The sequence below is a fragment of the Ascaphus truei genome, chromosome 4 (genome assembly GCF_040206685.1).
Source record: "Ascaphus truei isolate aAscTru1 chromosome 4, aAscTru1.hap1, whole genome shotgun sequence".
Taxonomy (NCBI): Eukaryota; Metazoa; Chordata; class Amphibia; order Anura; family Ascaphidae; genus Ascaphus; species Ascaphus truei.
In genome coordinates this window covers 106,134,885-106,277,056 of record NC_134486.1, presented here as the reverse complement: position 1 = coordinate 106,277,056, position 142,172 = coordinate 106,134,885, and the positions used below count along the sequence as shown (strand labels likewise).

Sequence of the window (142,172 nt, the reverse complement as noted above, 5' to 3'; positions counted from 1 at the left end):
AGGAGAGAGAGTGAAATGCAAAACCTCTCTGCTCTAAATACCTGTGCATGTGATTAGAAGAGCAGGTGAGGGAGAACTAGAGCCATTGTAATCTGTGGTCTGGATTTTCCATCCAGCTGCCTGAGTTAATGTGAAGCTGTGGAACGGATCATTTTTAACTATTCCTGCACTTTCTGCTCTAAAACGGGGCAGAAAGCTGCCTAACATCTTTGGACTATGTCACATATCCCCCTCCCCAGCTCACACCTACTGGGGTGAGCGGCCATGGACCTCACTGGGGTGAGCGTCCTACCTGAAATACTTGAGCTAACTCCTCAGTACAACATTAAGTATTCACATGACACGAATATGAACCTCATTATATAATTTACCAACTGAAAGGGCCATCAACCCTGTATATTAATTTGTAGTTTAGCTACATTTTCAACACAGAGAACCAATATAACATTGTAACCTTGACAAAATGCTTATTCTAGAGGCCTAATATACCTTAACTACAATAGCTTATTTGCATAGTTAAGTGTCCGTGACATAGTCCACATGTGTAATAACAAAAAAAAAATATCGGTCAATTCCCCAAACACATTTTTTTTTTTCTTTGACTTCCAGTCCATTACATTTCCTGACTTTATTTCATAGGCCGCTGCAAACTGCAAATGACTGGACTGTTTCTTTAGCTTCTGACGGAACTCTGGGGCCGGATAGTCTTTGTCTTTATATTGTGGCCCAGAGTGGCGAGATCCGGAAAAATTCAAGGCCAGCGTTGACCTTCGTCGCTTTTGATTTGCGACCTTTGAACCTTTATGGTACTTAGAAGATGAAGCACTGATTACCTGGAGCACCTTCACCTTGATGGGGCTCTCACTAACTCCGGCTGTACCCTGTGGTATTTTACCTTTGCAGCCGGCAGGCATGTAGTCTTGGACCTCTCTTTCCTGAGGTCTACATTTATTCAGGCGGAAGTACCGCTGGATAACCAGTGACGCATTTCTCAGGGTTTGATAGCGAATCCTGTTCTGTGTCATCCTAGTCAGAGACTGGATTTTTATAGTTGCTCCTTTCATAATGAGGAACCTGTTTCGTACCATGCGGGCACGGTAGAATGATTGAAGAACACAGGCTGCTTTATTCCGGTGATTGAACCGACGAATTTTCATCCCTCTGTAGGCAGCCTGTAGGATGATAGTTGCGGCGCGTTTACGCCGATAATTTTCTCTTTCCCTTCTTCCTTGGACAAGAGCTTTGCAGTGCTTCTGAATTATTCTAATGCTTTTCTCCTTTTTCAAAATGTTAAGTTCCTCCACGAGAGAATTCTGTTTTGTGCATACATGTCGCAATTCTGTTCTCAGAGCGTCCATTTCTTCCTGGTGCTGGCTCTGAGTGTGCATCAGTGCTTCCTGCACTTCTAATTTTTCCTGAGTCAACTGTTTCTTTACTTTTTCTGCTTGGTCAGTCAAATCTGAATTTTCCAATTTCAGAGTCTCATTTTCTTGCTTTACAGTCTCTAACTCACTTAGGGCATTCTCATGGGTTTGCTTCAACATTCCCAGCTCTGTGTTCAGACCGTGGCCCTCCAGGCGTAAGTGTTGCACCTCTGTGCTGAGCGCATGAACCTCTTGTAGAGCCTTCCCGTATTTCTGTTTTAGGATAGCAATCAATTTGTCAGACTTAATCTGTTTTTCATCCATGGTGGCAATTACGGTGTTGGCCTTTTCCAGACTAGTCGTCACCTCTTCCAGCTCACTCCGTAAGAGAGACTCTGTTTTCTTCAAAGCCTCGTGCTCTTGTAAAGCTGGGAGTATACACCTCTGTAACTCGGCGTTCGCTTCTCGCTCCTTGTTCCAACATTCTCGCACCTTATTGTTAGATTCTTTCTCCTTCTTCCAACATTCTCGCTCCTTCATCAATCCCTGCCGCAGGACTTCATAATCATGGCGGGCAGCTTGGAGTGCAGAAACCAAAGCCTCTTTATCCTGGTTCAAGGATTCAGCTTCCCTTTGCTCCTCCTTTTCCTTTGCCACTGTTCCCGTGACAATTCTGCTGGTCACTCCGGTATGCAGCACATCTTGGCGCCTTTCTGACGCATGTCCTGACAGCGCAGGTTCAAGTGGCTCGGTCACTTCCCCTGTGACTTGAGGAACAGTTTTCTTTTTCTTCTTTCTTTTTGCTTTATTAGCTCCAGAGATATCAGTGGTACTGGGCACAAGCTCACTGGTATCAGCTTCCACATCTTGCTTGCACTCATAGGGCGTTGCTTGTTTTTGCAGCTGTTTGTCTTTGAAAATTTTGGGGCACACATCTTCCATGTGACCTACTTTATGACAGGCCCAGCATACTAAATTCATCTGTGGGTACGGCTCTCCTCCAGGGGCCACATACGAGTCGCCATCATCATCATCATCGTATGGCCTGAAGGGACACTGCTTTTCATGATTATGTACATTACAAAACAAACATTTCACGTCGGCCATTTTAGAAACCCGGCAGGGACAATCTGCTAGCTGCAATTTCACTCACTTCAGCAACTTGCATACAGCACTTGCTAGCTGCAAATTCACTCACTTCAGCAAAAGGCATTAGCTTTACAAACAGCACTGGCAAGATGCAATTTTTTTTTTTTTTTTCTTCAGCAAAACATTTTGGTTTTCTGTTTGGGTTCAAGTGCTATTGCATCCACACTTCGCACATTCTCTGTGTATGCTAGAAGCACAACTGATATACACAGTGGGACAGACTTCACTCATAGCATCTGTACTTTAGTTCAGCTGGGCGGCCATTTTAAACCCCCGCATTTATTTGCAAACCCACAGACTTTTTAGTGTCGACCCGCATTCTCCACCATATGTGACAAACGCCCCTCTTTTGTAGCGCTGACGTCTGTCTGGGTTCTTCCCGACACAGTCTTCTAGGGTTAATTATACAACAAACAGGATCATGCAAAGTATTATGCTGCTTAACTCAGGCTTCTGCCTGCTTTATTTTCATCCAAGTAAGGTACTGCAGCTTTAACATGTGTAGGTTAGAGGTACTCAGATACTTTCATTCAGCAGTTCACTCATTTCATTGTTACAGTATTTCCCACACTGTTATTTCAAGTAAAAAGAAACCAAATTATATAAACAAAATCCTATCCCTTTCAGGGATCTAACTACACATAGAATCAGTCTCTCTAACAGCTGCTGGCCAACTAACCTGGTTCCCCAGCTTAAAACAATGCTCTCTCATTTAGGGTCACTTAGATACAGCACAGTCTTTTAGCAACAGCAGTAAACATTTGTTTGGTCTTATCTGTTCGTGGTGGGAACTCGGTCCCGTGTCCAGGCAAATCCTCTGGTACTGTGATACTTGGAGGGGCCGTCAACCCCGATACTGGAAACAGGGGAGCAGCGATACCCCCAGCCTCCAGGCTCTAAGGAGAGAGAGTGAAATGCAAAACCTCTCTGCTCTAAATACCTGTGCATGTGATTAGAAGAGCAGGTGAGGGAGAACTAGAGCCATTGTAATCTGTGGTCTGGATTTTCCATCCAGCTGCCTGAGTTAATGTGAAGCTGTGGAACGGATCATTTTTAACTATTCCTGCACTTTCTGCTCTAAAACGGGGCAGAAAGCTGCCTAACATCTTTGGACTATGTCACAGTATATATGTATATATATATATATGTGTGTCAATTGGAGTGCAACTGGGCATGGCTAAATGTATATAACAAAAAACAAAGAAGCCCAAAGCTGCATCCAATATGACAAAAATATAACTCTTGAAAAAAGAGTAATTTAGTTAAACCCTTTGGCCATCCATATGCAGGTCTCTTGTTAGGAGAGATGGGGCTATTTGGGTAAATAGTTTTATGTATTAGATAGTGTTGCAACTCATCTGGATCAATTGCTTCTGGGATATTTTTTACTCTGAGATTTTGTCTTCTTTTACGATTTTGCAAGTGCCGACGTTATCTTTCAGGCTCCTGATTTTGTCGTTAAGTCTAAATAACTTGTCTTCCATTGAACCCTGACTCCGCAGGGATTCTTTGAGTTTATTCTCCAGCTGCATTGTCCGTTCCGTCAGGGTAGACAGATCTGCCCTGAATTCAGCAACAGCCTTATCCAGAGCCACTTGGAAAACACCCTCCATCTCTTTAAACAACTCTTTCAGGGCTTTTGATGTGATTTGGGTGTTCTCCTCTGTCTTGTTCTTTATCCAGCTCAATAAAGTTTTCCCCTTGCTGAGGCTGTTGTTGATGTGCATGCGCGTGCACACATTGGCGCCATCTTAGATTCTGGCTGCCGGGGAGCCCGTTTTCGGGGAAAAACAGGTCACCGGGGGAGGCTGCGGCTTCCTATCCTTTTTGAGGGGCATCACTGCAGGTTCCATTGGTGGGGGGAGGTATTTTAAAGCAAGATTGTGTGGTTTGGAGGGCTAAAACGTCCTTGATTGAAGCGGAGTCCACAGAGCAGGCTCAGAAAGCTCTCATTCTCCTCGACGCTGCATGCGCACCCCCACTTCTTATCCTTTTAACATGGACCCTGTAACAGGGGAGTTATCCCTGTTCAGGTAATGTGCCTCTAATCCAGCAGTGTGGTGGTTAACTGCTGGTAGTCAATTAACAAACACCACCTGCCTGATTAGATTGCTTACAAAAGCCTGTCTTTTGAGACAGGAAGTGACACTCCTTTGCTCACACCTGAGCTGAACTTTGGAGACATAGCAGAGATTCCTTAGTCCACAACTGGGCTGAACCAAGGAAGGGACACTTGTCTTGGGCCCTGCCAGAAGAAATAGCAGAGGTGCTTTCAAGACACAGGGGAAACTTCTAGACCTGAATGCTGACACACCCTGAGGAAAAGGGAGCTGAACCAGGGACAGAGAAGATTTTCCCTCCAAAACACAAGGAACAGATAAGACTTTCATTTATAAGACTTTCTATATCTGCTTATTTCATGCTATATATTTGGGGCTGGTAAAGAGCCTAGCTAACCAACCCAGTCAGAGAGGGCTGAGCTATATGTGTAGATAGTCTCCAAAGCAGAGATAAGTTTTCTTTGTTTGGCTCACTATTTCGCTTATGTTGAGTTTTGCTGTGTTTTAAGCGACAGGCACAATAAAGCCTTGTTATAATTTCACCTTAAAACAGTCTCCATTGTGTACCTCTGCACATGTCCTCCTACAGACCCCTATAAGCTTATGCCTGTCGTATTACACAGCTTTTCAGCACAGCCTGGGTTAAAGAAGTGCATAGCCAGTAAACCTACTCAAAGATAAGAAATGTCATATTGTAGTTACCCTTTCAACTTTGCAAGGCCTAACATGCCAGACGCCCTCACCAAATGACCCTTAGCCACTACTAAAATGGATACAGGGATTCTGCTGCAACAGAGCATTTAACTCTCCCCTGGTTTGGATATCACTGAGGTTTCTCTGGAAAGCAAGGAAGCACCCACCATGGACCAGGACTTGGCCTCTGGTAAATCCCATGGTGCAGGCGTCTCAGAGGTCCCACATGAGAAGCAGAAGCATCACCCACGGTTACCCTTCCATGGCATCAAACTTTGTAACCACTCGGCAGGCATCATAAGTGCTGCCATGCTGAGACAGTACAGTGGCTACACCAAGAGATCAGAGAGTAGAAGGAATGCCAAACATTGATCTTTAACAAGATAAGTTCCATGGTGCATGATGCTCTGCCATGCATAGGTACCAGTAATTGACATTGACATACCATGTGAAGTGGTCTTCTAGACAGAAGTGACTGAGTTTAACTGTTGGATAAAAGACAAAAAGAATAAAAAGGCCCACATTAGATTGCATATGAAGTCCCACCTTTTGGTTTCCACATATTTATGGCATTTGTATGTTGGCCGTTAAAAGTACCCCTTACTATGGACAGCAACAAAGAAATAATAGTGGTACACAGCACAGTGAAACACTGAGGGCTACAACTTGCAGCAGTATAAAAGTTTATTGGCACATAGCAAACAACAGGGTAAGAAAAACTCTAATGTGTTCGTGCCTTGCTGGTGCTTTATCAAAGAGAGTTTTTTTCTGATGCACTGTTTGTGGGCCATGCCCTATCTTTTCTCCTTACAAAGTACTTAACATCAGTTCTCTTTGTAGAAAAAATACTGTACCAATATACAGGGGATAGAAGATTAAACAATATTTCTATTCATAAATGTATTTTTGTCTGCACAGGTAGCAAATAAAAATATTGAGTTGCTTTCAGTGATGAATCTGCTTGTGCAACACTCAAATAAAACCTATGCTGGAGTAAAACTGTACTGCATATCTGACCAATTCAAACTAGCCATCAATGATTTTGTGTGCAATGTGATCCAATGCTTGTTTTTTTAAAGAGTGTTATTCTACAAGGCTGTTCTAGTTGCATTGTGTTTACTTTCCCTACTTGTTTTGGACTGTCACCTAAGATGTGACATCGAATCCTGCTCAAATGTCCCTCTTCCATGCACACTGAATACTTTAAATGTGCTCTGAGGTTTTTTGTCTTTGAATTTAGTGCAATGATGAAATAAAGAGGCAACACCTGTTAAAATGTCCTGTTCTCACCACACGTAGACTAGTCATATCATACTAATATAATATCATTAGCATTCCATCCTATTTCCCACCCAGTCCTAATATATTTATTAAATCAATGGGAAAAAAACAACCAATTTATCATGAAAATTGGCTTGATGCATTAACATTAAGCCACCATGGCATACTGTACAAGTGGTTCAGGCTTTAGCACTTGGTGGTGTTACTGGCATCAGCCTGGCAGCCTGCACTAAGGTGGCCCATATTTTATTTCTTAGAACATACTATTTAAGAAAATGAGTGAAGTATATTGGGGGGAGATGCTATGGGTTCTTTAGAAGCTTACAGCTCACTGAGGCTGTGACATACAAAAAATTCAAGTTAATGAAAATTGACAAATATACGGAACAAATTAAAAAGTGGGGGAGCTTTAAAAAGTGCTTGTTGTATTTCTTAATGTTTACAATGTGCACAATATCATTTTAGAAGTAATTAATGAACAACAAGCCCTCTCCATATACTGTGCAATAGGTTTTCTGGAGAACTTGAATCAGTGTGGTAACTTATTTATACAGCAGCGGGCATAAAGCTTATAGGGGGTCCATGTTAAAATGGATAAGTAAAGAGTGACTCACTGTGTGTTCATTTGCATGTCATTGCCCAGAATCCCTGGCTGCAGTGAAAGCATTGTATGCTAAGAGATTATGGGGAACGGCAGGGTTGCAGACCTGTCTGAGATGTGAATGTGCTCACAAGTTGTATTTTTATGTATTATACATTAGCAAGAACAGAATATTTTCTCTGCCCAGCAGAGGGTGCCAAAACACCGATGGAAATTACAGTTACAGAATTGAGTTACAGGGAGTTACAGAATTGAGAAGTCCTTTTAGCTTTATATTTGAGAAGAAAATACTTGTCATGCTGTTATATATGTGTAGCCAGGTCCCCTGCGGTATTACCTTCTCCTGTCATATGCGAGCCAAGTAGCACTAAGGGTTGCGGCCGGTATCGTGTTGTGGTGGTTCCGCCGGTTCGCGGAGCAGGGCGCCGCCATTGTTAGGGGCGTTGCGCATGCGCGAGAAGCAGGAGCACTCCAGGACTACAGGGAGCTCGCGTCTGCGCAGTTAAGGTCCAGAAAGCCCGCGAAGGACTAGCCAATAGGGAGGAGGATCTCTGTTGGCAACCGGAGATATATTTCGCGCGCAGGAACTACGTAGTCAGTCGGGGACTGGAGCGGCAAGGGGTAAGAGGTAGGGTGCTGGAGTCCGTGACTCCGAGCACTAGGCCAGTACTCCACTAGGCCCCAGACAGCCCTGAGCCACGCTAGCGGAGTGTGATAGGGACCGGCCCTAGGTTAGGGACCTGCCCCTTATCTATAAGCCAGTAAGGAATCCAGCGGACGCTGCGCTGTCCGCCGAGAGGTTTGGGCCTATGCTAGGTCTTACAAGGATCCATAGACTATAAGTGCGGAGGCTCCGTGCGGAGTGACTACAGCCGGTGGACATCAACCGGGCTGCCATTAAGTACAGACGACGGAAGAAGCGGTGATATTATCCACGCTCGAATTCACCTCACCATTGGAGGACATCCAGCGATCCCATTGCGGTATAGCAGCACCCGCGGCTGGAGCCCGGGCAGGTAACACCACAACACACGTGCACCAACCAGGCCTACCATTGACATATTGGCTGCGCAGTCACACACAAATACATATACGCGGGTCTACGGATTGGGAGTGCAAGACGTTGGGTGGGACTCATTGGACTTGAGGGTGGGATTATTGTGTTGGGACGGTAGCGTCCACCCAGACGCATAAAGTGTGGACACCCGCCGTGGTGTCCGTTATAGCTAGCCTTGAGGAAACGCTGGTTTGGGTTACCTTTAGAGAGGGACCCCTGTTACTATCTGTTTGACTTCTATGTTTAGTGAGCAGTAAAGAAGTATTCGTTCATATACATTATTGTATGTGTTATTGATTGTCCTGCGAGGAACCACTCCCCCTCTGGTGAGAGCCATCGCAGGTGGAGGCGCTGCATCATTGTAAGTAATATCCATTGTATAACTGCCCCAGGTTCCCCGTGGCGGAAGCTCAGCCTTCCTGTGAGCTAACAGGTTATGCACCACACTGAGTAACTATATATGTTTTCTGCACCCACACAGTATAATCTGCGATTGGGGGGGGGGGGAAACCCCGTTACATATGCATTTGAATGCGATTCTCCGTTTCACAACATACTGTACAGTACTTGTGACCCATCACCCTTTCAAAATGGTTATTATATTGTTATATTAACGACGGCATGTTTTGTAGGTGCTTCGTTCAGAGACTTTGACAGGACTGTCCAGGTTAAATATAAATGTATATGTGGGGTGTATGCATGCAATTTTGATTTAGTACTTCTACCACAATAGTGTTGCACTTGGAACCACATGATAAGCTGTTGTGACTGCACATATTCAGCAAAATAACACTAGACAATTGGAAGAAAATGTATTGTAATTACACTTCCCATCTTTTCTATCTTTCTTGTGTATGGAATATTTAGAAGCATGCATTATTAGATTAAAAGGACTTGTAATCTGTATTTTTCTGTACAGTGCCTAATTATTTTCACGTTAAGCACAGACTCTTTCTGGAATATTAACCTTTTTGCATCTGGAAGGTCAAGCAATTCAGGGAAAGGGTTCATAGACAAAATGTGCCTATTTAACTATGCCAGATTAAGACGCTCTGGGGCCCCTAGGCACCAAGACGGTGGGGGCCATCCTCCTGTAGGAGAGAGACAGTGAGTGCAGGTGAGAGGTAGCGGGTGCAGGAGGGATACAGAGAGGCAGTGAGTGTAGGTGGGAGGGAGAGAGGCAGTGAGTGCAAGTGGGAGGGAGAGAGGCAGTGAGTGCAGATGGGAGGGAGATAGGCAGTGAGTGCAGGTGGGAGGGAAAGAGGCAGCGAGTGCAGGAGGGATACAGAGGGGCAGCGAGTGCGGGAGGGATACAGAGGGGCAGCGAGTGCAGGAGGGATACAGAGGGGCAGCGAGTGCAGGAGGGATACAGAGGGGCAGCGAGTGCGGGAGGGATACAGAGGGGCAGCGAGTGCAGGAGGGATACAGAGGGGCAGCGAATGCAGGAGGGATACAGAGGGGCAGCGAGTGCAGGAGGGATACAGAGGGGCAGCGAGTGCAGGAGGGATACAGAGGGGCAGCGAGTGCAGGTTGAAGAGAAAGAGGCAGTGTGTGCAGGAGGGATACAGAGGAGCAGTGGGGAGGGAGGCAGTGGGTGCAGGAGGGATACAGAGGAGCAGTGGGGAGGGAGGCAGTGGGTGCAGGAGGGATACAGAGGAGCGGTGGAGAGGGAGGCAGTGGGTGCAGGAGGGATACAGAGGAGCAGTGGGGAGTGAGGCAGTGGGTGTAGGAGGGATACAGAGGAGCAGTGGGGAGGGAGACAGTGGGTGCAGGAGGGATACAGAGGAGCAGTGGGGAGGGAGGCAGTGGGTGCAGGAGGGATACAGAGGAGAGGTGGGGAGGGAGGCAGTGGGTGCAGGAGGGATACAGAGGAGCAGTGGGGAGGGAGGCAGTGGGTGCAGGAGGGATACAGAGGAGCAGTGGGTGCAGGAGGGATACAGAGGAGCAGTGGGGAGGGAGGTAGTGGGTGCAGGAGGGATACAGAGGAGCGGTGGGGAGGGAGGCAGTGGGTGCAGGAGGGATACAGAGGAGCGGTGGGGAGGGAGGCAGTGGGTGCAGGAGGGATACAGAGGAGCAGTGGGGAGGGAGGCAGTGGGTACAGGAGAGATACAGAGGAGCAGTGGGGAGGGAGGCAATGGGTGCAGGAGGGATACAGAGGAGTAGTGGGGAGGGAGGCAGTGGGTGCAGGAGGGATACAGAGGAGCAGTGGGGAGGGAGGCAGTGGGTGCAGATGGGATACAGAGGAGCAGTGGGGAGGGAGGCAGTGGGTGCAGGAGGGATACAGAGGAGCAGTGGGGAGGGAGGCAGTGGGTGCAGGAGGGATACAGAGGAGCAGTGGGGAGGGAGGCAGTGGGTGCAGATGGGATACAGAGGAGCATTGGGGAGGGAGGCAGTGGGTGCAGGAGGGATACAGAGGAGCAGTGGGGAGGGAGGCAGTGGGTGCAGGAGGGATACAGAGGAGCAGTGGGCGCAGGAAAGAGGGAGGAAGTGGCAGTGAGATGGACAGGAGGGAGAGACAGAGGGAAGCAATGAGTGCAGGCGGGAGGGAGATTGTGGTAGGAGGAAGAGAGAAGGGTATGAGGTGCAAGAGGTAGAGAGATAAGAAACAAGAGGTAGAGATAAGAAGCAAGGGGTACAGGTAGTACATCCCTGGGAGCCGCTGTACTGACTGGCTGATGCCTGTCATGTGATCTCCTCTTTCTGGTGGTTGCACAAGGGATTGTGGGATTTGTGGTCCTACTGTCTTAAACTGTTCAAACATTGGATCTGGAGCAGGACTACAACTCCCAGAAGCCCCTGCACATGTTGCTACATGTGGGGCGGAGCCCTTCGAGAGGAAGCCATTAGTAGTGTTTTTCAACCTGGGTTCTCCAGGCATCCCTAAAGGGTTCCCAGTAATTTTAAAATTGTACCAAATACAGAAGAATTTACCATGCATCTGACCTCAGACGCATCATTAGAAACGGTGGCGGTTCCTGAACTAAAAAAAGGTTGGAAACCTCAATGTCGCGCCCCCATGGGGGCCCCCTAACCTTGGGGGACCTTAGGCATGTGCCTAATGTGTAATCTGGCCCTGCTATTTAATAAACTGCAGTAAGTGAATTTCTGGACAAAAACAGTCCCTTTTACACTTTGGTGTATATATTAAGCCCTTACTGCATGTCCAAACTGTGCAAACATGACTGTTTTTGACACGATATGTTTACAGCTATGCAATTTAGTGTGATACACGTGAGGTCAACTTACAAAATGACATATTCATGGGCTATTCATTAAGCTGCATTTTTGCAGGTCACCCAGAAAGTCACGGGCAGGAATCTTGCCTCCCTCAGGTAAGCAAAATAGGGCTTTTGTAGGAGAGGAGAGAACAACGGCCCCATTTTACTTACTTACAGTACCCCAGACAAGGGGGGGATTTTGAGCTGTCAGTTTCCAGTTGGTATTGCAGCAAATGGGTGAAAAGTTTCTGCAAAAAATATATCAGTCTGTGCGATTTGTTAGGCATAGATAATTCTTAATGTATACGGCCAAAACGCCACATTGTAATGCGGCGACGTATACCAGTTTCAAGTGATTTTGCATTGGCAATATCGAAGTAATGAATAGCTAGGCCCCATAAACATGAATACAACCTCATGAGCAAACCCAGGGTCAACTAATCTCTATTAGGAGACAAGTTGTTTAAGATAATAATGTGACAGTTGAAGACAAAGCAGAAAACCATTGCAATTGATATAATTAGGGGTTCTAAGGAGGATTTAACAGAAAGCCCAACAGAGAGAAATACTTTTGCAATCTAATATTAGGAATTAAAAATATCACAGGCTGGCGGTCAGGATAATAACTATCACACCCGTTTTGATTCTATTCTATTATATGTAACAATCCTTCTTAGACATGGATAGTGGGATAGCCAAAATGAATACAGCTATTATTACTTTTGCAGAATGGAAGGTTTCTGGCCTTCACAAAAATCCGCTATATTTTTATAGTAAACTGTAAGATCAATATGCCCTTGTTTTGTACATTTGTTCTCTATGTATTGAGAAAAGTGCCATTAAGAACAATAAACTATTGACACTATTTAAAAGACTGGTTTCATTTATGATATAAAAAGTTAGAGTTTATTAAAAAAACAGATCCCTTGCTATTTAACCTTTAGAGTACCCTAATTACCGATGACATCATGGGCCCTATCTCGTGTTTAAGGGACAGAGTGGGCTGACTGTTGAAAAAAGTGTAGCCCCCTCCATCTCCGTTTCCGGCATCTGGGTTTTGCTTGCATCATGTGTTGCATAGTTACATAGTAGATGTTGGAAAAATACATGTCCATCGAGGTCAACCTATGCTAAATTGAGTCGACATAGATACTAATCCTATATTTTGTATTTATATTGATCCAGAGGAAGGGGCAAACAAACCCCAGTGAAACATCATCCGATGATATCTCATAAGGGGAAAACATAAATTCCTTCCTGACTCCAATAATGGTAATCGGATTTCTCCCTGGATCACCATCCTTCCTATGCTTACCGATTTGAAACGATGGAGCGATCACATGATGTGGAAGTGTCGGATGACCGGTGACACTGGTGCTGCCGGACCCCAGCACTGTAAAGGTTAGAAAGGTGTGGAAGTTTATGTCGGCAATTAAATAAGGCGTCATGTTCTTTACCCATATGTACCAGCAAATATCAGTACTGATTCTACTAATATACTGATGCTATCTCAAGCAAAAGAGGCAGGGCAGTGACATTAAAGTTGGTAAAGACCTGCGGTTGCACTTGCTTTGTGTTTGGCCTCTTGGATAACCTAATTAGACCTGCAGTAAAACTCACAATATTGTTTAAATGCTCATTTCTCGTCTTCAATGGGCTTTTATCTCAGCTGCGCACTAGGCATGTACAGTAGGTGAATAGGCAGGCCAAGTGGCCAATGTGTTCTTATCATCCTAATTCATAAAACTGTTGTGCAGCTCATGTCTTGTAGAAAACAGCAGAAGCCGATGCCGTTTTAGATTCTATATTCATATAGACAAGTAGTAATGCAGATAGGGGTGATTTTAATGAACGGAATTGTTTGTGCACCTGACTCATGACATAGTAATATGAATATAGTTGCCTCTGTAATATTATATCCTTCCTATTACACATTTGATTTGTGACGTACTGTTACTATTGAAAAGTCCTCAGCAATAATTGCCGTTCAAAAACAAAATAGCTTGTGTAGTGTTATTATTAAAAGCATTTATTTACAAGGCACTAACATAATCTAATGAGACACAGTTATGTTTAGTACAGATCATACTGTTCTAGGATAAGGTGATATATGCCGTTGCTCCACTGGGCGAGGTGTCCAAAACCACAGTAGTCTTTGACATGTCTTCTAGGTTATTTCTCTGACCACGTTTGTCCTGTTTCTGCTGCTGGAATTTTGAAGATTAAATAGAAAAAAATATACAAATGTAATGATCCCAAGCAACAAAGAATAACAGAGATAAGCACTGCAATAAAGGTAACATGGTAGCAGTAAACAGTACATGATGTAGCTTATCTGCGGAAGGTCTCTGTCCTGAAAGGTTAATATCTCCAGAGACCATTATTCCCTGCTCTGACAATTTACTCTTAACGTGGTTAGCGTAATGTAAACTACTGGTGTGTAACTGTTTTTTTGCAAAACCTAATGCAGTTATTCTTTGTTGCTTGTGATCACTAAATGTGTATATTGTTTTTGAATATAAATTGTGGTGTCCATTAGCTTCCTTCAAATGTTCTACTCTATGGAGGTGCATTTTTTTGTTGTTGCTAATTAACACCCAATATTAACAATTTTTTTTGAGAAAGTGTTTTCTTATACTGTTCATAGTTCCTTTGAGAGTGCAACATTTCCATAGGGGCGGTCTCAGGGTAAGACGAGCGAGATGGTTGCCTGGGGCCCCGCGCGTACGAGGGGCCCCTCCTGCCAGCGCCAGGATCCAACTTCCACTGGAAGAGGGAACGTGACCCCAGCACCGACAGAACCACCTGTCGCCCCAATCAAAGTCTGTGCTCCTCACCCCAAAGGGGTGTGTTGTGAGGGGGTCTTACCTTCTGTGGAGCGGCCCTTCTCCTGCAGCGTCGCGTTGTCACGGCGACGCACCATCACATGTCGCCTTGATGCCGCAACGCTACAGGAGGAGGGCCTCTCTTCAAGGTAAGTACCCCCACCGCTTCAGCCGGAGGGGCCCCGATGCCAATGTGCTGTCTTGGGTGCCGCACATCATAAAGCCGGCCCTGCGAGTCGGAGACGCTGTTCCCAGCACTGCTGACTTTTGCTTGTTCGTCCATGGCGCTGGGGACAGTAAGTGTTGCTACATCTGTACAGTATGTATGTATTTTATGCAGTGGTGTTTTCTATGGGGCTAACAGTTTCTGATTATTTTGTGAGAATTATTGGATGTATTACCACTGTTCATTTAATGCAACCATATGTTAGCATAAGGCTGGGGCCATGGTACCGCAGACCGTGCGGACGAGCGAACAGACTGTCTTATGACAGTGTTCGCGTCCATGTGGCGTGCGGGCGAGTGCGCGCAGAAATGGGAGGGGGCGTGCATTGCGCAAGAAATCAGTTCAAACTGATTTCTTGGCGCGACAGGCCGGTCACGTGAGCGGTTCGCCCAATGAGGGCGAACCAACTCCATGACGTCACTGGCATGCCCCTAGTCATGCCCACGGACGGCGCGCGTACCATGCCCGAAAAATGCACCCACTTCAAGCGGGTGGCGTCACGGCCACACACGGGCGAAGGCACCATGGCCACAGCCCAACTCTGCGCCCAGGACATACTTGAGAGGTAACTCTCAATGTATTACTTCCTAGTAAAACACTGTCTAAATCAATGAGTTCTTCAAATGTCTAAATGTTACATGGTTCCAATGTAATAATCTGCAACGAATTTCGTTTTCTGGTGGTTCCCTTCGGTGCTCTATCCAGTAAAGCGTGATTAGCCATCATCACTCGTTATGGGTATTAAGTGAATGGCTGTAGCACTTTTTGTGAATATAAACCTTTCCTGAGTTTGTAAAATAAAGTAGCCATCTTCCTGCTTTGTAATACATGCAAACAGTAGATGGAAATATTGCACATGGACACCGAAAGGGTGATACCATTAAGTTGCCCCTAAGCACACTGCCTTTTGGAACAGGTAAACCAGGTTCAAATCAGGATCAGTCACCTTATCTCCCTGTGCCCCATGCACTAAAATTAGATTGTAAGGTATTCCAGGCAGGGAACACAATTTCTGTGCACAGCGCTGTATACAATGTCAGCACTATATAAGAAAAGTATTCTTTCTACTTTTGTACATTTAAATACACCATATTGTGTATCAAGGCCACATTTGTGCAATTGTGAGGCAACCAATCTGCATAATATGTAATTTAAACCAATAAGATGTTTTTCTTTGCTACATCTGGTGCAGTTTGTTCTGCTCCAGAATTGCACCACTGTTGCCCTGTAACATATGCTCCATTGTTTCCATGTATGTCTGTAGCACTTACTCATGTCATGTTCTTGTATTTCCTTGTCCTTAATATTAAGAGAGAGTTCTTGTATGTACAGTATGAATGCATATCTTTATTTATATAGCACCATCCATGGACTGTACATACAGTAGCGCTTCACAGCAGTAATACGCGTGACATAATACTAATATGACACATAATGGGAATAAGAGCATTTGTGACATAAAAAAGATGCTGGGGTGGTCTACCAAGTTAAAATATATATATATATATATATATATGTATATATATATACATATACAGTGTTCGACAAATCACCCAAAAATCTACTCGCCCAACTCAAAAATCTACTCGCCACCTAGTCCCGCCCCCAACCCCGCCCCTAGTCCCGCCCCCAACCCCGCCCCTAGTCCCGCCCCTAATCCCGCTTTATAATAAAATATATAAATAAAATACATTTAATAAATTCCTAGTCAGAACAACATTCGTTTTTGACATAAATGTATTTATTGTATTACATTATACTACAATTAGTCCTTGTTACATGTGTGTGTGTAAATGTCGGATCTAGAAATAAAAGCCAGGTGTGAATGACTAGTTTCCTGAACCCCTTAACCAATGTCTGGATGTCCCCGCTTCACAATATCTAAAGCAGCAATCCCACCTGGGATCTTACCTGATCCGCAGTCCCTCAATGTCCAGGTACGCTCATTCCCGCAATGTTATACATTGGGGAGGTGTTCATTACCTGTCTTCTGGGTTAGGGGGGGGGGGTTCCGATGTCTTCCGTGTGAAGCTTGAGCCAGATCTGGAAGAAAGCAGTATAGGGTAGTTAAGATTTCGGTGTAGTATAGGGCAGTTAAGATATATAGGGTAAATAAGAGATCCAGAGTGTGAGTGACAGAGAGAGAGAGTGTGGGAGTGACAGAGAGAGAGAGTGTGGGGGAGAGAGAGAGAGTGTGGGGGAGAGGGAGAGAGCGTGTGGGGGAGAGGGAGAGAGAGTGTTGGGGAGAGGGAGAGAGAGTGTTGGGGAGAGAGGGAGAGAGAGTGTGGGGGAGAGAGGGAGAGAGGGAGAGAGAGTGTGGGGGAGAGAGGGAGAGAGAGTGTGGGGGAGAGAGGGAGAGAGAGTGTGGGGGAGAGAGGGAGAGAGAGTGTGGGGGAGAGAGGGAGAGAGAGTGTGGGGGAGAGAGAGTGTGGGGGAGAGAGAGAGAGAGTGTGGGGGAGAGAGAGAGAGAGTGGGGGGGAGAGAGAGTGGGGGGGAGAGAGAGAGTGTGGGGGAGAGGGAGAGAGAGTGTGTGGGAGAGAGAGAGTGTGGGGGAGAGAGTGTGGGGGAGAGAGGGAGAGAGAGTGTGGGGGAGAGAGGGAGAGAGTGTGGGGGAGAGAGGGAGAGAGAGTGTGGGGGAGAGAGGGAGAGAGAGTGTGGGGGAGAGAGAGTGTGGGGGAGAGAGAGAGAGTGTGGGGGAGAGAGGGAGAGAGAGTGTGGGGGAGAGAGAGAGAGTGTGGGGGGGGAGAGAGAGAGTGTGGGGGGGAGAGAGAGAGTGTGGGGGGGAGAGAGAGTGTGTGGGGGGGAGAGAGAGTGTGGGGGAGACAGAGGAGAGAAACGGTGGGTGACACACACAGAGGGTGGGTGATACACAGAGAGAGAGGCTGGGTGAGTGACTGGCTGGTTGAGTGGTTTGCTGGGTGAGTGGCTGGGTGGGGCAGGGGTGACTGGGTGGGTGAGTGACTGACACTGACTGGGGGTGGGGGGTGACTGACACTGACTGGGGGTGGGGGGGTGACTGACACTGACTGGGGGTGGGGGGGTTACTGACACTGACTTGGGTGGGGGGGTGACTGACACTGACTGGGGGTGGGGGGGTGACTGACACTGACTGGGGTTGGGGGGGTGACTGACACTGACTGGGGGTGGGGGGGTGACTGACACTGACTGGGGTGGGGGGGTGACTGACACTGACTGGGGGTGGGGGGGTGACTGACACTGACTGGGGGTGGGGGGGTGACTGACACTGACTGGGGGTGGGGGGGTGACTGACACTGACTGGGGTTGGGGGGGTGACTGACACTGACTGGGGGAGGGGGGTGACTGACACTGACTGGGGGTGGGGGGGTGACTGACACTGACTGGGGGTGGGGGGGTGACTGACACTGACTGGGGGTGGGGGGGTGACTGACACTGACTGGGGGTGGGGGGGTGACTGACACTGACTGGGGTGGGGGGGTGACTGACACTGACTGGGGGTGGGGGGTGACTGACACTGACTGGGGGTGGGGGGTGACTGACACTGACTGGGGGTGGGGGGTGACTGACACTGACTGGGGTTGGGGGGGTGACTGACACTGACTGGGGGTGGGGGGGTGACTGACACTGACTGGGGTGGGGGGGTGACTGACACTGACTGGGGGTGGGGGGTGACTGACACTGACTGGGGTTGGGGGGTGACTGACACTGACTGGGGGGTGACTGACAGGGGGGGGTGACTGACTGACTGGGGGGAAGGTTACTGACTGGGGGGGTGACTGACTGGGGGGGGGTTACTGACTGGGGGGGGGGTACTGACTGGGGGGGACCTCTGGTGTCACACACATACACATACTCCCATACACACATACATTCATTCACACACACACACACATTCTCCCACACACACACACATACACATTCTCACACACACACAGGGGAGGAAAGGCCGCGACCAGCACCACGCAAAACCCCCACCCACCCGCGCCCATCTCCCGCTCGTGTGGGGGGCAGGCCGACATCCCCCCCCCCAATCAGCAGGGTGGGTGGGAGGCACGTGGCGAGGTATCCCCCACTGGGCGCCCCAGGTGACAGTCAGCCCCGCCGTGGCCGCCACTGCCCTGCTCCCATCGCCGGCATGTCACAGTGCCTGGCCAAGCTGCAGGCTGCTTCTTCCCCCCCAGCCCGCGGCGGCATGATGCTCGTGGCGGGGGGGGGGGCCAGGCCGACATCCCCCCACCTCATGCGGCGGCTGCGCCATCATGAAGGTAGGGGACGCATGGGAGGCATGTGGTGAGGGCCGAGCCCCCCCCCCCCCCGCAAGCCAACCGGGCTGCAGCAGCGGGGACCTCCCGCCCCTGACATCGATCGGTGGATCGAGGGGAAGGTGACAGGAGGAGGGGAAGGGGACAGGAGCAGGAAGAGGGGAAGGGAGCAGGAGGAGGGGACGGGACAGGAGCAGGGGACAGGAGGAGGGGACAGGAGCAGGGGACAGGAGGAGGGGAATGGGACAGGAGCAGGGGACAGGAGAGCTTCCGCGGTGGGGAGTAGGGAGCCATGTGGGGACCAGGGGGATCGCAGGTAAGGAGCAGAGGGGCCGCAGCATGGAGAGTACTTACCCTCCAACAGAGCTCCAGGCAGAATGGCCGCTCGTTGGGGGCGGGCTCATATAGAGCCTGGCCGCGCGCCCACAAAGCCTGGAGCGCGCGCCAATCAGGAGTCAGGTAGGGGAGTTTTTTTTTTTTTTTTTTTTTTTTTTTTTTTTTTTAGCGCGAGCAGGGAAATTTCAGCGCGAACGGGGGAATTTAAAAAAAAACCACGTGTGCTGCTTGGGCCAATAGTTACTCGCCCGGGGGTTAAATCCACCCGCCCCGGGCGAGTAAATGTATACAATTGTCGAACACTGTACATATATATATATATATATATATATATATATATATATATACAGGCAGTCCTCGTTTTACAATGCTTCGTTTTACAACGAATGGCTTATCCAACGCTATGCAATGCATACCTATGTTCATTTTTACAACGCCAAAACGGCTTATCCAACGCTCTTACGACGCTTTGCAAAGTTGTTTGTGTATATAATATATATATTATACTATATTATACAATATATTATATTTTTATATTATATATTATGTTATATTATATATATAATACAGTATATGCACTATATAATTTATGTGTGTGCTGCATAATCTTATTTTCTGCGTAAAATATTTTGTGTATTTTAGCATTAAAAATGCCTTCAGGAACGGATCCTTTCATTTAAACAGTGTTCCTATGGGAAAACGTGTTTTGCTTTACAACGTTTCGCTATCCAACGCCATTTTGAGTAACACATTGTGTCGGATAACCGAGGACTGCCTGTATATTCTTTCAAATTGATACAAAGAAAGGCATTTGCATCATGCAGTAGTGTCAATGTACAGTACTTTCCTTTGCATCAAATGTGACTGGTTTAGTATCTTATGAATGAGTGAGCGGTTTCAGGAGTTTGTGATATAATGTTATCTCTTTAATTCTGCACCCATCATTCCTTCCCCTTTTCCATGTGTCCAACTATAACTTTGTGTAAATGTCTTTGGGTTACAATTTGCATCATATGTGAATCCTGAATGATCGTTTCCTGCCATTATCATCCAACATATTTGCCAGCAAAATAAAAAAAACAATTATTCAAAAGTCAAGATGCATATATTGGGATCTTTATACATCTGCCCCTCCAGAACAAAGATCCAGTGCAGTGCGCTCCTTTCCCAGGAATGATTTCCCCGGGGCATAAAAAAATGAAATAATAATTTCTGTTCTTTGCCTTCAGATCAAATACCTTCGGGGTAACAGACAGTGTGACCTCAGGCAAATCCCCATCTCTTTGTGTGCAAAAGGACTGAACTCCATATCAAGAGCTTTTTTCTTTCTTTGAATGAATGGTGTAAAAGTAGTAGACTGAAAAGGTTCCCACTTGGTTTAGTGACAGACGTGCGGTAGAGATGAACGCACATTGTCTAAAGACTCTGGGTAGCTTTTCTGGGAAGACGTCCAAGTACACCTTCTAATTCCTGAAGAAGAAAAAAAAATTGTGGGAGGGATATAGTCAGCCGCAGCAAGGTACAAGCAACTTAGGTGCCAAATCAACAGTTGTTACTGAAAGCTCTCAGCAGCAGTAGTAATAGCAGCAGCCTGCAGACAGTTTGTATGCTTCTGACTCTTTAGCATAATTAACTTGCAGTTTTGATCCTAAACCCCCAGTGGCCATGCTGACTGATTCTAATATTTGTGTATGCATTTAAGACATCTGCTTGGGGGAGGACCATAAAGGATACTAAGGAAGAAAGCACACATTTTTTTTTGGTTCTCACTTGTTTGCAGTTTGCCTTCTTTTTGCTCTGCGGACCTGTCAGTATGATCTCTGGGTTTCAGTACAGTCTCTTTCTGTTCCTGTGTTTCACAGCCTTCCAGGAGTCGCAGGCAGCTCAGGTAAGGAGTGGGATACCAGACCGTGCTCATTGCACATTGTGACACCCTCTCTGAATATCTTTTGCTTTTAGGAATGAGATTTGCTTCATGTTACATGGACTTGTTCATTAACATTACAGCTCCAATGAACCCTTCGGTGCCAGAGAGGCCAGTAAATGGCCCCTCTGACAACCAATGTGTGGAATCTGATACAAATAAAAATTCACGATTACGGGCAACGTAGAAATGATGCCAATTACGACATTATAGCCTTTTTGTTTTCATGGCTTTCTTTGGTTTAATGGGATTTTTTTTTGTCTGCATGATTAGTTTATGGTACACGCAGAGCACTTGATACACCAACCAGTTACCAAGTGAAGCATCTGGTAGATGATTATAATATTGTACACAGTGATTTCCATGTAGCTTTATGCCACCTAGTGAGTAGGTTATTATGTATGAATACTACATCTAGTAAATAATAAAGTTCACATGATGAACTGCACTTTTACCTTACAGTTTGATCGAATACTCTTTTTACTGATTGGGAAATTAGTATTCATTTATTTATTAACAAATACGAATCAAGAAGACCTAATTAGATCAATATCTCAATTTAACGCATCACATCTCTTGACCCAAATATTGGATTAAACTAAAGGTAACTCGAAACGGCTTTGCTGCCTATGATTTTATAAGCATTGCCTGGAACTGTAACTATTTTCTTAAGCCCAAACATTTCCAAACAAAAGTATCCTGAGAGTCTAAAAGGTGTCCCAAAAATATCTATTTATCTGTGGAACGCACGCAATGCCTGTAAATGCTAAAGTAAACCTGTGTCATTTCGGTATTACAATTGTGTGTGTATATGTATATGTTTGTATGTATGTATATATGTTTGTATGTATGTATATATGTATGTATGTATATATATATGTGTGTGTGTGTGTGTGTAAAACGTGTGTGTATGTATATATATATATATATATATATATATATATATATATATATATATAGTTTATGGTATTTTCATTGTCATTACAATATTACAATACCGCTGCGTAATTAGTACAATAATTAATAATACAATTCTGTTATTTTTCTATTTGATACATAACCCTAAATGTGATGGAGCAGTCTTTACCTGGACCTGTATATACAAATAATTGCACAGTGTTACTATTAATAGCCATAATCTTGCCCACATGTTGATGACATCACTTTCAAACATAATATGACTGTGAGCATGTAAGATGTAATTGTATCAGCATGTCAGCATCACCACAATGCCTGCATAACAGACTGTATTATGCATTATCTTCACCAATTGCACGTACCAATGTAGAAAAAGAGAGACAATTATAATGTTGTTTCTTCGAGCGTTAGTACAGTAATTGTCAAACTCACAGCGATGGTGGTACCATGCTTTTTGAATCCATGGTTAGTAATGCAAAATGTCCCCCTTTAAGGAGAAAAGGTACTTTGCTCTATCAAGAGAAAAAAAGTTGCCCCTAAAAATGAAACAACAATGGCGGTGCATAGCGGGATGAATGAAGGGCTGCAGTGCAAAAATACTGATAAAAATATTTATTTAACACATGGCATTTTAGTAATGAAGGAGGTAGGACCTCTAACACAGTTCGTGCCCATTTGTCTTTGTCAAAGAGAACAAAGACAAAATGAGCCTACTGATGGTATAATTACAGAGAGGGTTATTGACTAAAGTCTCCCAGCTGCAAAACCAGTTCAAAAAGAGCACCTTATTTATCAACGAGTAGAAGAAATGGGAGCCTCACACCCCCTAGTGGCGCTTCTCAATGCTGACCAAATAGCAATAACGAAATCTGCTTAATGAACAGCCATCAGTATTACATATACATAATCCACACGTCCAAGCAACAGTATAACTGTCCCCTCAATAGCCTCTAAAATTAGGTAAGTCTTGTATTGGGTAAGGACCTTGGTAAATGAAGTACTCACTGTTGAGTTTGTAATGTGACGTCTGGCTAATCCGGTGTGCTCCTGCTGATTGAGTAGCGAAGAATTCCAAGAACAAACTGTCGGGTGTCAATAAAGCTAACACTTGAGTGTCATTACCCTGGTCTGTGTCCTTACCTGCGTGGGAGTTGCACCGCTTCGTTTTTACTTGGAATTATTTATCAAGGAAAAAGAATCCCATTAAAAACAATTGGGGTTTTTCCCTCATTCTTTCTGTTGCTGCTAGTCCGGCAGCACCACAGCACCCGAGTGCCACAGGACTTCCGAGATTGTGCCCATGTGATTGCTTCAGTAGCGATAACATGATCACGTCCAGCTCTCTGATGATGCAAGTGCCCTCTGCTTCTGTCTCCCCGTAGAAAATTTAGCATGATGTACCTGATACAGCACAATGGCCCCTGGCATGCCAGCCCCCGTGCCATACTTGGTCATGTGTCATAAGTGCAGCAAAAGGATTAATAAATCTGGTGCTGTTTTTTTTTTGTTGCACTAGTTTTACCCACAGTTTGGAGATTTTATTAAATAAGCTCTATTGCAGGGGTGGCTAACGTTTTTGCAGGCATGCCAATAAATGGGAACACATTGTTTGGCGCGCCACGGCCCTCCCTTCTCTCTCACTCAATTCCCCCCTCCTCCTCCTCTCTACACAATTTCCCCCTCCCCATCTCAAACTCAATTTCCCCTCCCCCTCCTCTCTCACTCAATCCCCCCCCTCTCTCAATTCCCCCCTCCTCCTCTCTCACTTAATCCCCCCTCCTCTTTCAATTACCCCCCCCACCTCTCTCACTCAATCCCCCTCTCACTCAATTCCTGCCTCCCCTCCAAGAAGTTTACCTTGGTTTTGGGGTAAGATTTCCGGTCCCGCAGCAAAGTGGAGCTGGGGCCTCACGGGCGGTTACCCAACTTCAGCACCTTCCGGGTGTACTGGCAGGGGGGAATAGCGTGACAGGGCCCCGCAGCTGAGGCTTGCACTGCAGCCCTCAGAGGCCCTGGCAGACCGATGGAGAAACGGATGGGGCTCCCGCGCCCCGGAACAGCTAATTCCGGTGTATCATCACGTGGGCCATTCGAAATGCCGCCACAGTTTTGCCACCCCTGGTCTATAGTATCACCATAATGTTGGTGACATCCAACTCTCCAACGTTCCTAATTTAAAAAGAAAACCTTGTCTAAAATGCTTGATGTGGTCGCAGGCTTAACATGTTTTGGCCAAAGGATTGAACTAAATGACCCATACTTGTTGTAACCCCCCTCCTAAAGGGTTACTAACATGGCTACTGTATGCTTGGCCCCACCCTGGGTTGCTATAGGGATGCAGATGTCACGTAGGGGTATTTAAGAAGGAGGGACTATTCTAGAATGTTACGATCCAGGAGGACAGGAAGAGAGGAACCTCGGGGAGAGTAAATAAGTAATGTTTATAAAATAATAGTATAGACCAGGCCCCCCTGTTTATTTTGTGGTAGACGGAACAGTACCCGTTAAGTTAGAATCCCTGAAAGATGGAATGGAGTCCTGAAAAAGTACTATAAAGGAATACGGCACGCCATAGAGGGCCTCAGAAAAGAGGACTCCCAGGTGTGGAGAATTAGCTCTTTCCATGGATCAGCATGAATATTCCTCAGCAGTCTGTGTGGAAGTTGCAGTTCCAAATCAAGCACCAGGTACCAGGCCAAGTAAGAAAAGACTTGTCAGGATTCCCGTAGGGGCCCAGAGTAATTGTATCAATACCGATGAGGGTTCTGAAGCAACCAGGCCAGTTCCCACATTTACTCAGAGCAAGTAAGTCAAGAGCACCTTCATTGGAGTGTTAAGAATGGAAGAACTGTATTCTTGTATGCCTCTTATAAAATACAGTACAATGTTATAAATATGTGTATGAGCGGTCCCTGTCCATGAGGACACAAATAAATTACTGTTACACAACAAAGGTTCCTGGCGCACATTATTCTACAACCTTGCTACTTCATCGCCCAGCCGCCTGAATCCAGCCCCTGAGTCAAGATAACCCATGCGGAGTAGCCATACATAACACCCCGATGTAATCTCCGATGTAAAATACATAGTATTATACTATATAATATGTTATATTGGCTGTAGCGTTGGAGCTTTGTTGTCCCTCGTCTAAAATGCGACTAGTTTCTATTCTGTACATGTTCATTCCTTAGCCCACAGTTGTAACCACAAGTTGAATAAATCTCCAGAGGTTTCTCAGAGTGTTACGATGGTTTAGTGGGTAATTTAGTGCCCTAAAAACATTCATTAAACATTATAGAGTTGGAATGCTGATGGCCATATCACAGAATGCCTCATACTGTACTTTTTTGCTTGTGTCTTGGGGTGCCTATGAGGATTGTCCATCGGCCCCGCCCCCGGGACGCACCCCGTGATGAGACGGGTACCGCGTTACCAGGTTGGGGGACACCGCACATCCCGTGCTTAGGCCCCATGCACGTGACGCGACCCGTGACAAAGTGGCTGACGCACACTGCTCTACCAGGCTGGGGAACACCGCACAGATCTCACTCAGGTTTCACCCTCATGACGTCATGTGTAAGGTGCACCACGTACCGGCTACGCGCAGGCGCCGCACTACCACGGGCACACGATGAGTTAACTACATCTCCAATTTCTATTCACCTGCACTTCTCCCCACCCCTGCCTATCAGTGGACTGCATATGTCTAGGGGCGAGTTTCATTCGTTACCTTGCACCTGTGTGCTGCCTCTCCTTGGCTGCCTGCCCTGTAAATATTCAGTCAGCCCTCCTACTAACTGGCTGAGCATAAACCCTGTTTATGTACTTGTGTTTGCCTCAAACACCATGCTGTCTTGTACTGCGTATCCTGTTCCTGTTTTGACCTCGGCTTGTATCTTGACCTCCGCCTCTCTGACCCTTGACCTCGGCTTGCTATTGGACTTCTACCTTCTCTACTCCTGGACCCCAGCAACGCACAATGACTATCCGACTTCTCCAAACCCTGACCACGGCGAGTATATACGACCATTCTGATCTCTCCTATCCTGACCCAGCTACACAACCTTACTCTGCACCCGGACGCGGCCTCGCGGTTGGAGGTCGGTGTATTCCAACATCCCCACCTCAGCCTCGCGGTCCTGTTTGTGGTGAGTACTCATTACAGTATGCTCAGCCCCACAAACATGGACCCCGCTGGGGTGGGTCGAGTCTTGAATTTACACTCAGACATGTTTAAAAAGGTGGAGGAATTTCTTGATCAGAACAGTCAGCGGATGGAGCAAATCCAACGGACTGTGCAAACCATGACAGATCAGGCACCACATCCCTTCTGCTTCCCTCTCCTCAGCAGTGTCTGCCCTCACAGCTTCCGAACCCCGACTTCCCACATCCAACCACTACGGCGGTGAATCGCTTGGCTGTTGCGGGTTCCTGAACCAATGCGATATCCAGTTTGAACGGATGCCATCTCGCTTTCTTTCCCAGTGGTCCAAGGTGGCCTATATAATTTCCCTGCTCGTGGATGACGCCTTGGCATGGGCTTCACCCATCTGGGAACAAAGGCCAGACCTCACGGGCGACAACATGCTTCATCACAGAATTCCGCAGAGTATTCTATACACCCGGGTGCAAGGTAACAGCTGCTTCATCTTTATGCCATATGTCCCAAGGCAGCCGCCCTGTGGCCCGGTATGCAGTCGAATTTCGGACCATAGCGGCTGAGACCAGTTGGAACGATCAGGCATTGCCGGCGGCATTCTGGCAAGGTCTCTCAGAGAATCTTAAAGATGAACTTGCTGCACAGGAACGCCTCACGAAGCTTGAGGAGCTCATCGGACTATGCATTTGAGTGAACTTAAGGTTACAGGAGAGAAGAGCCGAGAGAGCTTGACGCAAGCCAGGTACACAGTATTCCCACAGCGCCTACGCTGGGTTCTCCAAACCTCCGCTCACGGATCTGGAGGAACCCATGCAGCTTGCAGGCAACAAATTGTCGTTCGGAGAGAAACCGCGTAGACGTGATGCCGGACTCTGCTTCTATTGCGGTAATGCTGGGCACCAGGCACTCGTCTGTCCCTACAAGTCAGGGAACGCCAAATCTCAATTGCAGACAGTGAGGACCTCACTGGGAACCATGTCTTCTTCTCCGTCTCAAAGGCCAACCAGACTTTTGATCCCCATCACCTTAACCGGCGACGCCTTCAAGGCCACTACTCGGGCCTTCCTGGACTCTGGGTCAGGGGGAAATTTCATTGACAAGAGATTTGCGGAAAAAAATAAGATTCCCCTGGTGCGCAAAAGTCATCTAATCGGCCTGGAAGCTATTGATGGACGTCCCTTACAACCCACTTTCATTTCTCTCCAAACTGTTCTCGTTGAATCCAGTTAGACGTCATCCACACACCTACCGTGGACATCATTCTGGGACTTCCGTGGCTTCAGCGGCATAACCCTCGGATCGACTGGACTGAGGCGCAATCGCTTCTATGGAGCCCCTACTGCTCCCAAAATTGTTCCTTACCATCCAAAACCTTATGCGGGACCTCCGTACCTGAACAGGTAACCTCTCTTCTACCCAAGATTTATTCCGAATTCCAAGATGTCTTCAATAAGGCTCAATCCGAGGCATTGCAACCATAACGGTCATTCAATTGTCCCATCGACCTATTACCTGGTTCTGTAACTCCACTTGGATGTTCCTATTCTTTATCTCCCCCAGAGACCAAAGCCATGAAAGAGTATATCCAGGAGAATCTTCAGAGAGGTTTTATTCGGAAATCCTCATTCCCGGCAGGTGCAGGGTTTTTCTTCGGGAAAAAGAAGGATGGGTCTCTCAGACCGTGTATAGCCGTACAAAGATTCCTGGGATTCGCCAACTATTACCGTAGGTTCATAGAGATCCTCTCTTACATAGTGGCACCCATCACGGCATTAACGCAGAAGGCGACGACGTGGCACTGTGGTCCTCTGATGCCATCCATGCCTTTGAGAAGTTGAAGAAGGCCTTCGTCTCAGCTCCGGTGCTCGTGCATCCCGATCCAGGACTGCCTTTTACCCTCTATGTAGATGTTTCTGATGTCAGGGCCGGAACAGTGTTATCCCAAAGAAAGTCCCCACAAGCCAAATTGCACCCCTGCGCCTTCTTCTCCAAAAAATTCTCGTCTGACTAACAGAACTACGAACTACTAACAGAATCATGAGCTGTTAGCCATCAAGATGGCTTTGGAGGAATGGAGACATTTACTCGAGGGTACCGAAAATCCGGTTACCATTCTCACCAACCATAAGAACCTTCTCTACATTGAAGGCGCCCGCTGCTTGGGGTCGTGACAAGCAAGATGGTCTCTTTTCTTCTCTCATTTTACTTTCTTGATTTCTTATTTACCCGGTTCAAAACATGTGAAGGCAGACGCTCTCTCCTGACAATTTCTGGTGGAAGACAAAATCAATGATCAAGAGGAAACCATACTCCCTCCATCTTGTATAATCTCTGCCAATACGTTTGACTCCTTGGAAGCCATCATACAAAGCCAGTCGGACGTTCCTGAAGGTCTCCAAGTTCCAGAGGGACGTCTCTTCACCGCACCAACTTATCGTAGGAAGGTACTGGAATGGGGTCATTCTTCTAAAAGTTCCGGACACCCGGGCACTAAAAGAACCATCGATCTCCTGGAACGGACCTTTTGGTGGCCAGGCATGTGTAAGGACATACAGGGATTTGTCTCCGCATGTCCCACCTGTGCTCAGAACAAGACGCCCCGTAACAGGACTCCTGGATTGCTAAAACCGCTCCCAATCCCAGATCGCCCATGGACCCACCTCTCCATGGACTTCAGCATAGAGCTACCTGTGTCCAAAGATCAGAACACCATTCTGGTAGTGGTCGATTGCTTCTCCAAGCAGGCCCACTTCATACCCCTCAAGGGTCTACCCAACGATCCAAATTGTCCGAATTATTTATTAAGGAGGTGTTCCGTCTACATGGGTCCCCCCAGGTCATTGTGTCAGATTGAGGCTCCCAATTTATCTCAAAATTTGGCGGTCCTTCTGCAAGCAACTAGGGATTTCGCTGCACTTTTCTTCTGGCTATAACCCTCAGACCAATGGTCAAACGGAGTGAACAAATCAAACACTTGAACAGTTCATCCGTTGCTTCGTCTCGGATACCCAAGACAACTGGATGGATCTTTTGCCTTGGGCCGAGTTTTCCCACGACAATTTGCGCAATGATTCAACCCAAGATTCTCCTTTTCTCATCAACTTCGGCTTTCACGCCTCTACTCTCTGCAGGATCCAGGATACCGGCAGCAGATAATAGGATCCTGCTTCTTCAAGACTCCTGGGCTAAGATTCAGGAGAATCTCAAAGGGGCAGTCTCTCTGCAGAAAAGGCAGGCCGACCGACATCGTCGCAAAACACCTCCGTACAACCTGGGACAAAAGGTTTGGTTGCCTACAAGAAACATCCGTTTAAAGGTTCCCACGGCTAAATTGGCACCCAGGTATACTGGACCATTTCCTGTGATCGAGAAGGTCAACCCAGTGGCCTACCGCCTTTGGTTGCAAGCCTCAATGCAAATCCCCCCTGTGTTCCATTCATCTCTTCTCAAACCCTTCATACAGGACCCTCAGACTCCAGCTTCCGTGGCCCCACCTGAACCCCTCTTGGTCGAGGGACAGCAGGAGTATGAAGTACAGGCCATCTTGGACTCCAGGCCCCCCCCGTTGTAAGATCCAGTACCTGCTTCATTGGAAGGGTTTCGGCCCAGAAGACTGTTCTTGGGTTCCTAGGGACCAACTGCATACCCCTAAACTTTCATCACAAGTTCCCCTCCAAACCATCACTAGGATGTCCAGAGGCCGCCCCTGAAGGATGGGGGGGTGGGTACTGTGAGGATTGCCCGTCGGCCCCCGCTCAAAGAAAGCACCCGTAACGGAATGGGTGATGCGCACCACGTTACCAGGTTGGGGGACAGCGCACGTCCCGCGGTTAGCCCCCACCCCCATGACGCGTCCCATGACAATGCGGCTGATGCACGCCGCTCTACCAGGTTGGGGGACACTGCGTGGATCTCACTCAAGCTCTGCCCGTGACATCACAGGTAAGTTGCACCACGAGCAGGCTACGCGCAGGTGTCTGAATCTGGGCCTCCGCCTCTCTGACCCTTGATCTCCGCTTGCTATTGGACTTCTACCTTCTCTACTCCTGGACCCCGGCACCGCACCATGACTATCCGACTTCTCCAATCCCTGACCATGGCGAGTATATATGAACATTCTGATCTCTCCTGACCCAGCTGCACAACCTTACTCTGCACTCCGGACGCTGTCTCGCGGTTGAAGGTCGGTGTATTCCAGTATCCCCACCTCAGCCTCGCGGTCCCGTCCTGTTTGTGGTGAGCACTCGTTACAGAGCCGTGGCTGTGATCAAAATGGAAGAGGACTTCCTCTTGTGCTGGGGAGCGGATTGGAACATGTGATCAACATATTTATTACATGACCCTGGAGCATGACACACCAGCAATGAAAAGGCTTTAAACTGAACAGTTGCAGTCAGCAGCCAAAGTTTCTGGAGAGCCCCAATGATGTTTTTAACGTCTCTAGTTTTTCCGCAAGAGAAGCTATAAACCGTTGAGACCTTGCAGTCATACTCATACTCATTACTATGTTTTTTATTGCAACATATTAATGATCAAATACCTCACAAGTAATGCATAACTATCTTGTTAAAAAAAAAAAAACATTGCTCTTGTAGTTATCTTTTTTGCCCCGTTCACTGCCAGAGCAGGGGAGGATTCTCCAGCAGGGAAAGGTTGCAAACAGTAACTCTCTGTAGCTCCGACTCCTGGAATTCTGAACAGGGAACTGTGTGAAGTGTGTCTGCTTCTCATGACAGTGCTGTCCTTTCAGAGGCAAATAGTTTGAGTAGTAAACTGAGGTGCCTTTTTACAAGCTGGTGTTTATTATGGCTCTCTGTCCTCCTGGCAAGCTGTAGACCGATCATGTTAAACATAACTGCTCAACAGAGATCTTATTATAAATGTGTGCTACTGCATGTCTGCAAACTCAGTTGACCTCATTCCTTTTTTTATTTGCATATTTTAGATTCAGCATTTGAAAATTAAATAAATACTAGCTACAATAAAAACAAATAAGAAAGAAGCACTGAAACACACGTTTGTGAAATAGATCAGGGGAGGACAGACAGACCTGTTGTCATGGGACTGATGAGGGGAGGGGCCTGCATTGCACCCAAAGGCTGCCCCCCCCCCCAGAACGCTCTAACTGCACACCCCAATTGCTTAGCAAGCCTCTAGTGAAACCATCCCCTTGCAAGCCTCCCAGCAACAGTAAGCCACTTTGTTCTCCCCCCTCACTCACCCCCTCTCACACCCACCCCGACCCCCCTCACACATCCCTCTTTCTCTCTATTACACACTCCCATCTCTATCACACTCTCCCTCCTCTTGCTCCCTCCTCTCTCATTCCCCTCATTCCCATCTCCTCCCCCCTCTCTCCCTTTATCCTCTCTCACACCTCTCCCTCTATCCTTCCTCCCCATCTTTCCTTCCTCTCCCCCTCTCTCTCCCTCCCCTTTATCCCTCCTGTCCCCTTCTCTCCCCTTTCTCCCTCCTGGCTCCTTCTTTCCCCTTTCCCCCCCCCCTTCTCTCCCCTAGTCTCTTCCCTCCCCCATTCACTCTCCCCCTCTTCTCTGCCCTCTTCCCTTTCCCTTCTGCTCTTCTCTGCCATCTTCCCCCTTCTTTCCCCCTCCCCCTGTTCTCCTAGAGTGGATGAGTTCCAGTTGATTGAGGATGCTCACTGTCGGAAGACAACAAGACTGCTGCTTGATTCCTTTTTAAGTTATTCCAGGTCCCAATCTCCTTTACGTATCACTTGGGATACCTGGTCTATTCCCATAAATCTAAGAACTTTTGTGCCTCTGTTGGAACATATGTTGTCATGTCCAGCAATCTGGGTATCGAGTTTGTTCCTTATTGTGCCGAGATGTTCAAGTACTCTGTGTCTAAGTTGACGTCTCGTTTTCTCAATATACTTTTTATGGCAGATGCATTCAGCCTGGTATATCACCCCTGAAGTTTGACAATTGATGAACTTTCAATTGTCATAAGTGCGACTATCATTCCAGTTTTGTAAGGTTTTTGTTATTAGCATTTGGTCACATGCCTGGCACTTTAGGCTGAGGCCCCACTGCAAGCGCCTGCACGTCCTCCTTGCGACCTGGCGGCGCATGCAGAGCGCTATACTGCCATCTGCAGGCTACGTTTTGAGGCACGAGGGGGCGTGGCCAAAACGGGCTGTGTGGGCACGGCCATGACGAAGGGGTGGGGCCACGATGTACACCGGCCAAACTAAAATCATATGTTTGTTTTCCCCCCTGAGTCTCATACCATATATCCAAAAACAACAATGTATTTAAAAAGCCCTCACAGAGGAGAGAAACGGGGAGGTGGGAGGGGGAGGGGAGAGAGTGAAATCTTTGCACAAACACTTTCCTTCCCAAACCAGCCAGGCATTAACACAGGGTGTTTGCATAGGAAGTGGGTCTGCAGAGGGGAGAGTGAGAGCCTCCTGCATGCAGAGGGGAGAGTGAAACAACACACGCACCCAGACTAGTTCCTGCTCAGATCTGCGCCCTGGCTGCAGATCTCCTGTTCCTGTCTGAATTTGTAGCCAAATAAGTGCCCCTCTGATTGACGCCGGCCAAACTAAAAAAACACAACACATCGAGCTCAGCATTCACTCTTCTCTCTTCCCTCCTCCCGAATGAAACTGAGCCGGCCAAAAGTGAGAAAAAACAACCTGTGACACACACACACAGCTCAACAGACTTCCCTCCCAAGCCGCCTCCCTCCCGTAGCTCCTTCTCTGCTCTCCTCCTTACCTCCTCATTGGTTCAATCGCGCACCACGTGACGCGTCAACGCTTCAGAACACCACCTTCTGGTAGCACTGGTCGGCTGACGCGTCACAGCACGCGGAGGGAGGAGGCAGCTGGACCAACAGATTGCAGGTAAGGGGCTGGTGGCGCACGCGGCCGCACGTGTCGCCGACCACAGCGGGTCCTCAGCTTTAGACATCTAAATGAACCAGATGGTTTAATGGGGTGCCCCGTTAGTCTTGTTGGTTTTGTGATCTTTTACTTGTATTGCTGGATATGGTTGTAACTGATCTTTGTTGGCTCTTAAGATATGCCAGTTTTCTTAAAGATATTTTGAGCTAGGTCCCATTGTTGGTTAAATGTGCCAATCCATCTTATGTCTTTTGTGAGACAGCTGGTTTGTCACTCAGGAGTGAATGTCTAAATGTGTGTTTGGCCCGTTTATATGCTCTCTTAATGATCCTATTACTGTAGCTTCATGCGGCGAACATTTCTTTCATTAAATTGGCCTGTATCTCGAAATCCTCATCTGAGGAACAGTTTGTATCAATGCTGAGAAACTGTTCCACAGGAATGCTTCGTACCAAAGTTTTTGGGTGGTGATTTGTGGCATGTAGAATACTGTTTGTCGCCGTTTTCTTTTCTGTACATGGTTGTTACTAATTCATTCTTTGGTCCTCTCAGAATCTTAAGACCAAGGAATTTGTTCTCCTAGGTGCTATTTTCCAGAGTAAGTTTCAGATTGATGTGATTGGTGTTAAGTGTTGATGCATTTTTGGAGTGTTGTTAGGTCACCCCACCATAACATGAACACATCATCGACGTATCTTACCCATAAATCAATCTTATTAGTAAACTTCTCTAATTCTCTAATACATGCCTCCTGCCAGCCCAGGTACAGGTTGGCATATGATTGGGCACAAGTTGACCCCATTGCTGTACCCTGTGACTGGTGGTAACATTTCCAATTGACGAGGAAGTGGTTTTTAGTGAGGACGAAATCTCGAAGTATGTATGTATATCTTATTTATATATTGCCATTTATGTACATAGCGCTTCACAGCGGTAATACACCTGACATATTAATATAACACATAGTGGAAATAAGGGCTTCAGGCATGAAAGCTACAATAAGAAAGAGATTCCCTGTCCCAAAGAGTTTACACTCTAAATGATAATTAGGGAGAACATAGAGAGACAGTAAGAGGGTGTTATGGTAACATAGCAAGGGATCAGTGCATCTGCTGATGTATAGCATCGGTGAGCGGAGCTACCCTTATGCTTCATTAAAGAGTGTTTTTAGATGGGTCTTAAAGGCGGATAGAGAGGGTGCCAGTTGGATATTGGGAGGAAGGACATTCCAGAGGTGTGGGGCAGTGAGTGAGCAGTTTTAGGCGGGAGAGGACTGTAGATACAAAAGGGGTAGACAGAAGACATCCTTGCGCAGGACGCAAGAGTCGTGCAGGTGTATAGCGAGAAACTAGAGCTAAGATGTGAGGAGGGGCAGAAGAATGTATAGCCTTACAAAAAAAAAAAAAAAAAAATGAGCGGAGGAGCATTTTGTAAGTAATACAAGATTTGATAGTAAGCCAGGAGAGGAATTTCAGCAGGACTAATGCTGACAGATTTAGGAGATAGTAAAGTGATTCAAGCAGAAGCGTTAGGAATAGATTGTAGCAGAGACAGGTGAGAGGCAGGAAGGCCAGACAGTAGAAGGCTACAATTGTTGGGACGGGAAAGAATGAGGGCCTGTGTTGGAGTTTTTGCAGTAGAGGGTCAGAGGAAAGGGCAAATCTTTGCAATGTTTCGGAGGTAAAAATGACAAGTTTTAGCTACATTGTGAATGTGAGAGGAGAATGTGAGGGAGGAGTCAAGCGTGACCCCTAGGCAGCGTGCTTGTGATACTGGATGTATGATAGTAGGGCCAGGCTTGGGAGGAAGTATGAGGAGCTATGAGGAGACATGTTAAGTTTGAGTCGGCGGAGGGCCATCCAGGTTGATATAGCAGAAAGACATTCGGAGACTTTGGTCTGTACAGCAGGTGTAAGGTCAGAGGTTGAATGGTAAATGTGTGTGTCATCAGCGTAGAGTTGATATTTGTACCCTAGAGATGTAATAAGGTCACCAAGAGATAGTGAGAAAATATAAGAGGTCCAAGGACAGAGCCCTGGGGTACACACACAGAGAGATCAAGAGAGGAGTTGTTAGCAAATGGGACACTGAATGTACGATGGGAGAGGTACGAGGAAATCCAGGATATAGCTCTGTTATGGATATACAGTGTGTGCAGAATGTGTAGGAGAAGAGGGTGGTCCACAGTATCAAAGGCTGCATAGAGATTGAGTAATATAAGCAAAGTGCAATGACCTTTGTCTTTTGCAGCATGGAGGTCATTAGTTATTTTGGTGAGGGCTGTTTCAGTGGAGTGAGCAGTGTAGAAGCCAGATTGTAGAGGGTCTAGGAGAGTGTAGGTGGTGAGAAAATGGAGCAAGCGAGAGTACACAAGGCGTTCAAGGAGTTTAGCGGCAAAAGGCAGGAGGGCGATAATTAGAGAGACAGCTTGTTGTTTTTGAGTAAGGGTATAACTGTTGTGTGCTTGAAGGAGGTGGTAAAGGTATCAGAGTAGAGTGAGGAGTTGAAAATATGTGTAATTGTATGGATTAGAATAGGAGCAAGAGGTTTGAGGAGATGGGAGGGAATGGGGTCAAGAGGGCAATTAGTAGAGGGAAAAGAGATCAGTGGCGACACATCCTGTGTGACAAAGGAAAAGGCATTGAGGAAGGCAGGAGGAGAGTTAGGAAGAGGTTTAGAATGTGAGGTGGATACAGAGGTGATGCCTTGCCGAATGGAAGCCACCTTTGTCTTGAAATAGTCAGCAAAATTTTGAGGTGAAATAGAGGAAGAAAGACAGATAGACGGTAGTCTGAGTAGAGAGTCAAAGACAGGGAAGCGTCTGTGTGGGTTGTGAGTGTTGATTAGTGATGCAAAGTTGGTTTGTTTAGCCTGGGAGAGGGCAGAATTATAACAGGATAGGATAAATTAGTAGTGAGGGAAGTCTGCGAGAGTATGAGATTTTCTCCAGTGGTGTTCAGAGAAGCGAGTGCCGGAGCAGAGCATGCATGTGTGGCAGTTTAGCCAGGGTCGGGGGTTAGAATGGTGATAGTGGGAGAGAAAAAGAGGGGCATGTAGATCAATAGAGGAGGATAGGGTAGAGTTGTAGTTTCTGACCAGGTTGTCAGAGTCTGTAGCGGGGCTGAGAGAAGAAAGGGAGGAATGGAAAGTGGAGTCAAGGAGGTTAATGGAACGCAGGTTTCTGCAGAAGTGAGATGAAGAAGAGAGAAAAAACGAGATGAGGTGATGGTCAGAGAGAGGAAAGGGGGAAATGGAGAAGTCAGCGAGCGAAAAGTTTTTAGTGAAAACCAGGTCCAGGCAATGGCTTTCCTTGTGGATGCTGGCTGCAGTCCACCGTTGAATGCCAAAAGAATAGAGAGAGAGAAAGCGGGAAGCCCAAGGGAGAGAAGGGTCATCAATAGGGCAGTTATAGTCCCCAAGGAGAAAAACAGGGGAGTATGAGGAGTAAAAGAAGGAGAGTCAGGATTCAAAGTGAGAGAGAAAGACCAAATAGCGGTAGATGGTCAATAGGTGACTACCACGTGGAGAGGGAGAGGAGGAAAAAAAGCTGGCCAGTGTGAGCCTCAAAGGAAGGTGAGGGAGGAATTGGAAGGATTCGGTAATGGCAGATCGGGGATAAGAGGAGCCCCACGCCTCCACCCCTGCCATTAAGGCGAGGAGTGTGGGAGAAAGGCCACCATAGGAGAGTGCAGCTTCTAATGCAGATTCAGACTGAGCGAGCCAAGTCTCCGTTACAGCAAAGAGGAGCTGAGAATGAGAGAAAAATACGTCATTTACAGAAATGAATTTGTTAGAAATGGGGTGTACATGCCAAAGGGTACAGGAGACAGGAGGGAGGTTGACAGGGGATGGGTAGGAGGTTACAGGGGTTTACTCCACAAGGAGGTGAAGTTGCATGTGAGAGGTGAGTACAAGAGCACGTGGAAATAAGACAGGGACCAGGATTGGGAGAGATATCCCCAGAAGCAAGGAGGAGAAGCAAGCAAGAAAGCGGATGTGTGAGGAGGATTTGTAGTGGTGTGTTTTAGAGCTGGAGTTATAGCTCAGTGCAAACAAAGGACACCGATAGGAAAGCAGTTCCTGTGAAACAAAAAGTGGAGAAGGAAGGAGAGTTGGGGGAATATGAATGGAGTTAGCGACATAAGGCTTGTAGAAAGAAAAGTGTATTTTGAAAAGAAGTGAGGTTAGAGCAAAAATAAATAGCAGAGGAGACATGGCAGTGTTGCAAGTTCAGTGTTGAGTAGCCAGAGTGATGGGCACTGAAAATGGAGTTAGCAATGTCAGAAATTCAATATATGAATAGTGGAACTGCAGAGTGTAGGGCGCTGTGTAGAGAGTCTGATAGAAAACGTCCTCCTTTCCAGTGCTGTTCAATTACAGAATCCATGGTCAATGGGTGTAAAGTTATCCACTTCCTTTTTCACTTTTGTGGAACTCACTGTTAAACTCCACTTAAAAAAAATGGTCTATTTTAAGTTGTGTCTCTAAATATATAGATCTAAAGTCACCTTATCCCACTTAAATTCTGCCCAGACAGTTCAATTAGCACATGAGAGACACTGACTGGCACTGAGTTTGAAGCAGGGGTACCTGGTTCAATTCCCGGTGTCGGCTCCTTGTGACCTTGGGCAAGTCACTTTATCTCCCTGTGCCTCAGGCACCAAAAACATAGATTATAAGCTCCACGGGGCAGGGACCTGTGCCTGCAAAATGTCTCTGTAAAGTGCTACGTAAAACTAGCAGCACTATACAAGAACATGCTATTATTATTATTATTAATCAAACATCTCATACCTATGCTAGCTGTTGGATTTACTAATCAGTTCAGCACAGCAGATGTTAATAGCAGAGACAGAAGTTTCATAACAAAATCCTTATGTGGTTTGTAGCAATCACCTCTAGTATTTAGAAAGACATTAAGGTGACCGAATTCTATCTCGTGTATAATACTCGTGTATAGGCCTTCTACGCCAAGTGGTACAAGAATCGTTTCATAACTGATAGTAATTCCCTCAAGTTTCCTAAGAATATCTTTCCCATCTTGGATATAGGAGAGCAATGCAATGACAAAATGTTACAGGACTTGGTCGGACGTAGGTACTGGCCTGTTCTGTAAGGTTCCCTATTCCCAAAACAATCACACAGCCTGGCGAAGGTAATTTTTTTTTCCTGCCGACCTTTGGAAGACTATAAAATGTGGCAATTTGGGGTGTTTTCACTAGCATGAACTCCTTTTCTTGTTCAGAGATGACTTTATTATGCAGTCCTTCATTCAGGATACTTGTACATGTCAGTTCTCTGCTATAGATGAAGGTAGGATCTTTATCTGGAATGTCATAACTATTTCGGTCAGACAATAATTTCATGTTCTCTCTTACATAATATTCACTTCTCAGATAACTAAGCCCCCCCCCCCCTTTGTCAGAGGGTTTATCACTATGCTTTTTCTATTGGTAGATCCAGCAGGGCTTTGCGTTCCTGTCTGCTGAGATTATGATGGCCCTTATTTTTGGGCAAGAGTTTCAGGTCCTCTGTGATGAAATCAATAAACACCTTGATGTTAGCATTTGATTCTGATGGGGGCATTAATTTAGATTTTGTTTGAGTGTAGTAAATGGGCCATCCCCTAGATTTTTTTCAGCATCTGCTAGCAGTGAATTGAGATTCCTAAATTTACTGAGGACTGTTGATCTAATGATTCCAGAGTATTTGGCTATAATGTGCCTTTCGTTTAAAGAATTTGTGCAGGAGCAGATTCTTTCCAAGTAAATTTACATCTTAAATCCATTCAAAAGTATTACGTTTATTAGTTGGAGAGAAAGAGTAACCTTTCATTAGGACCCCCATGTGATGTTAATTTAGGTGGAAATCCGAGAGGTTGATAATAGTAATTTTAGCACTAGTATCGGAGTCTTCTAAACTGGGTATCTGTAACGAGTGCTCACCATAAACAGGGTGGGACCGCGAGGCTGAGGTGGGGATATTGCAATATACCGACCTCGAACCGCGAGACCGCGTCCGGAGTGTAGAGTAAGGGCATGTAGCTGGGTTAGGATAGGAGAGATCAGAATGGTCGTATATACTCGCCATGGTCAGGGATTCGAGAAGTCGGATAGTGGTTGTGCGGTGCCGGGGTTCAGGAGTAGAGAAGGTAGAAGTCCAATAGCAAGCCGAGGTCAAGGGTCAGAGAGGCGGAGGTCCAGATACAAGCCGAGGTCAAAACAGGAACAGGATACGCAAGACAAGGCAGCAAGGTGTTTGGGGCAAACACAAGTACATAAACAGGGTTTATGCTCAGCCAATTAGTCGGAGGACATATGCAGTCCACTGATAGGCAGGGAGGGGTGGGGAGAAGTGCAGGTGAATAGAAATTGGAGATGGAGTTAACCCCTCATGTGCCCGTGGGAGTGCGGTGCCTGCGTGAAGCCTGCGCAGGGTGCACTTTAACTGTGACATCACGGGGGCAGAGCCTGAGTGAGGTCCGTGCGGTGTCCCTCAGCCTGGTAGATTGGCGTGCGTCAGCCGCTTTATCACAGGACACGTCACGGGGGCGGGGCCGGTGGACAATCCACACAGTATCAGACTTGTTGATCAGTATCGTGGACGTTGACCCCATTTCTCGAACCCCCACACTTCCCTGTGCCTTAGTACTGCCACCCATTCCCCTCTCGTCTTATTTTTTTATTTTTCCTCGGGGGGTAGGCACAGACCTGGGAAAGTCTAAAGAAGAAGAGGAAGTGGAGGGTCGGATAGGCTGTTTTCTTTGTTTGGAATTTGGTCTTAAATTCCTCTCCTCCTCCCCCTCTGATATTTCCCACTCAGTGGATGATGTTTGGTCTTCCTTGATGTATTTTTTAGTTGTGGTTGTTTTGAATTGATATTTGTAAATGCATCCTTATTTGAAGTCTCTAGTGCCTCTTTGATTTTCAGTGCTTCCTCTCCTTTAGTTCCTGTGTAAATGTATCTATAGTATATTGTTTTGAACCCTAGATTAGTGAAATCTACTGTATGTTGGTTTCCAATTTTTTACCTCTGTCAGTTTTCCTTCCAGCTCATCATTAACTACTTTGAGTTTCTCATTCTGATATTCCACTAGTAGTTTCATCAGGTCCTTGGAACATTGGACCAAGATGGTTTCCCAGGATTTAAAGAATGTGGTTCCTGTTATATGATGAGCTGGGGACAGATTGATTCTCAGGCGTTTTTTATATAGTTTTCGAAGCTGAAAATTTCCCACCACAATTTCAGTTGTTTTTTATAACTCTTATCTAAGCCTGTGAAGAAGATTCTAATATCTTTGGGAGGAGTAGGAAGTGATTCAGACTCAGTATGCGGAGTGGAAAATAAGTTTTGGCCTTCATTTTGTCAGTCCTCAATGTTTGGTTGGAAACCTGTCATCATAGTTATTTATTCAGTGGTTCAAGCAATATCAATTATTTAAGGTGAGCTGAGGGTTCGGTGTGGAACATTACACACTCCAAAAACTGTTTCAAGTGTAAACTAGAAGTAGCCTCGCTCTGCCTATAAAGTATTCACAGATTCATTTCAAAGCAAGTATATGTAATATGTTCATCTCTTTTTTTCACTAAATACTCAATCTGTTGTCTGACAGTACAGTAGATCTATCACCTGGATCAAGAGAGATCAAATCTGGTGTGTGAAAGTTTTTTTAAAAATGTTATACATATATGCTAAGGTGTCAGCCCTTTGATGGCATAAAGCCTGAATCTCAATCTCAATAAGACATCACAGATGTGTGTAGTAAAAAAATATATTCAGAAATGTACAAAGCAAAACATGGGATACTAATACTGTATGGCAGGGGGCCGTGAGATTTTCCGGGGTGGAGGGGACGCAGTGGTTACAGAGGTCCCTGGCTCTTCCCCAGGGCATTTAAATTAAATGCCGGGGACTACGCAAGGCCTCTGTAACTTCCCTTACCTTGGCAACGCGCCAGAGCCAAGGTAAAGGGGGATGTGTGCAGGGGGGGGGGGGGGGGCAGCATTGAGGGGGTGCAGTGGGAAAAGTTTGCGCACCCCTGCAGTATGGGATACTAACACTGCTGCCCCCCCCCGCAAAATCTCACACCCCCCTGCCAAGCAGCAAGTGTAACAGGGTTATATCTTTTGATGTGAAGAATATATTATTTGCAGAACTAAACCCACATAAGAAACTAAGATACGACTAAAGGTATTGAATCCACAGTAGTAGTTCTTAGTCTCTGTAAGTACTTTAGCACACCTAAGGGGCTTATTCTATATAAGCTGAAGTGGCTGATCAGTCTGTTTTCAACCTAAATTCCCAGTTGAAATGCATGGGCAGTATAGGATGAAAAGAAACATCCCAATCGGCCACTTCACCGGATATAGAATAAACCTCATAAAGTGGTGCAGTCTGACTCTCTGGTATTAACTAGGAATCAGACATATATGGAATATAACAAAAGACAGAAAAGCCCAATTCTACATCCAATTTGACAAAATATATAGTGTAACCCATGTTCCCCCCCCCCCCCCCCCCGGTCGCAGACTGGACCTCTAAGGTGTAGTGAGGGCTGGCTACATGTACTATGGTGGTGCATACCTGCTTGGAACAGGAGGGCCTGAGTCTCCCGCGGTGGTATGGGGGATAACAGGGCCAGGCTTCTGTGGTATATGCCTCCATTCTCTAGTGGTAGTGGTGCAGCGCCTCCATTCTCTGGCGAAACCTAGGGGATAGGTTGGAATCTTCCCAGAGAAAGCCCTGGTCCCAGGGCGAGAGATTCCAATCTCACACACACAGTCTTTTGTATAAAAGCAGCAATGTCTTTATTGTCCTTTTAACAGTGATACAGCACACAGCAGCAGCGGCAGTTCATGTACAGCAGTGCTTCCAAATGTACAGATATATTCCTCCACTCCTCTCCTCCAGGCTGTACCCTAGCAGGATGGGCTGTTTGTGGCTTCAATACCCCAACCCCCACCTCTGGGATATACTCGCCGGGTGAGGGTAGATCTCCCCCCTCACCCCCTCAGCAGGGTGAGGGGGGCATTGGTCCACCGCACTTAGTGCTATCAGCTCTACTCAGATTGGCTGAGAGTCTTCTCTCCTGTCTCCTGTCTCCTTGCCACTTCCAGATCATGCTCGCTCTGCTCCAGCACTCTCCACTCTCTTGGTTCACCTCTTGCACAACTGCCAGAGCAGGACTCTTCACACATACTCTACAGCTCCCAGGCAGAACTCTCCTTTCTCTCAACTCCAACAGACTGAACACTCCCACAGACTGACCCAGACACACACAGGAGCAGCCCACTAAATAGATACAGCCCTGCCCCTCATGATGTCAGCAGGACCTCCCCTCTGTCTCAGGCCTGCCACAGAGTCAGGGGCCTACCTCCATCACTCAAGGCAGGGCTTGGTGGGGGGAAAACCCATGATTACTACTGGCGCCTGCCCTTACCAGGGCTTACTCCAGTAGGAGGAGGATAGGTAGCCCACTATTTCTTACAGGGGCTACAATAGTAATTAGTATATAGTTAAATACTTCAATAATAATAATATTCTCATGAATAAGGGTCATTTAGTTAAACCCTTTGGCCAAAGCGTTATAAGCCTGCAAGCCAACGTCAAGGCATAACCAAATTTGCAGGTCCTAACACTAAGCTGTGAACCTTCTCTTTTACCTCTGTAGGAGGGAGAATAACCGCAGTGGGTCTTGTACATACAGCAAAATGAAAAAAAAACTTCTAAATTAAAAAGTGGGGATGGGTGAGCTTAAACCCTGGGAGAAGGGTCTACTAACCTCCAAACAACTGATGCCAGTTGAAAATTGAAATTAACAAACACACATTACCCAGCATGCTCAGAACCCCAACACCCACCACATCATAGGAGTGCTACTGAGTGTGGCTAAATGTATACAACAAAACATAGAAAAGCCCAATGCTACATCCAATTTGACAATATGTGTGTGTGTGTGTGTGTTATATAGTTAAATACTTCAATAATAATATTCTCATGAATACGAGTCATTTGGTTAAACCCTTTGGCCAAAGCATTATAAGCCTGCAAGCCAACATCAAGGCACAACCAAATTTGCAGGTCCCAACACTAAATTGTGAACCTGAAAATTTAATATATGGAATATGTTTTCCATCAAGTGAATGTGATGAACCTTTTGCCATTCTGGTAATGAAGAGAATATATATGTCATGCATAGCAAAAATAAGGAAACTGACTTGTATATAATGTTGTTTGAATAAACAACTACATTTGACAGTGCAGTGCATATAATTTTTTTGCATTCATGTCCCTGCCCCGTTGAGCTTACAATCTATTTTTTTTGTGCCTGAGGCACAAGGAGGTAAAGTGACTTGCCTTAGGTCACAAGGAGCTGACACTGGGATTTCAACCAGGCTCCCTTGATGACTCCTGTTGTTAGTTTTTCAGAGTCAGTGTCTTTACTCACTGAGCCACTCCTTCAGCCAAACTAAAGATTCTGGCTTTAAACCCAGAACCAGCTCTTTGCGACCTTGCACCCCTCAATTTTTACTACAGTGCCTCAGGCCCCAAGAAATTAGATTACAATCTTATTGCATCTGCATGTATGTAGTGTTGCACACAATATCAGGTTTATAGAAGAATAAACTAATAATAACATTGTTAGCCAACAAAGAGACGTTTTAAATTAAACCCAAACTATTGAATTAATGTCTGGTCTCCATTCAATGCCTTTTATAGTATTTTTAAAAATAAAATAATAGTTTAACAGATTCATTTGTGGTAAAATGCAAAATTGATGATCACTTGTGAAGTGTTGAAAAGCGGAAAAATTGACATGTGGAACAGAACATTGTTTTGTTTTTAATAGGAAACCAACTCATTCTCTTGTTGCATAATCGAAAGGCTTTCAATGAATAAGAAGATTCTAGACCACAGCTCATTGTACTTGTTTGCCAATAGGAAAATTGCCATCTGGATTGCGCTAAAATACGCCTATTGGATGCAAATAGGTCCAGCACTACAGATTGACTCAAGATGTTATTTTTAATTTAAGGCTTTCTGATAAACGAACTTCCTACTTGTCAACTCCACTAGCTGCACGTTTTTTCGGACTCCTCGGGACGGTTAGTTACAATCATGTTTTTGAAACTTGCACCTGGCATACTTATTCTTTTGTATTTATGAAAGCAAGAAAACACATCCGCAAATGCTTATGAGAAGGAGACAAAAGAAACAGAATTGGACCAAACTGACCAAGATTTGGAGAAAGTTGACAAGTGTTTAATTTTAAAAGCTCCTCTCTTTTCTTGAATGAATTTAAATGTTTGTTAGATTCAGAGGCTTCCCTGAATATAGCTTCAAGCTTAATAATTTTTAATAAATGTCATGCGTATGATATTAGAATGCTCACTCTCTTCATATAATACTTATAATATAACAATAGATTAGAAATTGGGTTATGAGACTGCAATACTGTAAATAATTACACAAGTGTAAGATCTGAGGTGCATCAGAATAGATGGTAATAAACCAAGACCTATATAGTCATCCATCTGTTTTCTATTTATATAAGTTTGATCTCATGTCAGAAGACCGCAGGGATATATGGGAGGTGACCCTTGGCATGTGGACCCAATTCTGGTGGGTAAGGGAAGGAAGTGGATGTTCATGAGGAGATTGGGGGGTATCAGGAGTTTAGGGTATAAATAAACCCCTGGAAAGAAATACCTTGGTGCATAAACCTAAAAATCAGCAATGGTGATTATTGAGCAAATTAGGCCACCGAGATTCCCAAGGACAAAGCATATGATACTTATTTATATATGCAAATAAATTGACATTGATTAAAACACAAATAAAACAAAATAAAATATTAGTAATTACATCAATAATAACACATTTGTGTAGCCTGAACCTTGATTAAGCTTAATCAATAACCTGATAACATTGTAAGATATGCAACTAAAGTCCAAATAATTTGGGTATCCTGTGTATATTTAGTGTCTAGAAACTGAAGTAGATACTGTATTGGAGCTGGACTATAACACATCCACAGAGAATAATTGCAATGTGTATATATTATGGATTCCACGGATGGTCGATAGTATCCTCATAAATTGTATTCTTATTTGGATTTTCGTTTGTTTTGCGTGTGTTGCAAGCTGTTTGCCAGGTATGTGGGAGAGGAATATTGGCCTCTCTTTAAAGTTGATATATCAGTTTAGTAGTGCGATTTTTTATTTTTTATTTGAGCTAGCATCAAAATGAATGCTGCATATGACACCCTTAAGGTGATATACATGGAAAGGTGATTTTTTACCTTTTAAGGTGAGTTCTTCTATCAATGGCAGTTGATCACTTGGAAAATAAATAGATCACCTTAGTTGCGGTCCTTCAGATCTTTTAAGTGTTTTTTTTTAAAGCAGTATCACCGGGATGCTCCGGTCTGCTGCCACTGTCGGTCGCGTGTTGCCTGCTGGTACCGATGCCTCTGCACAGCTTCACCGCGGGCATCTGCTGCCTGGAACACAGCCTCCTCCGGTCGCCATATCCACCTGATACTCCGGCGGCATACATCTGGATCACCCGCTCTAAGAATCTGAGATAAATAATAAATAAACCCCTACATGAGCAGCCCTCTCTTCTTCCCTGTTAGTTGGTGTGGTTTTGCACCCCTATGTTCTCCCCCCCCCCACCCAATTCACTGAAGCCCAGAGTAAGAGCCCATCTGTCCCAACGCTATATTCGGGGCCCTCTCACCAGAAGGCTTCTATGCTGAAAAATATGATGGGGGTGGTGGAAGTGGTAGAGTATGCTGAGTATGCATTTGGGCCCAGGTTATTCAGGGTGGTATTTACAGTAGCTTGTTTTCAGAGCACTGAGGGTGGAGGAGCTGGTCACTGAGTCCAGGAGTAGGCTGGGTTTGTTTGCTATGCAGGACATTAAGAGCGATTCAAATCAATTAGGTTTCCTTCTCCGTCTATTCAAAATGGATCAGGTTGCATGGGGTAGGTGGGTCTTTTTGGTAAATTTGGTAGGGTCACCTATTTGTCCTGTGGGGCGTATAGCAGAGTATTTATCTATTTAGCCAGGTGGTCTGGGGTCACTATATGCTTTTCACAGAGCCAATTTGAAGCTATGCTTTGGGCATTTGGTGGATGGAGACAGCTTGCTTTGGAACCATTCTTTCCGCATTGGTGCAGCAACAGAGAAAGCCCGGCCGCTTTTGGGGAGTAGGTTATTCTACTACATGTATTAGGCTGGGAAGCATGCAGAGAGTCTTCTATACAGGAGGAAGCTGGGTCTTAAGGGGGGCATGAAGTGGGCTAAGGTGGTCCCAGAGTTGCTCAAATTCAGCAAGCTGTCTCAACGTCTGAACATTCTGGTTATTCATATAGGGGCAAATTATATGGGTACCACACAGTTCGGTGAGCTTATGCACAACATAAGAAGGGACATTGTTTACTTGTCAGTCCTATTTGAAGGGGTTTTGGTACTATGGTCTGAAGTTGTGCCCTGTCTAATATGACAAAGAGTGTATAATTGGGCAGCCGTGGAGCATTCGTGATAGAAAGTTAATAAAGGAGTTGCGAACTTTATATAAGAATCTCGGGGTGTGCCAGTTAGACATGTGGATCTGGTGAGAAAATAATAGTGATATTGTTACACCAAGAAGTTCAACAAAACTATATCAATTAGTTATAAACTATCCAGTTTGCATGGAGTCCCAGAACAGATTCAAAGAAGCTTTATAACAAGGTCTAGTGACAGACTGCTTCTCTCCAAAGATGGGCTGAATGTTCTTTCAATGGTTTCTCAAAGACACATAGCAAACAGGGGGAAGTACCATGGGGAAGTACATCTTTACTGATGAAATGTTAGGGTCAAAGGTATGTGAGTAGATTACTCACAAACATAATTTGCAAAAGCACGTGATATAGAAAAATTTGCCGCCATATCAACACTTCCAGATGGTGAGCTGCCTTATTGCTTTCCTTCATACAGTCCCAACGATACGCGCCTCTAGGGTTTGCTGATGTGCAATGCGGCATTACGTGATGGTCTGATGATGGATGCGGACAAGGAGTATGAATGCTCAAACAGTCCTTAACTCATTTCACAGCATACCCTGTCGGCCTACTATTTAGTGGGTTGAGGAGATGCTCTGGGATTGGCTGCGGTTAAATGGCAATTCCTCTTTTCGGGATCCAGTGGGGACCTACTTTTGGAACTGTCAGGCTGGGTCGGCATACAGTAGCTGTTTTTGGGGAATGGCATCTGTACCTCTTGGGTTACGATCGGGCTTTGCTACAAAATTACCTATTATTTGATGTTATGTTTATCATTTGATGTTAAAACCGGTGGCCTTTCCTCATAGAAATATTGTATGTATTATTTATGGGGGAGGGCACCATACATGTGTCCGAGGTCAAGTTCTTTGAACGTGTTATCAAGTGCAACTGTATTCTTACAACCTTTTGTATTACTATAAGCAAATATTGTATTATGTATTAAAATCAATCATATTACCGCAAAGAACAGTTGGAATATAGCTTATTATAATCAATAATACAATTAGGTATTGCCACAGATGGAGTATTAGTATTTTATCTTGCATTTAATAGTATTCATGCTTAGAAGTCATGGTATTAACACAAGTCTTCTGACTGCAAAAGTGAAGCAAAATATCAGGACAAAATATCAAGGATAAAATTCTCCATAGCCTTTATTGGGATATTTTTCCCATTTTTTAATACCACATTATCCCCAAGATTTTTGGCATGATATATAACCCACACGGAATGGAGATATTAAAGGTTACAATTGAAGTATTACATCTTGAAATTGATGGGGTTCGTCACTTTTTTGAGGATGCATTTGCAATGTTTGTTTGTTTCATGTACAGTATTTCGCTATTGGTTAGTTCTTTCCGTGTGATACACCATATTATCTTGCACCACTAAATAATCTGACAAATCTCTCTTTCTATAGCCCCTCTCTCAATTTCCCAGAAAAAGTTTCACTGCCTGACTTGAATTCTTTCTGTATTCTGAAAACTTTCCCAATTCTTAATCAGTATCAGATGTTGGTCTGAATTTAGAATTGTGCTATCATATCTAAAGCCCAAATTTGACATTTACGATACTCTTGGACCAGACATTGAGCTCCTTGTCTTCAGTTTCTGTCTTCCTTAGCTATCTTATCCTGCGGCACCCTATCTATTTCAGTCCAACTTTCATCATTCTCACAAGTATTAGTTTAAACTTATAAACAGTTGTCATACATCATAAATGAAATACTTGTGCAGATAATAATGTTGCCTTTTTAGAACTCTCTCTCTCTCTCTCTCTCTCTCTCTCTCTCTCAGCCCGTTTTCTCTCTCTTTCCCTAGGCTCCCTGTGTCTTTTTCATTCTCTCGCTCTCTCTCTCTCATAGCCCCTTTTCTCTCTTTCCCTAGGCTCCCTGTCTCTTTTTCATTCTCTCTATTTCTTCCCCCTCTATCACTATATTTCTCTCTCTCTCTCACTCTCTCTCTCTCGTCTCTCCTTTGTTTCACTGTTTCGTCAGCATCTTTCTATATCAATGACACATTTTTCAGTGGTTAATATCTTAGTCAGAGGGGCCTGTAATGCATTGCTGGCCCATCTGACAGCGAAAAGGTAACATTTTCAGTCCGTGACACATACAATTCTGTTGATTATTATCTACTAAATATTATGTTCTTGACAGAAATTGGTGGTATGCAGTTCAGGGATTGTTTTTGTATGCTAATAATCCTGAAATATCTTCATGTATTTTAGTTTTATTTCTCTTTTTTTAATATCTGTTGTTTCCTCTCACTGTTTTTGCTGAATAAAATATGTAGTATAATGATAATAATATGCAGCACCTATGAGAGGCTCAGAGTCATCATTCAATGGAGTAAGGGATCACAATTTTGGAAGAGAGTGAAAGTGATACTGTTTGCTTTGTTTCCATTTAACTTTTCAGTTTGTCTTCATGTACAGTCCGACATGTTGCCCAAATCTTCCTCTGTGGTGCAGGTCAGGCATCCAGTGAGAGAATAAAATGAATGAACAGCCCCCAGAGGAATCTATATATCAAAAACATGTTTACTCACATACAGGCCCTAAGCTCTGAAACCACTTCCCAGTGTTGGAGAAAATGTTAGGTCCAGTCATTTGAATGGATCTGAACTTTTCTTAAGCTCTGGGAAGCAGCTTCAAAGTTTGTTGAATAGGGACAATTGTGAGATGCAGTGGCATAGCTAGAATAGGGTCTGATCGGGCAAAGACCGATATATGTATAAAAAAAATCATCAGGCCCTCTGTGCTACTGCCACTGTCACTTATAGCCTTGCGTTGTACGGTGCCTAAAATAATTTTGAGGCCTCACATTCCTGGGATTGTCAGTGATTCACAGACTCTGTTGGTCAATCAACACCAAGCCTAGGAAAGTAACACCCCAACATTTTTGTGGCAGTGTGACAGACTTCTACTCTTCTTTTTCCAGCGCTACCAAATGGGACAACTACAGTATACTGTATGCTTGTCCATGTAAACAAACCACATGGGAGAGAAGGAGACCCAGTAGATGAGCTCCTACTTGGCCCTACTTGCTTGTCCAAGTGACCAAGCATTGGGCAAGTCCTGGCTGTGCTTATGATGTAATGTACACCTAACCTTTCAGCTTCTACTTCAATAAATATATATACACTCCTTGTTTCAATATACTTTGGTGGGGGAGCTCCAAAGGAACAGAGTTTCAGAACTTTATTTTAGAAGAAACTCCATCTAGTCAATAAGAAATTCTTAGGAATGGGGTTGGAGTAGTTAATTGGAGCAGATATATGCTTTTCTAGCATTTTCCTTTATTTACAGCTGAATTATTCATTGTCAAATAGATCAAAATTGATTTGTCTTTGTGTAGGACCCAGAGGCCTTTATCTCTGCAAAAACAGAACTGTGGTAAAAGCTATTGGGGGAAATATCCTGAATAGTTGGAATCAGCATTGTGAGAATTAGTTTTATTTAAAATACTGATGTAGGTGGGGTCTTTGGGGGCTAATATAGATTGAGAGTGGGTAGCTGCAGGATGTAATAATTTACTCCATTTATATTTTTAGCATATTTTGCACCTTGCGTAAATGTGGAATTGTAGTACTTTGCATTGCCATACAAAGTGTTAAGTGAAGAAGTCAGCAACTACAGTATATACTCGTCATGATTAATTGGTTAAAATTCCAGAGATCTCAGATGGAAAGTTTTTTGTCCTATCACTTTGATTTCGTTATTGAGATGTGCATGTTCCTTCATGTTTCGCCGTAGCTGGCGGGTTTAAAAATATGTCAGAACTGGATACACAGAAACAAATATGAGGGGCTTCCTATTATAGCTTGAAAATAGCTCTGAACCTTTTAATAAACCAGAGGTATACTGGACTGAACAATTGGGAGCCGTGTCTAAACATGGTTTGAATAGAATGTGACTGTAGTGTTTATCAACACCGATCTACAGATACGTTATATATTTTGACCACTATTTTTGTTTGTTTGTAATATGTTCTCAATAATATAAGTTGAAGATGTTTACAAGGTTTATTACCCGTTTATTGTCAATTGTTTGCCAAATAGATTATAACTGCAATGTTGTAATCCATACCCTGGCGGCGTTTAGATATGCGGAAAGCAGTCAGATGTTTTTAAACATGGGATAAAGTTTTACTTTTGAATGACTTTTTTTCCTCTATGTTTAGTTACATGTCCATCTATGTTCCTGATTATGGACTACCGTTCTTTGTGTAAGTTTATTCCTTTATATTAGACTTATATATCAGCATATCTTATTATCTTTAGGACATTATGAAAGCGCAAAATAAGGAAAAAAAAGCTGAATTTTCATACAACCTAAGCTGTACATAGATTTTGTGGAGTTATTTCACCAAATTGGACGTGTCTAATCATACAGAGGGATTTTAGTCTGCTTATTCAGCAGGCATTTCAATACAGCACATTTGACACTGGATTCTAGCACAAAACTAGGGTTTTCCATAGGTATTACATATTATTTATGCTGCCTTCCTTGGTAATACAGTATCTCACGCATGAATTAGTTGCTTTAAAAGAAGCACAAACCAGACTTGGTTACAGTATCCATGCAAATACGTTATAATATAAGCTGTATCAGTAGACAGCTATTTTTGATTGCATAATAATTTAAGAACATCTTGTTTTGGGTGTCATCCTGATGTACAAGCCCATAATGTACATTCCTCCTAAGTTCATTGCCTCCCTCTTACAGATCCCGGCTCCGTGCGCTCAATCAGTCTTCTGTGCAACTTCCTTTATACATTTGTAATAATATTGATTTTTCTTATTTATTATTCTTATTTTTCAGTGTGCTCATCATTTTGCATGCACAATAAGTCCCTGTGCTGTAGTATAAAGCTTGCAATCTCGTTTGTGGTACCCGAGGCCCAGGGAGATAATAACTTGCTCGAGGTCACACTTAGTGCGAAAAGACAACTTCTTGTCAAAGGATAACACAATTTGCTTGTATAAAGTGTTCAAATAACCAGTTAATGAGGACCGTCATACCCATGTGATATTCACTATAGTAGCCATAGTTTTTAAAATGACCCATTGCAATTAAAAAAAGCATAATTGCACTTCCACTTCAGATAAGGCCTTACATCTGACACACAGAGCTAGATTCACTCAATGATACTGCTGAACTTTGGGTCCATGTGGAAAAAAATGTAGATTTGTATTGCCTAATTCATCAATGGATCATTGCATAAAATAACACACAAATACCAATGCAATTTTTGTTGAATTACACTTAATGGCAAACATGCAAATGAGCTGGCAAATGAGTATAACGCCAAATTACTTTTTCACATGCTATTCACTCAGATACCGGAAGATATTGGGCTACTGCCAAAAAAATATTGCTAATTTTTTTTCACCTACTCCAGACTGGCATTAGGCCTACCTTGTATATAATGACCACGATACAAATAGACAAGAGAAGACTAGACAACCTAAAATGTAGGTACTAAAGATACATAATATTAAGATTGTAGAACATATTAATACATATGTAGCAAGACGTTCTGTTTGTATTACTGCGGTCGCTCACGATCCCGTGAGTGCGACGATCGTGGCCTGGACGGATTAATACTGCGGTGGTTCATATTTGGCAGCATGGACACTCCGCAGCGCTATTGTTAGACACTGTCGCCAGCGCCACGGCCGTTTGCTTTTTCAGCCGCGGCGTTGTGGACTGTAAGTCTTTCTACATCTGTATGTGAACTCTTAAGTAGCCCAGGTGGCCAGCTATTCATGATCATCCCATTGACTAGCTGCACACTTGTGCTACTTAAGGCTTAATATTTGCACATGTGGATGTTATACGTTGTGTGTTTTGCTTGTAAGGTTTTTATGTGGTATGTGAACCCCTTTGGTGCTTGAAAGCATTCCTTTGCAATGCCTTGGTAGCCTCGAGCATGAAAGGGGTTAAACTATTGAGTTCCATGTGTTGTGGACACCTTAGTCACATTACATACAAAGTTTTTAATATAAAGTATTTTATTCGAGTTAATATTAATATTACAGCCTTTATCCTTCTATAATCTTTGTATAATATAATATAATCTTTGTATTAGCATAAACATGAAACTTTTTTGCGCCCTCACCCTGCTTCTATAGCCTGTCTCTGGATGTCCTCTGCCACCTAACTGCTCATCCAGATCAACCAACTCCTCCTCTCCCACCCCTACGCTCCTTTGGATCAATTCCCTGCCGCCCGTCCCTCAGCTGCTCTGGATCGATGCCCACCTTGGCACCTGCCCCTCTGCTTTTTAGGATTAAATGCCTTCCCATCCACCCCTCTGCTCCACGGCATCAATGCCTTCCCTCCCACCAGTTTCTTCCAGATTAATGAACTCTAACCCACCGCTCCCCCACTCCTCTTGACTGCCCACGGATCTCCCTCTCACCCGCACCAGCAAAGTAGTGAAGTCCCCGTTCTCTGATTTGGCATGGTGCCCCAAATTCTGGGGAATTACTGACTATTAATGCCTGGAATTTGGGCTAATCGGGTATTTCAACAATGGATGTAAATTCCGGGCATTATTGAAATCTCTGAGAGCAGGGCTTTCAACGATGCCTGGAATTTATATCCATTTAGCCTGTAATTTGAGATATATGTATCCTTTTAAGATTGTGGTATAGAGAACAGATGCATGGGTGAATGCATTTTTTAAATACACCTTAATAAATGTTCTTTGTTTAATGAGTGGCTTGAAGTATTCTGCCAGCTTGTGTGCATTACTAAGGAAGTACTTTTCTCTCTTGGGTCTATAGCTATAACTGAGGTCTACCAGATTGAAAATCATTCTACTAAGAACCAAATCAAGGTTTAGATTTGATGGGAGTTATTTACTTGAATCACCTTGCTTCAAAATTGAGGCAAAATAAATACATTTCTAAAATCACATTTCCAATTGCATTCAACTGGATTCCTGTTCTTTGATAAACATGGTGCAGTTTTTGCACTGGTTTTGCCCTAGTATTGCAGCTTGTAGAGTTTAGTCAATAAACTCGAATTTGTGACTCCTGATTAAATAAACATCTTGGCCACGACTGTTTTTTTTTTTTAGAAGGAAATAGAAGATTTTAAAAGCCTGTATTGGCTGATTCTGTCAGTACTGTACATGCTGCTCTGTATTAAAAGGAGAAGTCTAAACCAGTTTATTTAAATAAATAAATGACTGAAGTTGTCCATCTGGTTCCTGATGGTAAATGCTAACCAGGTCTGGATGTACTTACTGAGTTGCATATTACACATAGGCCCAGGGCCGCCAACAGAAATCGTTGGGCCCTGGACAAACATATGAAGCAGGCCTTCCCCACCCCTCCCCGCTCACTGGGAGGTGGGTAAGAGCAGTGGGAGGGGGAGAGGGGTTCAAAAGAGGTAATAGATCTGAGGGGAGTCGGGAGATTATAACGAGGTAATGGACCTGGGGGGGGCAGGGGGTCTTAACCCCCGTCCATTACCTCCTTATATCCCCCCATTGTCATGTTATAATCCCCCCCTCTGCTTATAGAGGTAATGGACCTGGGGAGGGGGGTCTTAACCCCCGTCCATTACCTCCTTATATCCCCCTCCCCCCCAGTTCCATTGTCATGTTATAATCCCCCCCCTCTGCTTATAGAGGTAATGGACCTAGGGAGGGGGGGGGGGGTTGTTATAATGAGGTAATGGACATGGATGGAGGGGAATATAATGAGGTAATGGTCATGGGGATGGGATTATAATGAGGTAATGGACCTGGAGAGGGGATTATAATGAGGTAATGGACCTGGGGGGTATATAAGGGGGTAATGGACCTGGGGGGTATATAGGGGGTAATGAACCTGGGGGGGAGTAGGTAATGAATGGGGGAGGGGTATAAGATGGTAATGGATGGGGGGAGGGGAAATAAAGATGTAAGGGATCGAGGGGAGGTTATAAGGAGGTCATGGGGAGGAGGTAAGGGGGTACTGAGCCTGAGGAGGGATGTATAAGGGAGTACTGGGCTTGGGGACTAGAGGAAGGTACTGGGCATGTAGGGTGCTCTGGGTCTGGAGAGTAAATGGGGTTCTGGGCCTGCAAGGGGTATTGGGCCTGGGGAGGGGGGATGTAGGGGTTACTGAGGATGGGGTTATAAGAGGGGACTGGGAAATGGGGTACAGTGTCTGGGGAGGGGGAAAAATTGGGTATTGGGCATGTAGGGGGTACTGGGCCTGGGGAGTGGGGTATACGTGTGGTCTGGGCCTGGGGAGGGGGTTTAAGGGGGGTACTGGGCCTGGGGGGAGTAAAAGGGGGTAATGGGTCAGGGAGCAATGGTCAGAGAGAATAGTGGGCTTATCTGGGGGCCTTCGGGCCCGGGGGAGGCCCGCAGTATGAGAGCTTGGGGAATCCCTGAACAGGTAATGGGTTAAGTCGGGTAACCGTGTGAAGGTCCCTGTAACAGGGGACTTGTCTCTGGTCAAAAATGTGCCTCTAATCCAGCAGCGTGGTGGTTAACTGCTGGTAGTCAATTAACCAACACCACCTGGCTGATTAGAGGTTTGTTAGAAAAGCCTGCCTTTGAGACAGGAAGTGAGATTCTTCCTGAGCTCACATGTGAGTTGAGCTGACCCAGGAAGCAGAACGAGCAGAGGATTCCTTAGTCCACAACTGGGCTGACCTAGGAAACAGACAGAGCAGAGGTTCCTGAGTCTCACAGGTGAGACTGACAGAGGGATCACAGATATCTGGAGCTCACAAGACTTCTACACCTGAATGCTGATATAGCCTGAGGAAAAGGCAGCAACCCAGGAAAGAGAGAAGCCTTCCTCCTACAACTATGAGACAGATAAGACTTTTCGTATAAGACTGATTATCTATGTCTATATATGATTGGGGCTGGGAAACATGCTATCTAAAGGGAGTTCTGGACTGCATATGTTTACCTAGAAATACTCCCAAGTGGAGCAGAAGCTTTGTTTAACCCCTTATTTTGCATATGTTTGATTTTCATGTGTTAAAGAAGCAGGCGCAATAAAAGCCTTATTTTAGTTCACCTTAAAACCAGTTTTCCATTGCGTACCTCTGCACACGTCTCTTACATATGGTGTTAGAAGTGGGATGAGAGGTGACCCTTGAAATAGGGGCCCCGGAGATTGCCTGTGAATTTTTTTTGTACTTTTTGCCTGCATACAGTCTTACAAACAGCCTGAGCAACAAAAACAAAGATTCACCTGCAGCAGAGATCAGAATTAAAGGGATACACATCCAGGCAGGAAATCTACACTGCACTGAAGAAAGCCACAAAACTACAGATGGACTCTTTTCCCTGATTCCAAGAGGAGAGAGAGAGACTGTGCTGAAGCAGGTAAACCTTACTTGCCTATCACAATAAAGTGTAATATGGTTGTTGAAATAGGGGCTTTGCCTTCCACCCGTAGTCAGGGTTCAAGAAGTGAGTTAGCGCTCCAATGATGGGAGCTAGGCTTTGTTTATTGTTTTCTTTAAAAAAAAAATGTTTTGTTGAAGCAGGGGAATTTTCAGCAAGCAAGTGCTGAGTGTAAAATTGCCCTTCTGGGTAAAAAGGGATTGCTGAGTGTTAAGTCGCCCGGAGTGAAAGAAAGAAAAGAAAAAAAAAAAAAAAAAAAAAAACCCCTGGGAATTTAAAATGGCCGCCCAGCTGAAGTCAAGTACAGACTCTGCAAAAATAGGGAAGAAAATGTGTTCCTGGTGTAAAGAACCCCACCACATGGAGCAGTGTCCCTTCAGGCCTCAGGCCTCGTTCAGGGTGCCAGAGGCAGGAGTTGGAGGGCGGGCGTTCGCGAGGGCGGGTGGCAGTCTGCTGGGCCATGTGTGTTCATCCTCCCCAGCAGACTTTTTCAGGAGTTGAGGGGGCAGGGCTACAGACGGCAGCTTAGGGATCCAAGTTGCAGTCTTGAAATCATTCTCAAGAATGATTTCATTGGCTGCCGAGGTCCCAGTGATGCTGCAGCTTCAAAAATCGACTTGGTTTGTTTATTGAAACTATAGCCAGCGTCAACTCTGTACTTCGGAGACAGGGCAGCTGCTACCCTGACAACCAATATTCAATTTGAATACATTGTGTCCCACGGCAGCTTGCACTTCAGCACGCCCTCCCTCCGAAGCCTGCACCCTGAACGAGGCCTTATTCAGACGATGAGAGTGAATGCATGCACAGTTCTGCTAATATTGTAAAACTTACCCAAGAGAAGAAAAAGTCTACAGAGATGCCTGTGAAAGCTGCGACCTCTACAAGCAAAGTCTGCCCACCTATAGGACTACCACAATTTGGGGTTCAAGCAAATACAGTGACAATAGCGGCAATAGCGCCTCCTGAGGTCAGGAAGAAAAATACACCTGATAGCCCCAAAATGGAGGACAAGATGTGGCGTTCCTGTAATGAACCCTACCCAATGGAAGAGTGGCCCTTCCGGTCCGATAAGGAGGAAGAAATCTCTTACGGGGAAACCGAACTGAGTCACACCCACAAAACACCCCAAGAATGGTGGGGGTGCCTGAACTCGGTACGAACCGAAAAGACCGCTCTCTATGATGACGAATGTGATTGGCAGGAGAAAGAGCGGGAGCAGCAGATCACCGAATGTATACGCCAGCTAATACAATCACAAGAAAAGCATGGTGGATCCAGTGAAGCTGCTAAAATTTCAAATAAAGACGGAGACCCCAGTATTCCTGATGGGATGGAGTCGTCAAAAACAAAAAGGCGGAAAAAGAAAAAGAAAAAAGGGTCTTCACTTACCGTGGAAGGAACAGACACATCTGCAGATCTCGCGGAGGAAAGGGGGGTCCGAGTTGCCCTGCAGCCTAGAAACAATGGAGAATTCGTCCCGCGGATGACCGAATATCCAGAGGGCCCAAGGCAGAAGTCGTGTACCCCAAAGAAGTGTCTGTCCGGTGCTAATAGTGAGAAACCCTCAACCAACCATACCAGGGAAGCGGAGCCGGAACAATGAGTGACGATCCCTTGACCAGTCCTGAAGATGCCCTGAAAATTGCCAGGCGTGACTGTGATCTGCTCCGGGGACAATTGAAACTGGAGAGGGAAGATAATGCTGAGCTACAGAAAACTGTACTCACACTGTATTCTGAATCCGGGACCGACTTGGAGGATCTAAGGACAGATCTAGATACAGCAAACGCTACTATTACCGCCATGGATAACAAACAGAGCAAATATGATAGTTCTGGACTGCATATGTTTACCTAGAAATACTCCCAAGTGAAGCAGAAGCTTTGTTTAACCCCTTAATTTTGCATATGTTTGATTTTCATGTGTTAAAAGCCTTACAGCAGGCCTGCACAACATACGGCCCGCGGCATGTGCGGCCCGCGATAACTGCGGCCGGGCGCCAGTTAATTAAATAAAAAAAATTAAAAAGTTAAAAAAAAATGGTGGCGATTCATCCTCCCTCCTCCCCCCTCCTCCCTCCCCGTGCCCGGGTTTTGCGGTGCGCGGGGGCAGCAGCAGCATGAGGAGGATGCGGCAGCCATGAGTATTTTTTTTTTCAATAGCAGGATGCCGGGGGCGGAACTTAGTACCGGGGAGAGGATGTGCTGATCTAAGAGTTAGGTGAGAGAGTGTGTGTGTGTGTGTGTGTGTGTGTGTGTGTGAGAAAAACGGGCTGGTGGGGGGGTGGGTGTAAAATCGGGCTGGTGGGGGGTGGGTGTGAAAAACAGGCTGGTGGGGGGTGGGCTGCTGACATGTGAGGGGGGGGTGGGCTGCTGACATGTGAGGGGGGGGTGGGCTGCTGACATGTGAGGGGGGGTGGGCTGCTGACATGTGAGTGGGGGGTGGGCTGCTGACATGTGAGGGGGGGTGGGCTGCTGACATGTGAGGGGGTGGTGGGCTGGTGACATGTGAGGGGGCGGGTGGGCTGGTGACATGTGAGGGGGGGTGGGCTGGTGACATGTGAGGGGTGGGTGGGCTGGTGACATGTGAGGGGGGGCTGCTGACATGTGAGAGGGGGGGCTGCTGACATGTGAGGGGCAGGGGGGGGGAAAGTGATGTGAGTTGCAGGGGGAGGGTGTGATGTGAGTTGCAGGGGGGGAGAGAGTGTCATATTGAGGGGAGGGGGAAAGAGTGTCATATTGAGAGGAGGGGGAGAGTCATATTGAGGGAAGGGGGACAGTTTGTCATATTGAGGGGAGGGGGAGAGTGTGTCATTGAGGGGAGGGGGAGAGTGGCATATTGAGGGGAGGGGGAGAGCGTGTCATTTAGTGGAGGGGGAGAGTGTCGTATTGAGGGGAGGGATAGAGAGTGTCATCTTTAGGGGAGGGGGAGCGAGTGTCATATTGAGGGGAGGGGGAGAGTGTCATATTGAGGGGAGGGGGAGAGCGTGTCATTTAGGGGAGGGGGAGAGTCGTATTGAGGGGAGGGAGAGAGAGAGTGTCATATTGAGGGGAGGGAGAGAGAGTGTCATGTTGAGGGGAGGGAGAGAGAGTGTCATATTGAGGGGAGGGGGAGAGAGTGTCTTATTGAGGGGAGGGGGAGAGTCATATTGAGAGGAGGGGGAGAGAGTCATATTGAGAAGAGTGGGAGATAGTGTCATATTGAGGGAAGAGAGACATGGGGGTGATGCTGACTTGGGGGGGATGCTGACATGGGTTGCTGACTTGGGGGGGGGGGGCTGCTGACATGGAATGGGCTGGGGGGATGTGGAGGGGGGTATTGTGTGCTTGATGTGGAGGGGGGTATTGTGTGGGTGAGGGGGAGAGATGGAGTATGAGAGATAGATGGGGAGTATCGTAAAGGTTGATAGTGAGGGTTTCTGGGGGAGATATGAGGATGATGATGATGATGAGAGGTGCTGGAGGAGAGATGATGATGATGATGATGATTTAACCCGTGCGGCCCAAATTTTTTTTCATTGGAGCAGTTTGGCACTTCTCATTTTACGAGTTGGGCAGGCCTGCCTTACAGCCTTACGTCTCTTACAGTCCCCCTGAACCCAATACCGGTGACCGGCAAACCCTTCCAGAGGGTAGCAGTCGATATTGTGGGATCCTTTCTGGTCCCTAGCTGAACAGGGAAGCACTACATCCTCACAGTGGTCGATTTTGCGACCTGATATCCTGAGTCTGTGGCACTGTACTCGATCGAAGCTAAGAAGGTGGCAGAAGCTCTGATAGGGATTTTCTCTAGGGTAGGGTTTTCTCTAGGGTAGGGTTCCCTAGCGAGATTCTATCCCATCAGGGGAGCTAATTCATGTCTGAATTGCTCCACTGTCTCTGGAAGGCGTGTGGGGTGACAACCCTTCGCACGACCCCTTACCACCCCCAGACAAACGGACTGTGTGAGCGGTTCAATGGTACCCTGAAGCAGATACTGCGAAGATATGTAGGAGCTGAACAGGGAGAATGGGAGATTCATTTACAGCATTTTGCTGTTTGCATAACGAGAGGCAACGCAAGAATCCACCGGGTTCTACCCCTTTGAGCTCCTATACCGTCGCAGGATCCGTGGACCGCTTGACCTGTTATGTGAGGGATGGGAAGGGAAGACTATTACTACTGATGCTTCTGTGCTACAGTATGTAGTAACTCTCAGAGACCGGCTAGACGACACAGGCTAACCTCAGGGATGCTCAGATGAAACAGAAAACGTGGTATGATCAAAATGCCCATAAAAGAGAGTTCATCCCTGGGCAGCAAGTGCTTGTTTTGAAGCCCACTCGGCAGAACAAACTCATGGCTGCCTGGGCTGGCCCGTATACGGTTCTCCAGCGGATGAATGAATGGCAAAAATGTAGGAGATAAATGGGCAGTCTTTAAAACATTGTTGAAAGGCACACTTATCAGTGTATACCATTGGGTAATAAGTATAAAATAAATAAGTCAAAACCAATGTGGCTAAATAAACAGGTAGGGGAGGAAATGGAAAAGAAGAGGCAGGCGTTTAGATTCTTTAAGTCAGAAGGGACGGAGGCATCGAATCAGAATTATAAGGAATGTAACAAAAATTACAAAAGGCAATAATATGAGCAAAAATGGACAATGAAAGAAGGATTGCAATAGAAAGTAAGATCAACCCTGAAAAGTTCTTTATGTACCAAATGATAAAATAAAATATAGGACCCTTTCAATGTGAGATTGGCAGGCAGATTATTGGAGATAAGGAAAAAACAGAGGTATTAAACAAATTGCTTGCATCGGTTTACCAGGGAAGAATCCATTTCAATTGTAGTGCCGCAGGAGGAAGCCACAACCTTCATATTAATGAACAATTGGTTAACTGAGGAAGAAGTTCATAGGCGGCTTGAAAAAATTAAAGTAAAGAAGGCATCAGGACTCGATGGCATACATCCAAGAGTTCTCAAGGAGTTAAGTTCAGTAATAGCTAAACCATTATATTTAATATTCAAGGACTCCATTTCCACAGGCTCAGTACCACAAGATTGGCATAAAGCAGATATGGTGCCTATATTTAAAAGGGGAGCTAGATCACAACCAGGGAATTACAGAACTGTAAGCCTGACTTCAATAGTGGGGAAACTACTTGACGGTTTAATACGGGATAATATTCAGGAATACCTAATGGAAAACAAAATTATTAGTAATAGTCAGCATGGATTTATGAAGGATAAATCATACCAAACTAACCTTATTTGTTTCTTTCAGGAGGTAAGTAGGACTTTAGACCAGGGTAATGCAGTTCATTGGGTGTACTTAGATTTTGATACAGTTCCACACAAGAGGTTGGTGTACAAAATAAAGCAAATTGGACTCAGTAAAAATGAGCACCTGGATTGAAAACTGGTTGAAGGATAGAGACACAGATTAGGTAGCGCTAACTATATACAAAAAACAAACCCTATAGTGAGGGATAACTCACATAGGGGGCTGCCTAAATACTAAAAACTGACCCCCTGGTCAGATAACAAAGTAGAGAAAAAAGACTAGTATTAAAAGGCGCCTAATCAGGAAAGGATATATTCACCAACTGGAGGAGACCGATGTGGATTCCAGACGTTACAGATGTGCTTAAAAAAGATGTAAAAAAACACAAAACATAGTGTAATACTGTATGAACAAACAACATATATGTGAACACAATAATAATTATATAAATATCAGCTGAGATCAAGGGTGTGATGAAATGACAACATTTAATAAAATAATTAAAAAACACTGGACATGAAAAACAAATACATATAAGAAACAATTAATAAAATATTAGATAGACAATTAATATTGGTATAGGACGATTAATAAGGGACCGATTCGCAGCTGCACCAGATGGAGTGCCCACTCACCGGACGGAAGATATAATCAGACGGTGGATAAATCTGAGAGTATCCCCTCTCTCTTTCCAGCTCACACTGCAATCACATCAGGATCGGAGCCAGGATGGTGGTTGCACACGTTAGACTGTGTGTGTTCTCCCTTGGCACATGCACTCATTCACAGCTGCTGGCAGAAGGGACGCAGTTGGTATGTGTAACTCACACTGCTATTGCGCCGAGTCGGCGGCCAAGATGTCAGCTGTACACGCTGAGCCGCGTGGGCCTCCTTTCTCCTGGCAAACACTCCTCGTGGCTGATGGTTCCCTGCGGCAGATTCGTGCTGGTTTGGGATATAGCTGATTAACAGCTGATTCGTCACGGCACACGGTACTCTTGGTGTAGAGAATCAGGTCCCTGCAAAATTAACCCTACGCGTTTCGAGAGCGGGCTGCTCTCTTCCTCAGGGGTTCTAAAGTTATGTCCCATAGTGTCCTCTTTTATAGGTGTCCAGATAAGTCCAATAAACACCCTAATTGAGTTGTTGCACATGCGCATTGCATATTGTGTGGAAAGCAATGTCTATTTAATCACACATGCGCAGTGAGTCATAGTGACGAAAATCAATACAAAAATTAAAGTAACGATCTCAGCTGAAAAATAAAAAATCAAAAATACAAAATACAAACCAAATGTAAGAAGTGTTGTAGTGAAAAAATATATTACTAAAAATGCTATGATACTGTGATGTGAAATAAAAAACTATATATAGGGCTTTGTTGTGTATGGTGATATGTGATAGTGTAAAGTGATCTTAGATTTAATTAATGAGTGTGTATGAAGAATAAAGCAAGTAAAAAACGTGATATAGTAATAATGTACTAAATACATATACTATATACTATTATACAGATCAATGACTATTATTAAGTTAGTGTAAATTTAGAAATATATGTGAATAATATATATATGTGAAAACTAAGTAATAGAAAAAGATGAGAATATTCAATTCATTAATGAATTATCTGTGAATTTATATGTGTTATTAAGGTGATACTAATTATTTTAGGTGTATTATGTAACATAATATTTCAAACAATATTTCATACAATATTTCATTTTAGAATTTACATTAAAAAGTTGTCTAGAATTTCATACAATATATCATCTAGTAATTACATTTCTGGAATATAATATTTATACATCAGTATATAGTATCTATATTACTCCTGTGGTGTGAAAATAGAGAATAAAAAACAAAATGGACAATTAGTGACTTTGATTAGTTTACCAAGAAGGACTTTAAATCAAAGTCCACGTTGAGGCCTAGTGGGGATAGGGTCTTTAGCTCGTATATCCAGTAAGACTCTCGTCTCCCCAGTTGGCTCACAGCGTTTCCACCTCTCCAATTTGGAGTAATAATTTCAATAGCCGTACATTTCAAACCAGTGGGATCTTGATTGTGCACTTGTTGAAAATGATGAGATACGTTGTGCGTTGTTAACCCTCTCCTAATGTTGTATATATGTTCATATATACGTCTCTGGACCGGTCTAGTAGTCATACCCACATATTGCAGACCGCACGGACATTCCAAAAGATATATTACAAATGAACTTTTACAAGTGATGTATTGTTGAATAGTGTAATTTTTAGATGTTTTATTAGATGTATAATTAAATGTTTTTGTACTGTATTTGCACGCAGTACACCTTTGACATGGAAAGTATCCTTTATTTATGACCGTATTCCGTAACTTTGTTTGTAAAGATGGGCAGCTTGGAGCTAATTTGCGTCCGATATTCGGTGCTCTAGTAAATACAATCTGAGGATGTTCAGGCAAGATACCTTCAAGTTCTTTATCTTTTTTGAGGATAGGCCAATATTTTTTAAATATTTTCCTTATATTTGGTGCCATCTGATTGTATTGTGTTATAAAGCTAAGATTAGCAGTTTTGTTTCTATCTTTGTCCTTATATTGTAAAAGATTAGATCTTTCCATTGCTGTCACTTCTGTTATCGCTTTGTCTAGATCTTTAGATGAATACTCTCTATCCAGAAATTTTTTCTTCAAATCTATAGCTTGATTTTGAAATGTTTCGGCACATGTACTATTTCTTTTTAGTCTAATAAATTGTCCTTTGGGTATGTTTTTAACCCAAGAAGGGTTATGGTGACTGCGTGCATGAAGATAATTGTTTGCCTGTACTGGCTTAAAATAGGTGCAAGTAACTATATGATCATTTTTAGCCGAAATAAGTAAATCTAAATATTCTATGGATATAGAGCTAGTATTAAAGGTGAACGTTAAATTATAAGAATTTTGGTTCATGTAATTTTTAAATTCCTCTAAGTGTTCTAAAGTGCCTGACCATATAAAAATAATATCATCTATGTAGCGCCGCCACAGGACCAAATCCGCTCCGTATGGGCAACTGGACCATATATGATGTTCTTCCCAGCTGCCCATGCCCACAACATGGGAAGAACATCATATATGGTCCAGTTGCCCATACGGAGCGGATTTGGTCCTGTGGCGGCGCTACATAGATGATATTATTTTTATATGGTCAGGCACTTTAGAACACTTAGAGGAATTTAAAAATTACATGAACCAAAATTCTTATAATTTAACGTTCACCTTTAATACTAGCTCTATATCCATAGAATATTTAGATTTACTTATTTCGGCTAAAAATGATCATATAGTTACTTGCACCTATTTTAAGCCAGTACAGGCAAACAATTATCTTCATGCACGCAGTCACCATAACCCTTCTTGGGTTAAAAACATACCCAAAGGACAATTTATTAGACTAAAAAGAAATAGTACATGTGCCGAAACATTTCAAAATCAAGCTATAGATTTGAAGAAAAAATTTCTGGATAGAGAGTATTCATCTAAAGATCTAGACAAAGCGATAACAGAAGTGACAGCAATGGAAAGATCTAATCTTTTACAATATAAGGACAAAGATAGAAACAAAACTGCTAATCTTAGCTTTATAACACAATACAATCAGATGGCACCAAATATAAGGAAAATATTTAAAAAATATTGGCCTATCCTCAAAAAAGATAAAGAACTTGAAGGTATCTTGCCTGAACATCCTCAGATTGTATTTACTAGAGCACCGAATATCGGACGCAAATTAGCTCCAAGCTGCCCATCTTTACAAACAAAGTTACGGAATACGGTCATAAATAAAGGATACTTTCCATGTCAAAGGTGTACTGCGTGCAAATACAGTACAAAAACATTTAATTATACATCTAATAAAACATCTAAAAATTACACTATTCAACAATACATCACTTGTAAAAGTTCATTTGTAATATATCTTTTGGAATGTCCGTGCGGTCTGCAATATGTGGGTATGACTACTAGACCGGTCCAGAGACGTATATATGAACATATATACAACATTAGGAGAGGGTTAACAACGCACAACGTATCTCATCATTTTCAACAAGTGCACAATCAAGATCCCACTGGTTTGAAATGTACGGCTATTGAAATTATTACTCCAAATTGGAGAGGTGGAAACGCTGTGAGCCAACTGGGGAGACGAGAGTCTTACTGGATATACGAGCTAAAGACCCTATCCCCACTAGGCCTCAACGTGGACTTTGATTTAAAGTCCTTCTTGGTAAACTAATCAAAGTCACTAATTGTCCATTTTGTTTTTTATTCTCTATTTTCACACCACAGGAGTAATATAGATACTATATACTGATGTATAAATATTATATTCCAGAAATGTAATTACTAGATGATATATTGTATGAAATTCTAGACAACTTTTTAATGTAAATTCTAAAATGAAATATTGTATGAAATATTGTTTGAAATATTATGTTACATAATACACCTAAAATAATTAGTATCACCTTAATAACACATATAAATTCACAGATAATTCATTAATGAATTGAATATTCTCATCTTTTTCTATTACTTAGTTTTCACATATATATATTATTCACATATATTTCTAAATTTACACTAACTTAATAATAGTCATTGATCTGTATAATAGTATATAGTATATGTATTTAGTACATTATTACTATATCACGTTTTTTACTTGCTTTATTCTTCATACACACTCATTAATTAAATCTAAGATCACTTTACACTATCACATATCACCATACACAACAAAGCCCTATATATAGTTTTTTATTTCACATCACAATATCATAGCATTTTTAGTAATATATTTTTTCACTACAACACTTCTTACATTTGGTTTGTATTTTGTATTTTTGATTTTTTATTTTTCAGCTGAGATCGTTACTTTAATTTTTGTATTGATTTTCGTCACTATGACTCACTGCGCATGTGTGATTAAATAGACATTGCTTTCCACACAATATGCAATGCGCATGTGCAACAACTCAATTAGGGTGTTTATTGGACTTATCTGGACACCTATAAAAGAGGACACTATGGGACATAACTTTAGAACCCCTGAGGAAGAGAGCAGCCCGCTCTCGAAACGCGTAGGGTTAATTTTGCAGGGACCTGATTCTCTACACCAAGAGTACCGTGTGCCGTGACGAATCAGCTGTTAATCAGCTATATCCCAAACCAGCACGAATCTGCCGCAGGGAACCATCAGCCACGAGGAGTGTTTGCCAGGAGAAAGGAGGCCCACGCGGCTCAGCGTGTACAGCTGACATCTTGGCCGCCGACTCGGCGCAATAGCAGTGTGAGTTACACATACCAACTGCGTCCCTTCTGCCAGCAGCTGTGAATGAGTGCATGTGCCAAGGGAGAACACACACAGTCTAACGTGTGCAACCACCATCCTGGCTCCGATCCTGATGTGATTGCAGTGTGAGCTGGAAAGAGAGAGGGGATACTCTCAGATTTATCCACCGTCTGATTATATCTTCCGTCCGGTGAGTGGGCACTCCATCTGGTGCAGCTGCGAATCGGTCCCTTATTAATCGTCCTATACCAATATTAATTGTCTATCTAATATTTTATTAATTGTTTCTTATATGTATTTGTTTTTCATGTCCAGTGTTTTTTAATTATTTTATTAAATGTTGTCATTTCATCACACCCTTGATCTCAGCTGATATTTATATAATTATTATTGTGTTCACATATATGTTGTTTGTTCATACAGTATTACACTATGTTTTGTGTTTTTTTACATCTTTTTTAAGCACATCTGTAACGTCTGGAATCCACATCGGTCTCCTGGTTGAAGGATAGACAACAGAGGGTTGTCATAAATTGAACTTTTTCAGGTTGGGCTAAGGTCGTGAGTGGAGTACCTCAGGGATCGGTTCTGTGACCTCTGCTTTTTAACTTGTTTATTAATGACCTTGAGGTTGGCATCGAGAGTAAAGTCTCCATCTTTGCTGATGATACTAAATTGTGTAAGGTAGTAGAATCAGAGCAGGATGTAATTTCTCTCCAGAAGGTCTTGGAGAGACTGGAAACTTGGGCAGATAAATGGCAGATGAGCTTTAATACATATACATGTAAGGTTATGCATTTGGGAAGCAAGAATAAACAGGCGACTTTCAAATTAAATGGGGATTAATTAGCGGAATCCTTGATGGAGAAGGATTTAGGAGTGCTTGTTGACAGCAGGCTTAGCAATAGTGCCCAAAGTCATGCATTAGCTGCAAAGGCAAACACGATCTTATCTTGTATTAAATGGGCAATGGATGGAAGGGAAGTAAACATAATTATGCCCCATTACAAAGCATTAGTAAGAAGACACACCTTGAATGTGGAGTACAATTTTGGGCACCAATCCTAGACATTATGGAACTAGAGAGAGTGCACAGAAGAGCCACCAAATTAATAAAGGGGATGGATAATTTAACTTATGAGGAGAGGCTAGCTAAATTAGATTTATTTACATTAGAAAAGATTTGTCTAAGAGGGGATATGATAACTATATACAAATATATTCGGGGACAATACAAGGAGCTTTCAAAAGAACTATTCATCCCACGGGCAGTACAAAGGACTTGGTGGCATCCCTTAAGGTTGGAGGAAAGGAGAGTTCACCAGCAACAAAGGAAAGGGTTCTTTACAGTAAGTGCAGTTAAAATGTGGAATTCATTACCTATGGAGACTGTGATGGCAGATGCAATAGATTTGTTCAACAAATGATTGAACTTCTTTTTAGAAAGGAAAGGTATACAGGGATATACCAAATAAGTAAACATGGGAAGAATGTTGATCCAGGCAGTAATCCGATTGCCAATTCTTGGAGTTAGGAAGGAATTTATTTTTCCCCTTATGAGATATCATTGGATGATATGACACTGGGGTCTTTTGTTTCCCTTCCTATTGATCAATAAGTAAATATAGATATAGGATAAAGTATCTGTTGTCTAAATTTAGCATAGGTTGAACTTGATGGACGTATGTCTTTTTTCAACCTCATCTACTATGTAACTATGTAACAAGTGCAACTATGTTGTACAGTTACACACCTATGGAAGTGCCAGCACTCACTGTCTAATGCAAGGGTGGGGAACGTCAGGCCCGAGGGCCGTATAAGACCCTCACAATCATTTGGTCTGGCCCTGCTAAGGCAACTGCTATAACTGGGGTCGCACTAATTTTTTAAAAAAATGGCCGCCGCGCGCCCGATCGGGAGGAGGGAGGAGGTGGTGTGAGGCCCTACAGGATCCCCAGCAGCCACCGTACTAGCCCCAGCGATCCCCCAGCAGCCACCGTACTTCCCCCGCACTCCCCCCGCAGCAGTCCCTGCACTTCCCCCATGCTTCTCCAGCAGTTCCCCCCGCACTTACCCCAGCATCCGCCTACACGATCCCCACAGCAGCAGCAGCAACTACCAGAGGTAGGGGGCGGGGTCCTGTGTGCCTGCATGCCTGCCGTGTGCCTACCTGTCTCTGTCTGTATGGCCCGCGAACGATGTTATAAATATCCAAATGGCCCTTGGCAGAAAAATGGTTCCCCACCCCTGGTCTAATGGCTTAATGATCTAATGAATGCAAATGTCATAAAGGTAAATGAATTTAATAACACTATAAACAAACCGAAATTAAAGCAATTGTGTATGCAAAAACAATAAAGTGTCACAATGGAAAAAATGTCTCAAAGTGAGGGGTGGAGGGGAAAGGAAGAGAAGGGGAAAAAACACATGAAACATAAGGAAAAAACACAAAAAGGAGAAAAGAAAGTATGCTAGGGGGGCGACGTTTTGAGGAACTACCTCTTCATCAGGCCCATTCCCCCTGGTCCTAATCAAAAGTCTAGCCAAACACCACAGAAATCTGCTAACAGTTATATAATATGGGCTAGGAAGAGCTCGGATAAAAGCACCAGTAATCCATAATAGTCATTGAAAAGGCAATCAAACCCTCTGCTCCTCGTGCCTTGTTTTGCCTATTGGCTGACCCCTAAAATATAAATGTTTTAAAAGACCTGGTCTACCATGACAATCCCTCCTTCCAGATGGACATCGGCCAGTAAAGGGAAGGGCCCTGCAGGGGAGGAGGACCCTTTTTGCCTGCGCATGTGCAGGCAATTATCTCTAGCAATGCCAGAGGGTGGGGCGGGCACCCCCTCTTGACTGACCAGGCCTGGGATAGCAGTCCTGGCTGTCCCCCCCTGTTGGCGGCCCTGCATAGGCTCTATTAAAATGTTATAAAGCCACCCTCTCTGTGATAGAGAAGATTTCAGTGCCATTGACTTGATTGGATCTGCACTCTTCTTTAGCACGAGAAAAATAGCTTCATAGTATATAGGATATGGACCTTTAAAATGTACAAGACATGTTCAGAATAAGTCGATATACAAACCAGTATAAGAGCCAGGGTCAGCATTTCTGTGGAACCAGTAAATGTAATTGAGGGACTAATTACGAACTGTTATTGTTCTGTCATGTAGATTACAATTATACATGAGGTAATGTGTGCACTAAACTGCTCTGAACATGTTTTGCTTTCAATTATTTCTTTTTCTAGAAATTTATAGCAACAACATCTGAAGCACTTTAAGACTTTTTTTGCCAACTGTATGAATCAAAAGGCAACATTTCTCATTGCGTTAACTATTACCTCCACACTAATTTAGCAATCAGCATTATGATAATGAGAGAAGGCAGATGCACGTTGAGTTGTGTTCTGGGTAACATATGGTACATAGCTTGCCTTCTTTTTTTTCAATTCAATGGGTGGTTTTATACCACAAGCTTGCTGATGTATACAATGATACCTTATGATTAGTCTTATGACTTGAGGCACTTAGAAAGCACAGCGATTACGGCCTAAAGTACTCCTATTCATTCCCTATAATTATTAATCCTGTTATGCTGATCGTTGTGCAGTTTGCATCTGTGCTACATAAACATGATACTGTACATGCTAAAGAAGCCGATATAAGGCGTCTTGTAATAAAATCCATATTTTAGAATTCTTCGAACCAATGAGCAATTTGTTTCTATGCCAGGATGGGAATGTGAGTTGTACAAATGTATTCCAATTTGCTTTGCAAAACTTTTGGCACTTTTCTTTTCAATTTTGCTAAAGTTCACATTCTTCTGTAATGCGCGGGAACGGACTTAGGTGCAACATTTTCACCAGATTACTGTATGTGAAGGGCCATGTGACGTGATGCCATTTGTTTCTGTGTTGGAAATTGCATTGCACATTGACTTACAGGTATAATGCTTGGTGAGTTGTTTTTTTTGCAAATTTGCCATTTTCGCAATTTATTTTACGGGGAAAAAAAATATCAGGACATTTTGGCTGATTGACCATATTCTGCAAACAAATTGCACATCTATAATGGGATTGAGACAGCAGCTGGTTCAATTTGACCGTCTATTGTGAGCTTTCTTTCAATCTAATAGGCCTACTAACTTGATTGTCCTATAGGGCGCACACAAAATAAGCATTGCAGGATACAGGTTCTGGGACGCTCAACTCTGGAAGTTCAGCCGATCCCTATTTTAGCTCTGGCGATCCCAAGCAGATGTTCTCTTGGGGTATCTCGGTGCTAAAAACATTCTGGAGCCGGCATATAGGTAGAGCAACTGGGATGTCACTCCCCTTGGATTTGTAATAATTCCCCCCAACTAATCGCGGAAGGAATGTTGGGTGGTATAGTGGTTAATGTTTTGTTCATGTATATACAAGCTTGTGGTTTCATTTGCTACCTGCTCGACTTGCGTTCAGTGTGATCTTGGGCAGATCACATTATCTTCTCTGCCAAGGTATACAATACAATGTATTATTGCTGGTAAAATATTCATGAAAATGTGTATTCTATACACATAATAGAAGAAGGCAGTATTGCCATGGGATAATGCACCACCAAAGCTAGTTAATGTTAAAGCAGCAATCCCTCTATTTTTACTGCCTTTTTCTTTACAGAATTGGAACCAAAAGGTCCTTCTGGTGCTGAACCACGCTATGTTCAGGTCAGGGACCCCACCCCCCCCACACCTTTACTGGCAAAATTAGTGGCGATACTTCCTGGCTGTTAAAGCGGATTTAAATGGCTGTTCAACCGGAAGCCGCAACCGATGATCTTGCAGCTTCATATTGACCTGCAAGATTTGGCGGCTGTTTAGTTTATCCCGGAGAGAGATTTAAGACTGGTAACTTTACTAACAGGTTTCTCAGAAACAGGGGGGGTCGCCGTAGCTTAAAATAATACGATTCATCTGTAGAGGACACCTAGTTTTGGGGATGTGTGTGTGTATGTGTATGTATGTATGTATGTATATATATATATGTGTATATATATATATATATATAAATATATATATATATATATATATATATATATATATACAGTGTTCGACAAACCTATACATTTGCACGCCCCAGGCGTACTGGGTGGCGAGTAGATTTTTTTGCGATTTGTCGACCACTGTGTGTGTGGGGGTAAAAAAAAACAAGCAGCTGGGATTGCTGCTGTGATATGTCTAATGAGATCTAATGACTTCATGAACTACCATATTTCAAAGGCTAAATATGATCATCCATATAGTCATTCAGTTCATGTCAGTAGAGTAAATGCTGAGTAGTGTTAATGCTGAGTAGTGTTAGTGTGAGCAAAGAAGAAGTACGAATTCTCCTGTTTGGGATATTACACATCCTTACGTGAAAAGATTCAATCTATTTATACAATCCCATCATAGTTACATACAGTGGCGGCTAATCTAAATCTAATGCGGCTGCCTCAGCGTAAGTAAACCGCTCTCCGTTCAGACGCGGGCTTTTTTAATTTTATTTTGGCGCCGCAGGCACCTCCATTGTTCAGCGCATTAGCTGCAAGATGCTGTTAGCGCGCGGCCGCAAGTTGCGGCTGGCGCGCGGCCAATTCCGGCGCCAAAATTGAAATGGCCGGGACAAATGCGGTCAAGCTTTATATTAAGCTTGGCCGCAGCAGTAGTAGATGAGGTTGAAAAGAGACATGTCCATCAAGTTCAGCCTATGCTAAATTTAGACAGATACTTTATCCTATATTTGGACTTGCAGTATATTGATCCAGAGGAAGGCAAACAAATAACCCCAGTGACATATCATCCAATGATGTCTCATAAGGGAAAATAAATTCCTTCCGGACTCCAAATAATGGCAATCAGATTACTCCCTGGATCAACATACTTATTTGGTATATCCCTGTATACCTTTCCTTTCTAAAAATATGTCCAACCTTTTTTTTAACAAATCTATTGTATATTCATAACAGTCTCCATGGGTAATGAATTCCTCATTTTACTGCCCTTACTGTAAAGAACCCTTTCCTTTGTTGCTGGTGAAATCTCCTTTCCTCCAATCTTAAGGGATGACCCTGAGTCCTTTGTACTGCCCTTGGGATGAATAGTTCTTTTGAAAGCTTCTGGTATTGTCCCCGAAAATATTGGTATCTGGTTATCATATCCCCTCTTCGATGCCTCTTTTCTAAAGTAAACAAATCTAATTTAGCTAGCCTCTCCTCATAAAGCAGATTATCTATCCCCTTTATTCATTTGGTTGCTCTTCTCTGCACTCTCTCTAGTTCCATAATGTCTTTTCTATGGAGTGGTGCCCAAAATTGTACTCCATATTCAAGGTGTGGTCTTACTAATGCTTTATAAAGGGGAATAATTATGTTTACTTCCCTTCCATCCATTGCCCGTTTAATGCAAAATAATATCTTGTTTGCTTTTGCAGCTACTGCATGACTTTGGGCACTATTGCTAAACCTGCTATCTAGAAGCACCCCTAAATCCTTCTCCACCAAAGATTATCCTAATTTATTCCCATTTAATTTGCAAGTTGCCTGTTTATTCTTGTTTCCCAAAACCATAACCTTACATTTATCTGTATTAAACCTATCTGCCATTTACTTGCCCAAGTTTCCGGTCTACCTGGAGAGAAATTACATCCTGCTCTGATTCTACTATAACATCCACAATTTAGTGTCATCAGCAAAGATGAAGACTTTGCTCTCTATGCCAACCTCAAGCTCATTAATAAACAAGTTTAAAAGCAGGGAACCCAGTCCCGAACCCTGAGGTACTCCACTCTCAATTTTAGCCCAACCTGAAAAAGTTCCATTTATGACAACCCTCTGTTGTCTGTCCTTTAACCAGTTTTCAATCCAGGTTCAAATATTTTTTACCGAGTCCAATTTGCTTTATTTTGTACACTAACCTCTTGTGTGAAACCGTATCAAAAGCCTTTGCAAAATTTAAGTAGACCACATCAACTGTATTACCCTGGTCTAAATTCCTACTTATCTCCTCAAAGAAACTAATAAGGTTAGTTTGGCATGATCTAACCTTCATAAATCCATGCTGACTATTACTAATAATTTTGTTTTCCATTAGGTATTCCTGAATATTATCCCGTACTAAGCCTTCAATTAGCTTCCCCACAATTGATGTTAGGCTTATACTGTAGGTCTGTAATTCCCGACTGTGATCTAGCTTCCTTTTTAAATCTTGTACCCACATCAGCTTTACACCATTCTTGTGGTACTAAGCTGGTAGTCCTTGAATATTAAATAGAATGGTTTGGCTATTATTGAACTTGGCTCCTTAGGAACCCTTGTGGGTATGCCATCAAGGCCAGGTGCTTTATTTACTTTAATTTTATCAAGCAACCTATGCACTTCTTCCTCCTCAGTAAACCAATTGTTCGTTAATATACAGTTGAGTTTGTGGCTTCCTCCTGTTGCACTATTTTTGCAATTAACTCCTCCTTGGTAAATACAGAGCCAAATAATTTCTGTACCTCCACAAATTTTGTTTTCCATTAGGTACTCCTGAATATTATCTCGGAATAAACCTTCAAGTAGCTTCCCCACTATTGATGTCAGGGTGACACGTCTGTAATTCCTCGGTTGTGATCTAGCTACCTTTTTAAATATAGGCACCACGTCTGCTTTATGCCAATCTTGTGGTATTGGAGTCCTTCAATATTAAATGGAATGGTTTTCTATTACTGAACTTAACTTGTTAAAAACTCTTGGATATATGCCATCTGGGCCAGGTGTCTTATTTACTTTAATTATATTAAGCCACCTATGACCTTTTTACTCAGTTAACCAATCGTTCGTTAATATAGAGGTTGTGGTTCCTCCTGCGGCACAACTATTGCAATTTATTCTCCCCTGGTAAAATGATGCAGACTTTAAAGTATAACCATTCTTTCCTAACAAATACAGCAGTGAATCAGTGCTCTTCAACCAGTTTTCCATAGGGGCTGGATCAGACATGACGTAGGAGCAGAAGGCCACAATCTTATTGTAACTTAATTTGATGCATGAAAAATTGTGATATGCAAACATTTACAAGCATTTGTAACACCTGCAACATACACATTTACATGAACTTACATTACCAGGTAGTGTTAGGACCTGCAGATTGGGCATGCCGTGAAGTGGCTGCAGGGTTATAATCTTTTGGCCAAAGGGTTTAACTACATGACCCTTTTTCATGAGCAGATAAGCACTGAGGTATTGCACTATACTGTATGTTGCGTCATTTTGTATGATGCGCTGGCCTTCCTGTTTTTGTTTACATTACAAGGGAGTTTCAGTGTGACAAATTGCACTTTGATGCTTAAGCAACTAATATGAAATGACCAGGGACAGAAAGTCCAAGGGCCACATCAAAGCCTTGGGTGGGTCGGATCTGCCCAAAGGGCTCTGCTACTGAGTAGATGTTATTTTCCTTTTAGTTTGTCTTCCATACTAGACATTTAAAACGATGGGCCCACCCCCAGCTCCCAAGACACTTACTGGTGAAGTTACCGGGTTTAAACCTCCCACAGGTCAAACAAAATTGCTGCAAATCTCGGGCAAATAGGAAGCTGCAACAGCATCAGTGTAAATCCCATTTAAAACCAGGAAGTAATACTGAAACATTTTCCAGCACAGTCCAGCCTCCGCAGCTTTTTCCTGCATTGTAGTGCCCGCTGATTCACCTTTCCACATTGGCACAAGGTGATTTCGTTTCAAGAAATTACATCACTTAAAAATAAATATTATAATGGTATTACGCCCCCCCTATTCTTTCTCTCCATCCTGCCCCCACTCTCTTTCCCTCCCCCATTCTCTTTCACTCCCCCTTTCTCTCTTATACTTCCCCATTCTCTCTAACTCTTCCTCCCATTATCTCTCCCTCCTCCCCCAGTCTATCTCTCTTCCACCTTTCTCCCATTCTCTCTCCCTTCTCCCCCCCCATTCTCTCTCTGCCTCCTCTCCCCTATTCTCTTTCCCTCCCCCTTTATCTCTCTAGCATTCTCCCCCCATTCTCTTTCTATCCATATTCTCTTTCCCCATTCTCAGTTAAAAGTCCCTACCCCTGGAGATGGAGGAGGTGGAAGCCAATTTGACTAACTTCTGGGTTGGGCCTCGCCTGCTCCTCTGCCACAGCCATACTTTTCCACTATCCTCCTCTGCTCCTGACACTGTTGCCATCCAAATAGGTGTAGCCATGTATCCCCTTGGCTACTACCTGCCCTGCTTAACACATAAGCCCTGGTACCAGTGCAGGCAGTATTAGGGTTAAATATACGCCCTGATGTATTAAGCAGCTTCCTTGAGTGACAGCGGGGGGTGGCCTGAAGCCTAGGTGCCGCCCACACGGGGATGAGACCTGAAGCCCCGCTGCTGGTAACAGTAAGGAGTGGGCAGTTGGGAATTGACAGTTGGTAGCTGTCAGTGAGTCAGTGCTACCCTCTCCCCTCAAGGGAGTGGGTCTTTGTTCTATCCCCTCCCACAGGGGAGTGGGAGCTGTTACCCCTTACTTCACCAGGGAGTAGGGGAGCAAAGGATAGACCTTTGGGGCCCGAGCCGTGGGGGTTGATTCCAGGGACCAGAAGAAAGGCATTGTTGATGTGTACGGCTGTACTCAATAAAGACCAATTGCTGTTTTTATACTCCTGCCTGTGACTGCAGTTTATCAGGGGGAGTGCAACATGGTTTTCCTGCAGGAACTACACCCAGCTCTGCTGGAGCCTGCTGGAAATGGAGGCGCTGTGCCCAGAAAGAGCTCAGAATATCCTGAAAGCCTGTCCTGTCTTCCCCACTAACATCGGCAAACACTCAGCAATCCTGTAAGCCTCACGGGTACAGCACAGCGAGAGTACAGGTAACAGTGAAATCTCCCTTAGGGGAACACCTGTTACAAAGGGTAAAGCTAAAAAACAGGGTATTTGAATGATTTTGGGGAAACGTGTTGGGACACCAGGACAGTTAATGAAAATACGGGACAGTCCCGGCTAAACTGGGACGTTTGATCACCCTACGTGGGGGGAATGGGGGCAGGGGTGGGGGGAGCTGGAGCTAAAAATAGTGAGTTTCAATCTTGTAAAAAAATGTCACCAAGGTACCCTACACAGGACAGTCGGTCAACTGTATTGGTATTTTATAGTATTAGGATCTGATTGGTGAGATTTTGTTTTGTTTTTTGTACTATATCTCACATAAGCTGCTGGCAGGTTACACAATCAGAATTTGTTACTGATCATACAAATCCCAAATGTCACTGAAATGAAGGCCCCACTATACTGTTCCTCACGCCAGCATGCAGATCACTTACAGCCCATTCAAGTAAAAGATTTCAACAACCCGGGGCCCGGCCCAGCAGACTCTGTTCCTGGGCCCATGGAGAGATATTGGGAGCTCTGCTCTACAGTTAACTCAGGGACAATGAATCAAATGCAAATATGAAAAAAATCATGCAACATTGGACGAATATACAGTATACATTAAAGGAACCTGTTTGGAATGAAAACAATGACCTAGTATGTGTTCATTCAGACCTTATGTTAAACACAGCCGTAACATCATTAAGTAATACACTTAAGTTATTAGTGCTGTATAATTCACACACAGTTAACTTTATTAGTTTCCTCTTCGTTTGCTTCAACTCTGCAGGAAATTTTCATAAGAACATAAGCCTTTGTTTGATTTTAATTTAATCGTACTTAATCCACATTCATCATAATTCATAAAGTGTAATGATTAAAGCCTGTGTTTTCTCTGACTCTGTGGGAACATTTTTATCCCAATGGAGAAGTAAAAACAAAATCTTAGTGGACTTATTGTAATGAACCCTTTGAGTGCCCCAAGATGTAGCTACCACGTCATGTGTTGTGGCACCCTGTGGTCCCCGTGACATAGTATAGGTACATTAAAAAATAATGCTTGTTCTCTTTGGGGAGATCACGTCCAATGCTCTCTGCAATGATGGTGGATGAAAGGGAGTGACTCCTCCCCTTCTGTTCCGTCATCAGTGACGGAGTGTTCACATGACCGCTTTGGAGAGAACCAGGAGATGGCCGGAGTTAGAAATAGATTGGTTCATCTCAGGTGTACCCCGCTGTTTGGATTCTGTAAAATAAACAAGTATGATGGAGAACAGCTTTAAATTCTACTCTTGTTATGCAAGTTGCTCATTGAATAATTACTATATGTATGACTTTATGATTTCAAGCATCTATCAGGTGACCCCCCCCTCGCGCACCTCCTCGCGAGCCCCCTCCTCTTTCCATGTATTTTTCTTTCCCCTTCTCTCTTACTCTCCGCCCTGTGCTATCACTTAATTTCCCCCTTCTCCCTCAATCCCCATCCCCATACACACACAATACCCATACAATACCCCCCACACCCACAATACAAAATCCCCCTGCAGTCCCAAAATACAATACCCTTCACACCCCCAAAGTACAATACCCCCCACACACTCAAAATACAACACTCCCACACCTCCAAAATACAATAACCCCCACACACCCAAAATACAATGACCCCCCCACGAATACAATTCCCTCCGTTCACAAATACACTTACCTCTGGACCATTGGAAGGAAGTCGGGTGCCACTGGTGTCGCCCCCAATTAGCATCTCTGATGTGTCCATACATAGCATGTATCACATCCTGCAGTAACTCTGAATCAGAATTTCACTAATCTATTCGTTAGCATTAAATGTTTGTTTAGCAAGTTTTATGTATATTACATAAATCTCTTAGATTGGTAAGTCAAATGTAAATTCTGCTCACATCTAGCTTTTTAAATCGACACTCAAACATTGATAGCATGGAGGCATAAACGTTCATGTAACCTATTTAACAACATCAAGAAAGTCTCCTTTCTCACCTATAGTTGCCTGCAATTTCCTAATAATATGCAGCAGGACAATTTTTTAGGCAATCCATTTAACAAAGAGGATAGGAAACTAAAAGTTAAAACAACCATATGGTGCTCATTTCAATGTCACTACCCAGAATCCTTGCCTGCAGCTTGGTCAATGACGTGACAATATGGCGAATGAAGCAGGTTTGTGGACCTGCGCAAAAATATGCAGCTACACTTGGGTATTTTATCTTTTCTATATTAGTGGAAAATAGTTGGAATTACTTTGCTGTGAATGCACATAATTGGAAGGCTTGTGATTGTCATGTGGGGGCGTAATACTCTGTGTATGAGAAGATTTACTACAGGCACTCAATTCATCAGTAGGGAAAGAAGATTCCAACTGCCTGTGCTCACTGCTCCAGGAAGGATTCCCCATAAGGCCCTTATACTGTAGCAGCATAACATGGAAACGTGGAAAGAGTGCGGCAGCACGGGCTTACTTTAAAGTGAATTTATTAAGCCATAAAATGCCAACGTTTCGGCTGTATGATGCAGCTCTTGTCAAGGTGAGGGCTTGACGAAGGTTGTATCATATTGCCGAAACGTTGATATTTTATAGCTTAATAAATTCACTTTAAAACAAGTCCGTGCTGCCGCACTCTTTCCAAATGTCTATGTTATGGAGTAGTACTCTACCCCAGGTTTTCAGTCTGCCTTATTGCTGCCATCTACTTCATTACCAGCCGGGTCTGTGCCTTGAAATATCTGCATTTCCTAGTCTACTTTGCTAGCTCCTAAATCAGAATCCACTACCCACCCCGCCTCTTGTCCGCATCTTTTGCCCGTCTATTGTCCGCCTCTTGTTCTCCTTAGTATGGGCCTCAGCCTGTGACCTACACATGCTATGTTTGGTTAGCAAGCCAAAGTTCCAACTCAACCAATTGTTACCAGTCATTTCCTATGTACAGTTCACACACGACAAAAGAATTTAGTGGGGGATGTGGGACCGCCCTGTTTATTTGCATAAATCTAGATTTCTGGGATTTAGTTAGCGGATTAAAGTAAATATTCCTCTACTGACTGAAGCGATCAGAGCAAAATCGGGGTAAAAAGCACACTGATATATTAAAGCTAAGAGAAATATTCTAAAAGACTTGGAATTTGTTTATTTGATGAAAAAAAAAAAAACATGGTTGGAGCTCTGCCCCTTCCTCATTGCTTTGGAATGTGTTGGGGTGTCTCTGTCAATGAGGGGGTTCATACATAGTATTCTGACTACCATTTCCGCCATAGAGAGTTATGATCAATCAGAAATTAAGACTTAAAAGTAGCATGTGTTCAATGATGTGTAATCATTATATTACATTCGAGATGCCACTGGCCCTGGTGTTTTGGATTGGCCTCGAAAAAAAAAAGTTGGGTTTTGGTTTTGTCCAAAGTCTGTTGGAGTTGGTTATGAAATGTGTGAATTTAATCACAATAAAAATATGTCATCTGGATCTATTTTGTTTCCTAGTTAAGTATGTCATTTAAAATTCACTTGGCAAAAATGATTAAAAAAAATGTGGTTGATCATTAGCAACATTAAGAATAATTGATCAATGATATTAGCCTTTTTGCTTTCTATTCTTTGCTCTTTCTGCTTTATTAATGCTCTCTGTCTCTTTCTCTCCGTCTCTTTCTTTCTCTCTTCCCTCTCCTAATTTCTTCTGCGGTGGACTCTCCCTCCCTATTGCCAGGGGGAAGCATTAAAATGATGTAAACACCATGTAACCCCCTGTGTGTGTGTGATCTCACACACTGTCACACTCCCTGGCAGGTTCCTCGCCAATGTGACTGTGATGGACAGGAGAGCAGCCTATAATAATAACGGCTGTGGAAGAGGAGAGGCTACTGTATGTGAGAGAGGAGCCTTTAAGAAAAGGAAAGGCATCCATGTTAGATGAGATCTGTGCACAGGAGGTTCGTTTGAGGTCAGCAGAGAGAGTGTCATGTGGTGACTGGCGCTGAGAGCTACAGTTCCAGAGTGGGAAAGAGATAACGCGCCGTTAGATAGGATCCTCAATGGCTATAAAGACACAGTGGTACGAAGCACTTTTTTGAAGAACAGGCCTGCAACAAGAAACCAGTAGCGAAGAAGGAAGAGTCGTTCAGCAAACCACGAGCTCCCATGGTGAGCCGGCACCATCATAAGCCAACAGACCCCAGATTGGGTGGCTACTACACCACTGATACTCACACCCGCGCAGCACTAGTTGGGGATTGTGTTGTATTAATGTATGGTGTGTAGTGATCCTCTGCTGAGGATCACAAGGTGCCTGAGTTTAATGTGTATAGTAAACTAAGTGAATGGCTCATACTGTGTTTGTATTATTCCTGCCGTACGACAGTAGGCCTCATGTGGCCCAGTAGGTGACAAGGCACTCAGGCCCCCACTTCAGCGATAGTTGTAAGTCTGAGTGCTAAAAGTAAAGGGTTTGCAACTGCAAGAATGCTTGTTCTCACTGTCTTTTCCACCTGAGCCTGAAGCAAAACCCAAACAAGATTTTGCCTTGGATTCCAAGGGCTGGGCTGAGGTTCGAATTTTTGTCTTTCTGTGAACTTGCCGAACCTTTCCATCTTTAATTTATATGTAGTTTTCATTGCTTTGATATGGCTGTATTACCCAACTGTTTAATCCAGTACAAAAAGTTCTATTAGGGCAGTGATTTATTAATCGTAATATGTGTAGTACAGTATGTGTGACAAAGGGTTCAGGGCAGCAGCGGCCCCTAAGCACTTGCCTGTGTCAGCCACCTCCTTGCTGCCGTCTTCCTGCTCCTTTGATATCCCAACGTCAAATGACGCAGCGGACGTCACGGCGCACAGTGGTACATTGCAATGATGTCACAACGTCACGTTGCCATGGCAATGATACGCCGTGTGACGCGACGTTGGTGACGTTGCGCGGCATCATCTAACACACGGATTCCAAAGGAGCAGGAGGACGGCAGCAAGGAGGCAGCCGACACAGGTAAGGCCATTCCCATTAGGTCCAACAGTCCCAAAAACAAGGCAAAAGCATAAGGGGGCCGGGAATTTTTGCCGCCCCAACATTTTACCGCCCGGGCCTAATGGGAAATCTGCATCTGATTCAGGGCAATATAAGCAAATTAACTCAATACACATTCTGTGAAAATATCACATGCAATGGATTAACTTGATTTTGTCATTGTGTTTTGTTCCGTTGATTTTTGTTGCTATTTTTTGAAGGTATAACCCATAATCCTTAATTTAAAAAACAAAAAAAAAAAAACTTTTTTTAAAATTAATAACTCATTGAAGCCTTTCAGCAATGATTGTGTAACACATGTACCCCCACCCTAAGGGAGATTTCCTGCGGTTACCTGGTGAAGGTGCTACCTGTTTGGTTCAGAGGAAGGCCCTGAGCATCCGCCCGTGTTGCTTGGGGATTAACAGGACAGGTTTTCAGTGTTGTTGTTCTCTCTGATGGTACAGCGCCTCCATTCCCACAGGGCCCATCAGGGTTAGTTACAGTCCCCTGTGGAAAACATTGTCACTCCTTCCCTGAAGAACTGCAGCCTCAGGCAGGAGTACAAAACAGTAACTGGGGTCTTTATTCTTTCACATCAGTATACAGCAACACAATCCATTACAGCATACATCTTCCTCAGCAAGAGAGACTCACTCCCACTGCACCCTACATAACCCAGCAGAAGATCACCTCACAGCTTGCTGCTCTCTTTGTCACTGGACACAACCCCCAGGGCTTGCGGACCCAAAGGTCTATCCTTGACTCCCATATTCCCTGGTGGAATGTGGGATAGCTGATCCCACTCCTCTGAGGAAGGGGAAGGAAGGTGAACCAGAGCCCTGGCTCCACACTTCCAACACTGCACAGAACAGACTAGAATTTAGGCTGCATCCCCTTTTGTATCCAGGGGAGGGTCCTAGGCCTGGGCCCCTGATAGGGCAGTACCCAGGCCTTAGGCCCAACCCCATCACTCAAGGGACCTGTTTACAGCAGCAGCAAGGAGCATGGATTTAACCCTAACACTGCCTGCGCTAGTACTAGGGCTTACATGTTAGGTAGGGCAGGTTAGTAGCCCAGGGGGTACCTAGCTACAATTACTTCTATTTTTATGCTGTGGAGATACTGTATCTGCTTATCATTGTCTAATGTTTTGGGGAGTGTGTATAATGGCAGCAATTTTCTCTAGAAATGGGAATTAGTTGCAATTGTTTTGTTGTGTTTACCAATTTAAAGCAAAAAAACGTGTGAAATCTTATGGTTTTTTTAAATCAGTTCTCTTGTATTAGATAAGAGTGACTGTTTTGTTGTTTTGATTTAACTCAATGTCATTTTAATTAGTTTTAAAGCATCCTTTCATATCTATAGCAGGTTTTAGCACACCTCCCTAGCAGTGCAAGATATTTGCAACACTTTCCTGTTTGGGATAATTTGTTGCAAATGTTCCCAGCATTTTGAGCTGCAAACTGTTACAATAGATAATGTTACATTAGTAATATAAGGATACATTGTAGCTGCTGATTTACACTGACTGAAGCGGCCAGTATGTTAGGCACACAATCAGGATTTTTACAGATTTATAACAGGAGCACCAAATGATTTCCATCTTGGGTAACAATGTAGAATTATACATTGTCACATGCTTTACATATACCAATAATAACAATTAAAAAGTAGTTGAAGTTGAAAAGTATTATTGCTGCTTTAACCTTTACAGTGCCCTAATGATACCGGGTACCTCATGGGTATGTACTTTTCTAGGGGGTGATCAGGCTGACTGCTCCAACAGAGGGGCCAGCCTGATCTAAACAGAAGTCGAGACCCCTCCACTTCCAGCATCTAGGGCCTGGTCACGGGCCTGTGATCGCGCAGGAGCGATAACATCACCCAGAATGGGGAGGCGAAGGTTCGGTGGCACTCTAGTGCCGTTAGACCCACAGCCCACTAAAGGTGAAAGGAGAAACTGTGGCTGCCTCTAATAATTAGTTACCAAGACTTGGGGTTTAGAAAATGGTCAGAAGTCAGTGAAAGAACAAAACTGTCAATGAATCAGACTTTGACTCCTCTTTCTGCAGGGGACATATAGCAGTGCTAACAATAGCACCTGAATAAGCAGTGTTGGTGTCTTATGGTTTAACATTGGTTAGTAAATATGGCTCACACTACATTAGTGGGTTATATTTGTAACCTCTTCATTACAATACATTGCAGTACATTTGTCTTGTGTCAGTCTTTAAGTGATGACAGAGGCATAATTACAAAGTCTAGTTGTATTGAATCAGCTGTTTCTTAATCACAGAACTGTCTCAACAATCAGCAGCTTCTGGCTGCCATCCGACAGATGCAGCAGTTCTTAAAGGGCCAAGAGACACGATTTGCAGAAGGAATACGTATTATGAAAAGTAGGCTGAATACTTTGCAGAACACTGTGAACAAAGCAAACCCAGACCCGCCAATAGGTAAGTGTCTCAATACTTCACTTGAATGTTATACTGTACATCTCTACTTACTCTCACTTGGTGGGTGAACAAGTCATGAGTACGGAGATGAGGCACAGGTTATGAGCAAAGAATGGCAGTATCATGGAGCACTGCATATGTCGAAACTAGGATCTTGAATTAGATTTTGGGAGCCAGTGTAAGGTCATGTATAGAGGAGCATTAGAAGAAGAGCTATGCTTTGGCACAATTGGGATAGCCATGTAGAAGAAGTAGATTTAAATGTTGGATATTTGGGAGGTAGAAAATATACAAGCTCTAGCAGTTTGGTAGAGGTAAACATTGCAGGATCTGGTGACAAATGTAATTTGGGACAAAAAAAGAGGCAGGAGTTGTAGTGACTCCTATGAGGAAAGCTTGGGGTAATGGGAGGATAATGTTGTCTTTTTTTAGTGGTGTATGGAAACTTTAGTATATGAGTTTGGAAGGTGCGAAAGTGAGACCTTCACTTTTAGAGTTATTAAGAGTGGCGAAGCTGTGGGACAGGAGAGAAGCAGAATATTCAAGAGTGGATGTAATGATTTGTAGAGAACACAAAATAAAACAATGAAGATTCTAAGATCACTATATAATGGGTTATGGAGGAAGATGACCATGTGTTTTAGAAGCTTCTCAGTGAAAGACCGACAAAACTTTGGGTTGGAGAAAAGTGAATAAAACACTGAACATATGAATAGTAGGCAACTCTTTAGAGGTCAGTATCCCAAAGGCCAATGGAATGTAGAACGTTGACAATGAGGTGAACAGTGTTAAAGGCAGCAGAGAAATCGGGAGAGATGAGTAGACAGAACACTGTAAAGAGTTTGTCATGGTTAGGTGATCTGTAAACTTTGACAGGTCTTGGTGGGGTGGTCGTATGCAATCCAGGCTGCAGGGAATGAAAGAAGAAACTTAGTTGAGAATTTACTAAATGGTTCCGAGTTATTGCTTGTTTCTCATAGTGCACTAGATCGTAACACCATTTCGTAAGTCTGGACTATGCGTATGTATACAAAGTACTGTATATGAGAGGGAGAATGGTGATTGAGTGCCAGCTGGATGGGTGGCTGAGTCAATAGTAGCATTTCACAGATGCTATTTATGAAATGTAATTTTTTTTAATAGTTTTGTACGAATTGCCTTACTTTAACTTTTTCATTTTAGAAGTGTGCCGGTTTTCTATTTTGGAAAAATTCTGATGCCAACATCTTCTTTTGTGACTAGAGCCTATATTCATTGTATTTCAAACGTATACATTTACTATGTTAATAAAATATGGTACTTATGGATACCATGGGCTGTTTTCCAGTTGTCTGCCCAATCTTGGAGGCTCCTGAGAATGGAAGAAAATTTGGCTCTAAGTATCTAGTGGATCATGAAGTTCATTACACATGTGACCCTGGATACCAGCTCATTGGTCCAAGCAGCAGATTGTGTCAACAAAACGGAAGCTGGACTGGGGATCCACCTTACTGCAAAGGTACTGTACTTTATGAGTTATGACTGCTTCAAGGAAAAATGAATGGGAAAGTAGCTGTAATCTCAAGGGGATAATGAGTTCAAATCCCAGACCTTTCGAATTGTATACCCTTTCTGCAATTACCTATGTGGGATTGAATTTCTTCAGTGGGGAGACATTTAGGGCCATATTTACTAAGCAGTGCTCCTTAATAATACTCTTTCCAATGCCACAATCACTTGAATGGGTCGTAAAGTGTCTTATGATACTGGTGGAATAGCACCATTTAGTAAATATGGGCCTTAATGCAATTCTTAATTCAGTAACATACTTAGAGATGCATTAGTGTATTAGTGTACACAGAGCGTTGGTAATGAATGGAGTCAACCAAAGTATGTAATGTTCACAAACTGGGAGCCTGTTGGTTTGTTACCTTTGGGAAAAGATGAGCTCATTGAGTTAGTCTTTATTTATTTTAGGATACCAGTTAGACAGGAGACTCAGTATTAACCAGAGGCTAGTTTTGTAACCGAACTATGTTATTAGTGTTTTCATACGTACTTTTGGAATGTGCTACAGGCAATGCTTATTTCTAAAATACAGCACTGAACATGCTGCAGGGGAAGTGGACGTTTAGCTGATGTCATCCCTGAGGTGGATGTTGTGCTACAGTTAGTGTTGGATTTAAAAAAAAATGCCACTTACTTGGTGCCACCCTCCTCCTCCAGTGCTGCACCGTTCTGTTCCGTTGCCATGGCAACGCCATGTGACATCACTTTGCCGGCCGCGTATTCACAATCGATGCTTGCCAGCTGCTTGTGCGCTTGCATGATTGGCACTTGCTGGCCACTTATATGCATGCGTGGCTGGCAAGCGCCAATCGCGGATGGCAAGAGCCAATCGCGAATGCATGCCTGGCAAGTGGCAATCGCGGCTGGCAAGCGGCAATCACGCTTGCGAGGCTGGCAAGCAGCAATCGCACATGCGCGGCTTGCAAGCACCAATCGCACCTGCGTGGCTGGCAAGCGTCGATCGCGCATGCGCGGCTGACAAGTGCAAATCGCACATGCATGGCTGGCAAGTGCCAGTCGCGGCTCGCAAGGGCCAATCGTGGCTGGCAAGCGCCAATCGTGGCTGGCAAGTGCCAATCATGCTTGCGCGGCTGGCAGGCACCGAACGCGCATGTGCGGCTGGCAAGCGCTGATCGCTCATGCGAGGCTGGCAAGTGCAAGCGCCAATCGTGGCTGGTAAGCACCGGTCGTGCATGTGCGGCTGGGAAGCGCCGATCACGCATGTGCGGCTGGCAAGCGCCGATTGCGCATGTGCGACTGGCAAGCGCCAATCGCGTATGCACTGCTCTCATGCGCCGATCGCACATCCGTGACTGGAAAGCGCCGATCACGCATGTGCAGCTGGCAAGCACTGGTTGTGCATGTGTGGCTGGCAAACGACAATCGCGCATGTGCGTCTGGAAGTGCCGATTGCGCATGTGCGGCTGGCAAGTGCCTATCACGCATGTGCAGAAGTGGATGGCAAGCGTCCATCGTGCATGCGTGGACGGCAAGCGCTAATTGCGCATGTATGGGCAGCAAGCAACCCCAAATTTTTCAGCCCCAAAATTCTGCCGCCCTAGTCCCGGGCCTATCGGGGCCAAAGGAAAATCCACCACTGACTACAGTGTTTTGTTCCTGTCTTCTGAACAAAAGTATTACTTCTCAGCTGCCTAGTTCCCTAAAGTACAAATATTACATTGACGACGAGGATAAAACACCATCCGATGCCAGTATTCTGAGAAGCTCTCTCAATACTTTCTTGCTAATAGACACAAAAGTGGAGAATGACCTCCAGTGTTCCAATGCTGACAATCATGTGTAGGTGTATAGGCATATATTTAGCCAAAGTCCAGGCACAGCGAAGGAAGTGGTCTCAATGCAGGTAACAATAATGGTATAAAAGTATACGGATAAGGGGTGGCTATAAGGTATCATAAAACTGACCGGGGGCCCAATAACAGATAGGAACTAGAGATACAAAATGATCTGACCTCAGCCACACCACTTGTAACCTCAATGCATATCCCAAATGTAAGATGCCCTTAACCGGTGAGTACCCTGCCACCCCAGTAGCTGAGCTGTGTAAATGAAGCACCCGTAACCTGTAACTTTAGGTATGCTGCTGTGGGCATCGGAGAAGCTGCTGCTGGTACCGGAAAGGCAGGGCGCTCCTGCGCAAAATTCTAATGGATGCCGCTACCGCTCTGCTGTCTGGCGGTCACGCCAACTCCCCAGCCCGTCGATGCAAATGACGACACGAGATCACCCAGCTGCGCTTGTCTGATGACTCGGTTCACGATGCGCTGCGGCATGTAGTACGTCTAACCCCGTGTCCGGGAAGCCATCAGCTGTGTTCTCTCTGGGGGACCAGCATTCAGTGCGCTCCGGCGCATAGATCGTCGGGATACCGCCTCTGCTGGATAGTAGTAACACCTGCTAGCAAAATGAGACCTATGTGTGCTCCATTCCGAGTTAGTAGACAAAGGTGAAAGTAATGAATGGTCACTACTCCTCAGCAACAACACAAGCTTGATGGTTTAAAAAAATAATTTTATTACAAAAAAAGGCTAGACATCGTGGATAAGACCACTCTGACGCGTTTCATCCCGACATGGGACTTTATCAAAGAGTACAATTTCCTGATAGCAGACAAATATGTATAGGAGTAACCAGAGTCTGATTGGATGGCTAAAAATTAGACTCAGCAGATACAAATAATCACATTAGGATAGAAACATATGTAATTAGTACCAAGGTAACAGAATGGTCTGCACAGAAAAGGTCAACCATATGCATACATAATTATATGCAAACAGAATGTTAAAAACAAAAAATTAAAAACAACAAGCACAATGTCAAGCATAATATACAAATCAATAAACAATTAATCATGGATACAAGCATAAATGAAATGAAAACAAGTATAAAACAATATAAACATTAATGAATAATATATTGTATAAGAAACTTCAGAATCAAATAAAATGTTCAATCTACTGTAATATGAAAAACTAAACCCAATATGAATAACTATACATAATATGATAATACAAAATTCAGCACTCTCCATTCCCTCAATCATGCAGACAATGTTTAAACTCCCAATCAGAATTGATTCCAAGGGGATGGAGAGTGCCGAGAGTGTATATCCAGTACATTTCTTTTTTATTTAGTGTATTCTCCCTATTACCACCCCTGGGGTGACAGGGTATATGTTCAATGGCAGAGAAGGAGAAATTCCCAATTCCTCCCCTAGGGCATTGGGTGAAGTGTCTGGATACAGGATGAATAAGATCTTTCTTTTTAATTAAACGTGCGTGTTCAGCTATGCAAAGTTTTAAAGATCTAATTGTGCGGCCCACATATCTCTGGCCGCATGCTCATCATGTTTCTGTTTCAATAGGTTTATTTTTTTGATTTTTTTGAGTATTTGATATTGGACTTTATATCAGATTTTATTCCATTGAAGATTTATTTTCATTTATTTCTTCTGGCTATAACCATTTGAACAGGACTACTAACACAAACTTTTTTCTCTTTTGATTTTTGATATTGTGTTTTATTCAGTTATTTTGCTGAATTTATCATTTATTATATATCATGGATGAGTTTAATGAAGATGAAAATGTTCATGTAGATGATGTTGATAGTACTTATGTTTATTCTTGTGGGGATAATACTAGACGCTCTAAAAAAGCAGCCTATCTTTTTGATGGGGTTTTTGACATTACATGTGATGAACCATCTGATTTGACACATCATTTTGTCAAATTAGAGAAACTTCTTGTTATGAACATAAGACTCTGGTGGGATATCATCTCACTGGAGAATTACATAAGGTGCAATAGAATCCCTAGGGGATTGCGTGTGAAAAAGGTGCCCTCATTTGGTTTTTTGAGCAGTAAATTTGAGCAGGATTGGGTTAAAATTCTTGATGCGTGCTCAAAACAGCTCATGGAGCTTATTATCCAACAGAAAACTTCCGAAAAATCAAAACTTATGGAAGAAATAGCGACTTTGCAAAATAAATTGAAACCATTTTCCAAAATGGAACAATTTATAAAAAATGACAAAACTCTCTCGGCAAATGTAGAATCAATTGAAGAAATCATTAGCGAAAAGAAACATTCTAAATTTGAGAGAGACCGCATTGATTATACCAAAAGTCAAATATATTGTTGGCAAAAACCACAAGCTGTTAGGGAGCTCACCAGTGCAAGTACACCAAAGGGGTAAACAACAACAATCTAAAAATTGGTTTAAAAAGAATCCGAATAAATCTATTTTAAAGAACACTAGAGCAGAGACGTCTAGCTTTGAATCAGACATTTCTGACTATGAGACTAGATCTCAATCTGTGTCCTTTGATAGATTTACTGGGCATTCACGAGATGATAGGGGAGCTACTAATTAGGAGGACAGAGCTTCTACCTCTACCTTCCAACCAAGGGTTTCTAAATCATCAGGTCAACCTTCCTCGGCTTTTTTACAGTCAAATCCCAAAGGCCGGGGAGAACGCGAAGGTCAAAGAGGAAACGACGAAAGCCGAGGGAGATCCAAGAGGAAGAAATACGAATGAATCTTCCTGATAATGTTATTAATTTATCAGGTGTAGATCTTTCCTTGGATCAATTGACGCTCCTAAATAAGGGATTAGGATTTGCACCCTCACAGAATTTCCAGTTATTCCAAACTGTAATAGATCTTCAAAAATTTACACGTAAACTTTCGCTAAAGAAATGATTTGCTTCAAAGAAACGTTTATTAGGAACTCAAACAAATATGGATTCTGTTGAACCTGTGCAGTCTGATTCTGTATCTAATGAGAGTCTGTTTAATTTTCAAGAAAACTGTGTAATTTCTGACTTAGATGCTTTATTAGAATCTCAAGGGGAGTCTGTGACTACACATACTCAAACTTTTTTTGGCTCTATAGATTCTGGATATCGGAAAAAATCTATGTTCTGTCCTAATTACAATAGGGGTCCTTCTATTAGCACTTTTGAAGGTTTAGTTGAACGAGATCTAAAGTTACTTTCACAGGGCTTCTCATTTTCTAACATCAAATCCAGGAATTTGACCTATACTGAGGTACAACAAATTGAACAAATTAAGAAAAATTTTAACATCGTGGTCAAGAAAGCGGATAAGGTGGGTGCCCTGGTGGTACTGTCTTCTGATCAATATAAAAAAGAAGCACTTAGACAGTTACAAAACCCCAAGTACTATCAGGTCCTCAAAGAGGATCCTACACCTTTGTATTCTTTTGAGTTGACTGAATTGTTGTCCTTAGGTAGAATTCTCAATGTTATTGGCCTTAAAGAATGTGAATTTCTTAATTGTCCGCATCCCGTGATTCCGGTATTCCACCATCTCCCAAAGATCCATAAGTCGCCACTCGATCCTCCGGGACGACCAATAGTGGCGAGTATTGGATCTTTGGGAGATGGGTTATCGCAGTATGTGGACAAATTTTTGCAGCCCCTGGTGCTCCAACTTCCATCCTACATTAGGGATACAGCAGATCTCATTCTCAATCTACAGGATCTAAAATGGCAAAAGGAATATAGGTGGGTCACATTAGATGTGACCTCCCTGTATTCCATTATTGATCACAATCACGGTCTTAAAGCTATACGACACTTTTTAGATGTATCCACTTTATCTATTTCACATTGCATGTTTCTACAAGAATCTATATTATTTTTACTCACGCACAATTATTTTCTTTTTGATTCACGGTTTTATTTACAAAAATTGGGTACCGCTATGGGCACAAGTTTTGCACCGTCATTTGCTAATTTGTTTATGGGTTTCTGGGAGTCACGGTTCATTTATCACATTAATAATCCTTTTCGTCAGTATATCGTCTATTTTAAGAGATTTATTGACGATCTGATTTTGATTTGGAAGGGGGATGAGCACTCTTTATTTTCTTTTGTTCAATATCTTAACACTAATGATTATAACATTAAATTCACTTTTGAGCACAATATTAATTATATTCACTATTTAGATCTGACCCTGTACATTGACAGTGATATGAATATCCAGACTGATATTTATCGTAAAGATAATTCCAGGAATATTCTTCTCAATGCACGGAGTTGTCACCCCCGTTCATTGATTAGGAATATTCCTGGTTCTCAATTCATGAGATTGAAGAGACTTTGTTCCAATAATGACATTTTCCTGTTAAGATCTAAAGAAATGTTTGACAGGTTTCTAGCCAGGGGCTATTCTACAAAGGATGTTAAGGCAGCTTTTGATAAAGCTGATTCTGTAGATAGAAATGTTCTTTTTCACAAGACTGGATCTAGGTCCAACAAAAGGAAGCTGTCATCATATAATGCTTCACAGAGCCCATTTTTTTATAATTACTTATAGCTCACAATCAACACAAATTTCAAACATTATATCTAAACACTGGCATACATTGTTATTAGATGAAGATATTGGTACTTTAATAAAGAATGGACCTAGATTTACTTTTCGCAAAGCAAAAACTTTGGCCGCTCACTTTTCGCCAAGTCTTTTTGACTCTAAGTCAGGTCGTCCAACTATTACAACGATTCCAAAAGGCTTTTACAGTTGTGCCAATTGTTCTATGTGTTAATACGCATTACCTGCTAAATTTATTACTTATGCAGATGGTGTTAAAAAGTACTACATCAAAAATTTTCTGAACTGTAACACAAGCTATGTTGTGTATGTTCTTTTATGTGCATGCGGCCAGAGATATGTGGGCCGCACAATTAGATCTTTAAAACTTCGCATAGCTGAACACGCACGTTTAATTAAAAAGAAAGATCTTATTCATCCTGTATCCAGACACTTCACCCAATGCCCTAGGGGAGGAATTGGGAATTTCTCCTTCTCTGCCATTGCACATATACCCCGTCACCCCAGGGGTGGTAATAGGGAGAATACACTAAATAAAAAAGAAATGTACTGGATATACACTCTCGGCACTCTCCATCCCCTTGGAATCAATTCTGATTGGGAGTTAAAACATTTTCTGCATGATTGAGGGAATGGAGAGTGCTGAGTTTTGTATTATCATATTATGTATAATTATTCATATTGGGTTTACTTTTTCATATTAGATTGAACATTTTATTTGATTCTGAAGTTTCTTATACAATATATTATTCATTAATGTTTATATTGTTTTATACTTTTTTTCATTTCATTTATGCTTGTATCCATGATTAATTGTTTATTGATTTGTATATTATGCTTGACATCGTGCTTGTTGTTTTTAATTTGTTTTTAACATTCTGTTTGCATATAATTATGTATGCATATGGTTGACCTTTTCTGTGCAGACCATTCTGTTACCTTGGTACTAATTACATATGTTTCTATCCTAATGTGATTATTTGTATCTGCTGAGTCTAATTTTTAGCCATCCAATCAGACTCTGGTTACTCCTATATATATGTGTTTGCTATCAGGAAATTGTACTCTTTGATAAAGTCCCATGTCGGGATGAAACGCGTCAGAGTGGTCTTATCCACGATGTCTAGCCTTTTTTTGTAATAAAATTTATTTTTTAAACCATCAAGCTTGTGTTGGTGCGGAGGAGTAGTGACCATTCATTACTTTCACCTTTTTCTTGCTAATAGCGTTGATCCTGACAAAAAGTGTGCAATTTTTGTTTGTAAAAAGTGTTTGTAGAGCAATGACATAAGTTATTTTACCAAAAGTTTAGTGACCCCTCAGAAACCCAATAAAAGTCAATACTTTTATTTTTGTACAAATAACGTTACTTTTACTCTTTCATTTCTAAATTGTGCCGGTAGGTTTCTATTTTGGAGAAATATTGATGTAAAAATCTTGAAATTGCAAACAATATATTAAGAAAAATATTTAAATGGTAATTCTGGGAAATCAGAAAATGCTGGACCGAGGTACAACTGTAAAGGGGCCTGACATAACTTGTTAGCCCTGTGATTAAAAAAAAAAAAAGGATTTCATGCCCTGCTCCAACCAGAGCTACATGTCCCGTACCAACCAGGTGAGGGGCATTACTGGATTTGGTAATATATCCCTCCTTGCCAGGCTGTAAATGAGTTTATATCGATGTGAACTATGTACATGGCAATGCTCATTCTCTCATACCTGTACAGGGTGCTGGGTAGGTGCAGGCTGGGTGAGGATGCGTCCATGTAACAAGGATGGGCGCCTGGAAGTTTTTAAAAACATATAGTTCTTTATAGGCCATCCGTTAATAATGCTTCACAGACATTGACATACTTCACACATGACTGATAACTCATAGCAAATAATAATATTCATGACTTCATCCCCTTTGTAGCTCTCACTCCTACTCTAGGGGAGTGCTGGATTTATCTGGACTTCACTCCCTTTGTATCTCTCACTCTTATGCTGGGGAGGTACTTGGACTGTTACCCGCAGTAAGGGTTAAACTCGCAGTCTCTTGCATATAGTGAGTGATGCCCCATGTTAAATAGACCTCTCTCGAATACACTTCAGGCTGCTGAATTAGGAATGCATACTTCTTCCATACCAATCTGATCAGGATTGCACTAGGGACCTTCTGGTTTGGCCGATCCCAGCACACTCCAGAGTTAATAACACTGAGCACACGTTAACAAGAGCATGCTTCCTATTGTTCAGTAGTGAGAACAATCTCAGACCTATACTTCTGGCGCTTACATAAACTGCACATTCCCTAACTGAAAACCACCAAGGGTGACAGGACACATCTTATACATATCTATACACTTCAACCTATTTACAAGACTCACATGGGAGGCCCTCTGCAGAACTCCAAGGAACCTGCTTTTAGAACATTGGGTAGCTCTATACATAACCATCTACCCTATATCATATGGTGACATCACTGGTCACAAGACACACTGGGGAGTGACTATCCTTTCTGCATAGTCATCCTACATCACATGATGGGGAGGGACGTAACTTGTGTGATCCCCCACAGTTAACCCATTAAGGCCGTTAACCCCTTACATTGACTAGCAGTCTACATAGTGGGTCTACAGTAATATCAAACAATGTAGACGTAATAACAAACATTCAAGTCCGGGAACATTTGGTAAATAGTGATCATAACATTGTCTCATTTGAATTTTTTTTTAAAATCCAAAACCATATTATATGGGTTCAACAAAGACTTACCATTTTAGAAAGGCAGATTTTAAAGCTGCAGTTCAAGTTATCGTTTTAAAAAAAAATATATATTTTTTTCCCAATTCAATATGTGCATCAATACAATCTGCACACTGACAAGTATTAGCTAAGCTGCAGATCGATCCGTTCTCCTGTAATCGATCCACTCCAAGCAGTCGTGCAATAATTTCCGTCCCTGCTCTGTCTGTCTTGGACATCTTTGGGACATCCCTATGGTGATTCACTTTCATGTAGTCGAAAGAGAAATTTATACATACGGTACCTTATTTTCCCGTAGTCTCTCCCTGACAGCGCATCTTAGGTTGCTACCTAGAGTAGCAGGATTCTCTTTTTTTCTTCTTTCCTTTTTCCCCTCTCTCTCCTAAAATAATTATACAGCTTTGTTAGATGTTCTAAGGAATACACACCTATTTCCAATTAGGATTGTGTTTTGAGAAAAGTATTTATTGTACAGATGTAGTATGATAGTTGGTCGCGTGGTAGGCACGGAATGTGCTGCGGAATCTCCGTGACCAGACTAATGGCCCATCAGAATTAACACGGCAGGCATCCCTGCTTGTGAATGGAACTTCTGCTGTGTGAATCTACTGGCTGCATCAGTCTATAAGAGACGCGCAGTGAGAGTTGATAGAATCAGTCACAATCTCTGCGCACCTCTAGCAGGTGATTGCGCTGCTTTCATTTTAATAACATATTATTGAAGCAGATGGTCTCCAGAACGGAACCACATAAATTTCTGCCCGGGGGCCCCCCAGCTTTATGAGTTACTGGCCCCAGTATGAGGAGCTGGTATCTCCTGCGCGTTTTAAGGTCCTGGTAACGTGATGCGAGAGAATTAAAGATGCAGAGAGATACTGGCACCCCGTATCAGGGTCTGTATCTCAGGAAGCAGGGGGTCCTGCGCTGAAAGGAATGCGGTTCAGCCCCGGAGACCCCCTGCTTCAATCCTATTTCATTCAAATGAAATAAAAGCGGCTTCATTACTATTAAACCAAAATACCTGTTTTGTTAGGGTAGAGTGGGTGGGTGAAGGGGGTAGTTGCCCCAGGGTGGGTATTTAGGCTTACTGAGAAGGTTGCAGGAGGGGTTAACCCCTTTATTACCTAATGAATGGGGTTAACCCCTCCCACTACGCACCCAAGAGGCCTAACCACCCACCTGGGGTAACTACCTCTTCCACTCAAGCCCTCTAACCCCAACAAACCACAAAGGAATGGGCAAATGTCCTAGTAGTCAAATATGACAGCTAGCACATTTGCCCTTTCAAATACAGTAAAATACATACAGTAAAATACATAACAAATGAAATTAATAAATATTTTACTTACCCCTGCCTGGAGGAAGGCCGTCCTCCTCCTCTTCATCTTCTACCTGTCAGGATCGCCTAGACCTCCTGCCTAGCCATAGCTTCCTTGTCCACTGGGTGTGCTGCTGCCTTCTGTTGGCTCTGGGTTCCTCTGTCTGTCTGTCTTCTTGTTGCTCCTGTCTCTGTCCTTTATAGCTTGCTTCCTGTCTGTTGTGTTTGCCTTTGCTTGAAGTCAGACTCCTTCAGTATTGCTCATGTCTTTGATTCCTGATCCGTTCCAGTACCTGTACCTGTATTTGAGTCTGTTCACAGTAAAAGCCCTTGCTAGTAATCTGGCTTGTCCCTGTTTGTTCCTGCTCCCCGGTCTCAGTCCCTGCTCCCTGTTCTCAGTCCCTGTCCTGCCCCGCCTGTCCTGTTCCAGTCTCCTCATTGCCGACCTCTGCTTGTTACCTGACTTCGCTACCTGCCGCCTGCCTCGGACCCCTGCTTGTTACCTGACTTCGCTACCTACCTCCTGCCTCGGACCCCTGCTTGTGACCCCTACTACGCTCGTGCTGTTCCAGCCACCGAGATCCTACCCACCACAGGAGTCTCCCGTGACACTACCCGAACATGTAAGGGCTGGTGCCCAACCATTACAACACCAAAAAGCCCTTAATTACCTTAGCGGTTACTACCGCTAAGGTAATTAAGGAGCTACTGCTGTTTTAATGGGGTGGCTGAAGGGGTTATTGTAGTTGCCCCAGGAAGAGTGGTTAGGATTGGTGGGTGTACCATTTGACAGCCAAATGTGATGTCACAGGCCTTATTTAAGGCCTGTCACGTCTCATTTGACCCCAAGAAGCCGGCAGATCAACATCTCATGCATCTTTGGAGAAGAAAGAAGAAAAGGAGGAAGAAAAGAAAGGAAAGAAAATCTACTCACCGGGGCCCCTCTGCTAGAAACTGAGGATTGTGGACTTCGTTGCATGATTGCTGATGAGGATCATTGCGTCGTGGGTCAAGAGTTGGTGCCACAGTTGGATGAGGAGGATGAATCTTCATCCTGGCAAAGGTAAGAAACACATTGATTGTAGTTTATTTAATTGTGTATCCACTGCGGATTCAAATTCACCCCAAAAAAGTGCCCATCTCTCCTGAGAATACATCACTGCTGTGATAGACATGGGGAATGTGAAGTTATCTGCCTAAGACCACTGTATTGGACATGATGTTCCATCCTTGATGCCAGCAGATAAATCCATAGCTACTATGACTCCTGCTAGTGAAGGGGGTGGGGGGGGGGGGACTTCTAGCATGCCACTTCAGCACTCCCAACACAAACTTTGAATTCAAACAGTAATCCACTATTTACATGGCTCCAGTAGTTTTTCTCTGCTCGGTCAGAATCAATGTTTGTATGTTCTTTTTTTATGTAAGGTTTATGGTTAACTTAAAACGACAAGAATGTAGTATAGAATGTGCTATAGGGATTCAATGCTTATTTGTAAAATCCAGCACTAAGCATGCTCCAGTGGAAGTTTAGCTGATGTCATCCCTGAGATGTATGCTGTGCTACAGTGTTTTGTCGCTGTTTCCTGAATAAAAGTATTGAACTCTCAACTGCCTGACTGTGATGACTCAGGAGATTCCTTCCCCTCCTTGTCCCTCTCTCCCATCTCCTGTTGCCTCTTCTACTCCTTCCCACTCCTCTCCTTTGCCTTCCACCTCTCTCCCCTTGCCGCAGCGCGTTCCCTGCAGGTCTCGCATACCCACGCGGTCCCTGAGTCCCTCCTATGATCCTCCCCGCTCCCTCTCTCCCGCGGTGCCCGCATTACCTTCCCCCGTGGTGGCATCCATCCCATTGCCTCCCCCTCCGTGGTGCCCGCGGCACGGCGTTCCGCGCGCCTGGTGACGCGTCTGGTGCGTGCGCTCCCTCAGCCCACGATGGGCACGCTTACACGCTCCTCCGCTGGTCTCCCTGATCCACCTGCTCCCTCCTCCCTGCCTCTGCATGCCGTCTTGTGGTCGCAGGTCACGCGCGCGATCTCCTTCTCTGGACTTCGTGCTCCTCCTGCGTCCTTCCCTTGCTCCGTGCGGTCCCTCTCTGTGTTGCAACCTGTGCGCGCGCATCCCCAGCTTACAGAGGGTGTGCGCACATGCTCTTCTTATCCTGTTCCCCATGTCTCCGCCTCCCAAGCCCTCCAGGCCATTCCCCTGACTGCCCCTTCTGTCTCCTCTTCTCTCCCTGTCCTATCCCTGTTGTCTCCCACTTCTCTCTCTACTCCTCCCCTCTCTCCTATTGGTATGCCCTCCTTTATAACCCCTGTCTGTCCACTTCTTCCTCGCTCTGCATAGTTCCTGTTTCCCTGTGTGTACCTGGCCTATGCTGTGCTCCCTCTGTGTTCCTGTTGTTTACTGCTCCTGTGTTATCTTGGATTTCCCTGGCTTTGACCCCTGCTTGTCCTGGACTACTCTGCTCTCTGGTATCCCTTGAACCCTGCTACGCATACTACTTCGCTTACCTCTGGCTTCCTAGGACCTGGCTTATACTCTGACGAGTCTAACCTCTGGACTCCTGGACATTGGCACACAGACACGACTACTCCTACGGACATCCCCAAGCGTTGCAAGTATAACTAACAACTCTTCCAACAGGCCCAGCAACGCCATACCACACTCCGGGCTTGCTCCCACTGCTGTGGGTGTGTGGTATCATACCATTCCCACCTCAATACTGGGGTCTAGCCAGGTCTGCGGGCATACAGGCGTGACACTGACTCCCTGAAGTACAAATATTACAGCTATCTAACCCCTAATCGTTTCCATCCTACTGACATTGCCTTTGTGCTGAAAGAAAACCTGAAAGAGCAGCATGTATGTGATCACATAGGTCAGGAGTGGCCAACTCCAGTCCTCAAGGGCCACCAGCAGGCTGAGCCACCTGTGCTGAAGCAGGGATATCCTTAAAACCTGACCTGTTGGTGTCCCTTAAGGACTGGAATTGGCCACCCCTGACATAGGTCATCGAACCCTAAAATCCTTTTGCATGTTTTAGCTTGAGATCTGAATACTAAAATGTGGCTGCCAGACAAAAGAATGACACCAACAACTAAATACATTTGATGTTGTTTATTGTCACCTGACTAAACTCTATGAAGAAAGCAATGCTGGGAATGAGTAATACTGTAATACCAGCAAGGAAAACTTCAATACACCTGTTCTACATGCCAAGGTTTAAAGTGGTAACATGAATATTTCGAACTAAAGACATAAACGCTGTTAGAAAGTCAACACCTACTCTATCAGAGCCAATGGAGAGAAACAGGAAAAAAACCTATTCATCCCTTAAAACCTTTAATTACCTTTCGACCAAATTAAAGAGTACCTTTCCTGCACCTAGATATACATTTTAAGAATGTTGTTATTAAAGGTACTTTGCTGCATTAATTAATAGGTTACCACAATGAACTTGGCATTGTATAAGAACTATAATTTATTGTAGAACCTTACTTGGAATGATGCACTTAACTCTTTGCTTCTGCATGACTCACAAAAGCCTTGCAGAACAAAAAGTTGCGGCAGCTCTTGTCAATAACAGAGTTAAAGCAGCCCTGTCACTTAGAAAACTATATTGAATTTGCTGTAAAAACAAAAGCATTTGCCCATTTAACACCTCCCTGCCTGTTTACATTGGTTTTGTAAGTTAATACTAATCAGCGGTTCACATTATGCACCCATAAAACACCTGTAAAAAAAACTAATGCAATACAGAACATGTCTATGCTCCAACCATCTCTTTTCTCGCTAGTTTAGTGAGCTGAGATCCATATTTCAATGGCTCCGGATAATAATTGTAGCTTCCGCCATAATGCCAGCCTTTACTGCACATTCAGAACACCAACCGACAAACTTGGTGATTATTGCAGTGCAGATGTGTACCACAGACCCGTACTACAGCTTTGCTGTATTGGCAAAATCCCAGACATGTCAATGACAATCACCGACTTTCTTTAAATCACACTGATTTTTTTTTGTCAGTCTCACTGATATTTAGCATCTGGGATCACAAGTGGAGTCTCACTGATCAAAGACAATAGTTTCCCATTAAAACTCGATTTTCTTGTCCAGAATCTCACATGTACAGTAGGTTGAGATCTATGTGTTGGAGTTGATTTAATTTTTTTTTTTAATTGAAGAGATTTGGGGGTTTAGAGTGGAAAGAGACTCTGTATCATTAATATTCAGTATATGCTAGTTTCCAGGGGGCAGGGCAAATGATTCCTTTTGAACTGCTGCTTTAATCCTGGAAGTCTTCTTAGCAACATCTCCAAGCCCAACACAATGGTTCATACATTCTATGCAGCTTTCTCCAGAGGCACATTCATAACTCAGGAATGAATGCTTTAGCAGTTACATTGATGCATGGAAAGGATAACAGATGAGTTATTGAAACAATTCAGAATGTTCAACATCTCCAGGGAGTCCTATAAATTATATATTTTTAATAGTCCTCTTTCTGCTAAATTAAAACAAAACTGCAGAGTACCCCAAAACTAAGTGGTTTTGAATAAATCTAAGGGCACAGCCCCCCCCCCCTTTCACATCTGATTGATCTCCCCCTCCTACCTCCATGTATTTCTCTCTCCCCCGTTGTCTCTCACTCTTCCCCATCTCTTCCTCACTCACAGTTCCCCTCACCTCTCTCTTTCTCACTCCCTCTCCCCTCGCCCTCTGATATCATGCAGTTACCCCCCGCTCTCTCAATCCCACTCCCTCAATCCCCCCCCTCCTGACACTCATTCCCCCCTTCCACCCTGGCCACACACACACTTCTCTCCCCCTCCTCCCCCCCCCACAGGCCTGTCTCTCTCTCCCGTCATTGCATGTCAGAAGCTGTGTCCGTGCGGAAGTCGGGCCCAGCTTCTGGTGCGCCACGCTGGGAGAGAGGCACCCGGCGTGGGAGAGAGTTAGGAGGCCCAGTGTCAGAGAGAGTCGCGTAGCAGCTGAGGAGAGCGAGGGCCCGGCAGCTGGACGCAGAAGTTGCACGTGACCTCTTGCCAGGCCCAATTCCCAGTGCTGGGCCCCCTGCAGCCACCGTGTCGGGACACTTGTCCTGGCTCTCCCCCTCTGTTGGAACCATTTTTCGCCATCTTTAAGGCTTATCTGAAAATACACCTCTTTAATTAAGCACCTGGGTAGCTCTGTTGCCTGATACTGTACATCTCACATGCATTTACCATGCAATCTTGCAGAAGCACTTATAATAACACCCCCCCCCCCCACACACACACACTGTCTCTAAGTTCTACCTACTTACCACTTAGATTGTAAGCTCTTCGGGCAGGGACTCCTTTTTCTAATGTCTGTCTACTTTTATGTATGGAGCACTTATTCCTATTATGTCACGTGTGTTACTGCTGTTAAGCGCTATGTACATGGTGGCGCTATATAAAGATAGTGTTATACTGTTTGCCTAAAAGTACTCACAAAGCTTTGTGACCATCGTGAGTGATGTGGTGGTAGTCACGACAAAACCCCTGTCAAACCTCTACAACTAAGCAAATAATTATCAAACTAAATAATTAACCCTTTTGCTGCCATAGAAAAAGCATTACGGGTCATAGAATAAAATGTATTAAAATTATTATCATTAAGATAGTTAAAAAAACAAATTGAAATCATCCTCATTACCATACCATATCAACAGCAAGTCATCTACAGTATACACCTTATATATTATACCTTCTATAATAAACAATACGACTCCGGGATAGGAAACACTCTTTATTACGGGTGGTGGTAGGGGGAGGGGTGGGGGCGGGGAAGGGGGGTGATCACTGTCTCAAAATTATTTTATTCCTTTTGTAACAATATACTGTACATTTGATAAAGGAATTTTTAATTTTCACAATGTGGCTGCCATGCTCACTTAATGGACATGACCTGTCCGATGCCGTCCGATGTTTCTTGCTGACTATATCCTATGTGTGTCGGCACACTCAATGCTACATGATGCCCACCTTGGTTTAATAGCGCAGAAGATGTCTCGGAAGAGCAAAAACGGTCTGAGCGCCAGTTCTGTGAGTTAACAACAGATTCTGTAACTGATACTGTACTGTGAGGTAGGGATTTTGCAATGCCCTTTAATGAATCATGGCATTTTAATGAATGTGTCATTAAAGAAAGCAAAAACCGGTTGGGCTGGCACCAATAGAAAGCAATGATTTATTTCTGATTTCTGTACTGCCTCTAGATGCAAAAGCCTACATCTTTACATAACACAGCTATTATATGTTCCAGGCATAATTATAAACAAGTGTTGTTGTTATGTTTCCCTGGAATTAAGGAGTACATATTTTTATAGTCCCACTGGCTATTTAAATGCTAATGAGTCACTAAATAACTGACATTGCTTCATAATGACTGGGAACCCTTGTTGTCTGGTATTGTTTATGAGAAGAGCCTCAGATGCAAACTATCAAGTGTCCTAGTGTGCCAGTGTGGCAAGGCATGTAACTCTCAGCTCATCTCTTAAAGTGGTGGATGGTGACAGGAAACAGAACATTAGGATAGGGAGATATGTTATCGTTGAAATATAAGCAAACCATTATGTTTAAACATCTTTAGCAATCTGCTGCTGTTTAGGAAACACAACATTCCCTGGTTTTATACCACCAGTGCATGTACCCGTTTGTGGTTTCTTCTGTAAACGTTATCTAATCAGATCTCCGGGATAAGATGCTGATGCCAGCCCACCTGTGCCCAACCTGTTCTAAGAGGAACAAAGATCAGTGTATGCTGAGAAGCAATTTCAAGGACACATAGGTTAATGCTCTTGACTTTTTTTTTTGTTGAGTAACTTCATGGTCTAGTTGTCCCTAGATATTTAGAATATGCTATTGATGGTGGAATGAATCAGTCTCTTGGCAGGAGATGGGGAATGGCTTGCCATGTGGCATTCATTGGCTGCATCTTTATAGACATTCCTCAGTCAGAAGTAACGCTAAAGGAATATAATATACTGGGAAAAGTTCGAAATAGCACCTTGGGTATCGGGAAGAAAGATAGAAAAGTAACAAAATAAATGCATGTTACAGATGTTGCTTTCTATTGATGCTTTTTGGAAGTTTAAACTGAAGACAAGATGTTACCAGATGAACTCATTTTAAGGTTACAGATTTTTAACTCCTACAGTGTCAGCGATGTGTTAAGCATTCCTTGGTAAGTAACTCCAGTAACTCCAGTAAGGCCAATCACTTAGAACTTTAATCCAAGTACCAATGCTCAGGCATTGAAGTAACATTGAATACACTCTTCTATTTTTGTAATCTTTCAAGCATTTAAAAATGTACTTCAAATTACTGAAGGCGACGATCATTGTGTTTATTATTTTATTATTACCACTAAACTATGTTTCACTATTTTTAGTTTTAGCAAGTGCTTCCTATGGTAAATATTTATATGACAGAAACCATCTATTTTCATTTTATCAAATGCATCTTGGATCCTATTTTTTTTAAAAAAAGGCCAAAGCCCTTTTCACCCGATTCAATAAAGCAAGAAGTAACCAAAGTAGGTACGTGAAAAGAAATCAGATGTCTTAATCCTAATGCGAATTACTGTAGCATGCAAATGAGTAACATTCACAAAATTACTCATTCATATGCTATTCAATAAACTTCAAAGTGCTGCGATAAGGCAATCACCATTTAGTGAACCTACTGTAATACGACAGCCTGGATGCGATAGAAAAAGAAAAAACACCCATAAAATCACAAGAACATTAACCCCTTAGAAACCAGTGGTCATGAAGGGATTCATCATGCTTCTCTGCATGGCCACTGTGATAACTAAAAGGTTAATAGTTCTGAAACCTCACCTCATCCTAACGTTCTACCCTTTTCCTGCCATAGAGGCTAGTAAGGCATTTCTATGCAATGTCTTGCTAAGCGCTGTTACGTACAAAAGGTTAACCCCTCTCACCTCATCCATAACCATCACCCGCCTTCACCCCCCACCCACCTTCACCTCAACACACCTAAACCCTCTCCATGTAAAAATGGCTACTGGCCTATTATGGCTAATAGCCCTGTAGGCCAAGCTAAGACAAGATTTAAAATATTACATTAAATAAAGGGGTCTTTTACCCCATGAAAACGTAGGTAGCCGCATTGGCACTGATGTAAATGAAAATGGACTTATCCAATCTTTGTTGAGGTCCTCAAGAGAATTCAGCGTCCCGGACCCCGAGCATCTGAAAGCAAAATTAAACGTCAAATCTTTGACTCTTCATAGGCCCCCAAAATGAAACAAAAGACAATACAAACTGCACTGTCAAAAATCTGTCTTTGGCCTACGTACATTAGGGAACCGTCCTCTTCTCAGTGTTGATAGAGGCCCTGAAATCCTCCGTTCTCTAGAGATCATTCCTTTGAAATAAAGACTTTCTTTTCTTCACCTATATTTCCGTTCCTCATTCTTCATAACTGACGCCCTTACTCATATGTCCTCTTCCGACCGAAGACTGAGGTAGGAGGTCGTCTTTTATATAGGGCCTGTTGGTATTGCAAACCGCGTCGGGATTTGCTTGGTTTACCACGTGTTTCTCACCTTTACTGACCACGGATGTTTTGGAACATTTTTCCCACTCTTTTCGGGGTAAGTGGACCGAATTTTTTTTTTTACGATTCCATAGTTGCTTTTTCAAAGTTACTGAGTGTAGAATAATATTTGGTGGAATTCTAAAAAGGAATTTTTCAAGAACATTTTTATTACTCAATGCTGATCACTGCAACTTTGAAACTAAAGCTGGGCAGTCTCCAGCAGAATGGGAGCTTGGGCTGTGACAAAAGCGCAACCGGCGGTCTTCCGCCACTACAACTCACCGCTGTGCAATTCGCTGGTCCTAAACCGGTCTACAGCCCCCGTTATTCCTAAAAGTCCCACAATTGGTGATTCTGAGTGCAAATCACGCAATTTGTAAATTGGCAGCTCCATATCTTTGTATTATGTAAGTCTTATTTAGTTCAGAGTCATAACGCATTTGTTTTTTGTTGATTCATTTACAGAGTACAGATATTACAGCATCAGCAAGGACAGCAAAGCAAAAGTGTTATCACTCATGTTACCAGGACTGAAGTGTGCTACCTACTGTACATTTGTTCTGTAGCAGAAGTCAATACTGTTTAATGATCATTTGCTACTAAACTAATCCTATAAAATGATGCGATATGCTAAAACATTGCTGAGCAACATATGCATGTTTGCCATTGCAAAATAATATCAGCTGCACCTCTCAGTTCTTCACAGTTAATCGAGAAAATGAATAAAAGCATTTTGTTAGAACCTCCTTCTATGGGTGTAGTTCATAGTGCACACGTCTGTCTTTATTTATATAGCGCCGTTAATGTACATAGCGCTTCACAGCAGTAATACACGTGATAATCATATAAATAACAAATAATACAAATAACACATAAAGAGAATAAGTACTACAGATGTAAAAGTAACATTTAGGAAAAGGATTCCCTGCCCCGAAGAGCTTACAATCTAATCTACATGAAATAGAGACGTGTGAGTTTTTTGAAAGCTTGCTACCGGATGAGTTCAAGAAATGGAAGGGCTCCGGCGCAACTGCGCATGACAGACTCCAAACAGCTCCCGGATGAATTCAACAAAACTTTATTCGCACAAAACACACTAGGGCTACACCACGATGAGTTCACCTATAAAGAAGTCTTATTATAGTTGGCAAATCTCACAATATTCGAAATAGAAATTAAAACACAATATACAATTAGAAAGTCTGCGTGCCTTGCTTGGTTTGGATAGATAATGGAATATTACGTTTCGGCAGAAATGTCAACCTCCAAGGAACACAATCGGTTAGATTTGTGGGCTCTCCATCGAATCATTTTATGTTGCAAAGATTCTGATTTTCATTACTGAAACTCCAGTGGGGTCTATAAAAATGCTGATACTAAATCTCAGCGAGACTGAAGGCAAATCAGAAAGACTTTCAGAAAATTAGTGTTGATAGGTCTGTTTCAGTACACATTAGCAATAATGTTCTCAGGTATTAGATACATTATAACGTACGTTCTTTGAGGTAATACATTGCTTATTGCTTCTGAGAAATGAGTGTTTGGCGCTGTAAATATTTTGATTAATTGAATGAAAAAATGATACAATCCCTGGCGCATACAATACAAAAATTATATATAGAATATAAATATATGAATTGGTATGTAAACCAATTACCCTTGTCCTTAAAGAGTTCACAGATGGATTGAGTCCCCAAAATTAATGTATAGTCCACTCCTCAGATGCAATGGAGATATTGCTTGAAGTATTTTGATTTAACTTGAAGAAAAATTTACCTTTCTTAGATGTCAGTCAATGCAGCAGCCATCCTTGTCAAAATGGAGGAACCTGTGTGGAAGGAAGTGACCAATACAAATGTAACTGTCCTCAAGACTACACTGGATCAAACTGCCAGTATCAAACACAAACAGGTACATGTGCCAGTTGAAAAGTCCCCTGGAATGGTGGTGTTTTTTGTTTTGTTTTTAATTCCAAGGAATACAGTACATACATTTCCGTATGTGGTACAGGAAGTATACAGGGGTGTATGAAACGTAGCAGTGATACTTCAACTTATATATAAGAGTTGCAGAACTTAGGGGTATGTTAATTATAGTGTGACATACATACGTGTTACCACATGTAAATTCAAATAACCACCACTCAAATGATATGGGTTTGGTAAATCTGCCCATTAGTCGCTTTCCATCTAAGGGTGGTGCTGCACTAATTTAGCTTGTCAGTGCAAAATAATTGTAGAACATTAATTGTTAACATAACAAGGAACTTCATAGCTTTGTTTTATTTCTTCAGCACCACACAACTGCTATAAGGTACAGTCTACAGGAACAACATGACCTAACATTACATGTGCTATTGCAGTAATTATGCACTGTGAGCTACTCCTGCACATACTGTAGAGCCGACGAGTATTCTATAACAAATCTGGGGCAATCACCAACAAGACCCAAGTACATGCTGGGTACATGCTGCAACATTTCTGCAGACAGATTAATGGCCCATCGGATTAACAGCGGGGGTCCCTGGCAGTCCCATTCAAACTGTTAATCCGATGGGCCATTAGTCTCTGCAGAAATGTCACTGAAATGTTGCAGCATGTACCTGGATCTTGTTGGTGATAGCCCCAGATTTTCCAAGGCAAGTGTAAGGCAAGTTTTAGAATACTCGTCGGCGCACCTGTAACTCACAGAATATAATTTATTTTTTCCTAACCCAACCATTTTTTGCAACACTTTAGGCTACTTTCACTAAGCTGCGTTAGGCTATTTAACGTGACAACCTAAGGTTTTGGCAAGTTCATAACAATATTGTACACAGTAAAGCTTATAATGGAACATTACCAAGGTTTTAATCTCATATAAAGCTTGGCTTTAATTATTCATCCCAAATTCGCTCTTTTAAGCTTAATGGCCGGAAATAACTCTATTTAAGCCGTACCTAACCCTGGCATTACTCCTGACCAGATACTGAAATAGGCAGGGGGAAGGTGGAAGAAGACACTCTGCATTGGAAGGTACCTTGACCTAAATAGGCTGTAAGGTGTCTACCAGCATGTGGAGGTTTCGTATATGGCAGAACACTGTTTATTAAATATGGCCCATTATCTTTACCCAGGTGGACCTAACCCTGCTTCACACATGCTAATATGACAAGCAGAGACAAAGGCAAAAGTGGTTTAGTCTGATTTCTTGTCAGGGACTGAACCTGAACCCCAGATGTAATCTGTTCAGTGGAGACTCCTACTCCTTTAGCAGTTGTGCTAAATGATTTCTTTTGTATTCACTTCCTAAGCACCCACTGAGTTGCCTGTCACCAATGATGCCACCTTTAATCGTAAACCTCGTTGCGCCAGAATTGACCGTACTCAGCACTGCAGCTGTGATGCAGGCTTCCAGATGAGCGGCACACCTGACAACAGCATATGTCAAGGTATGTAAACTCTCATCATGAGAATGATAACTGTGTCGAAGAAAAATGACAGTAGGTTGATGTAAATAAACTGCTTCTTGTCTTGTCTATTAACTGTTCTTTACCCTTCTCAAATGTTTTTTTATTCATCCACTTTAACAATTACTTTTTCAGATAACACTTTTCTCCCAATCCCCCCCTCCCCCCCCAAAAATACTTCACAACTACAATACAGCACACACCATTTTACAGACTGCCCTGCTTCAGAGACGGAGTCATGGTTTTCAGTCAGTGCCTTTCCTCACTGAGCCACTCCTACAGCTATGCTGAATTAATGATTATTCCATCTGTGTAGCTCATCCATTATCATTATTACCATTACCATCAAGTACAATAGCATTAGTCCTAGCAGGCTGCCACAATGAAGAAGTTGGATTTAGATCCAAGTACATGTTCCAAAAATACAAGTTGACGTAATGCAATGGTAGCCACGAGTTCTTGTAGTTGTATTGGTCCTGGAAGAATGTAGACCAGTTGTAGGTTGATAGGGGGAAGACTCCCCCGACGGGGAAGAAAAAGGCGGTGCACTGCGTGCCAACTGGTGCCTCGTGCGTTCCGGAAGTAGGAAGTAGAAACGGATGCTGGATTACGATTTTCAAAAGATTTAATGAACTATAGCAACATCAGTAAAAAGACAAAAATCATCTTAGGAGGAATTCTGACGCGTTTCGTGCATTTTCTGCACTTTGTCCAAGTGCACTTCTCCATTTTGTCCTTACAGTTGTAGGTTGATATCTTTTCATGGATCAACAAGACAATTCCCAAATATATTAAATGAGGCGCTGGTGGTGTGGATTGGTGGGAGGGGGGGCGGTGTGGCGGCTTGCTTTGCAGATATAGCAGCAATATCTACTAAACGGTGCCAAACCTTGAGGCACCTAACAATTCATTCATTTGAATGGACCACTAAGGTGTCTTAATGCTTACTACCTAAATAAATTAGACCTATGAGTGTTACATACAAGATAAATTAAGATAGCCTATGATTATACATGTACAGTACCTTCAAGCATTAGTGATACGACTACTAAATAACCTTTTGTTTTATTTTTCACATAATTGAGTGAAACACATCAGTTTATTGCTACTCTAAGTTGAAAGATCTGCAGCAAAACCTTTCTAGTGTGAGGAGCAGTGTTTGTACAAGAACAGCACAGTAATGTCAGTTTGCTTTCCATGCAGATATGAATGAGTGTGAAGTTTATAATGTGGATGGAGCTCCGCAGCTCTGTATGCACAGCTGTATCAACATTCCTGGCTCATATCGCTGTTCCTGTCCCAATGGATACAAGATCATTGGGGAGGGAAAAAGCTGTGAAGGTAAGATATTTGTATAATACATGTATAAATTATTATTATTATTATTAGAAATACCTATATTTATAGTTACCAATATATGTAATACTTTATTATATAGTAAAATAAATATATTAACTCCAGGGGGGTGGGGAATGGCTCTATCACTCAGGCCAGATCACTCATTTTGGATCTACCCATGGAATTTATGCAGTGGTCTTTCAGAGTGGCACATCTAGTGACCCAAGGACTAGATGTGGTCAACAACATGCAATGTGATAGTCATTTAATCAGAGTAACAGACAAGGAAGTCAATGGAATGACAAAGAGATGGAGGGCTAAACAGTGTAGAGTGAGGCACAACACGAAGGGTAGAGCTTAATAATACCAGTGCTGGTTACTTGCTATGTATACCTACTGTAGGGCTTGTGCAAATATGCCATGTCCTAGGACACTGCTGGCAAAAAGTCTGCCAACAGTCAGTGCTATATGCAGTCTCTCCATTACCTCTAGTTATCATTTATAAAAGGTAATATTACATTTAAAAAATGTATTAATTTGCTTGACAATAACAAGCATTCCACCAAATGTACAGGTAAGAACAGACTATCCCACACTGTCTTGTATCGACTTGTGAATGTTCTAAATACTTCTGTAGAATTACATAATTAACGTCACATTAAAAGCTTTTTCCACAGTGTTAATGTAATGGGACTAACATATTGTTATAGAATGACTCTATCAAGAAAACAAAATGTAAGGACAAATTAACCCATCTATCAACATCACAATTTTATTTAAATTGTACCCTAAATTCCAAGAAATTATTAATTTGTACAGCAAGTTTTGGATTGCTACAGTACGTGCACTGCTGGCCTCTTTAGGAACAAAAAGGCTCTGTTTATCAACGTCTCAGAGGTGAAAAACTGGTGCAAAAAGTGGTGAAAATGCAGAAGAGAAATCGGTTTTACAGATGGGAGACTTAAAAACGGCCCTGTCTTCTGGTCTGCGATATGAAGAAGCTGGGAGGGTACAACAATGACATATACAGTATGTAGGGGCCTAAATATCAGGGCAAAACTGGAGCATGTTCACGGGCACATATGCATCAAAGTGTTTTGCTCCAATTTTGCCCCATCTGCCCTAGCTCGCACCTTACGGCGTTGGGGAGGAGTTATAGGGTGCATAGATTATAATGAGATGCAGTATATCACAGTCTGCCTCTCTCTGCACCATTCCTTTTGCCTTTTCTTTGCCCCCTAAAATACCCAATTTCTGAAGTGACATAAATCCAAAAATTCATCATCATATGTAAGAAACTGTTCTTACATATGCCGCAGCTCTGCTCCAAAAAAACCACTGAGCCGTGCGTCTAAACCAGAGGAGGGCAACTCCAGTCCTCAAGGGCCACCAACAGGTCGGGTTTTCAGGATATCCCTGCTTCAGCACAGGTGGCTCAATAAGTGGCTCAGTCGAAGACTTGCACCACCTGTGCTGAAGCAGGGATGTCCTGAAAACCTGATCTGTTAGTGGCTCTTGAGGACAGGATTTGCCCACCACTGGTCTAAACACACCTTTCTCTACGTTGATACATAGCCTGTATTTACTTAAACAGTGTATGTGGAGCATATGTTCTCTGATGGAAAAGTGACTGAGGTGTCTCTTAACCCTTTGGGTGCCCCATGATGTAGCTAACATCGTGGGGTCTGGCTCTCAAGGTCCCCCCAAGACGTAGTGTCTACGTCACATACTTGTTGCTAGGAGAGATCAATTGTGGGCTTCTGTGGAGGGCTAAACATGGTTTGGGGGACAGCAGACGAGGAGTCCTCTTCCGTCCTGTTATCCGTGTCAGTGACGCCGCGATCACATGATCGTTCGCGAGGAGCGGTCACGTGATTGCGATGTTCCGGAGGGGCTGAGCACACCAGTGCCAGGTCCGCTTAGACACTCAATGGGTTAAAATAATAGTATTCCAGAAGGGTCATAATAAGAGTTGTAAGATCAGAGGGCGTCTAATAAATCTGAACAGAAGTGCTAGGGGGTTATTTAGGAAAATATCCATGCTCCAAAACAATTACACCAGATTTATTAAAATAAACTCGCAGGTGGCTTTCTATTGGATTTATTTTCTTTAATAAATATGGTGCTATTATTTTAAACAAATGCTGTCGCTGTTCCTTGTATTCCAGTCCTGACTCTCCATGGTATTCTATCTCCCTCTGTTGTATTATGGACCACATAAGAATCCTTATGGGATTTATTAATGATAATAATAATAATTTGCTCTTACATAGCACTACTAATGAATGCAGAATGTAATATTGTAGAACAATACATTCCCCACGAGTCCCACTCCCTGCCACGTAGATCTTACAGAACATTCTAATTTTGATGCTGGAGTCTTAAAGAAATTAAATGACCGGCCCAATAAGCTGGTAGTAGAATCAAAATGTTCCACTTCACTGTTCAGTGTCTTTATCACCAAGCTACTACTTATCTAGATATATTAATCAATAAAGATATAACTGTTACTACTCAGACATTTCTTGGGTCTAATGCTACATGATAACTATTTATATAAAGTAATCTTGTTCCTTACAAATTAAAATGCTATTATTGGCCAAACCTACTTAAATATGTGAAACAAATAACTATCTGTATAAGTTAGTCTGAGCCTGCAAGCTTTATACAGTATTTGCAGTGAGACAATGACTGCATTCTAAAACAGTGGTCAAAGATCAAACTTCTCAAAACCTGTTTGTATTTGGATATTCTTATAGTACAGTAATGAAAGCTTTCACTGCAGCCATACCTAAACAATAGGGCTCACTGCAGGGTATTATTTATCAAATACTTCCAATTTCCAAATTCCCTGAGATGAAGAACTATTTTATAACTAAATTGTAATTTACGATCTACAACGTTTTCATTGTTTCATTTTATAACGATTGAATTATAATAGTTTAATCAAACACAGAAACACATTTATGGACTTACAGTACCGTATGTATTAAGCGTCGCAAACAGCTTTTTTGGGTGCACAATTGGTACTTGATAATATAATATTGTGCGCACCTATGCACTAACCAGAACATTCTCAATCTCCGCCACCAGTGCTAAAAAGGAGTTCTCTTTTGTGATGCACAGAAATAGATTGGATTAGGCGCACAGATGTTGATGGTACTGTATGTACTAAAATTTAGTAATTGTGTGTGCCCCCCCAAAAAGTAGAAGGAGCGTCAAAACAGTTTGCCAAGAACAACTTGGCGTAAACGCAAAAAAGTCTGTTTATTGTTAGCACACTATTGCTTTGGATCAACCCAGAAATGTATCTGATGCAGCATGGATGTTTAATGTTAAGTTACTGAAATGTATTATTTTCACGGAGAGGCTATTAAATGTAATATTACACTAACAATTTAGATTTACTATTAGTAGTTACAAATACAAAAATGTACACATCTCTGTTTTAATTTCACTTACAGTAATTTTAATTGTATCTGTCAGGCATTTAACAAGACGATGTAGTGCGTCCAAAATAATGTCAAACTACAAATAATGAATGATACGCATGAAGTCTTTATACTGACATTTTATGAAGATGTGCATGACGCTTCACCATTTAAATGTTTACACCGAAAAAATGTAAAGTACAGGCATACCCCGCATTAACGTACGCAATGGGACCGGAGCATGTATGTAAAGTGAAAATGTACTTAAAGTGAAGCACTACCTTTTCCCCCACTTATCGATGCATGTACTGTACTGCAATCGTCATATACGTGCTGTAATGTATGTGCTCACCACAAGCCTGGACTGAACCGCGGGGCTGAGGTGGGGATAGATATGCACCGACCTTAGGCCACGGAGTCAGGTCCGGAGTGCAGATTCCGTAGTCAGACATAGCCAGGTCAGGATTGGAGAAAACAGGGTTAACGTTATCCAAGCAGGGGTCAAGGTAGGCGGCACAGGAGCAGTGGTCGAGGATACAAGCCGAGGTCGTTATCAGGGAATACAACAAAGCTTCTTCAGCGAAGACAACAGGGCTTCAGGGATTAGGGAACAGTAACTGGGAATCCAGTGCTTCAGCACAGAACGGCACCCCCTAGCCGGGTACAGCCGAGAGTGGTGGAGACCACTGGGAAGAGGAACTGCAGACAGGAAGGTCACAGGAACCAGGGGTGCAGACAACAGGACCTGGGAATCCAGTGCTTCAGCACAGAACGGCACCCCCTAGCCGGGTACAGCCGAGAGTGGTGGAGACCACTGGAAGGTCACTGGCAACAGGAACTGCCGACAGGAAGGCCACAGGAACCAGGGGTGCAGACACGCCACAGGAAACACTGGGGAAACCAGCGTAGCCGCTTCAGCGCTGCAGCGAAGTCTGCCAGGAACAAGGGAAGCAGCACGGGGCTGCTATGCAAGGAGGCCTTGGGAAGCAGGGGACTGGAAGCAGTATACAAGGCACAAGGAGACCTAGCAGGCCAAACAGAGAGTCTGTGACAAGCACAGTTACTTGCAACTTGGATTGCAAAGTCTATATCCAGCAACTTCCTGAGGGTGGGGCAGGAACTAAATAGCACAGGAGGCCAATCAGGCCAGAGCTGCACAGGAGGCAGTAGGAGGCAGGTGATTGCAGAAACAGGGAATAGTTTGTCTGGAACCTGCAAAGCTCCGGATGGATGGGCTCCAGCCAAACCCAGGAGTGGATTCCTGACACGTGCATAACTGATGTAAATAAAGCATTTGTAACAACAGGCTCTATAGTGTCCCCGCTTGCGCACAGCTTCCGTACAGGTAGAGAGCTGGTATTGCTGTTTGGGACGTGCTGACAGGCACATGCGCGAGCTGTCGTTTGGCTATTGAGCGATATGTCCTTACTCGCGAGTGTACTTAAAGTGAGTGTCCTTAAACCGTGGTATGCATGTATAACCTTAGTACAGGAGCCCATTAGTATGTTGCCAATAATAGAATGGACATCAGAGTGAAATTTTCTTCTTGTTCTGGTTGACTGGCCAATTGTGAGAAGAGAAGTGAGAACAACAGATGTCACATCACAAAATGGCTTTAGGCACCATTAGGAATGATGGTAGTTAATGACTAAAACACTGCATCTTTCTATGCACCATCACACAACAGTCATCGTACTTTAGAGAATAAACTTCATGGCTTACTATGTTCTGCAAGTTAAGTGAGAGTTACAGGAAGAGATAAAAAAAAAAGTGGATTAATTTAAATGTTTATTATTTTTTTGGAATAAACTCATCCAATAAAACAGTAAAAAATATTGTATTTTTTTACACTTAACATTGTTAGTAAACACAAAATTAGAGATGGGCAAGCTGGGGAACAAAATCTAAACCCTCCCCCCTGAATTCCTGGTATTTGCACCCCTCAGAACCACAGCTTGGTCCATTGTGTCTAAGCTTACGGTGAAAACAAGGCAAAACCTGTGTTCTCAAAACAGAATTGGTGAGCTCAGACCTACCCCTATAACAGAATGCATTAGTCACACTATATAACTTTCAATACCTTTATGGATTATGCTGCAAGATGAAAAAGTGATTACAATTGGCATACTGTTATGGAATACAAATACAAAAACCCTGTGCACCTCCCAAATTGGCTTGCAATTTATTAGTGACATTTTACATTTTGATCCTGTCTTTTAACAAAGGAATCATTTAATTGCAGCTTTTTCTAAAAAAAAAAATAATAATAAATAAAAAAAAATGTAAGCCTGCAAACCCCGTCAAGGTAAACTCCATTTAAGTAGGTACCTATACTACATCTATTATATATTTTGGAAAGTTGTTTGCTTCACTATGCATTTGGACACCTCATAAGGTATAATAACCAAATGTTGCATGATGGTTCCTGAGATCAAGGAGCAGGGTTTTGTCTGTTTGGAAATCGGATGCATTCTATTTTTCATTCTGGGTTATTACAATTTCACTAAGCAAGTCAGCCACTCGGTGGCATACCTGGTAGGCTATATATCTGGCATGTGACCTCATACTGATGATCTCATATGTAGTGCAGTTGTTGGTATCGGCCCACAAAATGTAGCCACTTACACTAAACTAAATAAACCGCACAGAATAAACAATCATGATGTGGTACACGAGCAAACATAAAACAAGGGGTGGGATGTGAAATCTAGCATTTGACACTATATTGCTGCATCGTGACTTTACAATAAGCAATTTAGCAAGACCGCCGCAACTTAAAATGGTTTTTCATTTGTAAATAATATAACCAGCTGATTACGGCTTTCACACTCCCAGTAGCTCACATCCCACCCCTTGTTTTATGTTTGCTCGTGTACCACATCATGATTGTTTATTCTGTGCGGTTTATTTAGTTTAGTGTAAGAGGCTATAATTTGATACGGGCTGTGACCCGTGCCTCAGGGCCAATCAAATCACATTTTGTGGGCCGATACCAACAACTGCACTACATATGAGATCGAATTAAATATGCATTATGGTTGATATCCATTGTTATTAGGCCTGCAATATATTTTGCAAGTCTACCTTTTGTGGTGTGAATCAGGTGTTTTCTCCAATTGATTACACTTGTATGTTACACGTAGCGCTATGGTACTATGATTGTTAGCCTTGGATACCTGTCTTACTGAATACAGGTTTTTTTAATTAGTGCTGGATTTGGGGTTTCCTGTATTATACCTATGTGAGCTCTTCTCACAACTATTAAGTACTTACCTGTAGGTTGCTTATTAGGTCCCCTTGCAGTTTATGTTTGTATATATGTTTGTGATTGTTGTTCTAATGTGTGTACATAATCAAGATTAGCTGTTTATGAAATTCCTTTTAATTTTATGTAATAAAATAATAAGTACAGGTATTAACTTCAACAACCATATCAATTGTGACACCGAGTGCAAATTAAAGGGTGTTTCCTCTCCTTCATCATTCACTAACTACCCATTCCCCCTATGCACCTCTGTCTTCATTTATTTGACTGTATATTAAGCTGTAGCGAGAGTCCACTTCCCTCTTCTCTCCCCTTTCCCTCCATTAGCAGAATACATTTAGAATGTAAAACAATGTTGTGATCAAGGTTGCATACAGTATGACATACCACTTAACCAGAAAACACAGAAGAGACCCAGATAAGTGGCTGGTTTGATTAATATTACAAAATGTTCTTGTTTCATTGGTTCTCAGACCTCTCCTCAGGGACTTATGCCAGCCAAGGCTTTTGGGGTAACTAACCAATTGTCTATTCATATGCATCATCTGTGTAAAAGTACATGCATCCTTCATGAACTGACTCTAAATTTGAGTATAAATGTGCAAACCTGTTTTTCTAAAAAGGTTCCTTTATAAGCTGCAATGCTCTGCTTGTATAACCAGAAAAAGTTCATTTCAATGTTATTTGTTGATTTGCAAGAGTGACAAAACTGGGGGAAATTGGTGATTTTCAATATTCAAAGACATACAGTAAATGCTCACATTTTCCGTGTATAGGTCAAAGTTCCTCTTTGAGTAAGATATTTACATTTGGTGTTTTCTTTCCTCATATTTGTTATTTTAATTTTTTTTTAGCAGTGGAGCAGTTTTCCCAACATTTACGTCCAGTCTTCAAAGTTATTATTAAACTGATTACTCTGTTTCACTTACAGATATAGATGAATGTAATGCTGCACAGCACAACTGCACCAGAGGAACAATGTGCATTAATACAGCAGGTGGCTTTCAGTGTGTCTACCCTGAGTGTCCAAAATCCAACGGGAATATCAGCTACGTCAAAACATCCCCAACGTAAGTGCAGGCAACAACTGGTACAGAAATGCCTTTGTCACATTTATCCTGAAAAAGTCCTCTCATGACCCAACCTCGCCTTCTAACTAACACCCAATCTCCCTTCTCCCATTTGCTTTCAAACTACTTAAATGTATTGTTTATAGCTGCATGATACACTTTCCTCTAACTAACTCATGGTTTCACTTCAATCTGGACTCCTCCTAATCACGCCACAGAGACTGCTCTAACAAAAGTTGTCAATGGCTTCAAGGCAAAATCACAGGGACAGTTTTGTTTACTAATGCTACTAGACCCTTCTGCCTTTTATACTGTCTACTACCCTTTCCTACTCCATACTCACAATTCGATTGGCCTTCTTGGCACTTTCTTTTATTGGTTCTCTTCCTATCTACCTTATCGTTCCTTTGCTGGCACCTCCTCTTCTTAGTATTAGTGTTACCCAGGGCTTTGGTCTATGACCTCTTTCACTTATGTCCTTACTCCAGTACCCTGGGCAAGGTAATACAGTCATTTGGCTTTTACTACTACATCTATGCTGATGACATGCAAAGCACTTCCTCTCTCCAGACTTATGTTACTAATTGCATTTCTGCTACGTCCTCCTGGATGTCCCATCACTACCTCACAATCAACACACAAACAGAACTAATCATTTTCCCTCCCTCTAAGACTAATCGTATACCTGACTTCTCGCTGACAATGGTTAACTCCACTCTCGTCCCTATACCACAAGCCAGATGTCTAGGTGTCACACCTTTATATCACTTATCCAGTACCTCACTAAGTACTGCTACTTCTAACTCTGAAAAATACTGCAAAAATACTCCCCTGCCGCACCATGCAATCCCCCCAAATTCTTGTTCACGTACTTTTAATATCGCAACTGGACTACTAGATTCCAGCCTAAACAAATTCTCACCTACAAAGCTCTCCATGACAAAGCCCGTTTCTATATTTGCAGTCTATCCCCAAGTACTCTCCCATATGCAGTCTCCTCTCAGCTCATGAGATAAATATAATATTAAAGCAGTGGAGTTCTCCTTCTGCCACCCTTGGTTTGGTTGGTGTACATGTGCGTGGGGAGGGGGGATTGGACGTTCTTTGTTTAAGAGGAAGAAGGGACTCTCTTGTACAAAACTTTGCCCCACAGCATCCATACATGGGACTCTACCTCCTCCTGTGCTCTGTTCTCTGACCCCAGAGGAAGACTCCATATTGTGCCTTCCAGCAGCTGCAAGATCCATGCAAGTTCTAGTTTAATACAAAGGTAGTTAGAAGGCATATTGTGGTGTCAATAGACACGGTGTTCCAGATTGCCATTTAGTAAATCTTCCCCTATGTATTAAGCTACATATTAAGTTGTATTGACTTTGATCATGCATTTAAGTTTTTCAGATCATTACAATAGGAAGTTGTACAATTCCAAAGTATTAATCCATTGAGCCTAAATTGTTATTTTAGACAAACTTTGTTACTACAGTATATGCTTTCTTATATCTTTTTCTCAATAGCCAATGTGAGCGCAACCCATGCCCAATGGACAGCAGGTCATGTCATCATGCACCGAAGACCATCTCCTTCCATTACCTCTCTCTGCCTTCCAGTCTCCTCACCCCAGTCACACTCTTCCGTATGGCAACCGCCTCAGCTCCTGGACGGCCAGGGCCCGACAGCTTGCGATTTGGAATAGTGGGAGGTAACAGCAGAGGAAACTTTGTGATGCAACGATCAGACAGGCAGACCGGAGAACTTATTCTTGTTCAGAGCCTGCAAGGGCCACAGACCATAGAAGTGGATGTGGACATGTCAGAGTACTTAGACCGCATGTTCCAGGCTAAGCATGCCTCAAAGATCACAGTTTTTGTGTCTCCTTATGACTTTTAAGGCAAATGGATTGAACAAATGAGTTCATAAAAAAAAAACAAATGTCAAAAGATTTACTTTGTTTGTCTGTGACATACAGTAAAAGGACTGTAAAAAAATCCTTTTTGGATAGAGTACAAGCAATGGTTACCAAAAAAAATCAATGAATGCATACTGTACCAAGTACATCACAAATGCAGCACAAGATATGTCAAGTGAAAAAGTATATATTTTAATTATGGCATTGAAAAAGGTAGCAAAATTGCTTCCCTTTATTGTTTGATTAGTCAGTTTAATCGATCATTGGAATGCCCAATAGTGAACAGTTTACCAAAATGAATAAAGGACTGTAGTAGACTTGGTTAATAAATGAAAACGCAGACTGTGTCACATGTACATAATGGACAAACACAAAGGTAATATCAAGCTATATATTTTTTCCAATGAGTATGAATGGGACATATACCCATCCCTTGCAGAATTGCAAGGTTCGCTTTCTATTGAGTTTTTCAGCCTCACATTTTCATTTTATCAAAAAGCTATTGATTTTTTTTTGTTTTGGACCAGATCTACAGTCTGTGTCTATATCTGTAATGTCGCCATTTAACATTGGGGTACTGAGTTTACTGGGACTGTCCCGAATGTGTAGGGAACGTTCCATGATCTAACAAGCTGGTCAGGACTTGGGTTGTATGTATTTGCTTGAGTAAAGTATTGTTTTGGAATTACCTAGATACAGTATAAACAAAGGAAGAACTAAGATGATAGGGACAAATAAAAGAAGGCAGAGCACATGATCAGTTCTCTATACAGAGGTCACTTATTGGTAAACACAGGAAAAAAGTGCACTAGCCATTCACAAGAGTGCCAGACTGCCAGTTGGCTTGACTGAAAGTTGATATCCTCATAAGAGATTTATATTTCTCTCAAGTAGAAAACTAGAACTAAGGACATTCTTACCTGTCTTTTATTAAATATCATTAAACCTGTTCTCGCTCTATACTGAACATATATATGTATACTGTATATATTAAGTACATGAATTATGTATCATATGAGGACTTGTAACATATAGTGCACCAAAAACACAAACAATATTTAATCTTTTTTTACTCATCTTGGCCAAAGAAGTCAACAAGCACTCCATACGGTACTATACTGTATATGATTTATTCAACAAAATAGTACTGAAAGCACTAGAACATTTAAATGACTAATTGTGGTGGGATGACATCTCGCTCATTCTGGTAATTCAACATTATATACACACCTGTCTAGGAGCAAAAAGTTTGCACATCTTTGGGAATTCAGCAAAATTGACAGTTTCCACCCTACCCCCCCCCCCCCAATAAAAATGACTAGGTTAGGTGATCAAATTATGCAAGATCGCGTGACTTTGGTAACACAATAAATAAAGGGGAAAATCTTGCTAAAAATAAAAACATTTTTTGAACTTGATGAAAGGTTGCCTGATTGTCGCAACACCAGTCAAAATGGGGAAATTGTAGCCAATTTGGAGCAATTATAGGTTTTAGAAAAATCTGGATCAACATTTCCATGAAATTCTCCAAAACAAAATTGCAAACTGCTATTGCCAACATTCGCACATCTCTACACCTGAGTTTCCCCAATAATTGTCATGTCCTTATATAAACCTATACTTTTACTTTTCTGCAATATTGAAATATTGGGCTTGCAGAAATTGCAGGAATATGGGCTATATTTGGCAAAACTTTTTCTAGTGCTTTTTATTTACATTTTTCATACCGATTTGCAAATGATGAACATTTTTTTTCTTGCTTTACCTCTCTCCCCCAGTGAATCTTTTCCATACTAAATATATTTCCTCTCTGCTGCTTTTTGTTGACTGCCCTTCAAATGCCATATATCCCCTCTGCTGAGCTCAACAACGTTGTGAGAAACGGTTTAGGAAAAGCTTTACCCATTATATTCCTGGTTGGATATTAAAAAAACTGAACACTTGCAGTATATAGCATATTTGTACTGTATCAAACAAAAAAAATCACATATTGGTCATATGTAACAGGCAGGGCATCGGAAATATGGAAGTCCACAGGCCGTATTCAATATGCTGAGAAATGTATTCATGAAATCAACACAGTACACTAACTTCTATTCAAGTGAATGCATCATTAAATGTGCAGTATCTGCTTCTCACCGTATGGAAAAGAGGTCTCTATATCAAGCTAAAAAAAAAGTATGATCTAAAACACAACAATTTGCTTTGAGAGTTTCTGCGTGCTACCTTGTCATGAGTAAGAATCTTGCTAAGCACATTTCTGTTCTTTGACGCAGTGAAGCAACAATTTTTGCTAATGCTGCACAGCAGCATTGTAATGAAGTAGCCCATATAGGAACTGTCCCAATCTGACCCTGCTTGACTTCCTAGATTAGATGAAGTGCAATCATGACAATATAATATTAGAAGTAAGGCCTGCATCTGATATTCACTTGCCAATGCAGGAACAAGCTGAGCCAGCACCTGCAATCCACATGCCAATGCAGGAACAAGCTGAGCCAGCACCTGATATTCACATGCCAATGCAGGAACAAGCTGAGCCAGCACCTGATATTCACATGCCAATGCAGGAACAAGCTGAGCCAGCACCTGATATTCACATGCCAGGGCAGGAACAAGCTGAGCCAGCACCTGATATTCACATACCACCTTCAGTATCTAATCATGACAAAGCAGTCTCATAAGTGGAGGTCATTTTCAATGAGCCTTGCAAATATTTAACATTTTACTGTTGATCCTACAATAGCCATACATTTTCACAATGTGCTCGATATGGAAAAATGTATGCAAAAGCTATTTATAAAGAGTGAAATGTATAGGCCCACCAGGGAATATGCATTGGAGGTCAGAAAGTAGTAAGTAAAACAATGAATGTATTTGAAGGGCTGTTAAAAATTACCCTAACTTATAGGCTTCCCTTACGCTAGCTACCCCCTTGGTTTAAGATATTCTTTTACAAACTTCCCTTAAGTTCTTTCACACCCATAATATAGGGAGCAGCAGTTTAATGCATGATTACTTATCAAGTACATTTCAGAGGTTTCTGAAACCTCAGGACAAGACTGGTCTACTAATATGCATTACTGTGTATTCAGCCTTCTATAGAGTGTCTGTAGAATCCTGGTTCTGGAAGGGTATAAAGAGTGGACTTTAGTCATTGGAGACCTGGACCACGTAAAGGGTAAAGCAACTGACTACAGTGGCTGCAATACTGGGATTAATGCTGTATCCCTAACTAGATCTACAAGCGGGAATCAAACTATAACTTTGTACTTGAAAATTCTGTGTACCAACTATGTAATAAATACCCTCTCACAATACTATCCTGGAAATTAATTATTTGACTGCTCACATCCCAAACTTCCGCATGTCACACAAACCAAATAATGTTTTTTTTTTTGTCATTTAAATTGAGCAATTTCTACCAGACAATAATAAAGACAAATCAGTGACAGGTCTCAAGCACTATAGGTTCACAGCAGAATATTTGTATGCGGGAGGAAGGGGGATCTCCAGAAGTATGCATCTCTTCAAACCTTCCTCCAGATAATATAGGGGCAGAAGCCTGTGCTGAAAAGGAGCACAGCTGTGGTACCCGGCTGAGAGATATACTAATGGCTATGTAAAGTATATTTAAAGGTGTCTCATCCCAAGCGTTCCTAAAAGGATTTCCGTAAGAACTATAATGAGTTAGCAAGCCTAAGGTAAATAGAGACTGGAATGGTGTACTGCTGTCAGACCCATTAGGACTAGAACCCACAATCACTGCTTTTCTAGGCATCAGCTCTAGTAGTGTGAGCTAAACCAGCAGATGGCTAGTAGTGTACCACTGTAATTGTGTATGTAACATGGTCTGTATCTTCTGGCCTATCCTCCCTGTCATGTAACTCCTAGCAGTCTAGGCTATGACAGGTTAATCTATGGGCTTTTTGACCCCCCTCATGCCCCTCTTACGAGTGACAGAAGTGAGGTGGTGACTCATGGTCTGGGTAAGCTTATCTGGTACAGGTATAGACCATGAGCCCACCCCTTCTGGTTCCTCCTAGGAGGGAGTGGCAAATGTAGTCAGTACTGCTCTGGAAGAGTAAGAGAGCAGTAAAGCTGTGAGTCTCTCCCATGGCGGGATGAGCGTGCTCACCCCCAGCCCTGTGGCTGGGGGAACATCTGATTCAATCCACAAATGCCCTGTAAGACCAGGGGCCATCACCATCCAGAGACCTGGGACCTCTGAGACTCTGCATCACTTTGAGGAAGATCTGCAGTGAATGCATGCCATGCAATAAAGACCCTTGTTCATTACACTCCTGTCTAAATATCAGTCCTTGGACAGGAGGGAGACGTGTGCAATAGTGGGGGCTGATCTCTGGACACCCAGGAGCCCAGTACGGCTGGAGGCGCTAACACCTTGAGAAGAACTACAGATAGAACCTAAGCTTGTCCTGACCTCCATACCATCGCAGATCCAACTCAGTTCTCCTGATCCTAACAGGTATCCACACCACACAATAGGTAGCAGAAGCTGTGTATCTCCCACTGGGGGGGTGGGTGGAATTCAATTTATCACCACTTCTGATAGAACATGAGACTTGCTCAATACCCATAAAGTTGAAACCTCCCAATCCACCCTGATTACAGCATGAAAAATGATGAGACACTGGATACAGTAAATCCCCTTTCTCAATTAACCACACATGTTCCATTATTCTAACCTTAAGGGCTCAAATAGTGTGGCCAATATATTGTTTACCACAGTGACAGGTCAGAAGGTAAACGACAAATTTCGTATTACAGTTAATGAATGTCCTAACCTTAAAATGCAGACCTGTCGCTGTGGAAGAGAATTCTGAACCAGTGCTCATATATTTACATATTTTACAATTTGAACATCTAAAAGTACCAGCAGGTAGGGGTTTCTTTATTACATTGTCAGAAGATTGATACAGGCTAGGGGATACAGAATTAGAAATTGTTTTAGCTCATCTGAAAACGAATTTTGGACCCTCATTGAAAATATCCTTGAGAGCGGGATCCACTGATAATACATTCCAATGTTTTCTGACAATATTCTTGATCTGTTCAGATTGAGTGCTATATTGAGTAATAAATATAGGAAATTGTGTAGACATATTTGTCTTTGTGTCTATTGATTTATTCCTAAATAAAGTTGACCTATCCATAAGGGCCACTTCTTCAAATGTTCTTTCTAAGTCAGCCCTATTGTAACCTCTTGCTACAAACCTTTCTAGAAGATCTCTCGATTTGCTTATCAAAGTCATCTACGGTGGAGCAATTGCGTTTAACCGTATAAATTGTCCCTTCGGGATCCCTTTTATTAATGGTCTGGGGTGGCAGCTGCCCGCTCTTAAAAACGTGTTGCGAGAAATACTTTATCTAAAAGTGTCACTTTGTATATGTTTGCTTTGATCGATGAACAAAAGCAAATCCAAAAAGTGAATGTGATGATAATCAAAATTTTGTGTGAAACGTAAATTTAAGTTGTTATTATTAAGATGATCAATCTACTATATATTTCTGAAAGCACTGTATGTCTGCGTCCCTAGCGGCAATCTCATTGGTCCCTTGGCCTGCCCGCCCCCGCACCTCTCATTGGCCTGAGGCAGAGTGACGGGCAAAAACACACACACACACACACACACACACACACACACACACACACACACACACACACACACACACACACACACACACACACACACACACCCTCACAACCCCCCCCCCCCCACACACACACACACACACACACACACACACACACACACACACCCCTCACACACACACAACCCCCCTCACACACACACCCTCACTCTCCCCCGTCAGTTGGACCGCAGCTCACCTTCCACACACACACCCCCCCCTCCTCTCCCGGTGCCCCTCACTCTCTCCCCCCACCTCACCCAAATCCCCATGCTCCGCAACATCCCCAGCCGCACCATCACCCTCACCGTGCGCCGCGGCCCTCCTGCTCAGCAGGAAACTCCAGGCTCCTCCCCCCTCGCTGCGCGGCCCGGGCCTCCTGCTCTCCCCCTCACGTGCGCCGCTACCGTAGAGGGGAAGCGCGGGCCGGGCCTCCTGCTCTCCCCCTCACGTGCGCCGCTACCGGAGAGGGGAAGCGCGGTGCGGGACTCCCCCTCACGTGCGCCGGCTCCCGGACGGAGGGGAAGCGCGGCGCGGGACTCCCCCTCACGTGCGCCGCTACCGGAGAGGGGAAGCGCGACGCGGGACTCCCCCTCACGTGCGCCGCTACCGGAGGGGAAGCGCGACGCGGGACTCCCCCTCACGTGCGCCGCTACCGGAGAGGGGAAGCGCGGCGCGGGTCTCCTGCCACTATTGCCCCCCCCAGCTTCCCGAACTCACCTCCTGCCCCAGCCAGATGCCACGGTGTCAAGGTAAGTCACCCAGTCACCCACCCAGTCACCCACACACCCACCCAGTCACTTTCACCCAGTCACCCACCCACCCAGTCACCCACCCACCCAGTCACCCACCCACCCACCCAGTCACCCACCCACCCACCCACCCAGTCACCCACCCACCCACTCAGTCATCCACCCAGTCACTTTCACCCAGTCACCCACCCACTCAGTAACCCACCCACCCACTCACTTAGTCACCCAAAAACTCACTTAGTCAAGGTCACCCACCCACCCCGTCACCCACCCACCCACCCACCCACCCACTCAGTCAGTCAGTCAACCCAGTCACCCACCCAGTCACCCACCCACCCACACACCCACCCAGTCACTTTCACCCAGTCACCCACCCACTCAGTCACCCTTCCCACTCAGTCACCCACCCACCCACTCAGTCACCCACCCACCCACTCAGTCAACTCAGTCAACTCAGTCAACTCATTCACCCACCCACTCACCCACCCACTCACCCACCCACTCAGTCACCCACCCAGTCACTCAGTCACCCACCCAGTCACTCAGTCACCCACCCATTCAGTCACCCATTCAGTCAGTCACCCACCCATTCAGTCAGTCAGTCAGTCACCCACTCACCCACCCAGTCACCCACTCACCCACCCAGTCAGTCACCCACCCACCCAGTCAGTCACCCACTCACCCACCCAGTCAGTCACCCACTCACCCAGTCAGTCACCCACTCACCCACCCAGTCAGTCACCCACCCAGTCACTCAGTCACCCACCCATTCAGTCACCCATTCAGTCAGTCACCCACCCATTCAGTCAGTCAGTCAGTCAGTCAGTCACCCACTCACCCACCCAGTCAGTCACCCACTCACCCACCCAGTCAGTCACCAACTCACCCACCCAGTCAGTCACCCACTCACCCACCCAGTCAGTCACCCACTCACCCACCCAGTCAGTCACCCACTAACCCACCCAGTCAGTCACCCACTAACCCACCCAGTCAGTCACCCACTCACCCACCCAGTCAATCACCCACTCACCCACCCAGTCAGTCACCCACTCACCCACCCAGTCAGTCACCCACTCACCCACCCAGTCAGTCACCCACTCACCCACCCAGTCAGTCACCCACTCACCCACCCAGTCAGTCACCCACTCACCCACCCAGTCAGTCACCCACTCACCCACCCAGTCAGTCACCCACTCACCCACCCAGTCAGTCACCCACTCACCCACCCAGTCAGTCACCCACTCACCCACCCAGTCAGTCACCCACTCACCCACCCAGTCAGTCACCCAGTCAGTCACCCACTCACCCAGTCACCCACTCAGTCAGTCACCCACTCACCCACCCAGTCAGTCACCCACTCACCCACCCAGTCAGTCACCCACTCACCCACCCAGTCAGTCACCCACTCACCCACCCAGTCAGTCACCCACTCACCCACCCAGTCAGTCACCCACTCACCCACCCAGTCAGTCACCCACTCACCCACCCAGTCAGTCTCCCACTCACCCACCCAGTCAGTCTCCCACTCACCCACCCAGTCAGTCTCCCACTCACCCACCCAGTCAGTCTCCCACTCACCCACCCAGTCAGTCTCCCACTCACCCACCCAGTCAGTCTCCCACTCACCCACCCAGTCAGTCTCCCACTCACCCACCCAGTCAGTCTCCCACTCACCCACCCAGTCAGTCTCCCACTCACCCACCCAGTCAGTCTCCCACTCACCCACCCAGTCAGTCTCCCACTCACCCACCCAGTCAGTCTCCCACTCACCCACCCAGTCAGTCTCCCACTCACCCACCCAGTCAGTCTCCCACTCACCCACCCAGTCAGTCTCCCACTCACCCACCCAGTCAGTCTCCCACTCACCCACCCAGTCAGTCTCCCACTCACCCACCCAGTCAGTCTCCCACTCACCCATCCAGTCAGTCTCCCACTCACCCACCCAGTCAGTCTCCCACTCACCCACCCAGTCAGTCTCCCACTCACCCACCCAGTCAGTCTCCCACTCACCCACCCAGTCAGTCTCCCACTCACCCACCCAGTCAGTCTCCCACTCACCCACCCAGTCAGTCTCCCACTCACCCACCCAGTCAGTCTCCCACTCACCCACCCAGTCAGTCTCCCACCCAGTCAGTCTCCCACCCAGTCAGTCTCCCACCCAGTCAGTCTCCCACCCAGTCAGTCTCCCACCCAGTCAGTCTCCCACCCAGTCAGTCTCCCACCCAGTCAGTCTCCCACCCAGTCAGTCTCCCACCCAGTCTCCCTCTCAATCTCCCACTCACCCACCCATTCAGTTTCCCACTCACCCACCCATTCAGTTTCCCACTCACCCACCCATTCAGTTTCCCACTCACCCACCCATTCAGTTTCCCACTCACCCACCCATTCAGTTTCCCACTCACCCACCCATTCAGTTTCCCACTCACCCACCCATTCAGTTTCCCACTCATCCACCCATTCAGTTTCCCACTCACCCACCCATTCAGTTTCCCACTCACCCACCCATTCAGTCTCCCACTCACCCACCCATTCAGTCTCCCACTCACCCACCCATTCAGTCTCCCACTCACCCACCCATTCAGTCTCCCACTCACCCACCCATTCAGTCTCCCACTCACCCACCCATTCAGTCTCCCACTCACCCACCCATTCAGTCTCACACTCACCCACCCATTCAGTCTCACACTCACCCACCCATTCAGTCTCACACTCACCCACCCATTCAGTCTCACACTCACCCACCCAGTCTCACCCAAAACCACCCACCCAGTCACTGACCCCACCCACCCACTCACCGACCCCACCCACCCACTCACCGACCCCACCTACCCACTCACTGACCCACCCAGTCACCGACCCCAGTCACTGACCCACCCAGTCACCGACCCACCCACTGACCCAAAGTCACCCACCCACCCAAAGTCACCCACCCACCCACCCAAAGTCACCCACCCACCCACCGACCCAGAGTCACCCACCCACCCACCGACCCAAAGTCATCCACCCACTGACCCAAAGTCACCCACCCACCGACCCAAAGTCATCCACCCCCGACCCAACTCACCCACCCAACCACCGACCCAACTCACCCACCCAACCACCGACCCAAAGTCACCCACCGACCCAAAGTCACCCACCCACTGACCCAAAGTCAAACCGACCCAAAGTCACCCACCCACCCACTGACCCAAAGTCACCCACCGACCCAAAGTCACCCACCCACCGACCCAAAGTCACACACCCACCGACCCAAAGTCACACACCCACCGACCCAAAGTCACCCACCCACCGACCCAAAGTCACCCACCCACCGACCCAAAGTCAAACCGACCCAAAGTCACCCACCCAGTCACCGACCCAAAGTCACCCACTCAGTCACCAACCCACCCACCCACTCACTCAAGTGTCACCCACCCACCCACACAGTCACCCACACACTCAGCCAACTAAGTCACCCACCTAGCTGTCAAGGGGGGGTGGGAAGCCTAACCCTGTCGTATGCCCCCCCCAAAATTACATCCCGGGCAACGCCGGGTCTCTCAGCTAGTAAATAATAACAGTGATTGTGCTCCCCCTTGCCACATAAAAATAAGGTCATCTATATACTGTTTAAAAAATATAATGTGATGTCTGAATGGGTTTCTATCTCCAAACACGTGGAACAGCTCCCACCATCCCAGAAATAAATTGGCATAGGATGGTGCAAAGCTGGTACCCATGGCCGTTCCACGTGTCTGGAGATAGAAAGTGCCATCAAACAAAAAGTAATTGTGAGTGAGTAAATAATCAATAGAATCTAACAAAAAAGCGCATTGTGCAGGTGAGAGATCAGATTTGTCTAAAAAGAATTTTACAGCTACCACCCCATGTTGATGCTGGATCACTGTGTACAGGGACGTAATGTCCAGTGTGACCCACAGATAATTGGTTTCCCAATTATCCAATTCCAAATGTTTCAGAAGGTCACCGCTGTCTTTTATATAAGACGGCAATATTTGCACCAGGTCCTGTAGATATGTATCCACATATCTGGAAACACCATCTCCCGAAGATCCAATACTAGAGACTATTGGCCTCCCAGATGGGGAGACCAATGTCTTATGGACCTTCGGGAGATGGTGGAAGATGGGAATAATTGGGTATTCTTTGTACAAAAAATTGATTTCTTTTTGATCTAACACACCCAGGATCTGTCCTAGTTCAAGCAATAATTTCAGTTCCCTAAGAAATAAAACAGTGGGGTCTCCTGCTAATTTAACATAAGAAGTGGAATCTCCCAGTTGTCTGAGGGCCTCATTTTTATACTGGACACTATCTAGGATCACAATCGCTCCCCCTTTATCAGCCCCCTTTATTACGATATTTTTATTACTCTGGAGGGATATGAGGGCTGATTTTTCATCTCTCGTTAGATTATTCATGGATAATTTCAAAGGAGAGATCTGGATGGTGTAGTCTTTAGACAAAAGAGTTAAGTCTCTCTCTATGAGTTTCTCAAACATGATCAAGCTATTGCCTTTGCAATGTACAGGATAGAAACTGGATTTTCTTTTTAGGCCCGAGGGCCTATGACCCAAAAATGTAGTTGGATCAAAATCTTTATCCTGCTCATCAAGCAACTCATTTAAATCCTGTAAATTGCAAAGGTCCTTAATTGAGGTAATGGAATCCTCAACTGATGGTATACTAATTTGTTCAATATCTGACTCAACAGTACTTGTATCTGAATATGGTGTCTCTGATTGAGTGTTATGACTTTCAAAGAATTTTTTAAAATTTAATTTTCTAACATAACAATGCATGTCCACAACAGTATCAAATAATTTGAAATTCATACTCGGAGCGTATTTTAGTCCCTTATCCAGAACAGATGTTTCTGCATCCGTTAGTATTACATTTGAAAGATTAATAACCCCTGAGACCTGAGTTACGGATTTATCTTCCTTTTTTGAGGATTTGGAGCGGCGCGTGAATGTGAAAATGAGATATTCTTTTCAGTATATATTTTTGCTATTTTGGTTGATCCTTATTCCCTTTGTGTGGAGTAGAAGACTTGGGTTTCCTAAATAGGGTTGGTCTCTGCCAGACGAGCTAAAACAATGTCGAATTCTGTATCCCCTAGCCTGTATCAATCTTCTGACAATGTAATAAAGAAACCCTTACCTACTGGTACTTTTAGATGTTCAAATTGTAAAGTATGTAAATATATGAGCACTGGTTCAGAATTCTCTTCCACAGCGACAGGTCAGCATTTTAAGGTTAGGACATTCATTAACTGTGATACGAAATTTGTCGTTTACCTTCTGACCTGTCGCTGTGGTAAACAATATATTGGTCGCACTATTCGAGCCCTTAAGGTTAGAATAATGGAACATGTGCGGTTAATTGAGAGAGGTGATTTACTGCATCCAGTGTCTCATCATTTTTCATGCTGTAATCAGGGTGGATTGGGAGGTTTCTCCTTTATGGGGTTTGAGCAAGTCTCATGTTCTATCAGAGGTGGTGATAAATTGAATGCACTTAATCGACGTGAATTATTCTGGATATTCACCATGAAGACTAGGGTACCATCTGGTCTAAATAAGGATTGGGACTTGGATCCCTTTCTGGACAAACAAGTCCTTTTGCCACCTTATTAGACATACCCTTTCTACCTTAATATACTTCATGGTGAAAATCGTATGGATATATATTGAGATATTTCAAGCTTCTTATGTGTGTGGTCCTTGAGCTTTTCATATGTGTTTGTAGGGAATCTGTTCCACCTATTCATTCATGTTTACAGATATTCTTGTTCTCATTACTATAGATGTTTTCCATGATAAGAATTAACACACTATATGTAAACTACAAATTGTATTTTTCTTGTACATTTGTTGTTATACATTTTTTTAAAATTGGATGTACCAGCCAGGTTTACTGATTAGACTTGGATTTAATGATATATTATACAAAAAAATACAGGGATTGTTTAAACAATGCTGGTTCATTAATATTTTGACCCTTATTTATGAGTTTAGGGTTTTTCTTGTGTGTATATACATTATCCATTTCTTCTCTTTGTTATCTTACCCTCAGCTTCCTTACAAATTAGGGTCTGGTATGTGTATACATATCGTACACTCATAATTTTATATTTACCTTTTCTATTCAGAGATTTTAGTAAAAGCTTGATAAGATAGATTTTGCTTTCTTTACTTCACTTTACTTTGTTATCATATAATTTTTATTATATATTTTAATTGTTTTTAGATTTTTTACACAATAGCACACTTTGTTACATTATTGAGTAATATGTATTATTAAGCTTTCTCTCTGTCTGACACCCAGTGCTGGCCATGGCCCGCGGACCTCCGATTTGGTTCTGCGCAAGCGCGTACCTTCGTTGGTGTGTGGTACATTGCGCTCGCTTGGGGCGTCTAAGGGGAGGAAACTTTTTAGCCCTTGTCATGCACGCATTGACACCACAACTCTCACGCTCTATGGGCAGCTTCTATTGCCATGACATATCTGCCCACAGTTAGGTACTGCGCAAGGGAGTACCTTGGTGGACGTCAGACCTGTCCTGGCTCTGGATTGGTTGTCAGGGGCGTGCCTTGTGGTGGTCATGTGAGTGCACTGCGCCTGGTGTGTGGTGTATATTGTGTTTGCTGTCATTGCCTTTGCGGGATGGCACTGCATTTTCCTGTTGTGGGCGGCCTCTATCGCCAGGACGGATCTGTCCACAGGGTATGTATTGCGCAAGCGCGTGCCACAGTGGATACCGGACCCGTCCTGGCCCTGGATTGGTTGTCAGGGGTGGGACTTGCGGTTACCATGCCCGCATATGTATGTAGGTATTTTACACACACCATGGGCTCATTAGCAATCATTTAGGGTGGTTTAACTTTGTGCTTTGTGTATTGGTCAATCACTTTAGTTTGTCTCTATAAATGTGTTAATAAAGTTGGATATGTATACCTTGACAAAGCGCTCTGTGTAGAGTGAAACGTTGGTGGGGCTCTCTGGCCTTTTTTTCTACATGACCATTATACAATAATTTTTTATGGGATAGGATACACACTCTCCTGATCATTTCATTTTTGGACACTTGTTGTAGTGCTCTGCCATTTCTCTTCCTTTTTGTTACATTGATTCATTGGACAGATGCACACGTAAGGACCCCTATTCTAGGATTACATGGACGTTGCAGCTTCATAAGTGAGTAACTTGCTTGCTACATGTTTTCCACATTATGGATCGTAGGACTTTTGGCACTCTTTAGGGTACTTTGAATGCTAGGGTTCCTGGTGTTGTTGTGTCTACTTACATACTACGATGGGGAGTTCACTATCTAGGAACACGTACCCAGTACCTGTCTTCAATCAAGTAATTATTTGGGGGTCCCTTCACAAGTACCTTTTATTCTCCATTATCTCTCTCCTGGCATTGGTCTTTAGCATTACGCATTGCTCTCTATTGAAAAAGAAAAAAGGTTTAAAACAAATATACAAAAAAAAACAGTATTTAAGTGCACCTGTAACTGAAAATAAAATGCACTAAAGGAGGATGTGGAGTTTAAAGGAAAAACCAAGGGGGGATACCGAGCAGAGCACCCTGCTTAAGGCCTACTGGGAAGTGAAAGCCGCTTCCTGCCCAGTGGCCACAGCGTGGGTCTACTCTGGTCGGATACGGGAGCGCACCAGCACCCGGCATAAGGCATGGCAGGTAAGGGATACCTCCCCAGCCAAACGCTGCTTCCTGGACTTATAAATAGCCAGTTTGACAAATGCCAGGAGCAGGTTGATGAGGAGGTCCCTGGCCCTAGTGTTCCGGGATACTGGGCGCCCAAAAATAAAAAGGTACGGGAAGAAGTGCAACCAGAACTGCAGGAGGAGGCCCCTCAAGAATGATAAGAGGGGCTACAGTTTGCGCAACTAAAATAAATGTGGAACATAGACTCCCTTGCGCCACAAAATGGATATGTGGCTGGGGAGTCCGTGAAGTGGGCAAGATACTCTCCCGTGCTCAGTGCATCATAGAGGATTCTCCAGCTCAGGTCCCCAGTGGGTCGGGGAACTAACTCTGAATAGAGTTCCCTCCACTGGGGCCTCTCGCCCTCGTTTGTTGGTAGTACCCGCCTCCAGATGGTATCAGGGATGGCGAGGTAGTGCACTGTATGGAGCATGAGAGAGTACAGCCACCTCAGCATGCCGCAGAAGCATGCCGAAGGTATGGTCCCCAGCCTGCTTAGGCTGAGGACACGAGGGGGTTGGCGGAGTTTTGGGCCCACACCTACAGCCAGAGGCGGGGGGGTCGGAAGGTGGACGTGGCCCTCCGGTCTGCAATAACCCCTCTAGGAAGGTGCGCAAGTCGGGGGACATGGCGTCCTTGATCTTCTGGAGAAAACGGTGTGGAACTCATGGGGTGGTGTAGCCCATGAGGTGCATAACCACCTCGGGCTTCACCCATTCCGACCGTTCATAGTCCAGGAGATCCCCGACTCGGTTCATCCGTGCCTGGCAAAAGTGGCAAATTATTGTGGGGGACTCCAACATCCGTGCACCCCATGCTAGATTATACAGTAGGGGTTCGATTATGAGGTCCTCCCGAACAGCCACTTTTTGCCTAGACAAGGAAACCATGCTCCAGGCCTTGAGGGTTTCCTGGTAATATGCCACAAACACTGAGAGGTCTCTCCCAAACCCCTCAGGCTTGATGAGAAACTATTGCCAGTCATACCCCATATTGCGTAGCTGGCGAAGGAAGCTGGATGTAACATTTAGAAGGGGAAGCAGGGGGAAGAGCAAGAGGCAGGCCAGTTCTGAGCTGACCCATCCCAATAGATTTGCCATATTGAGTGAAGATATTTGGAGTGTCAGGGCAGGAATGGCAAGGCTGGGGGAGACTGATTCCTCTAGCAGCTAGGAGAATAGTTCCTTCAGCACACAGGGGACTCGGGATACTCAGAGACCAAGAAAGATTGTGGTTGTAGGGGACTCCATTATTAGGAAGGTAGATGGGCAATCTGTTGCCATGACCACATGAACAAACAGTTTTTTGTCTCCCAGGGCCTCAAGTTCAGCAAATTGCAGATTGGGTAGATAGATTGTTGGTAGGGGATGGGACTGAGCCAGCGGTCTTGGTACATGTTGACACCAATGACAAAGTTTGAGAAAGATGGCGGGTCCTAAAAAATTATTTCAGGGATCTAGGCCACAAGCTTAAGGCAAGGACCTCCAAGGTAGTATTTTCTGAAATACTACCAGTGCCATGCGCTACCCCAGCGAGACAGTCGGAGATTAGGGAGGTTAATGCATGGTTAAGAAAGTGGTATAGGAAAGAGGGTTTTGGGTATTTAGAGTACTGGGACTCCATTTCTGAGAGGTGCTATCTTTAAAGTAGGGATGATTTGCACCTCAATGAAAAGTGCTAGGTGGGAGAATGTCAAAAATATTGGAGGAGATTTTAAACTAGGATGGAGGGGGAGGGACAACATACAGATAACAAACTAAATAGAATAGATGGGGGTGGGGAAAAAGCAATGGGTCATGGAAGCAGGGCTGCCAACAGAAATGGTGGGGCCCGGGACAAACATTTTAAGCAGGCCCCCCCCCCATGTCGGCGGTATTGACCCCATTTCACACCTCACGAGCCCACTCACTTCCCCCCCCATCCCATGTATTTCGCTCCCTTCCGTCTCACCCCATCTCACTCTCCCGCCTTGCATGTATTTCTCTCCCCTGCTTCTCACTCTTACTCCCTCTTTTCCACACTCACCCCTCTCTCCTCTCCATCCATCAATTACCCCACGCTCACTCATTCCGCCCCCCCAACACACAATTCCCCCAACAAGATATATACCAAAAAACTTCCCACCCCCAAATATATACAACCTCACCCCCCCAAATGCATACGAAAACCCCACCTACCCAATACATACATATTGTGACAAACGGCTTACTCCGGGGCTCCGTCGTTTGTCCGGGACTGTTTAGAACACGGTCTTTTAGGGTAGGTTAAATGATGAGGCGTCACGTACTGTTCCTTTAAACAGGCTATGCCTGGTTTATTCAGTCCCAGGCACTGAGACTGCCACAGTGCATACAACAGAAAACAGATCAAAACAAAAGCTGCTCACCTGAGCGATAACTTAACTTAGATATCCCTGACTCAGGGTTGGAAGTGGCTTTTCCACTTCCAACATCAAAACACGGTACTTTTGCAGTCTTACACAAATGAACAGAAAGATTGAACCTGTTTGGGGAAGAGGCTTCTCCCCTCTGTAGTTCAGCAGCCTTCCAGCCTCCTGGCTCTTGTGGGGAGACCAGAGCAAACAGGAAATCAGTCTTTCATACCTGATTCCTAATTAGCATGACAGGTGACAGAAATCAGGCAGCAGACAAACTCTGGTCTGGATCTCTCATCCCTCAGTTCCAGCGCTTGCCAAACTGTGGGATGGAGTGTATGTATTATAAGGCTGCACTCCCAGGCCAAACAGGATAGAAACTGTCTAGTATCCTGGGAGCCCTATATACGGAATTTATTACCATCCCCTGGTTTCTGTCACATATCCTCCCCCCCAGCTCAGACCTCGAGGGATGAGCGACCATGGATATTAGGGAGTGCATCCTTGACAACCCGTCAGCATTGCCATGTTTGTGCCCTGACCTGTGTTCCACAGAAAATTTAAAGGGTTGTAGGCTTAGGAACCACCTGGTCACTCTAGCATTCTTTTCCCTGTTTTGACACATCCAGGTAAGGGGTGCATGATCTGTGACCAACCGGAATTTTCTCCCCAACAGGTAGTATTTGAGCGTCTCTACAGCCCACTTTATTGCGAGACACTCTTTCTCTACTATGGAGTAATTTTTCTCCTGGGGATTTAGTTTCCTACTTAAATAAAGGATGGGGTGCTCCTCACCTTGAGACTCCTGGGAGAGTACCGCCCCCAGCCCTACCTCAGATGCGTCGGTTTGGACTACGAACTCTTTGGAGAAGTCAGGTGTGACCAACACTGGTTGGGCACAGAGAGCTTCTTTCAGGCTTCTAAAGGCCTGTTCGGTTTCGGGGGACCACTTTACCATTAGCGGTCCTCTTGCTTTTGTGAGGTCAGTTAGTGGGGTTGCCTTAGTTGCAAAATTGGGAATAAACCTTCTATAGTACCCAATTAACCCCAAAAAGGTCCTTACTTGTTTTTTTGTAACTGGCCTTGGCCAATTTTGTATCGCCTCCACTTTGAGTGTTTGGGGTTTGAGTAAACCTCTGCCAATAGAATATCCCAGATACTTGGCCTCCTCCAGACCAATAGTGCATTTAGCGGGGTTAGCAGTTAGTCCAGCAGACCGGACTGCGTCAAGCACAGCTTGGACCTTTGGAAGGTGGGATTGCCAATCTTCACTATGGATTACCACATCATCCAGGTAGGCGGCAGCATACCGAGCATGTGGTTTTAAAATTTTATCCATCATTCTTTGGAATGTGGCGGGAGCTCCATGTAAGCCAAAAGGCAACACCTTATACTGAAAGAGGCCGTCTGGGGTTGAGAAGGCTGTCTTTTCTTTTGCCCTTTCTGTGAGGGGAACCTGCCAGTACCCTTTTGTTAGGTCTAGGGTTGTGAGATATCGGGCTTTGCCCAGTCTCTCTACAAGTTCATCTACCCTGGGCATAGGATAAGTATCAAATTTTGACACCGCGTTTAGTTTCCGGTAGTCATTACAAAACCTTGTTGTACCATCTGGCTTTGGGACTAAGACTATAGGGCTGTTCCACCCACTTTGGGATTCCTCAATTACACCTAGTTTTAGCATTTTTTTAACCTCTAAACTTATAGCCTTTCTTTTGGCCTCTGGGATTCGGTACGGTTTAAGGTTAACTCGGACCCCCGGTTCAGAGACTAGGTCATGTTCAATTACGCTAGTTCTACCTGGCCGTATAGAGAAGATTTCTTTGTTTCTTTTCACTAAATTCTGAACCTCTCGTTTCTGATGAACAGACAGGGTTTCAGCTATGCTAACCTCTGGGTCAGTTTCTTGATTCTCTGACGGACCTGGGGGTACTAGGGTTAACAAGACTTCTCTATCTTTCCAGGGCTTGAGTAGGTTTATATGGTAAATTTGCTCAGGTTTCCTCCTACCTGGCTGTCTTACCTTATAATTTACTTCTCCCACTCTTTCCAAGACCTCATATGGCCCATGCCATTTAGCAAGGAATTTACTCTCCACGGTGGGAACCAGAACTAGTACCCTATCACCTGGAGAAAAAATTCTGACCCTAGCACCCTTATTATATGTATTCCTCTGTGCTTCTTGAGCTTTCTCCATGTGTTCCCTCACTATGGGTAGGACTGCAGCAATGCGGTCCTGCATCTGGGCAACATGCTCTATTACACTTCTGTAAGGGGTAACCTCGTGTTCCCAAGTCTCTTTGGCTATATCCAGTAAGCCCCTTGGGTGTCGGCCATACAATAGTTCAAACGGGGAGAAGCCAGTGGATGATTGGGGAACTTCCCTAATGGCAAATAACAGGTACGGTAACAAACAATCCCAGTTTTTCCCATCTTTATCAACCGCCCGCCGTAACATGCTCTTTAAGGTTTTATTGAACCTTTCCACTAAACCATCTGTTTGTGGATGATAGACTGAGGTTCTGAGATGCTTGATTTTTAGGAGTTTACATAGCTCTTTCGTTACTTGGGACATAAATGGTGTTCCCTGGTCAGATAGAATCTCTTTAGGAATCCCGACCCGGGAAAACAGAACTACTAACTCTTTTGCTATGTTTTTAGCTGAGGTGCTACGTAGGGGAACTGCCTCCGGATATCGGGTGGCATAATCTAATATTACCAATATATGCTGATGTCCCCTAGCAGACTTTATTAGGGGTCCTACTAGATCCATAGCAATCCGGTCAAATGGTACCTCTATTATGGGAAGGGGTACCAATGGGCTGCGGTACGCCTTGAACGGGGCGGTGATCTGACATTCTGGGCATGAGGAACAATAATTCGTAATTTCTGCCAGAACCCCAGGCCAATAGAAGCTTCGGAGAACCTTTTCTTTTGTCTTTTCCACCCCTAGGTGTCCCCCCAATGGATGACTATGTGCGAGGTGTAATACTACGTTACGGAATGTCCGTGGTACCAACAATTGTTTAGTTGTAACTGATTTCCTTTTATCAACCCGATATACTAGGTCGTTCTCTACCTCGAAGTAGGGGTAAGCAAGTGACCTATCTGGTTGGCCAGGAGTACTATTCTGGTCCCGTATATTTCCCCTTGCTACCACTAATGTGGGGTCCTCCCACTGGGCCTTCTTAAAACTCCCAGGACTGACCTCTATGTCAGCGAGGGTCTTATCCGGTTCTGGGGTGGTAAGTGTCTGCTCAACATCTTGATTTGGGGTATTCCCTACCAAAGTAGTGATGGGGAAGGGAATTTTACAGCACTCCTCCTTTTCCCCCTTCTTATTTGGGCCCTCGTCAACCTCCATTTCTGAAAAAGGGAAAGGATTTGTTTCTTCTAATACTTCATTATGGTCCGCTATTGAACTCTGGGCGCTATTCTGAGCGGGGGACCACATTTTTAGAAAATGGGGAAAGTCGGTCCCTATTAACACATCATGTGCCAGTTTGGGTACAATACCCACCTTGAAATCTAAAGAACCAAACTCTGTTTCAAAAAAAACATCAACAGTGGAATATTCATGATTATCCCCATGTATACAACAAATTGCCACTCTTTGTGAACTGTTTCCCTGTTTCTTCTTAATGGGCAAGAGGTATTCGGACACTAGTGTGACCATGCTCCCAGAGTCAAGAAGTGCCCGAACCCTCTTACCATTAACCTTTACAAATGCCCACAGATGGTTATTCAAGGGGTCCTCTGGGCTAGGGCCCATGCATTGGGACAACAGCGAATAAGGTTCCACGCTGTTGCATTGCATGGGCTCATCATTTAGTGGGCAGATTTTTGCTGTGTGGCCCCTCTCATGACAATTTACACATTTAGGTACATAGTCTGTGTCCCACTTAGAGCCTTTTCCCGGCTCCCCATGTTGGCTATTGCCCTTAGTGTGCGAACCACTGTTGCTGGTGCTGCGTGAAGGTGGTCGCCGCTCTTCAGCGCCCCTTAACCCCGGTACCCTTTTACCGTCTCTGGAAGAGTCCTGGAACCTCGGGTAGTGGGGTTGCTCCACGACTGTGGGTTGCGGGTGCTCTTCTGCTGCATTGTACCTTTCTATGAGGGCCACAAGCTCATCCGCATTGTGGGGGTCACTCCGACTGACCCAACAGCGTAAGGCAGAGGGAAGTTTCCTCAAGAACTGGTCCATGACCAACCGTTCCACGATGTGGCTGGCTGAGTTGATCTCGGGTTGTAGCCACTTCCGGGCGAGGTGGATGAGGTCATACATCTGGCTTCGGGTGGCTTTATCCATCGTGAAGGACCATGCGTGAAACCTTTGGGCGCGAACAGCCGTGGTTACGCCGAGGCGGGCGAGGATCTCGAACTTCAATTTTGCATAGACGTTAGCTTCGGCTGGCTCTAGATCAAAGTAAGCCTTCTGGGGTTCGCCGCTTAGGAAGGGTGCGATTAGACCAGCCCACTCAGCTTCTGGCCATCCCTCTCTCTGTGCCGTGCGTTCAAACGTGAGAAGATAGGCTTCCACATCATCCGAGGGTCCCATCTTCTGAAGGTAGTGGCTTGCCCTGGTCATTTTCGGTACTGGGGCTGCCGCTGCCAGTGGAAGGTTACTGATAGTCCCCCTCAGGATCTCGAGTTCCTGCTGTAAGCCCTGAGCGAACCGCTGTTGCTCCTCTCTCAGCAAGCGGTTTGTCTCTTGCTGGTTTGCATTCGCGTTTTGCAGGGCTTCATTCGTCTGTTGCTGGTTTGCATTCGCCTGTTGCTGGTTGGCATTCGCCTGTTGCTGGTTGGCATTAATCTCTTGCTGGGCTATTAGCAGCTGTTGATGGGCTGCATTCGTCTGCTGCTGGTTTGCATTAGTTTCTTGCTGGGCTATTAACAGCTGTTGCTGGGTTTCATTCGCGTCTTTCTGGGCAGCGACATTGCGTACCAGCGCACCCACCACGTCTTCCATCTTGTTTGCAGAGGATGAAAAAACTTTTTTTTTTTTTTTTTTTTTTTCAAAGTTCTTCAACCCGCAGACCCCCTAGTGTTCTGCCCGCATTCTCCACCATATGTGACAAACGGCTTACTCCGGGGCTCCGTCGTTTGTCCGGGACTGTTTAGAACACGGTCTTTTAGGGTAGGTTAAATGATGAGGCGTCACGTACTGTTCCTTTAAACAGGCTATGCCTGGTTTATTCAGTCCCAGGCACTGAGACTGCCACAGTGCATACAACAGAAAACAGATCAAAACAAAAGCTGCTCACCTGAGCGATAACTTAACTTAGATATCCCTGACTCAGGGTTGGAAGTGGCTTTTCCACTTCCAACATCAAAACACGGTACTTTTGCAGTCTTACACAAATGAACAGAAAGATTGAACCTGTTTGGGGAAGAGGCTTCTCCCCTCTGTAGTTCAGCAGCCTTCCAGCCTCCTGGCTCTTGTGGGGAGACCAGAGCAAACAGGAAATCAGTCTTTCATACCTGATTCCTAATTAGCATGACAGGTGACAGAAATCAGGCAGCAGACAAACTCTGGTCTGGATCTCTCATCCCTCAGTTCCAGCGCTTGCCAAACTGTGGGATGGAGTGTATGTATTATAAGGCTGCACTCCCAGGCCAAACAGGATAGAAACTGTCTAGTATCCTGGGAGCCCTATATACGGAATTTATTACCATCCCCTGGTTTCTGTCACAATATATACACACACACACACACACACACACACAGTAAGATAGATAGATATGTGTATCTTACTGGGAATGTGTGTTTATATATTTATTATATATATATTATATATATATATATATATATATATATATATATATATATATATATATATATATATATATATATATATATATACATACAACAGGAGACATGGGTGCCCAATGCTACATCAAATTGACAAAACATATATGGTAATGAGCAGTGTTCGACAAATCACCCAAAAATCTACTCGCCCAACCAAAAAATCTACTCGCCACCTAGTCCCGCCCCTAGTTCCGCCCCCAACCCCACTCCAACCCCACTTTAAAATAAAATATATAAATAAAATACATTTAATAAATTCCTAGTCAGAACAACATTAGTTTTTGACAAATGTATTTATTGTATTACATTATACTACAATTAGTCCTTGTTATGTGTGTGTGTGTGTGTGTGTGTGTGTGTGTGTGTGTAAATGTCGGATCTAGAAATAAAAGCCAGGTGTGAATGACTAGTTTCCTGAACCCTTAACCAGTGTCTGGACGTCCCCGCTTCACAATATCTAAAGCAGCAATCCCGCCTGGGATCTTACCTGATTCGCAGTCCCTCAATGTCCAGGTACCCTCATTCCCGCAATGTTTTACATTGGAGGGGAGGTGTTCCCTACCTGTCTTCTGGGTTAGGGGGGGGTGTTCCGATGTCTTCCGTGTGAAGCTTGAGTCAGATCTGGAAGAAAGCAGTATAGGGCAGTTAAGATTTCGGTGTAGTATAGGGCAGTTAAGATATATAGGGTAAAAAGAGATCCAGAGTGTGAGTGACAGAGAGAGAGAGTGTGGGAGAGAGAGAGAGAGTGTGGGGGAGAGAGAGAGAGAGAGAGAGAGTGGGAGAGAGAGAGAGAGAGAGAGAGAGTGGGGGGAGAGAGAGAGAGGGGGGGGGGAGAGAGAGAGAGAGAGAGTGGAGAGAGAGAGAGGGGAGAGAGAGAGAGTGGGAGAGAGAGAGAGAGAGTAGGGGGAGAGAGAGAGAGAGAGTGGGGGAGAGAGAGAGAGTGGGGAGAGAGAGAGAGAGAGAGAGTGGGGGAGAGAGAGAGAGAGAGAGTGGGGAG

The 142,172-nt window shown here is 43.9% G+C and overlaps 1 protein-coding gene across 2 annotated transcripts; it reads left to right on the top strand.

Annotated features, from left to right (window-relative positions):
- The first annotated feature begins 20,584 nt into the window (after positions 1-20,584).
- FBLN7 (fibulin 7) lies at positions 20,585-122,171 on the top strand. Of its 2 annotated transcripts, XM_075596346.1 has the most exons (9): positions 20,585-20,939; positions 83,639-83,798; positions 85,126-85,296; positions 104,859-104,942; positions 106,179-106,304; positions 107,686-107,823; positions 109,045-109,182; positions 116,807-116,945; positions 118,460-122,171. In XM_075596346.1, exons 1-9 carry the CDS (start codon positions 20,865-20,867, stop codon positions 118,830-118,832), a joined length of 1,404 nt encoding a protein of 467 aa, XP_075452461.1. In that variant the 5' UTR covers positions 20,585-20,864; the 3' UTR covers positions 118,833-122,171. The 2 variants fall into 2 exon arrangements, with proteins under 2 accessions (XP_075452461.1, XP_075452462.1); XM_075596347.1 differs by lacking the exon at positions 104,859-104,942 and having other exon boundaries at positions 20,588-20,939.
- Positions 122,172-142,172: the final 20,001 nt, after the last annotated feature.

What these genes read in the sequence shown, in the direction of transcription:
- FBLN7 (XM_075596346.1), top strand. Translation starts at nt 20,865, where the DNA reads ATGATCTCTGGGTTTCAGTACAGTCTCTTTCTGTTCCTGTGTTTCACA. An exon ending in AGGAGTCGCAGGCAGCTCAG is followed by an intron (nt 20,940 to 83,638) that starts GTAAGGAGTGGG and finishes TCTTAATCACAG; the next exon opens with AACTGTCTCAACAATCAGCA. An exon ending in CCAGTATCAAACACAAACAG is followed by an intron (nt 106,305 to 107,685) that starts GTACATGTGCCA and finishes TCACTTCCTAAG; the next exon opens with CACCCACTGAGTTGCCTGTC.